The sequence below is a fragment of the Neopsephotus bourkii genome, unplaced genomic scaffold (assembly GCF_033783945.1).
Source record: "Neopsephotus bourkii isolate Nb327-2 ecotype Australia unplaced genomic scaffold, CSIRO-AGI_Nbou_v1 NB_986, whole genome shotgun sequence".
NCBI lineage: Eukaryota > Metazoa > Chordata > Aves > Psittaciformes > Psittacidae > Neopsephotus > Neopsephotus bourkii.
In genome coordinates, this window is record NW_026901478.1 from 1 (window position 1) to 114,382 (window position 114,382).

Here is a 114,382-nt window from a genome sequence, read left to right on the forward strand (position 1 = left end):
TAAGGCCGACTTAGAATTATACCAGGATGAATAAGCATTACTACTAAATACCTAATGCCCTTTCTGTTAGCCTGTAATAAAATTATACCATGTCCATTACTCTTTATTGCAAGGAAGTTATTTTTTTGCCTGCATGTGTAACTCTTCTTTTAGAAGGATTTCTCATAGGGAGAATGAAATTTCATTTTAGCATCTTAGAATATCAGAAGGAAATCTGAAAGGCTGGTTAAAATTTTAAAGTTCTCTGTCCTCCTTAAGAGATGCATTAAAATAAATTCAGCCTATAATCTTCTTTGCATCTGAAATTTGGGTAACATTCTGTGTGTTGTTTTCTCTTTTAAACATTGTATAATAAGTGTGTTACCCAAGAAGGCTAATATGTAAGTTTGAGCAAGGTGTAATGATTTTTAAGAAGCATGTGGTATCCCAGTGAATGGTAATGTCCATTTAAATGATATGTATATTTTGTGAGCTTTGCTATACAATGTTGGATTTAGGTGTTATGTAAAGAATCATTTAATATTTTCCGGTAAAATGCCTTTTGCCTTTTCTCCTTGTAGAGTTATTAAAGTATAGAAAAGGAAAACCACTTAATTTTGAAATTACTTTCTATGACCTATGCAGTTGTAGTCATAGTTCTACTGTCTTCATGTTATCTTGTATTTATTGCTATGTGTAGGATTCTCTCATTTTATTTCTTCTCATTTCCTATGTGACATAGGAGACACTTCACCAGTTAAAGAACATATGCTTCATGCTGAAGAGCGTAATTTGCAACATAGACTTCCTCTCCCGTCCCTTAACATATGTATTAATCTCATCATTTGTAACATATGGTGATCGTATGCTTCAAGGTATAATTCATGTAATCAGAATTGAAAAGTTACCTGGGTGAAACTTACTTTGGTAGATTGGCCAGACAGAACTTTTCCACCTGTAAGCGATAGAGGAAAATTTTGCAAAACCTTGTCTTTCTGTGTCTGTGAAAGAGGAGGTGGTAATGAATCTTTAAATTGTGTGTACAGAATGCCATCTGATAAAATATCTTGAAGGTGGGTTGCAAGAAAGGTTTTGGTAATTGTGCCCACTTTCAGATTGTGCAGTAGCAATTTTTAGATTGTTGCTGGTGGCAGCCTTACCTGTGTGTTGCAGCTGACAGTACCAGCTTCATGATGTCACATTGTATTTCACTTGAGGTATGAGTAGATTTAACTTTGAAAAACCCCAAGTTCAGTTGCATGAAAAAACAATTGCAAATGCTGTGATTTCTTTAGTGGTTTTTATGGTGTAGAATGTACTGTGTGTATATGTACATGTTCAACCGCTACAAGAATTTCCCTACTCATTAAAATTGAATGGTATCTCTGAAACTTGAAGATTTGAACAAGAATTGCATCATTTTCTAGCTCTTTTGCATGTTCTAAGTATTTAATGTTTTTAGGAGAAAATGTTCACATTATTTTAAAAGATTACTTTTTCAGTCATATCTACTAATGCTTAAAATAACTTACGATACTAAGGTATACATGCTATTTTATCTCTTGAGATTTCTGGATGATTTTGTAGGTATGAGTAAATACCGGATATTTGCAGTCTTGTGCATATTAGCTTTTAGAGGCTACAATGCCTGTGTTGCCACTGTCATATGTAATTAATGCTATGTAGGTGTTACAAGTTGCATTGAATACTAGGAATATGCTTATGTGTTGGCAAGATGGAGAGTTTAAGGGTTTTGGTTAGATATATCACTCTTCTTACCGGTGTTTTGTCTCACTTCAGTTTGTTAATAATTCTGTTCCACTGAGGAAACTTCTTTAGGCATAGTGAAGAGTCTGGACTGTATTTATCCCTATAGCAGTCCACAATACATTTAGTAAGTTTTGACAGGAGAGTTCCAGTATGTTCGTACTACCCTGTTGCTTTGTTAATGTACAAAAGTTTTGACGTGAAAAACTGCTAGAAAGAACTATTTATTTCTGAGTTGGTATTGTGTGATAGCAGTGGGAGTGTTGCCTAAGTTGGTATTTAAATTTCTTACCTGGAATAAAAATATTGAAGAAATAATAGATTAGTTTTGCCCATGCAATGATCTGACAAGAGAGCAAGCTTATGCTATGATCATGGTGGTGCTTCTAAAGAAAGGAACAGGGACTTGTCAGATTCTTGACCAAGAAAGCTGATGGGTTTATTTGGGCATTTAGGAGGCCTTCAGAAGATAATCAGAGTAATGAACAAAATGAAACAGTTAATGTTTTTGATGTATGAAAATTAACAGTGTTCTTGGGGTAAAGCAAAAGGAAGTAGAATAACTGTGTTTAATAGTTTACAGGCATAATGACCTAAGTAGTTCAAGGGTTGTGTTTGAACAAGACCTCTTGTATTTCTGAACATTAATAATGCTTTTCTGGATCTGTTTTAGTGAGGGAAGAATGTGAGCACAAAGCAGTTACATGAAAATGTACTGTAAAATAAACTTCCAGCCACTTCAGAAGCCTTAAGTTGTGGTAAATAGATAAATGTGCCAGAGTGCATCATTTTAATGGGAATGTGTAAGATCAAATTTTATAGGTGAAGTGAAAATAAAAGTTAGTTTCTTCATAAAAATATTTAATGAGCATGAGATCTGTTCTATTAGGGTGGACAGGTTCTGTTGAATAAACTGGAGTTTTATATTATTTTTCTACTCATAATACAGAATAGGAAATACACTTTTATAGCTGTGGGGACGTTAAAAAGGGAGATAATGCAGAGTCATCTTCTGTCACATAATGGTTGAACATTTGATTCATGCCCTCCTTACACAGGGGGGAAATATGTGGCTACACCAGTAAACCATGGACCTATTTTGCAGTTGCATTGAAACATTTTTCTTGCTTTCTGTTCAGAGTGATACTAGGTGAAAATGCTTGATCTGTGTCTCCTAGCATATGGACGCAGTGATCCTTTTGATTCAGTATTGTGAATTAAGTTGGATGGTTAGGATATTATTTTTAATTTTTAGAATTTATTATTAATTCTTTTTAAACACTTAGTTTTCCCATGACATTTTGTGAATACACAGTATCTCTGATGTGTGGTTCTCATTTGTAGTACAGGAGCGTTGTGTGTCTGCAAATGAGTATATATTTTTTACAATTTTCTGAAATTTTAATGCTTATCAGGTTATGACTCAATGCAGTTTGAGGAAAGATGTAGAGGGGTTTTTTTGGAAGCAGTTTTTTTGCCAAGCTAAAAAAAAATACATTTTCATAGAATTATAGTATCATAGAATAGTTAGGGTTGGAAAGGACCTTAAGGTCCTTAAGGTCATCTAGTTCCAACCCCCCTGCCATGGACAGGGGAGCCTCAGAGTAGACCATGTTACTCAGGACTCTGTCCAACGTGGCCTTCAACACTGCCAGGGATGGAGCTGGAAGGGCAATACTTTATAAGCTGAAACATTGTTTTTACAATTTTATTTGCGTTTTGCAACAAATTATGGTGTGCTGATAGGCTTGTTCAATGTTAGTACATTCAAACTGTACTTTGTATTAATGGGAATCAGAGATAATTTATATTGAGATTTGAGATTTGTTTTCTAACCCAGACATTTAAACCAGATGGAAAATAGTAGTTGTCTGTAGTTATCTATTATTTCATACTTAATATGTTCCAAATGTGGTTTTTGGTTTAGTATTAATTAATTCAGGGGATAAAATAGATCAGAATTGGAACTAGTCTGTTTTGATGGCTGTGTCATTAGTAGCAAGAAGAGAATAAGACTAAGCAGTGATAACTCTGTGCTGTAGTTGATGTTACCAGAATGTACAACATTAGGCCAGCTGGTAAATACAACATAAAATACTTCTTTCAGAATAGCCCTTTCAACTCTTTACATTAGTCCTTATGCTCTTGTCTATCTTTTCCTCTCATATTGTTGACATACAGTAATGCTATCTCCTAAGTTTGGTTCTGCATTTTGGCAGAGCGTCTGTCTGCCACTCAGCTAACCTGATAAATCGTAGCAAATCGAATAGTGTAATCTATTAATATATTATTAAAATGAGGTTTTAATATCTTGTTTATTAAATAAGGTTAGAAACTAGTGAGTGCCCTGGCATACTTAGTGGAATCTTTAAGATTAAATCTGTGAGTAAATAATTTTGAGAATAGCAGCTTTCTCTAGAAGTGAATTTAAAAATGAAAGTGAATTTGCATTTTAGCTCAAAAGTGGTTAAAGTGGTTAAATTAAAACAATTTGCTTGTAAATTCTTACTCTGTGGACTAGGAAGGTATGTGTAATCTTAAATGTAAGTTTAGTAGCGTAAAATTTACTGGCATTTAGCTTCTAGTGTAATATTGTGATTGTGTTTGACCCTCTGTTAAAAAAGTAATTTTAAAACTGTTAGTCAATAGAGAGGCAATGTCATCTTTCTCTCTGTGGTGAAGAGGGATCATCTAATCGTAACTCTTTGCAATGACTAGCCTTTATTTCCATCTTCACCCTTTGACAAAATACAATAAATTCAACAACTTTTACTTTGCATAATGATTAACTGTTGGTGGTTGTATTTTAGCATTGCAGTGGCAATACAAATTTTAAGCTAAGCTGGAAGAACCTATGTAAATATTTACATATAGCCAGGCAGTTACTCTCAGAACTGTTTCATCACTGTGATCCACTATTTAGTTTTTATTTAACGATATTTAGTCTTTCCTGCTGATAGAAGAGTGGTAGTCTGGATGCTTTTTGTTTATGAAAGATACAGATCTTTCTGTATATGAGCAATCTCACTGATTTATAGGTTTTTTTTCTGGTATGTGTTACATCCTTGTATTGGTCTGTAGGTGTCCCTGTATGTAATTTGGCTCACCTGTAAGCTGGTGGACTGAGTTAGTCCAAGATAAATGCCTTTGCTTCATGTGATACGCATGTATCTTGAGAAATTAATACATTTCAGGAGTTTTGGTGAAAGAGTAAAACAAAAGTTATGTCTGAGATTAGCCTAGTTGCATATCATGGTCACTTACTGCATGCAAGGATTTCAGGGAAAACAGACCAGGGAAAATGCATATTGTTTGAGTATGTGATATAAAACACAGATTTGGAGACCCTAGCTACATCGTCCATGCAGGGCAGATTCCTGAGTGGGCCTTGGCATGTAGTATATACTAATGCACAGGTAAGGTAGTTTTAGGACTGAATTAGCACATGAGCTCTTTGTAAACATATCTCTTTTCAAACATAAAACTGAATTTTACTAAGTCCTCCCTAGCCATTCCTCTCTTCCTGTGCTGCCCAAAAATAAGTGAGGTTAAGCTGGTATCTGATCAAGGTTTATGGAGTAAGGAACTAGGAGAAAAGGGTTTCTTCTACCGTTAGTGGTGAATTGTGCAGTGCATACTTACATGGCAGACTGACTCCCTGCTTACATGAGAGCATGTTTCACTCTGTCAGAGTTATCCTACTAGGTGTCTTCCTTCTGAGGAATATTTTACACACTTTGCATACTTTTATTTATGTATATTACATGGAAAAAATGGCACATTAAATTTACTGAGACTGCAGTCCACCTGTTTAAATAAGAGAACATGATGTTCGTTCTGTGGCAGTCACTATTTTCATTCCTGTCTCTCTCTTGAGTTATTTCAGCTTGAGATTCTCATTTCAGTTATAATTTAAGTGGCTTGTATTGTTGTACCTTAGACTTTCTTTCTGCATTACTGTCTTTGCTTCAGAGCTGTTCCATTTTGCTCCTTTGATTATTGAATAGAATCTGAAATACTTAAAAGACTAACTCAGAATAGTCAAACTACGGTATTTCTGTAAACCAATGAAGAACTGGAATCCGTATATTATAGGCTACAATACATAAAAAGAAAATGATTAAACCGTGTCTCACTTATCATAGATCTTTTTAATAGGAGCAAAATCTGTGCCATTAGTTCCAGACCAGCGTATTTCCCATTCACACTGCTTTAGTGCATAACTTATAAATCTGTCCTCATCATCCTATATTACTTTTTCAAAGGAAGACTAACATCAAGCAAGACAGGATGAATGAAAGTCAATGAAGGTCAACTAGACAATCCAATTATTAAAGATTCTTGGAAGATCAGTACTGTGATCTATGAAAGAATTGGGTGTGATTTCTGTATTTGTTGACAAGAGTCACTTCTGTAGACCTGCAATATATTTTCTGTGGTAATGTGGTTTTAGATTATTCCAGTCAAACTTGTTCCTATAGCACATCTGAATGTCAATTGTTTATATTCTAAAATTCTGTATTCTGTTACTTTGCAGAAGACATATTTATAATACAGGCCTTAAGGAAAATGTGCTATACGGTTACATATTGCATTACAAAGAGCAGTGTTAAGATTGCATAATTGTGTAATACATGCCACTGCTATTTTTCCATGCTTTTTTTTCTTTAGTTACTTACCTTTTATTCTGCAGAACAGGCCATCTCTTGGGAGCATAGAACACTTTGTGTACAAAAGTGTACAATCACTTTTGCACAGTAAAAGAGGTTACTATTTATTGTAACTACTTATAGTAGAAGTCTTGAGCTGACCAGCATGTTTTAGTTTAAATGTGAAAGTTCAAGTATGTGTATAAGCCATCTGTGCTAGACACTTCAGATGATAAAACAGAAGAAAGTTTACTTAAGCAGAAGAATAGTTGTTTTCAGTCTTAGGGACTGACTTGAGCTTTAAATTTCACTTTGTTCCTTTTATTTCAGATATGTCTGAAACTTACCTGCTGGTTTGTTTGTTTTTTTTTTTTTTTGTCCCCTATATGGATATGTCTAATGAAAAATAATGCTTCTACATACAAACCTTGTTTTCTTATGGGATTTTTTTTGAGTCATACATAAATCAGGACAGATTATAGTATTTGGTGACAAATTATATCTGAAGACTAATATGTAAATGCACTAGACTATGCTACACATGTTTATAAATGCATTCAAAACTAGTACATGCTCTTACTGTTCTCCATGCCTACAAAAAACAGAACAAAAATACTCAATATAGATGTTATTTTGTACCCTGCCATCAGATACTTAGCTTACAGGATTTTTTATCAGGTATTTCTATGCAACTTATATTTCTTCTGTGGGAAGCCATTCCTGTGAAATTCTGTGTGTGTGTATATCTATATACTTATATAGAGAAATAATATGTTTTCCTTCCCAACTCATACAATTGCAGGAGAGTGTGGTCCTGTGTTGAGTAGCTAACCAAACAGAATATCAAGTGGCCTTCATTACAGGCCATGTAGGAATCATGTTGCTAAAATATCAATTGCTATGAATGACATAGTAGCTGAAAAAGAAGTAATATATTTCCTAGGTACTGGACAATTGGTGTAGTAAAGAATGTGAAATGACACATAGGAGTTACAAAAGAAGTAATATATTCCCAGGTACTGGACAACTGGTGTAGTAAAGAATGTGAAGTGATAGTACTGATTGAGAAAATTTTTACATTGTTTCCCAATAAAAGTTGAAGTTAGCCTCTGCAGCTGCTGGAGTTTTATTGGCTGACAGAGAAGGACAGGATCTTTTACTGAACTGAGCTTAAAGACAGCAACAATTTCAATGCTCTGCTATTTTGTTTATAAATGAAGATTTAAGAACAGAAATTTCTTAATTTCTTAAGTCTTAAGACTTAAGCTACCACATAATTCAAATTCTGTCTGGTCAGTGATCGGTATAGTGTGAGATTGCAGGATCATAGTATCATATTTTTAGTATTTTAAATGTTTTTATGTAGTTTATGAGGGTGGTGGATAGAGTGATCTCTTGGGTTACTTACAGGATGACAATAATATTTGAATTTGGAGCCATCATTCTTTCACTTCTTCATATTATTTTCCTCCTCTAAGAAGGTGATCTCCTTTTGCCAGAAATTACATTTTCCTTCTTCTTCATGCACATGTATAGATGGGTGTGCATACCTAGTGTTTTCTCTCAAACTCTTGAAATAAATAACAACAGTGATAGTAATAATAAAACTATTAATGAGCAGCTTGCCAGTGTTACAGAGAAATTTCTTAGACTGTGTTAAGTACGTGCTTGTATCAGCTCTTCGACTATTTGTGTATCTTTTCCACAGGTGACAGATCAGTCAGTGAAAGCTTTTGCTGAGCATTGTCCAGAGCTACAGTATGTTGGTTTCATGGGCTGCTCTGTAACATCGAAAGGAGTCATTCACCTCACCAACGTAAGTATCATTTTCCTTTTTGCTGGTCATTGGTGTGTTTGACTATTGCCAAACCATAGGTATCAACTAGGCTAAGTTTATACTATGATGGATAACACTGTTATAGGCAGAAACATTACAAAATAAATGAACTTTGCACAGTTAACCTGAGTAAAAAGCCTGTCACAAAAACATATTTAAGTGATGAAACTTTTTCGCAGAAATAACAACACTGTTCAGGTTAAAAGTCTTTAAAATGACTCCAGATTGCATTGCAAACAAAACAAATATCTACAATTGGAAGCAGAAAATTCATAGTGCAAAAGATTTAGGCACTTTGTATATATCCAGCTTTGTATTTTAACATAGTGTTACTGATACATTTTATTTTCTTTCCTTTTTCTTTTCTGTAAGAGGACTGATGTGTGAGAGAACTAACTTGAGTAAACGTGCAGGAAATACTGGAAGCATTCAATAAAATTAATGACTTGGGTGAGGTAGACAAACAGCATATTAATTAAAATTCATAACTGAAAGTAAATCCAGGGATCATGCAAACATCACAGAGAAGAGAGGAAAATGCATCAGGAATAGATAAATTAATATTTGTAGCTAAGATTGATTTTTTTAAAAGTTCAAATAGGAAAAGGAAACTTACTACAACTGGTAAAGATGACTGTAGAAATTGGTATTGGTAGAATATGAAAAGTTCTGGTAAACAGAAAAATAAACATAAAAATACAGGTCCTGAGGGAACTGATGGATGAAGTTGCCAGGTGATAATCCATCATATTTGAGAAGTTGTGGCAGTCTGGTGAACTTCCTTCTGTCTGAGGAAGGAGAAATCTAACCCTATTTTTAAAAAGGAAAACAAGGAAGGCCCAGGGAAGTACAGGCTAGTCAGTCTCACCTCTCTGTCCCTGGCAAGATCAGGGAGCAGGTCCTCCTGGATACTATGCTAGGGTGCATGGACAATAAGGGAGTGATTGGTGACAGCCAGCATGGGTTCGCTAAGAGCGAGTCATGCCTGAAAAATTTGATGGCCTTCTATGATGGGGTTATAGTATTGGTGCATTAGGGAAGAGCAACTGGTGTAATTGATCAGAACTTAATGCAAAATATTTGGCACTGTTCCATACAACATGCTTGTCTCTAAATGGGAGAGGCATGGATCTGACATACGGGCCACTTGATGGATAAGGCATCAGCTGGATGGTCACACTTAAAAGAGTTGTGATCAACAGCTTGAGTCCAAGTGGAAATCAGTGTCAAATGGTGTTTCTTAAGGGTCAGTATTGGAGCTGATGCTGTTCATCATATTTGTTGGTGACATGGATAGGGGGATTGATGCACCCTCAGCAAATTTGCTGGTAACACCAAGCTGTGTGGTGTGTTTGATATGCTGGAGGGAAGGGATGCCATCCACAAGGACCTTGACATGCTTGAGAGGTGAGCCAGTGCCAAACTCCTGAAGTTCAACAAGGCCAAGTTGCAAGGTCCTGCATCTGGGTCAGGGCAATCCCAGCACAAATACAGGCTTGGTGGACAATGAATTCAGAGCAACCATGAGGAGGACTTGGGTGTCTTGGTTGATGAGAAGCTAAACATGAGTGTGCATATGCAGCCTAGAAAGGCAATTGTACCCTGGGCTGCATCAAAAGATGAACAACCAGCAGATTGAGGGAGGTGATCCTGCCCCTCTGCTCTGCCCTTGTGGGATCCAGCTGGACAGTGTGTGCAGTTCTGGGGCCTTCAACACAAGAAAGGAGGTGGACCTGTTGGAGTGAGTCCAGAGGAGACCATGAAGATGATCAGAGAGCTGGAGCACCTCTCCTGTGAAGGAAGACAGGTTGAGGTAAGGCTTGTTCAGCCTGGAGAAGAGAAGGCTCTGGGGAGACCTTATAGAGCAGCTTCCAGTGTCTACAAGGGGCCTACAAGAAATCTGGAAAGGGACTTTTTACAAGTCCTTGTAGTGACAGGACAAGGGGGATGGCTTTAAACTGACAGAGGGGAGAGTTAGATTAGACATGATGAAGAAATTCTTTAGTATAAGGGTGGTGAGGCCCTGGCACAGGTTGCCCAGAGAAGCTGTTGCTGCCCCATCCCTGTCAGTGTTCACAGCTCGGTTGGACTGGGCTTGGAGCAACCTGGTCTAGTGGAAGGTTGTCTGTGGCAGGGGCCTGTAAGTAAATAATCTGTAAGGTCCCTTCCAACCAGAATCATTCTGTGGTACAATGAAGAATTTTTTATGATGAGGGTGGTTGGAACAGGTCACCAGGAGGTTGGTAGATGTCCCATCCCTTCAAACATTCAAGCTCAGGCTGGACGGGACTCTCAACAACCTGATGTTGAAAATCTCCATGCTTATTGTAGGGGGCTTGCACTATGTGACCTTTAAAAGTCCCTTCCAACCCAAACCATTCCATGATTCTATGATAGAATGTCTTCTGTTAAAGTTTGCTACAGACTCTTTTACATATGAGCGACTTTCTGTGCACTACAAGATGGTATATTTTTATTTATTTGTTGTCACTTTAGGCTGAGGTATATATAGAAACAAGTGGGATGATACGATTTATTGAGGGGAAAAAGAGTAGGAGATTTTTCCCGGTCAGACAGTGACTGGGAAGTTGTATTGGAATTTAGGCTTCTTTACTCTGAAGCTGTTGACGAATGATACCTGGTTAATCTTGCCAGAGTGACTTCGGTAAGTATTGTTTCCTCCACCTTTCTTCTCTGCCAGGTGTTACTTACTTGAAGTACAGCAGGCACTGGTAACAAAAGCTCTGAATTGCACTGAAGCAGCTGACATAGACACACGTTCCATTTCTACAGTTCTTAGGAGGAAATAAGATCCAGCAGGAAGTTAAATATCTAGGGAGTAGTTAACACAATCTTAAACTGCTGCATCTGCCTTTTCCAGAATTCGTCCTTTTTTTTTTTTTTTTTTAGTTCTAACCACTGTATATTTGTATGGCCAGTTTTGTATTGAGTTCTCAACTAGTACTTCATAAGTGCTTAGTAATAATTCCAGTCCCATGTTCTTAGAGAACATGGAATCTGTTCTTTGCTATACATGGCCTGTGAGAGGGTCTTACAAGCAGAGCTACCTCCTTCCTGTCTGCTTCCTGGGCGCAAACTGGAGGCAACAGCACACGAGAAGTTGTGAAGTTGCTTTGAGGCTGATGGATGTATAAAAGTTAAGTATTATTACTATCTTTTTCCCCTAGTAATGTAAGCTCTCTTTAAAGCACTGGCACTTGAAAATTCTGATTTGCGGCACTGCTGAAACACAGAGATTTTTAATAGCTAAATGTGGGTTATGTAGCGAAAATGTTGTGAATTATAGAAAAAGGAGAAACGTTCAGGACATACTTTCATTATTTTTCTACTGGTAATAGTGACATTCAAAAAAATTTGCTTCTTGAGCAAAACCATGTTATCACACTAGTACCTTTTTACCTTAAAGTTGTTGTAAACTACGAAAAATGCACCTGATGCAAATAATCATTACTGGGTAAGATGAGAGGCACTGCTGATATATACACTGGGAGAGAGAAAGGCAAAGATGGAGTGTGTGTGTGCAATTCACAGTTAAACTCCCAGTTGAAACCAATGGTTTGTTCTCCTGACCTAGAATGTTTTATTTTGCTTTGCAGCTGTAATGTGTCAAACAGTGTTGCAAAAGATCTGAATGGTCTGTTCTGTGACGTTAGAAAAATTACACCAACATTTATCAACTTTGTTTCCGTGGAAGAGGGAAGAACAGGTCGTGGATATAGTGTTGTAGTTTTTACCTTCTGTTTTCATTACATCCGCAGTTACTGTTTCGTTTCATCTTTTTTTCTGACTTGCTTTATTATTTACTTGCCTTTAATTTTTTTAGTTTTCTCCCTTCGTTCCCTTTTTACATCCTTGTCTCTCAAGAACTTAGCTGTTCATTTTTTCTTTTCACTTTCTTCTTTTCCTGTAAGTGTGAAAATAGATGTAAATGTGCAAACTAATTACGTTGAAGACAGAATAACCAGATGAGTAATTTTTCTTCATTAACTAAGTGTGAGAAAGAAACTTTATATGATAACCAATGAAGTAGTCATTTTTTCATTTTATACCTTTGGCCACAAAACCGGTGGTATTCTCTTCCCCTCTTGTGGTAGTTGTCTCTCAACAGTTTAATTGTTGCACTTGTAACAGAATTTTATCAGCTGGTATTAGCAAATTTCAACTTACAGACAAGTTTTATTTCCAAACCACTTCTTTAACTTCTTCCTCTGGGTTGTCAGATAAAAGCAAGACTAATTGCTTTGTAGCAGTATATGTAAGCAGTAGCTTCTACACCGTGTCTTATGGTGTAGGACTGTCTGGTAAAGTTTATGACAGGCATCTTTATCTAAATATCTGTGAATCCTTGGCCATCATCTTGATAGAAGAAGTTCTAATTTATTCTTCTAATCAGTTGTGCATGAAGACAATTTATCTAAGAATTATTCTTTTTGGAACAATGTGATCTTTACTCTTTGTTTATCTCATAATTGTTACCGTACAGACATGTCCAACCTAACTCAGTCATGCCTGTGTCTCGGTAGCTAGTATGAAGTTGATAAAAATTCTGATGTAGAGAGCAAGTATTTACGACTCGTTCAGTGCAGGCATTATCAGCTTGACAGATATATTATGATAATCTACATATGACAAGGTTGATTTCATAAGAGCCTTTCCTAAAGGTACTGTATGGTCCTTTTCTTTAGTAACTGCTTTGTTTTGACACATAGTGCTCTGCTTTATGCTTTTTTTTAGTGGTAATATTTTAGCATACCTTCTGATCTTAAAGTTATCATGCTTCCTAACTAGGAAAATGATTGCTCTCCTTTGACAAGATCTAGAAAAAACAGTTTTTTAATCAATTTATGTAATGAACTATATTTCATAAGCTGGCATGTGATTTATTTGAGTCTGTCTGAATTTAATAAGATGTCCTTTTAAGTGATAGTCTTCCAATCAACGGAAAAAGCCGTTAAGGATTTCTGAACATAGGGATTCTGGAAGAGTCTTCATGAGGATTGGGTTGGCACTTTAAATGATGTGGTGCTGTAGATTGTGTACTAGAAACTTTTCAACATCTTGTCAAACTAAAGCTGATCATTTTGCTGAATGAAGTTAATGGTGTCCCTCCTAAGAGGTACTATTTCATCCTTTTTAAGGATTTGATAGTCTACCTCTGCAGTTTCTAACTGTAACTGCAGTTTCTTTCAAGTTGCAATGAAGTAAAAACAGCAGTACAGAGAAGACTGAATGCATAGCTGTAAGGGTTTCAGTGTTCTGTGAGTGTGCGAAACTTTCAAAAAATTTCTGAATTTGCTTGAATAAATAACACAAAGAGAGAATCAGTGATACTGTAATCCAGCAGCAACTTCTGGAGTTTCTAAACTGGAAATAAATCTTGTGAAGCGGGTACTGTATGTGCTCATTATATGTGTATGCAAGTAGCTCTTCCACAATGGAGCTCAGTGGTAGAAAGGAGGACAGTATGTTTATTTTTATGGCATAACTTGTAAAAAGTATTCATGCAATATGTAAAAAAAAATTTATTAGCAGTCATGGAAGAAGTAGCAGCTTTAATACAAAAGTAATTCACTTTGCTGTTGTATTTTGCTATGGTACAATACAAAGCAAAGGAATCTATTAAATACATTTTTTCTTTAATTATGTTTTCAGCGCTCTTCTCAGGCATCATTTCTTACAAATACCTGCACTCTTCAAAATGGACTCTTCCAGTTTGTTTTTTATAAGTGATGCAAATTAAATCTGTGATTATAAGACAGGTTTTTAACATTTATTTCCTGTTCAAGCAATGGGAGCTCGATGTTTTGCAGTATTGTAAAAAAATCGGAATTTGTGAATGTGCAGAATATTAGATCAGGCTATGGGAAAGTAGTGTCTTCTGAAACCATTCAATCATTTTCCAGTTCTTTAAACCATGTATGATTATTGTTTCAGGAACACAGTATATCTCAGTAATATAGTTCCGTTCCTTCATCTCTTAAGTAAAAATTAATGGATGTGACTTTTTAAAAAGTAGTTTATAAATTATATTGACATAATAATAATAATAGAAAGAATGTGATTTATAATTTTTTCAGGTTGCTGTTTTTTATTTCCTGTGATCACACACGTGCTTTGGGGGCCTTACATCAGAGAGCTGTTTATTCCCTGAAGGCACATATACACATAGAATGTCAAGAAAATGAAGCTTAATTAGCAAAAGATGTGAATTTAAAGCTCATTAAGTTCTTATAAGCACATTATTTCAGAAATAATTTGGACATAGTTCTGAAGAGGATTGATCTTCTGTGAATTGTTTAAAGGTGGAATTGGAAGTGTTAGGTTTGGACTCAGTCTGAAAGGTCTGTTCCAACATAAATGAGTCCATGATTCTGTTCTGTGATTGTTAAGGAAGCATATCTCTACAGGAATTGTGGAAGCATGTGGGGAACAGAAGAAAAGAAGAAAAAAAATTAGTGGTAGACCCTTACAATGATAGCTAAATATTCATAGGAATTAATACATCAACACTGAAAAATTACCTGTCATCGCAATGATAATAGTATTTTTTTATCATCTAAAGTATATGAAATTTATCCTAAACATGAACAGTCTCAAATCAGGCGTATTTTCCCCTTCTGCCATTTGTGGTAGTTTTCAAATGCTCTAGCTTCTTAATTATCCTTGCACGTACTTTAATATTACAAGTTCCAGTAATCATAACAGAAGTCTTATGAATTCCATAACATTCAGGCACACAAATAGTATGATAATCTCTGAATCTTTAAATATATCAACCTCCATAAAATTTCATTTAAACCAACCAACAAAAGTATCTGAAGCTCTGTTTTTCAAAATTTCTTTGTCCAAAACCATTCTGTGATGTAAGCGGTTCTTTTGCATCTGTCATTCACACTGATAAAAATCCCTTTCAGTACATCTTAATAGGTGATCTCCTCACAAAACCTTTGCATCCTGCACTGTCAATTTTCTGTCTGTTAAGTGGGACTGAGGGGAAGGGACCAGTACTGTGTTCCGTTCTAATCCCTATCATCTAACTACACTCACTCTAAAATGTGAATGCTTTTATTACACAGTCTCATACAGTTTTAACACTGAATCAATATTTAGTCCTTTCAACAAGTTGTGTATATGAGTAGCATACAATTTGCTTAACTGTTCTTCCTTTCTCTTTTTTTTAATTTCATATTTTTAAGCCCCTTGCCTATTATTTGCATCATCTGTTTTACTGTTGCATTAAGTATTCCTTTTTCAGTTAAAACATTTTGCCTGCTGGACCTGAGTTCCAAGTTTAAATTCTTCTCAAGCTGAGCATTCTTTGTTGAGCTATAAAATTAAGAATTAAAGAAAAGTGTCAATATCCGTAGAAGAATGGCCCTCAAATTGCTCAATAAAATGGTATTGCTGCATGAAGAAAATTGATTTTAATTAACAAAAAAACCCCAACAATCCAAACACAAGAGATTGTTCATCCTTGTGCCCTCAGATTAAGTATTTATGTCACAGAATATCCTTTTCCCTTGGAAAAATGCTGATTAAAGATAGGTTTCTTTATCTCCAGATTTCTTGTCTAATTGGAGGTAGAATATAGAACTCAGTATTTTTTTCTTGCCACTTTTTTATAATAGTAGTGATTAATAAAGGAATAAGCACTGTAGCATTATCCCCTTACAATTACTTTTTCGGGTAAAATTTAAAATAGGACATTAATGTCAATTTAATTGAAAAATGGTTGCACACACATTTGTAGCAGTTCTTTGAGCTGTAGTAAGATGCTGATACCACTGATTTAAATAGGTAGAGGGGTATTCTTTTCCCCTATCATGTTCAGATTGATACAATGTTGTTTCAGAAGGTCCAGTACTTAGGGAAATGTGTATCCAGTTCTGCAGATCTTGACAGTCAGTCAGTTATGTGAAGTGGCAATAGTGAGGTTGTATAGATCAAATTATACTTCAGGACTTTGTATCAGTTTAAGCCATCTCTTCAAACTTCTAAGACAGTAAGATTTTCTGGATCGTGTACATTGTGCCTAATAAAAAGAAGAATTTACCTACCAAGTAGGTCAGGTGTCAGGTAGGGTGTTTAAAAGGAATAAATGTGACGGTAAAAAAGGCAACTGATGGTTGAGTTACTGTATACTGAATATAACTGTAGACTATTATTAGAATGAGGGAAAGAAACAAGGAGGGAATGATAATTCTCTGGTAAGGGTAAAGAATAAAATCTACCTTGGAAACTATTAGTTCGGTCAAGTGGAGTACTAGGAATTCAGTTTCAATTTTAAGTCTATTCATACAATGCAAAAGTGTTGTGATTTGGTTTTTAGTTTTTTTGTTTGTTGTTGTTGTTGTTTTGGTTTTTTTTTTTTTTGGTGATGTTTTTTCATTAGGTTTGTTGGGGTGGTTTTTTGGTGGTTTTGGGGGCTTTTTTTGGTTTTTGTTTTTTTTTTTTCCCTGGGAAATCACAAATTCTTTCTTCTGTATCTGTTATTGTCTCAGTGAGGTAGATACTGTACTGTTATCTCTTACCTAATTCGAAGCCACGTTAGTTAAACTGTTATTAAAAAAAGCAATGACCTAATGTAAGTCCAGCTTTTTTAACCTGGAAGTAATAATACTGAAAGAAGAATCTCACTTGCTCATAAGAAGAGTGTGGTCCTTAAAGAAAGCGTATTTTAGTTAAAAGTTCTGTGTGCTTTTTATAGTTTTTTTGTGGGGTTTTGTTTGTTTGTTTTTAAATGGGAAGAGTTTTTACTTGTCTTTGAGGTCTCCTGATAAATATTTGTTTACTGTCATAGAACATATGCATTATTGCATTGTCCAGTAGGTATATTCCCAATGTCATAGGCACTGGCCATGTTATTGCCAACATGGTATAAAGGATGAAGTATCTAATGTGAATAGCTGTATGAAGATGAAGAAAATTCAAGTTGCTCTAAGTTTCCACTTCTCTTTGTAATTTATGCAGAAAAAATGAGGGGTAGGCTGTGAGCTTTTTTTGGGTGCTTAGCAGGTAAGTCCTTTAAACTTCCTGGTGGAACAGTATCTGTAAAATGCAGAGAGACAGAGCTTGTAAAAATCTGTTCATTTTACCAATGCAGTATCAATCATTATGAGCTTTTCTTCCTAATAGGCAAATAAGATAATCAGAAGTTCAATGGGATTACACAAACACCTCCACAGTACACCTGTGGTAATATCCTAATAATAGGAACGTTATTGTCCTGTAGACATACCCTGCAGTTGTTTCTCGGTGGTCAGATTCCTTAATTTTATGCTTGTTCTGCAGGATTTTTGGGAGCAGTAATGGTTTATCTTCAGCTTCAGTTTCAAGAATGTTAAACCTTCTGGAACAAAATACCACACCACCAATTTCTGTAGAAGTAATTTCTGTTAAATACAGACTTATTAATTAGCTACTGAAGTGGACCGATTATATGATCTCAGTTGTATGCCTTTACTTAATCAAATCCTTTGTGACTTAAATCACTGAATAGGATTATTTTTTTCTCTCTTACATGGAAAGTAAATTTAATTAAGGTGTCAGTATTACCTAATGCAATTATTTTTTAGAGTATAACAAAGATTATTTCAGACAGCTTAAAACGCAAACAGCACTTGGAAGTTACTATAACTAAACTGTTCCGTTATTTAAGGATACTGCAAAAATCTGTAAAAATTTTCTCCTTTGAGTCCATAGCTCATAAAAATAGTAAGACGTTTTTGTTTGCTTTTTAAGGACATTTTAGTGATTAATAGTAGTAATAAATCAGATTAATCAGTGCATAAATCTTAATCATATTATTCTGTGACTACAGCTTTTGTTGTTCAGAATATCCAAGTTAGTATTGATGGCTGAGCAGGTAAGACTACAGTATCAATATTGTATTTTCCAAGGAGTTTGTAATATTCACTTAGTTTGAAAGCCTCAGACTCTGGAGTCTTTAATCACATGCATTTGAATCTAAGCACAGATGTGTTCCTTTGATGCCATGTTTTTCTTACAATTAAATAAGTTGATATGTTACCTTGGTATTTATATTCCATATGGCTAAAAGGAGGAAGGCCTAGGTCCCTTTTGTAGGTGGTTTAGTCCATGAGTGGGAATGTCTTGATTTCATAGAATAATTGAGTGCCTGAATTCCAAATTTGCTAAAGTTGGGTTCTATTAGTGTTTATTTTCTTCTTGTGGAAAATATAGTAATCTTATCTTTCTTGACTATTTTGCACATATTGTATGTGATTCCAAAAAGTTTACAGGTTTTATAACAGTCATGCAGTGAACAATTTCAGATTATTTCTTTCTATCATTTTTGTCTCAATAGCTAAGAAATCTTTCCAGCTTGGATCTGCGTCATATCACAGAACTGGACAATGAAACCGTGATGGAAATAGTAAAGAGATGCAAAAACCTTAATTCTCTCAATCTGTGTCTGAACTGGATCATTAATGACAGGTAACTTGGTTATAGGATCTAAAGCGTTGAAAATCCTTATGGCTCAGAGGGTGGAGGAAATAACTGAAAAGAAGCGTTTTCTTTTCTGCATGCTTATTCTTGCTTGTTTTGGGTAAATCATCTAAACACATATTTTATCGAGTGAATATTTCTGTTAGTGGAGAAAAGTTTAATTATAAGTGAATGGCAGCACTAATCTGTTTCCTGTAAATTCCATGAGAATGTTCTCTTTACTGTGTCTGATTGAAATGTAAAATTGCAGTTATGACTCCTTTAGTAGTCAGCCAGGATTTTAAAAAAATTATATGAATACAAACAGTAAATAATATTTTTGGTTACATAAGGAAAAAATGAACTGCTTTTGGGTTAAGTAGTGGAATTAATATCTTTTTTTGGAAAGAACAAATCCTTCATGTTTTTGGCAAAGAGACTGTCTAGAATGAGGTTGAAAGAGTAAGTAGGTGTTACCTTAGCTTTTCCTAAATGCCTCCTATTCTTTATTCCCTCTTTTTTATCAAGTAGAGATTAAGTAAATGCACACAGAGGCTTTATAGTTACATAGATGAAAAATGAAAAATATTGAGAATTGAAGAAGCAGAAGTTTCCTTTTAAAATGAGAAAATTGAGCAAAGCCACTACCTCAGGGTATTAACTTGTTCCTTAAACAAAAAGAAATAGACTGTTTTAGCAGTTTTACTTCTTCCTTATGGTTACAAATTTCTTTCTAACACACTCTCTTTCAAAGTTTTCTGAAGTCTTTAAGGGTGTTCTAAAGTGCAAATGAGCTTAAACTTTGGTGAAAGTGTAATACTCTAAAAATACTAAAATTGAAATTTGTTAAATAGGGAGTACCATTGAACTTTGACTATAGCTCTGTTTAGCCTTAAGACTGTTTTTTGATTTTGTAGGTTTAGGTCAGACCCTTATCTGAATTTCACTGTGGTTATAAAAGCATTTAGTTGCCTCATATCTCTCTGTCTTTAGAGACATATACATATTTTCATATTTAGAATCAGGCTACTGTAATGGAAAACTTTAAGAAGTCAGAAGAAATAGTAAGAAGAATAATAATATGCATTTAAAAGACAATCACTTTTCAGGTTTTAATTAAAGTGCTTAGAAATGTTATACCTTTCTGCCTGAACATTCTGAGTAGGATAGTCTGTTAAATGTCATCCAAACTGATGTCAAACAGTTCTTGAAATTACTAGAATTACTAGAATAAAAAGTATACATTTTCATTATATTCATAAAGCTGTAAAACTTCATGTTGAATATAGTTAGAATTATGAAGCTTAACAAGAAAATGAAACCTTTTCAAGCAATTACAGATGACCTGATGTTAGATCTGACTTTTAGGTTGTTGACTTTTGTCTCCGTAGTTCTTCGATTTTGTGTTTATTTCTGGTCATATCTGTCAGTACTTTCCCAACATGTAAAACTTGACTACAAATTTAAGTTTAATTATTCAAATTAGCTCTAGATAAAAGCAAACAAAGAGAGATTTTAGAAAATAACTGATGCATTTGTCAAATCTTATTCAGGGGCAGGTATTTGGTAATTCAAGTATTCTTCCTCTTTTAAAAGTGAGATGAAGCTGTAAAAACTAGTCTTAACTGAATAAAGTTGTTTCTTCTACTCCTCTTAAATGCTGAATTAGGAATTGCTGAAAAATATAAAAAACCATGATACATCCACTGGGCTTTAATCAGTGTGGACACTAGTTCAACAGAGTATTACTGTATGGTCTTTGAGGGTATTAGTGATCCTTTGGAAGCTTGCATGATTGTTCAGGTGCTTACCTTGGGTAAAAACCAAAGTTACTTTAAACTAAATATTAATTTATTGATGACTTAAGGCAACATGAGTTTTATTTGGGGGTATTTTTTATTTTTTATTTTGGAGATTTGCAGAACATCTGGAGGTTGTTCAGAGTAAGCTATGGTTGCGACTTCGAGGCAAATATGCGGTATCTGCATGGCACAGTAAAACAGCGAGTAATACTGGTTGGTGAACTTGTAGTAGTTATCATTAACTGCCATCAGAGTTTTGATCAGTGATGTGGGGAAGATAAGCATTATGTACACCTCCCTGAGCTTTCAGCAGAGATGGGAAGTCTGGTTTTGTTCTAATTATACTGCTTTTGAGAATACTGGCCTTCTGTACAGTGCTTTCATGAAATATCATGGTGGGTAATCCATAGTAAATGCTGTAATAAGACAGTCTCCCCATACTCTAGTGATAAAGACTTGTGAGAAGCCTAAGGTGGAGGAACTTTGACATACAGATTTCAACGAGGGTCAGGAAGTCAAAGTATGTAAGAAATTCAAAGGAAACGTGGTAGATGGTTGAAGGCCAGACCATAAGCCTGGATGCCAAAATGTTTGTGCAGCAGCACAGTCAGGAGAAAGGAACATTTTCTGCTTTGAAGAGGCTCATATACTTTGTTCTGCTGGGTCACTAATGCAGCAACATTTTCTCAGGATTGGGCATCATACTTGTAGTCATAGAGCATATAGGGAGTTCTGCGTTGTTAGTTAGCAGAATAAATTGTTAATGTGGCCTTCCATAAGTTAGAAAAGTATTTAAATGATGTGTGTTGACTGCCTATCATGAGTTCACATGAACCCATGTAATCAGCCTTGGGAGTGTCTGCTAAGGTCTGGATGTGTTTTGCATGGAGGACACAGTGCTGAAGATGATCTCAGTGGGTGATTAGCTGATTGTGTTTAGTCTCAGAGCTGCTGGTGTATATGAATGCCCCAACATTTCATCAGCAAACATAAGCATCAGAATAGTAGCTCAGCTCTTACAGTATGTTTTTTATAACATGCAGGATTAGTGAATGCTAAAATCATTTTCAAGAAAGATAATCAAATTAGTCTTCTCTTCCTGGCACTATAAGTCTCTGCATTTTAAGTGTGAAAATTATTTTAATAAAATTACTGCTAAAAATATGTATAGAGCTGTCACTATGCTCTATAATTTTGCAGGGGCAGATGTTTGTTTCATGTATGGTGACCACAAATGCTAATGCAGCATCTTTGTATTTATCATCTTTGATCTGACTGAGGTGGAAATGTGCTTCAGGATCAGTGGTTCTTATTCCTGTCATTTTGTATAATCTAGAATTCAGGATATAGTAGAGCCTTCCAGAAAAGTAACTGTACTTTTATATAGTATTTTTTATGAATCATTCTAGGTGAATACTAGCATTTCTTAATTCTAATTTAATTTCATCTTTTCAGTGTTATCTGAAAGATGATCTCCTTTGAGTTCTCTGCATATTTATCAGCTATTTAGTCAGCTACATTAGAAACCTGAACTGCATTAAAAAGTTATATAATGTAACACAAATTAATTTTACTTTTAAAATTACTTAATGCTTTTGAATATCATAGTTTTTAATTAAATTTATAAAAAAAATTGCTTCACCCTGCAGATCTGTTTTGTAAAATTATTTAATGCTGGCTTTTACATTTCAAAATAAAGCATAGAACTTGGACAGAGATAATCAGCATGCTTTGGTAAATGATCTCCTTAAAATTCTGGGTCTTTTTTCTTTTAAGTGATTGCAAAAAAATAATTATTTGTGATTAGTCCAGAGCAGTGGGTTAATGTTGGCTAGCTGCCTGATGCCCATCCAGCTGCTCTGTCAGTCCCCTCACCCCGCAGGACAGGAGGAGAAAATAAGGTGGAGAGCACCATAGGTTGATACAAAGGCAGGGAGGTCACTCGCCAGTTATTGTCATGGGCAAACCAGAGTTGGCTTAGGGAAGATTAATTTATTGCCAATTAAAAATATAGTAGAATATTTTTGCTCTTTGTATTCCCTTCCCCTGTTCGTGTTGGTGCGGTTTGGTTTAGAATGATTTTGCCATTTTTAATTTCCCTGAGGAGCTCAGCTGTGTCCAACCAGGGCAGCCCCAACCACCCTGCAGACCCCCCGCCAGCACATTGGCATCTACACTCAGTGCAGTGGTTTTCATTTCATAGGTAAGAGCAGGTTTCTGTGGGTCAGGTTTTATCCTTAAAATGTGAAGTTGCATGATTCTTACTGTGATTATCAAAACAGATGTTCATAATTCCTCTTATTGCACAATACTGTGTGAGAATGGCATCATAGATGCCCAGGAATGTGAGGTGTATTTCTTGCAGAATCTAGCTGTGGCCACACATTTTTGCCGTTCTGTGTAACTTTGTTTTAAATGTTATGTTACTTCACAGTCCAGTCTGCAAGCGATTTGAAAAAAAAAAAAAAGGGGTATGGTTCCATACATCCCCCAAATCATTATCCTTGGCAGAGTTAGCCCTTTCAGCTCCCATTTATAAGCCCTGAACCCACTTTATAAAGTCTTATGAGAACCGTTTCTTTGGCATTGTTATAGAATAAATTATTTTTTGCTAACAGTTGATTGGAACAGATCACTCTCATAATGTCTGCAAAGTTTAACCAATGGTAAAAATTAGAATGTATCAGTGTAACTGTCCATTTAACTGTCCATGTTTTAGCCTGTTACATCTATTTCTATGATAGTATTAAATAGTTTTTAGGAATGATTTTCTGTTTGAAATCAATGTTACTGGAAAGAGTAAAGCTTTCAGCCTGTTGTGATTTGCCACTCTTTTATCTTTCTTTGCATACTTGAGAACTGGGAAAAATAGTCCACTGTTGTCACACTGCTGAAAGGTATGATAAATGAAGCTCTCTAAATAGTGAAAATATGAGGAGGGTGATTAAGTCTGACAATTCTCATATAAAAAAAAATTGAGATGATAAATATCTCCTGTGATTAGTTATTAATTTAGTGCAAGGGACTAGCATCAGCCTAAACAATTTTATGAGTTGTGGCATAAAAAAAATAAATTGGAAGATAGGTATGCACTTGTCAAGCTAAAGGAGAAATTTCTTAGAGTTGATTGCTATAAGTAAAAATGGCAGACTTGACACAAATGTGGCTTGACTATTTTCTGTCTGACATTCCTTACAGAAATTAAGAAAGTGTAATATTCCCTGAAGGCACGGAAATAACATTGTGGTATAAATCTGAGTCCTTAGTGCATCAAGAAAACAGAAAGGTTTTGTATATATATAATTTCTGTACAGGTAAAATATTTGCAGTGTTATAATTTGAAGTAGTACAGAAAAGTAAAAATTCCAACCTATTAGAGCTTAGAGTAGAAGGTGTAATCCTTAACTGCAGTTACGGTGCATTCTAAGGTTGCAACCTATAATTCACCATGCAGTCAGAATAGACACAGTACTTGGGGGGAAAAAAAGAGAAGAAAGGGTGGGTGTCTTAGTGGTTTACTGCACTGACTGTGTTGCTTAGAGTCTATCAGTATACCCATTATAAATAGTATTTGAAAGGCATATAACCATGTTCTAAATTTGCTTTAGGGTATTCGTTGCTGCATGGGTTATAAACTGAAATTGAAAATAATGCAGCAATTCTGGTGTTTTGTTGTTTGTTTTTTTGTTTTGTTTTTTTTTTATCTGGAGGTGGGCTTAAGACCCATGTTATTGGTGGGATCATGCCATCATAAAACAGGAAATGTGTCAGAGGGTATATGCTAATTGCCTTCAATCCTGATCAGGTTAACTCAATGATTCCCCCCTTTTCTCTTATTAAAATCAAAGGCAGCTGGTATATGCTAAATTTTCTGTGATGTTAATGTGGTTCATTTTGTGCTTTTGAAATTCAAGATAAACCAGTAAGTACTGGCTTGTAAAGGAGATGAAAAATTAATGTACTTTTGAGAAGCTGTAGTAAGCTTGAAGAGGAAGATAGTAATGAAATCAAAGCCGAGTTGACAGGATGAATGGCTAGGTAGCTCTGGGATTAGCAGTAATAACGTAATGAGGAAAGTAAGCAGTAACTTAAACAGAAAGTGGTGATCATGGTGATGCCTGTAGGATATAGGCAATACACAAGTGAGTTACATAAAGGGAAAAAAAAAAAAAAGGTGAACAGTGACTTATGTTTGGATTGGAGTTTCATTAACTTCTCTGCATACCCTGTGATTATGATCAACTGATTCTCAGAACTGTGGACTGAGATGTCTCCCAGTCCATGCATCTAGCCTTTTCTCTCCTGAAGTGAGGAAGAAACTGATAAATACTCACCTCTGTGTGCCAGAAGGGAGCTGCAACTCAGCCAGGTTGTACAGCTGACTTTCAGAGGGGCAGAGTGTTTCCAGGCCTTGGAGTTCCAATCTCACCACTCATTAAAAATAACCTGCCTTTTTCACTGGAAACCATTTTCATAATCTGTAGAGCTTTCGCTGGCATTGTGCCACACCTAGAGTGCTGTGTCCGGTTTTGGGATCCAGAGCACAAAAGAATACAGACATACTGGAGAGTCCAGCAAAGAGCCACAAATATGATGAGGAGACTGGAGCAGCTCTCCAGTGAAGACATGCTGAGAGGGATAGGACTGTTCAGCCTGGAGAAGAGAAGGCTCAGGGGGTTATCATCAATGTAGATAAATACCTGCAGGGAGGGTATTTATTCACTAAGGTTTTAGGTGATGCCCAGTGGATTTATCAGAAAAAGGGCATACTGGTTTGGAAGAATACGGAAATTAATCTGATTTTCACAATACAAACGGGAGAAGAAAGGCCTTTTATAGTTTTTTAGTTAATCTTACTCTTGTTATATAAGAGAAAATGCATTGATTCAGATCAGTGTTATTTGATTGAATATAAATTATCGACATGCATTTTTCAGCATGTTGATAAATAACCTAGGATCTAACAAACTTGATTTTGTATTTTCTGTGACTGAGAAGATACATGCTTTTATAATACACAATAAAAACAGTTTAAATACACGCTTCCTTACTGGAATTCTTTCAGGTAAAGTTTATTTGCAAAGTCTAGGTATCATCCTATGATAGAAGTTGCCTTTCCATCCTGATTTTGGCAGCTATCCATCAGAAAGGCATAGCAATAAGCTTGTTAGGCTCAGCAGTGTAACAAATGTTACTAAGCAAGGTCCATCAGATGGCATTGAAATACACATGCAGCCTTTCCAGGTGCTGAAAGTAGTTTCCTACTGTGAATAAGGTACATAGAACAGAAGGTCTCACCTTCAGATTTTATAGCTCTGTTGTTTACAATATATATATTTCTTTTTACTGACAGTTTTCAGTGCTTTCCTTTTCTATAAAACTGTATGCAGTGATTGTGATTTTTTTTAAAGTGATCCTTTAAATTTTGCCATATGTAGGCTAGATGGAGAGAATGCCTTTTGTAAGGTACCTGATAGAGATAGATTTGATAGATATTTTGTTATTCTTGTATTTCAAAAACTGCAGAAAAACTAAAATCGTTAAATAATTTGGTTAAAAAATCAGATTAATAGTGTATTACTTGTGTTTACTGATATATGACCCCAGTCCCTAAAAATAGTTTATAATAGTGTGAAGCTAGTCATTGATGACTCTTATAGAAATATATGTAAATTCAATTTCTGGATTCTAAGAATGTTTAAAACTTTGAGTTAATAGAACAAAAATGTGATCGATCATTTAGACTTTAAAGAAAGCATTTGTCTGTAATGCAAAATGTAGTCCCATTTTTACTTTCAGACATCAATTAAACACTGGCCAGCTGAATTTGGTTTAAAAAGTTTGTACCATCCTTTAGTATTTCAGCAGGGGAAAATTAAAACATGCTTTCACAGGTTTTCTTCCATTAGTAGTCTTCTGGCCTGGGAAACTGTGGCAGGAATTTAAAATATTAGATGCCTCTGTGACAACTGAACACAAACATTCTGCACAACATAGTTGTGCTTAGTGATCTTCATTTGAATTGTTTTCCTGCATATTTCTGGTCTCATTGTTGATGGGAGCAGACAGAATTGAGAGTATTTTTTATAGCTTGAAGTTGACTGTAATGGACATTCCTGGTTTTGTGGAATAGCAATAGTACCTTAGAAATTTCAGGTTACCTTCAACCTTCAATTCATCATTGAAACACAAAAATCCATTTCATTTTAGCACTCTATGAACTTCCAGGGTAAAATGCTTTTCTTAAAAATTAGCATTTGGAATTCAAAAGAAGAGAATTGAAATGCAACTAAAACCTAGCTTTACTAGTAATATTTTACTTTTCCAAACATTACTTGGAAACCAAGGCGAGATAGATGCCATTTGCTGTATCTGCTAATTTTTACAAATCATTTAATGATGGTTTCTGTGGCTTAATGAATTGCAGTCTACGTGAATTACACTTCAGAGAGTGAGTGTAATACAGAAGTATTCTGTAGGCAACTCATCAGAATAACCTCTTTTGTGTTCCCTAATCTCTTTACCTGTAGTGCTAAACAATTGTTTTAAACATGTGCTATTAGCAAAAAGATAAAAGTTCAAACTAAGAGGAGATTCTTGTGTCATTCTTACCTAAAAAAATGTGGTTATTTTGGTTATAGTTGCTACACCAATATATGTTTTGTCACTATGCTTGACAGATCTCATTTTCTAAGTAAAATACTGTCTTGTTTTGAGAAAAAAAATCTATCGCTCTACTGCAGGCTGTTAAAAATTTGCTAAAGTATTTGAAATATGAGGTTGAGTTTGTAAAATAAGCATTTCGGAAGTTTTCAGTAGCACATACCATTTTATTTTTGCCTGTAACATTGTTTTCATTCATATATTTCCTACATAGTATGTGTAGCTCTGCAGACAATACAAATATTTGCTGAATAAAGTTTGCAGAAATGTGTCCTGATAAGTTCTGATCTAAATGGTGACATATTAATGTATCTATGAATCTGAATACCTCTGAGTGTTAGGAAATAAGTAAGGCAAAACAGTATGAAAACTAGATTATTTTTAAAAAGCAGTCCAAAAGTTGAATTTTCACTGTTGCAGACACTTTTTTGCTAGCATACCAATCACAAAACATATAATAGCAATTTATTGTCTGTGTGTTAAAAGAATTATTGGTAGGTTGTTCTCCCTCAGGACTGTTCCAAACACGATACAATGAATGCACAAAACTGCATGGTAACATACAGTAAATATGAAGCATTCACCTTCTAGAAATGAAAGGAATTTGCTGTTTTCACATTGATTTTTTCCTTTTTTTTGAAAATATTTATGCATAATTTTGCACTGCAAGTGGCTGTAAGTGAAGGATGGACTTCAAAAAATCTCCCTGAAGTGATTTTTGTATTGGCTGCCAAAATGGAAACTGACAGGATAGAAATAATAACATCTGTTAATATTTTTTTTTCTCTAGATCTTACCCTAGTCTTTATCCTCTCATTTACAGGCTTATTAAAACATTAATGTTTATTCAGTTTTTACTGGCTTCAATTCAGATTTGATTGTTAAGACATCTAGGCATCTAATGAACACAGAATTTAAGTTTCCTGAGCTCATCCTAAATTTCTGTAATTTTTTTCCTCTTGTGTAAATAACATACTGTATAACCTTTTTAGTTTGTTCCTGGTTTTGGTTTGTTTTTCTTTTTTAGTGCATAGATGTCTTTTGGAACAGAGATGAATAGTATGATTACAAAGCATTATTCAAAATGTAGCTGAACAATGGACTTTTCCCCAGTAAATTAGGCCTTTTCAAACAAGTAACCATGCTTGAAACAAGAATTATATTGGAAATTAAACCATGTTATTTGGAGATAGTTTCATGTTGTTAAAATGTACCCTTTGATCTTGAAATCACAGAGTAGCTGTGGCTTACTGGATGGACCATAAGACAGTGACAGTTTGAGGGCTACAGTTGACAGGATCTCTGATCTGTAGGAAAGGACTGGGATGGATTTAAGGCCATTTGAATGTTATAGTTTACAGTGGCATTATCTGATACAATTCTATTAATTTTGTCTGTTGGCAATTTTTGCTCTCTGGTACTTTGTCTTCATGAACTGTCCTGGTACTGTCAGTAGCTTCACTTAATTGTCCTTGAGTTCACTTACCACTCGTCATCCTTTCCAGTTTATTTGGGCATTACCCTTTATTTGTCTTTGTTATATTCTTTATTGTTAATATTTTGGGTCAAGCCCATATCTCCTGTTTGTACAGCATTTAACACAATCTCCAGCCCATCTTCATGCTGGAAAGATGATGCGTCAGCCCTCTGCCCTACCTAGCTTGTGAATGATTAGAAGGCCTCTGTATCTTAGTAAATTTGTCCTTGCAATCATAAGCTGTAATTCCAGACTCTGCATGCTACAGTTTGACAGTGGATGAACAAAACTAATGTTGTATTATAGTCCACTGGTGGTTTAGGTGATTTTGAAGTAATTGTTTTAGTAGACATTCCAATGCATATATGGCAAGGACTCAAAAAATGTCCTTGCAGGTAAAATATATCACTGGATCTTCAATTTGATTTCAGAAAATTATTTTGTCACACTTCTTTTTCCAGCTTCTTTTTGCATACTTTGAGTGTTCAAAGGGTAAAATAAAAGTGTTGCAAAGTAAAGCTTCTCCTTCTGAGTCTGCAGATTATGTTAGCCATTTTATCAGGAGAGAGAGCCTTATAAGCATGCACACTTTTTATACTGCCTATTGCTTATCACAATTAATCTTTCTCAGCAAATGCCTTGAAAATAGTGATATTAAGCAGATAGTTGCATCAAAGTGACTTCTGTTACGATGTCATACTGTTGTATGAAGATTCATATATATTGTTCATTTGCATCCTAAAAGAGCTACAGGAAAAGCAAATAGTTAAATTTTGTATGTACTTTGGATAAGCAGCAGCTCTGAGTTTAACAGTATCTTACAAAACAACGGTGGTATAGTTTAGATAAGTAATCCAGCTATATTCAAGTTAAAAAGCATCATTTGAATAGCAATGCACTTCTAAATGTTTAGAGACAAGAGTTGCACAAAATTCCATCTGCTTTTGGAAGCAGTTCAGCAAATACATACAATGTATACTCTTACAAAATATTGTCAGAATGTGAGACCTGCATATGATTTAAACTGTTATTTTTACTCGCACTATGTAAGTGATGTCCTACAATTTTTACCATAAAGATTCCATAATCTAGTGTAATATATTAATGTTTCCTGAAATTTCAAGATGCTTTTTTGCACTGAAATATTAAATGCTGTATAACATCCACATACTTAAGTCTGTATATACATGCATGCTACGCAGAATTTGTTCAGGGACTTCAAAGTGATTTTTTTTCTACAGAACTTTTCATAAAGAGTGTGTGATTGAACATAGGAGGAGAAGTTTTACTGGTGCTGTACTTGTATTATAGTGATGTACTGGTGTCAAGACTTTTGAAGTCATACGTCAAGATCAAATAGTATTCTAAAATATTAGATGAAAGCTAATAATAATATTTTATCATTAAATCTGTTTCATGTACTTGTTCTCAGTCTTAAAAAAGTTATACCCTTTTCCAAGCTCATTATAACATCATTTTTAAAAACAGGATTAAAATCCTAATAACACACATTCTATACAAAATTAATATCACTGGTTTTCCACATTTACATTGCTAGTAGCTGTCCATATCTATCTTAAAAAGTAATCCCTTCCTAAAATAGGATATTCTTTAATTTGCCATTAGCAATCATGGGTATTTTGATCAATGCGTAGGAGAAAGATCGGAATATATTAATTTTTTGCCATCTCACCTTTGGTATCACACAGGACCTGTAGAGGAGAGGAGCAAGTACTGAAAAATGAGGACACAGTTCTAATACTGAATTGTTCGATGTAAAATTTGACTGTGAGGAATTTTTAGGCCTTTTTGACATATATAGGTGGTTTAGATTGTGTCTATATAAAACTAGATACTCATTTTACTGTTACTAAACAGGGGCTTAGTGTGAGTCAAAGGATAAGTGAAAGTGTGAATTGTCAAGAAAAGAATCTTTTATTATGGTAATAGTGAAGGATACAAGTGTTCATTGAGGACACAGTATCTGGCATATTAGATGTAGAGTATTTCTTACATATTTGTCAATTTTCATTATTGTATATGATTTAAGACAATTTTTTTTTCATTCCAGCCTTCATGAATGTAAGTATAAAATGCTGTTCTGCTGTAATATCAGCATGAAAAGGTGATTGAGAATCTCATACTTTTGCTTTTTAGCTAATGTGTGGAAAACGATCGTGGTGATGATTTGTCTAATTGCTCTACTGTAGTTACAATTATAGAGAAAAGGTCAATCTAGTCGTTGTCAATTAAACCACGAAAGAAAACATGTTTATAGCCCTGAAGAGCCATTATGTCAATTTTATGCTGCTCATCAGTGCATAACACATTTACTTGGATATATAAATCTTACCTTTCTTGGAATTACAGCAGACTTGCTCTATTACAGGCACTTGGTGCTGCTGAGTAAAGATAAACTTAAGTAATGTCTGTTAATTGCACATTCTTTCATTGTCCCATGTTTCCAAGATTTGTGTACAGTAAAACCTGGGTAATTTAATGAGTAGAAATGGATGTGCCAGATTGCAGTTTGCACCTTCTGTTTTTATACAGTTAAAACACTGTGGGTGACAGGACAAAATCTGGAGCTTTTAGCAGCTAGTTGTTGGCATCAGCATCAACAAATGAGACGGGGATACTTGTTAAAATGGCAAATGCTCTGGTCTAGGTACATTCTGTGCCTGTTAGGAAGGTTTAGTATCTCCTGTGGGTACTATTGTATGGAACACGTAAGGATTTTGCGTACTGTGGTTACTCTTAAGTGATGGGAAACAAGGTAATGAGCAAGCATGAAAAAGTACAGCAACTGTGTGACTGTGTGGATACAAATATTAAGTGAAACTCCTTGTGATTGGCTAGTAGTCATATTACCTTTCTGGCGTGTATTCCACTATGATAAACAACATGACCCTTTTTTGATATGTTCCTTCTCTTTTTCACTTTGTAAATTGTCTGTGGGAAGAGTTGTATCACCTAGGAGCATATTCAGGCATAATGAACAATGCCACTTCAAGCAATGCTGTTCCTGCACTTCTGCCTGTTACCTGCAGTGGCAATACCATCTCCATAGTGGTTGTGCTTGCTGCTGTAGCCACCTCTGTCTGACTTAGTCAAGATCAGGTGTATATGGGTGGACAATATAAAATGAGTTTGCTGTGTTCTGCAGCTTAGGGAGCAATTAGACTTTTTTTCTTTTATCTCTTGTTGTTCTGCCAGATCTTGCTTAGATCAACTCTCACAATCACCCTTCTGATCTTAGTGATGCAAACTAATATTTTTGGATGTGGAAGAGCTTGGCACAATCATATAGTCTTATGAGTTACAGTTGAATACAGACACTATCATTGTCTCTGTTTTAGCTTCTTATAGTTAAAGACAGTCTTCCTTACCTGCTGTCAGATTGTGTATGTAAAAATGATTCAATAATAAAACTTACAAAGACTTTCTGTGTTACTACATGATTAGATTAGATGTATGCAGTATTTTGAATTTTAAAGACATATATAATTAATTAGTCTATTTCTTTCTGCCCTTTGTGGTGGTAGGGAATTTTTTGGGGGTGTGTGTGTTTGTTTTTGTGTAGGCACAATGTTTTGCACACAATTAAGGCAACATTGTGCAGGTAACTCTACGACCACAGACATCCAGTAATGCAGTACTCTCTAAATGAGACCATACTAGAGAAAAACAACAGCTCTTAATTAAGAATAAATATGAAATATATACATATTAAATTTCATTTAAAAATTAACAGTAAAAGTTACTGTTTCATCAAATCCATCTGAATGAGAGACTAGCATTCAGTAATGCAAAGTAAATTCTATTTCAGTTCTTACTTTATTTAATAAGGTGGTGCTTGTAATGCAAATATAACCTTATATTGCATTGTTAGAAGGCCTGTTTTTTTTTTTTCCTGCTTAGACATTGGGTCTTCCTTAAACTTTATATTAAATTTACATACTCTGAAAAGGTTACAGAGTTACAGTATGTATCTAGATTATAATTTATTCAAACTGGTAATAAGGCTAGGCAAAGAGTATGCTGCATAGCATTGTTAAATACTGAAATAATTAAGGTAATTTTGATCAAGTACATATCAAAAAAGACAGCAGTATCTTAACCATGGCACCTTTTTACTGTACTTTCTTTTCTTTCCCTACTCTTTTTATTTCACACTTGATCCTCTCCAGAATACACACACAAAACAGAGGTCAGTTATTAGCATAATTAAATATGAGTACATTCCTGACAACTGTATTAAATATGGTTATATGTCCCAAAGATATGTTTTGCACTAAGAAATTGATGCCATTTTCTACCAAAAAAAAAGAAAAATGTTTCCAGGACTCTCGGTGTGTGGTAACATCTTATCTGCAAATTTTGTTATCATTGAAATAACCAGCAAGGAATAAATTAAAGGAAAATGTTCAGAAATAGAAGAACACTAAAAGTTTTATAGAATTGGAAATAATCTTAAAGAGTTGCAGCAAAATGGAGAGATTGTTAAGGGCAAGCTGACTGAAACAAGAACCAATTCAGTGAAAACAAAATATGCTTATTAAAGACTGACAGTTACAATCAAGTTTAAGGTTGGTACTGAAGTCGGTATTGGTTTTCTTTGTGAAGAGTTCTGTAGTGGACCATAAAATGATACAGCAGTCTATGGTTAGATATTTGTATGTTTGAAGTAATTTCTTGTCTTCCATGAAAACAAGATACATAAATGTGAGAACCAGATTACTGCACTGTTGGAACATGATGAAAAATAGAGGTTTGTCTCCAAATAATCCAGGACTAGATGATCTCTTGAGGTCCCTTCCAACCCTTGGGATTCTGGGATTCTGTGATTCTGTTAATCTGCATTAATGCAAATGCCCCAAGAGAAAAGCTGAGTCATCATACCTTGAAAAGAAAGATTTTTCACTGTGTCATACCACAGGTTGTTTTCTTATGCTGCCAGCACCTTAGAGCTGTATTGATCAAATTGGAATATTGAATCAAAATTAATAAAAAAGCAATCTAGAAAGTGACTTAGCCTCTCAATTATGCCTTTAATGTAAAGACTTATTTTGTTGATGTATGATATCAACATTAGGAAATACACTGTTGAAAGATGGATTGCCTTTGGGATACATTCTCTAGCAGTGTGATGGGGATATTCACGGAGGTATCAGAGCAGCAAAGGTGTCCAAAGTACCTAGAAGGCAAAACAGCAAATACTAGGACACCATGTTTAGAAAGAAGGCTTAGAAAGGTAACAGGAGGCAGAGGCAAAGACAGCTGCTTATAGCTGGGCCAAGAAGAGCAGGAACTGGTTTTTCTTCTATTTGGGAGTAGGTCAAATGAGCACACATGACAGAGTGGCTGTGCATCTGCTGTTTCTTGTGAAACATTTGCCCATATGTCACCTGACTGACTGCAGGGCCTAAGAGGCCCTCCGTGGGTTCCTGGACAGGCCTACCTTGGTATTTTTGGTTAGAGTAGGCTTTGGAGTTACTTCAGCAGCCTATCATTTGTTGTGTTTTGAACCAACATTTTTGCCATGCAGTGCATTTTTGATCAGTTTGTTTTCAGGGCTTGTGGGGAAATCCTCTTGAAAGGCCAAATCAGTGTTAGATGAAGCATGATCTTTTTCCATACTCTGCGTACCTCTGTGTGTAGCACTTTTTTTTTTTTTTTTTTTTTGGGGGGGGGGTTGTGTGTTTATTGCTTTTTTTTTTATTAAAAAAGAAACCCCACAACATTTGATGAAATTGTGAAATCTGATAGAGCTGGTATTAATGACTCAGGGTTGCAGTTATTGTGGGTTGACATGGGAGTGGAGAGAAGGTCTCATACAACTAGAGTCTCCTGCTTATTTTTCAAAAAAAAAAAAAAAGCTTATAGTATATGGGACTTATGTCTAGATATTTATATTAATAGTAATATATGTTGTAAGTAAAGTTGCAGCGTTTGTTTATCCCAGTCATTCTATGCCTGTGTTATCATTTGGCTATGGAGTCAAACATTCTGGCGGATAAATCTTTGTACTTTCAGTAGAAAGTTGTAGAACAACAGGTTGCAAGGAGAGTCATTGTGCAGGGTTTGGAGGCACTGTGACCCTTGCACTTCTGCCTTGTATAGAAAATGGCATAATGTGGATGCTGTTGTGAATTGATTATTATTTCATAACCTTTGAAGTGTTATGGTATATAGGATATTTGTTGTTTGGGGATTTTAATCAACCTTGTAAAATAAGTTTCAATTACTTATGAGTGTTTTTGAGAATTTCTGGATACCTTCAATATCTGTCTTGAGCTCTTGGTACAGAGAGCAGGAAACTGTTTTTTGGGGAGGGATTGGTGGATTGAGACACCGAAATTGGCAAGCTGAAAATGTCTTATATATGATATTCAGTACTTCAGGTTCTACTCACACTTTGTGCTGTTATTTGTTAAATAATGTATGCTCAAAAGTTATGAAAGAGTAGTTAATTTTTTAAGTTTTAAATTAATTTTGCACTAAATAGCAACTACCTGAGGAATAGACATTTGACTTTTACATCATCCTGTATTGGAAGAAGAAGCAGCTTTATACTTCAGAAAAAGAAGAAAACCTCATGTAACACAAGTATTCATTTTCCATCTACAAAGCACAGCTGAAGTGGAGGCAGATCATTCATTGTGTGAATTTGGAATTGAATTCAAGAAAAGCAGAAATGGCTATATTTCAATAGCCAATAATTTGAGTATCTGTCTTAAGATATAAGAGTCTGATACCATACATCAGATTTGTATTGTCTGTAGTTCTGCAGTATTTTTTTCGTGTACTGAAAAAAGACTAAATGAAGTAGAGTGAACAGTTATTTATAAAGACAGCATTTTATTGTTTAGAGATTTACTGTATTAATTTTTCATTTGTGCTGTGCTTTCCCCAAAAAGGAATAAGAATCTATTAAATACTGGCAGAAAGAGATCAGAATGTGTCACTTGCTGCTGTAGTACTGAGAATTCTCTGATATTCAACAGAAGTTGAGATTTGTAGTTGTAGTATTCCCTTGCAAGGGAGCATAAAGCTTGATTGCTTGGCAAGTTCTTTCTTCTTCCTGGCTAGTCTTGTCCTATTTATTTCTTTCTCAAGCAACAGAATAGGGGCTATGAAATATTTATTTATTCATAAATTTGAAAACTAGTCTAGCTCATATTTATAAATCCAAGTTTTATATCCTTCAGAATGAAGTTAATATAATCTTCCTTTTATTTTAGAGTCTTTTTTTTCTATGCATTTTGCTTTCCTAATTTGAACAGAGGTTGGTATCACATACTGAAAGAGATTGGTAAGAAATCAACAGTCATTCATTATTTGTATTTATATATTCTAGGTATATCTTTTATTAGTAAATCAAGATTACTTTCGACCCATTTTCTGGCTTTTTTAAAAATGTAACGTTAAAAAGTTAATTTTAATGTAACATTAAGTTAACATTTAATTTTAATGTAACATTAAAAAAAAGATAGGAAAGTTGCATAGATCTCTTCTAGGAGGGCCTAGAATAGATTCCTGCAACTTCCCTAGTACTGTTGTATGCCAAATTGGTTTATTTCTGTTCGTATGCTTTCTGCCTTTCGTGTAACTGAAAGCATGGCTACAGTGGGTATGACATAACCTACAGTAACCTTTACAGAAAGTCTCATATGTTTTAGGCAATGATTAGCCTCATAAATTCTGGCTCACAGTACATCTGTGTAATTATTGTTAAAACCTTAGGATATGAGCAGGACGTTAAGTAGGCCATGTTTTCTTCTTTACCTATTTTCTGATGCTTCAGAAAAGAATTGGAATTTAGATATAATTAACGTAAAAAGCTTTTAAGAGATTACAGATTGAGCCAAGCATAACAGCATAAGCACTTCATGTTTTGTTAAAGAGCCTTCCTGAATGGTTTGTACTGGCCCATGGCTGCAACAACTTAAATGTGAGCTTCTTCTTGTTTTTACTGGGTATAATCATGATGGTGTTCCATGTCCTATGGAAGCTACATCTTATGTAATCTTTTCATCAGAGGCTTGTGTTTAACTTGTTCAGATTTAAGTTTTCTTGCATAAGAAAAGAAAGAAGTTCAGGAAAGAAGTCAAAGAACAATGAATTTGGAGAGCATAATTGAAGACAAGATACACAACATTAAACTACAAGGTCTAGGGTCTATGGATTTACATCTTTTCCTAAACAAACAAAAAAAGTACATTCTCCTTATTGAAATACTTGGAAGGTGTTGGCAAAACACTGAGGCTGATGAGAAAGTAAATTAAATTAAAAATATTTCTTGAAGAAATAGTAAGAAACTTGTTCAGTTTGTGGCTCAAGGTGACTCTTAGAACCAGGGTCGTGTATTCAAGCCCCGCAATGGGCACACCAGGTTGATTTAAGGAGAAAAATGACTGTTAAAGCTGAACCCAGGACATATGGTTATTTAGATAAGATGGGTATAGTACCAGTAATTTTTATTTTTTACAGAAAGCAGCTGATAATATTAGAATAGTAAACTTTATTGATGTTGTGTGAAAACCTGGAACTTAGGCACTTAATTTTAGATAAACTCACCTATTTTTAAAATGAGGGACTGTGAATATTGATGAAATGCTTGCAGGTGTAATTTATATAGATTTTATTAAAACCTTTAATGTTCTTTATTCTCTGTGTTAATAGAGATTAATATTACTAATGTAGATGAAGAAATAGTTTTGCACTAGTCCTCTTAATACCAGTTTACTGGAAAAAGTTATGTGGATCATTTACATATGCATCACCCATATTAAATATAATACTATCTTCAGAACTTTAAAACAGCATTTGACATTGGTACTGCAAGTTAATTACTTCCTCTTCACCCAGCTTTTTATTGTATTTAATTTCTGTTCTCCTTTATATTTGGAAATTAATATATGTATAAATTATTTAGGGCTACAGTTGCCTGAGTCTGGTTTTGGTTTTCCAGCAAACTGGATTTAGTCTTTAAATGTAATTGCAGTTGCATAATAGCTAAAAGAAACCAACAACAACCAAGCCCCAAGACAAAACAAAATACACAGAAGTGGAGAACTGTACAACATTTATGCTGTTACCTTTCTGTTAATAGTTATATCCTCTTATGCCGATGTACATATTGCAGTGCCCAAATGTAGTATCAGAGTATTAAAAAGGGACTGGTAAAATATCTAGGAAGGAACTAAATATTTAATAAATTACTACATAGCTGTTATTTATCATTCTGTAGCAGGCAGTGCTTAAATCATTGGAATCTGCAAGCTGGCTAAGTACATAATGATATTCCCTTGAAACACAAAGGAGAAAAGGCTTATTCTTGCAATGCTCAGTGGATTGTTAGGCAAACTTGTCTTGTTTTAGGTGCCAAGAACTGGCAACATAGTTGTGTGCTCCGTGATTGAGCAGGAATGGTAGCTTAAAATTAACATGCTAGCAGCAGTCATCTGTTCATGCCCTCTGCATACATTAAATGAAACCCAATCTTTGGAACACAAAAGCTGAGGAGAGAGCTTAATCCTGATTCCTGACAGTGGTGGCGATTAACTAAATCTGAGCAGAAAGAGAATATTCACCTGATAGTTCTTTGGAAAGCAAGGCAGGAATCTGCCTTCTGCTGTGGGGCTACTGAAATACAGGTTCCATGTATTTCTAAGGAAAATGTTTAGTCCATCACATTAAAAAATTAATACCGAAGTTATATTTTGTCTAGGGATTTCCAGCAACGCCAGGAGAAGAGATTGCTGGTTATTGTTACTGTCAGAACACTCTGCATATGTAACTTTTATGCTCCCATTAGGTAACACCATGGATAATCATTATATGGGGCATGTATAAATAACAGCAGTGTTTTAACATTATATGGGTTGTGTATAAATAAGAGTAGAGTCATGGTTTAACCCCAGCCAACAACAGAGCACCACAGAGCCGATCATTCACTGTCCCAAAGAGGAGGAGAATCAGAAGAGTAAAAGTGAGAAAACTCGTGAGTTGAGGTAAAGACAGGTAGAACTAAGTAAAGCAAAAGCCACAAGCACAAGAAAAGTAGAAGAAGGAATTAATTCACCACTTCCCATAGTCAGGCAGGTGTTCAGCCATCTCCAGGAGAACAGGGCTTCATTGTACGTAATGGTGACTTGGGAAGACAAACACCATCACTCTGAACATCCCCACCTTCCTTCTTCTTTCCCCAGCTTTACATGTTGAGCATGAGATCATATAGTATGGGATATCCGTTGGGTCAGTTGGGGTCAGCTGTCCTGGCTGTGTCCCCCCAAACTCCTTGTGCACCACCAGCACACTCATGGTGGGGTGAGGAGCAGAAAAAAGGCCCTTGGCTCTGTGTAATCACTGCTCAGCAGTAACAAACATATCTGTTACAAATCTGTTTTCAACGCAAGTCCATAATACAGCCCCAGACCAGCTACAATGAAGAAAATTAACTCTATCCCAGGCAAAAGCTGCACAGGTGGAGGTCACTTGTTTCATGAAAAGGTGGTGAGCCAAGAGCTTTATGGATGTCGGAAGACTGTCACTACAAGGATGTATATTTTATTAGGAGACTCCAACAAAATAATACAAAATACGCCTGATAGAAGTTTAGAGCTCCCTCATCTGAAGTAACTGATAATCTGTTTTTTCTGCTGCTTTGTATATGACTCTTAAGTCACAGAACTACTTAAAAATAAGGACATAAAGAATCCTGTGCTTCTTTTGATTGCTGAAATCTTGCTAATCTCATTTGGATATATTCTAGTCATTAACTTGAACATATGCTGAAATACTTTTCTGGATTGACTTAAATTTGGAGAGTGGAAAAAAGGGTAATAATCTCTGTTCTACAGTATTTCATTTTTCAAAAACTGGATTTGAATGACGCTTCTATTGTAAGGAATATGTAAAAATCAACTTTTATTTCATTGTTGACATGATTTCGTTAAGAGAATTGCAGGAGTTAGTTCAAGCACTTCAAAAACTTTGTTCCAGAATAGAAGTGCTTGACAGTAACAAGCAACTGGTTGTGGAATGCCTGTACTAGCATTTATGGTAGTTAAGTTTATAATGCTTCTGAGCCCGTCAGAACCCAGTCAAGTGTATTAAATTATTATCTGTGGAGACAAAGCAAGTCAGATGCATGTTGGCTGTACAAGGAGCATACATATGGTTGGAGCTGGGACCTTCGAAGAGAAGAAAATTATACTTTACCCTCATCTGAATCTTCATGTTTCATTCTACAGAAAGGATCCTTTTTGGTTTTGTTTTTGTTACTACATTTTCCCTGAATGGTACTGTGTTTATATAGTAAGTCTACATACCTTTCACTGTCATAATGTTAGAGTTTTAATTCATTAAACCACAACAAACTAAGAAGAAACTACTGATACAAAACTTTTCTTCATTCTTATTTTCAAGTTTTTCAGACATGAGAAGGCGGGTGTGCAGAAGGAGGGAGGTCTCTCTAGAGGCATTCTAGACTTCAGTCTGTGCTGAATCTTTTGACTTAGGCTAACATATATAATTAAGGATGCAGAGGATTCTCACGCACGCATACTTTTATCTGTGAGAAAGCATTTGCAGGGAAAAGTTTGTAAACAAAAAAATGAACACCTGCTAGATGGATCGCTAGATATACATGGGCTGAAACCTCTGCACATCAGTTGTGTATTTCAACATTTCAGCCCCTCACAGTTATCTCCAAAACCTGTAAAGAACAAGAGGAACTGTCTGTGGTTATTTTGTTTGTGCTCAAGAAACCTGTGCTTTTTATTCAGTGTTTTAAAATATAAAGCAATGATAGGGCAGTGCTGCTGAGTATATGTGGTCTGATGTGATCTGTTTTCTGGGTCTGCCAGCTGCAGGCTAGCTGTGCTGACCTGAGTGATGCCAGGACTGCAGTCAGCCCTGCAGAGAGGCTCTTTGTGGACAGGCAGCAGCATAGGGAGCTCAGAGTAATGAAATCTTTTTCTCTGACCTCTTTTGAAGGAGTAAGGTAGGAAAGGTGGGTCTTGATGGCAGCTTGTTTTTGAGATCCATGTGAGAAACCAGAAATCAGACATGATTTCAGTGAGAACTGAATGAATCTGTTCTGGAGTTTCTCGGGAAAGCTGGACAAAATTACTATATACATTGCTAGTGTTCTGGTGTTCTAGTTGGGTGGTGCTAGTAGCACTTCTATGCCTAATATCCTTTTATTTTGTATCTGTATCTCTTTTGTTCTCTTCATGATTCCCATGGAGGAAGTTATGGTTGAAATAGCTTAACTTTTCTTGCTTCATGATGTTGTAGGGTTTGATAAATACCTGGTTTCACAATTCCATGTATGAAATAATTTTCTGCCTATCAGCTGAAAGCTGAATTTTGCCCTCTCTTCCCTGTCACATTAGCAACTTAACATGATAGAAAGGAAAAGAGGTAATGAGAGACAGAGGAGGATGGTAAACCCTGCTGCATAATTAGATTGTAAATCTTCTGAGGCAGAATGATAAGGAGATGAAGCACAGAAACAAAACAGGTTAATTCCTGATGTTACTAGAATCCCCATATTAACCTGCTGTCTCCAGAAAGCACTATAAAGGTCTAATAAGTACTCTGCATCCGTCTCTCTCCCAAAATGTTTTATTCTACTATTGATGTAATTCTTGGAACTTGCTAATGTTGGTGTTTCATTTAAAAAGTAAGCTGTGCTGTGAATTATGTAAATAAACACCAAGCATGCTGCAAAGAGCAGGAATACAGCACAACTCCCCAAAAAGCAGAGAGATGATTGAAACTAAACACCTCTATCAGATACCCTAGTTGAAAGGCTCTGCCAAGGAACAATCCACTTACTCTACAATACATGAAATATGTAGTTTGTTTTGTATTTTTGTTGCATGTGTTATACCTGGAATTCACCAGTCTCAATAAATTAATCTTCTTCTACTAGTCATATATTGCTCCCACAGTGGAGATCAAGACTGATAGAAGTAAAAATCAGACCCATTAGTGCAACATATAAATGGCTGAACCATGCTTCTAAATGTTTTGTAGAGCTGTCATACGCTTCATTAATTGTGTGTAATGCTTGCCATGAATAATTCTGTGTACATGTACAACCACCACCACCATAAATAAATAAACAATAATTTTACACCCTGAGGTGCCTCTCCATATTCAGTTTCCTTGAAAGCAAGAGAATGAGATATTTCTATGTCAGTAGGTAGTGCAGTTGTACCAGGTATTTTTACACTCAAGAAATCGGTGCCTGTACCTTCCCAAAGCAATAACTGTGACTCATGTTGCCATTGGATTAGCTGCAGGCTATGAGCTTTCCTGTCTTCCTTGTTACAGTTTTTATTGACCTTACGTATCTGATGTCGTGATTGCTTTTTTTGTGCTTGTCCTGTTGTTTCTCAGACCTCTTTTTTCTCTGCTTCAGAATGCAATAGTGGTTTCTTCTTGCTTTCAGTTCTCTGAGTTTGGTGCATGATGATGGGCCTTAAGGTTCGGTTTTGTTGCATCATTTTCTGATCTTTATATATTCCCTGACTAGATACTGTTTTGACCTGAAGACATTTGCTTGAGTAGTAGTTTAAATAAACTCCTCTAGATGGGTTAATATTCACATACTAAAATCAGGTTTTCATTTTGAAACTTCTCTAGCTTCTTCGTATTCCTTTTCAGACATGCAATTTTACGCTAAGAATTCTTCCTTTGTCTGATGTTCTCCTTATTATTCCCAGCAGTCCTATTCTTCAAAGTACGTCCTCTAACTTTTTACAATGAAAAACTAATACCATTCTCTATTCTCTGCTGAATTTTGGGGTTTTTCTTTTTGTTCCACTTCATCTCATCTCTATCCTTATTGATTTTGTATTGCTCGCTGTTTTGAAAATAAACTCATCAGACTATCTTGATGTTGCGGATCTTCTAACCAGTGGTAGCTTATCTCAGTGGTGCTAACTTGATCAGTGCATAGTGAGCCTGTGACAAGGTCGGGCTGTTTGCTTAGCATTTAATTTTAGTTGAAAGTACAACTGAAACTCACACTAGTCTCACTATGTAGTTACAGTCAGTATTTTAGGATATATTTATGTGTCCATGTTGATCCATTTGTTTGTGACTGCAGCCAAGTTGAATGAAAAAGGGAATCATCCATGTGCATTGGTGCTTGATTTCTTTCACCCTCTTGCACAAATCAAACTATTTAAACAAGCATAACAGGCATTTCACTGCTTTTGAGAGTTGGGGATTATTTCATAGATCTGATGCTCGCTATCTTAAAATCTTTGAATAAATTTGATTAAGGCTACCTGGTAACTTTGATTTTTTGGAAAAGCTTTGTGTGGAAGAAACAGTTTTGGCATCTTTGCTTTCCTTAAAAAAAATCCTTAAAAGAGTTGCAATACTGAATTTAAGAGAGTTGAATGTCTTGCCATAACATTCATGACATAAGCTTTTTGTAATGCTTGTTTACATTGTCAAGTATCACAGTTTAGACCCATACTTGCTTGCTTCCAAATGAAGGCTGTATATTACTTGGAAAACCCATTTAAGTTGTGCTTTTTCAGGTCAGAATACCAGTTTCTTGCTGTCAAGTGGCATTATTGCTGGTTTTAAGAAAATACAGAATTCTTACTTTTCAAATAAGCAGGCTTATGTAATCTTGACAAACAAAAGACAAATGATTGTGATTGAAAATAAAAAATAAGAGTCATTGAAAAACAGTGCAGCTGCAGGCTTATTAAATTGCTACAAAAATTCTATTCTTTTGCGTATGTGCTAAATCGTAGTGCAGGGCAGAAGGTACTGTCTTCCCTAGTAGTAAGAAATGGACTACTGAAAGAAACCTTGGTCAAAATTGGGGAGGATCATTAAATGAAACAGATCATAGCATCTCAATGAATGCAGTGTTTCTTTTGGCACAAGTGACTAAAAATACTAACTATAATATCTAAGGAAAATCAGATACTCTCAATTTTTCTTTTTACAGTCTGACAATGCTAAAATAACTCCAATGTGTATGTATATATATATATGTATGTGTGTGTGTATATATATGTTTCTATGATGCTGGGTTGTAGATAGTTGCTGGGTTATGCATATACGGAAAGCAGAAGGCTTGAATGTCTGTGATTGACAGGCAGTCTTAAAGTACATGGCAGGTTTTAACTACCACCTCTCAAAGTTCTTCCAGCTCATGGTTTTTCCAGCACCAGATGGCAACATCTCTGTGGGACTCCACTGAAAACTGAGGAACTTGGCATGACTGTAGAGAATCCTTGTCTAAGTGAATCCTAACTGTTTGCAAATCTAGTTCACAGTTCAGATATTTGTTGTGCAGCAAACATTACATGTGGTAAATGTCATGTAATGGAAAAGGAAGTCCTTCATTTGTATTTCATTGAATCAGTAAGTGAACCTTTCCAAAATAGCTTTGAGTTTTATAACAAAGATGTAATTCATCCAGGAAAACTCTCCAGATGAACTGACTCTATCTTGTTAAATAGGCGATAGGGTTTTTAGACTCATTAATTAAATCAATTAATTTTAGTTAATAAGCAATAATCTAATAATATTTTAAATTATATTAATTAAACATGGATGCAACAGTTATTATTGTGATAGTTGCTCTGACATTATCTGGCCAGGTTGAATGGGGCTTTGAGCAACTTTGTCTAGTGGGTGTCCCTGCCCATGGCAGGGCGTTAGAATCAGATGCTCTTTAGGGACCCTTTCAAAACCAAGGGACAATTTTATGATGCTATGATTATTTGATTTTGCACTTTGTGAAATAATGTTGGTATGTTTTCCCCCTTAAATATATAATTTTAAAAAGGAGGTTCTGAATGTATGACTTCATATTCTGAAGCTCATGGTTGGAGTCACGACCAGCTGCGTACTGAAATGTCTCCTTGTTGATTCTTTCAATAAGTGATGTAAGAAATCGACATCTTAATAAATTTTAAACATGTGTTGGAATAAAATGGTTCTGTAGAATGTCTCGTGATTTTTCACCTGTGCTTTGTACTTTTACTGCATTTGAAATTTTATGAGAAAACCACCAGAAGCTTTTTGATTCTTATTTTTTTTTTTTAATATTAGAGTACTAGGTACTTCAAGGCAAGTTATGATAAGGTGGCTGACTAAAGTCAGTGTGATGTTAACCTTTTAAATTCTCCTTATTCTGCAATCCTCTTGATTCGATAACAAAGCAGTGACTAAACTGGTTTGGCTACAAGTGCTCAGCTCTTTACATATGCAATTAGGAGATAGGTGTCTCCAGTACTAACCAGGTGAAACTATTCTGTCATCACGTACATCAGAGCTCTTGCAGTGCTAACTAAATCTGTGGCTGACAGGTATGCATTTGGGCAGCATCTAAAGGCATTTGTGGATTCTTAGCTTGATTATATCATGGTCTTTCTTACTTTTGGAAGTGAGGACTTTTTGGAGATAGTATTTGCATGGTAAAAAAATATTTTTACTACCTTGATTCTCCATAGTTATTTCATGGGACAAAAAGAAATTTTTTCTATAAAAAGCCAGAAATTTCACATAATGACAGTACAGTTCTGAATGCATGAGGCTTTGCTATCACTAACTAAACGAATATATGTGTTCTCTGAAGACATGACAACAAGGTTTTATAGATATGCTCTTAACTACCTCTGATTTGAGATTGAGCTTGCTTTTTCTGTTCCAAACAATATTCTTGTCTAGTGACTGACCTATTTTGGTGGTTTTCGTTCTGAAATAGATTTCTATTTCAGAAGAACACTGGGCTTTCTGGGCCTGTATGTCTATGAAATCTGTATTCTTGGTTCATGGTATCTGAAGACTACTGTCTCTCTGTGATACATTTCTTTTTGGAGACTCAAGAATGCCAGGAGCTGTTGATGAGGTCACTATGTTGGCAGCAAGCCTCAGATGAAAACCAGAAGGTTTTCTCACCTGGAAGTTGAGGTTTACCTCTGCCACTCTGTGACGGAGACTCTTCCAAATACTTTGAGATTGGGTTCTTGGTGAAGCCTCGAAGATCAGCCCTAAACTTGCTCAAATTGGAAGCAGATCTAGACTCTCTATCCGGAGACTTATCTTTTCTTAAAGATAAGATTTCAGTAGCTGCATTGTGAGGGCTCAGGCCAGTGGGATCCCACACCAAGGATTTTTATGTGAATGAATTTATGTAGTGACATATATCTGGTTACATCTCAGAAACAGGTAGGTGTAATTATTAGATATGAAACATGGAGATTTCTTCCTGGTCACTGCAATAGATCTTTAGAGGGAATGTTTAAGTAGTGTTTTGAGCTAACACAGCAAACCTTCCTGGAAATTTTCTGTGTTACAAGTTTCTATAAATAAAAGATTGAGAGAAGCAGCAGTTTCTGACAAGCATTTTCTATTTCTACTGTGTCAATGTGCTGCAAAGCACAAAGTCCTGCTGGATTTCACTGGAGCCTACATGAATTGCAGGGACTCTTTGGCTTACCTCTAATCTGGACATTGCAGAATGATCAACTAGAACTCCGTGCATGCTTTTATGCATGCTTTTAACTACCTTTTGTGCACAGAAGGGTTTTAAACAGATGCCATGTTTGGCAAAACAATCACCTCATTACTTTTCACTCTGTAATATGGGTCCCACTTTGGCATTATTTGAAGTCAACCTCAGTGAAATAGGCTTACAAAGCAGAAAGGGGCTATGTTTGGCTCTAACTGCAGTTTCCCACATATAATTTTTCATTGTGTCTTCCTTCTGTGTCTGATATTCAGGAAAGCAGCAAATAGGAAATGTGAACTGCGTTGGATAAATGCGAAGTAGTGGCTGAAGAAGAGAGGCATGTGCATCTCTGCCTCTCAGTTTTCTACAGACAGGAAAAGAGGTGATTATCCCACTGTAATTGGTGTAGTCCCACATTGAGTACTGTGTATGGTGCTAGTAGGGGATGGAAGGCATGTCCTGTGAGAGGCAGCTGAGGACTCTGGATTTGTCTGGTTCGGAGACAAGGAGGCAGAGGGATGATGTCGCTCTCTGCAGCTTCCTGAGGGGGGGAAGTGGAGAGGGAGGTGCTGAGTTCTGACCCCTGGGATCCAGTGATAGGATGCCTGGGAATGGCTCAAAGCAGCATCAGACGTTCTTTACAGAAGCTGTTATCAAACACTGGAACAGGCTTCCTAGAGAGGTGGTTGATGCCCCGAGCCTGCCAGTGTTTAAGAGGCATTTGCACAGTGCCCTTCATAACATGCTTTAGCTTCTGGTCCGCGCTAAATTGGTCAGGCAGTTGGACCAGATGACTGCTGTAGGTCCCTTCCAACTGAGCTATTCTATTCTGTTCTGTTCTTCTGTAAAGCTTGTTTACAGACAATACAGCTTATATAAACCAAACCAGTGATGGTTAAATTCTTTCATTTGATTGGAAGATTCCTAGACTGAGCAACAGGTTATGCTCCCCAAAGTCTGCAAGACTCAATTGTGGCTTTTGTAGCTGTATCTTAGACAATATACAGGTGATCAGGTGGTGTGGACCTGCTCTGAGGGCCTTATGTCCTCCCATCTACAGAGTCACAGAACGGTTGAGGTCTGCAGGGACCTCCTGCTCAAGCACCTAGAGCAGACTGTCTGGACCACATCCAAATGGCTGTTTGAATATCTTTAGGGATGGAAACTCCACAGCCTCTTACTGTGCCAGGGCTTATTCACTCTCCAAGTCTTTCTTGACATTCAGGAGGACCTCCTGTGTTTCAGTCTGTGCCTGTTTCTTCTGGTCCTAACATAGAGCACCACTGAAAAGAACCTGTCTCCATCCTCTTTGCACCCTCTCTGCAGGTATTTATATGCAATGATGAGATTGTCCTGAGCCTTCTCTTCTCCATGCTGAACAGTCCTAGCTCTCTCAGCCTTTTCTTCTTCAGGGGTGATACTGCAGTCCTTTTATCATCTTCATGCCCCTTTACAGGACTGTGTAAATTGTGTCAATGACTCACTTGTGCTGTGGAGCCCAGAACTAGGCCCAGCAATTCAGGTACGGCTACACCAGTGCAAGTAGAGAGGAAGGATCACCTCCCTCTAGTCACTGGCAACACTCCTGATGCAGCTCAGGATGCCATTAGCATTCTTTCCTGCAAGAGCTGACTCATGTTCAATGTTTGGTGTCCACAGTGTCATCCAGTACCACCCCGCTGTAGGACTTTGCACTTCTCCTTTTTGAACTACTTGACGTTCCTGTCAGCCCATTTCTCTAGCCTGTCCAGGTTGGCAGCATGACCCTCAGGGGGATCAGCTGCTCCTCCCAATTTGGTGTCATCTGCAGACCTGCTGAGGATGCACTCTGCCTATCATCCAGATCATTAATGAAGATATTCAACAGGACCCTGTATTGACTGCTGGGGTACACCACTAGTTAGCAGCCTCAAACTAGACTTTGTGCCACTTGCCATCACTCCCTGGATTTGGGTCATTCAGCCAGCTTTACCTTCAATTCACTGTCTGCTTATCCAGCCTGTACTTCAGCAGCTTTTCTGTGAGAAAATTACAGGAGGCAGTGTTGAAACTTACTGGTGTCACGGTAGACTACCAAGCCATTCCTTTCATCATGCTCATCAGTCCCCATGTACTTATTTATGTCCAGTTTGTTTAAGTATTCTTAAGTTCCTCCACCAAGTTACATCTTAATTGCTCCAGCCTTTCCACTTGGTCTCTGGTACATGGGATTTATGATGTTCATTATGTACCTTAGCCTTTTCGAGGTCCTGTGCCCCCCAGTTCATTAAGCAGAGGGCCTAGATTTTTCCTAGCCTTCCTGTTATCATTCTGTACTTACAGAAGCCCTTTCTTTTGTCTTTGACATCCCTGGCCAGAATCAACCCATTTCAGTTTTGGCTTTCCAATCTCGTGGATGCTCAGACTTGCTTCCGAATTCCTCCCACATTACCTCTTCCTGCTTCCACCTTCTGCATGTTTTCTTTTTGTGTTTGAATTTTGCCAGGAGCTCCTATTTCTATTGTAAAAAAGACCTACACAGAGTTGCTGACACTTCTCCTGCTCGCACAGATCATTAAACAATTATCAAGAGGAAAGAACATTCCAGTTGCTGCAGAAGGAATATTGGGAGCCAGCACCTTTGCTACATAAAGTGTTGAATTTCTTGAGGCAGTTTTATCGAACTTATATAAAAATGTCTTTGTGTATGAGATTTCTTTGTTTAGTCTAGGACTCCATTTTATATTCTTGAGTATTTTAGCTTATTTATATGTACACTAGGAAGTTGTGTGAAAGCTCATTTGAAATGTAGAAAGTGTCTAAAACCTGTATTTCTTCTCATAGCTGGACAAAATCTAGCTCTTAAGGCCAGTCAACTTGCAGGAGTATGTAACTGTTTTGTGCAAAGTGGGCATGAGCGGTAATAGTGTCTCATTTCTGAGAGCCTGACTTTTATTCATGATAGTGGGAACTCTTTTTTTTAAGTTTACTTAAACCCTCAAGGGTTAATTTTCTTCAGCATCACACATGTGGGCATTTAGTTTGGATGGTTTTGACCAAATAATTTTTTACTCTTTACGTGTTTCTCCATTCCATACAAACAGTTCTGTTCATATGGGTAGCGCTGAAAGCATCTTTATCAGACTGTAAAGATAAAATGTTGGTGAGTTTAATGACTTATAAATAAGAATTATCTAACAGTATTATGTACATGGTTTGTTTGTTTGTTTTTCCCAAAAAATATCAACCAATATAATAGACCACTGTAACTGGGACAGTTTCTGGAATGAGCTACATCTGTGGGAAAAGAGTATTTACAGTTTTTATAAATTGTGAGCTTTCTAATGCTGTATTGGCTAGATTTATGTTGTCAGCAACTGGAATATTGTTTTCACTTCTTTTAAATACTGCTCAGGGACTTGCATACAGTATAATTGATATGCACAGAAAGATTTAGAAGTATATATTCCTTAGTTTGCCACACTTAAGTGAAATAGAAGAATGAGACTGGGAAAGATATTTTCCTCTGAGAGTGATACAGATTATTGCCTGAATATTTACACCTCCTAAACCTTTTTATTTTTTTTTTTTTTCAGTTTCTTTTCATACAGAGCTGGTTTTGTAGTCATGATGTTGTTATAGAATAGTATTTTATGACAGAAAAGACCCTTACAGGTGTTTCGTTAATATAGTTTTAACACAAATCAGATTTATGCATGCTATTTTGCTTGTAAAATTATAAACAGTATTCTGGGAGAAGAGACACTATGCAATCATTCCTTGCCCACCGAGGGCACTGATGTTTCTATAGTTCTGGTAACAAACTATCAACTCCTACATTGCCACATGGTTGTTCTCAGTAGATGGTTTGCTTAAGGGACTAGACATACAGCATATGTGTGTAGAGAGCAAATGATGCCTCCTTTTCTTAAGGCATTTAAGCCTCATAACAAAAAACATTTTGTTAGGAAGCATCTGAAGGTTTGTCAGGATGTGAAAAGATTAAAAAGAATGTTTTACTGATTAACAGAATCCTTTGCCTGTGCTAAGAAAAATTTCTTGGATATTTGCATACATATATGCATTACATATATGTGTGTAAGTGTGTGAGTGGATTTGTGTGTGTCCCTTTATAATGTTATAGTATCCCAATTGCACAGGAATTTCCATACAAATAAGTTAAGTGCCTTTTCTATACATCAGAGTAGTATACTTTTTCAAAATGCTCCCATCAAGGGCAACACAAACACCAGGGTTTCAAAGGCAAGTTTTAACTGAGTTCTGTGCTATTGAGTTTGGAGAATGGAGTCTCTGGTGTTATGGTTGGTGTGTTTTTCCTTTAGCTACCTGTTGTTACATGTATGTCCTACTGCAAAGAGAATCAATATGACACCCTGATATGATTAAAGTACTGAGAATAGAATGTAGATGCACTGAAAGGGTATTTGTATAGTTTAGGAGGACTGATAGAAAAGAATACAAGGTAGAAAGGGCTTAGTAGGTAAACAAAACCCACAATAGTCAATGCAAACCTAAGTACTATTGCACAAAGACTAGCATCAGTACACTTCCCAATTCATTGAAACAATTTTCTCGTGTTGAGCTGAAATAATATAGATAAGGTGTTTTGGTGTTAATGAGGAAGAAAATAATAAACTTTGTATGTCATGTATGAAAACAGGCTTGTTTTCCACAGGGGGAGAGAATAAGTGAACATCTTTTGCAGTTCAGACCGCAGTGTGACACATCACTCAATAATTCATCATGGCTTTTGCTTTTCCAGTTTGTATGCTTCAAGAAAGTGGAGTAGCAGAGAGTATTATACTTGAGACTGTTTGAAGTGTTTGTTTTGTAGGCTTCATATGTATTTATTTTAGTTTTAGCCAGGGCAGTACACCATATGCTAGCTAAGGAAGTACTCTACCGAAGTAGAGCTAAGTACTAAGTACTAGAGTTACAGGATGGAATGATAGAATGCACTGAATTAAGATATTATGTATTTAATGCTTTATAGAAATACTTTTTCAGAGATAAAGAAGCATAATGGACTAATAGGTATCCATTAGGTTCACGATGACAGCTTTAGTATTCTAGTAGTTAAGTGAAGGAAAAACACTGTAATCATTCTGCAGCAGAAACCATTTGGCTTATAGAGGCATCACACTTAGCTTTCCAGCTCTTCTACCTTTTCTATTAAGCTTATTGATGAAGATCAGTATGGATTTTTAATGTATGCAAGTTAAAATTACCTCTGTTTTTCTGCATTAGACATAGGTTTTCCTGCCACTGGAAATGAGTTATACAAGAAAATAACTTTATTTGTGTGTTTATGACCAATTGCTAAAGTACCAGCAGAGAGGTTCTCTAGTCTCCTGTAATGCACTGCCATGTCATATTCAAGAATACCAGTTTGGATAGTTCTTAGTTTAGGAAAATATTCCTCTTCAGAAAACCAGGCAAGCTTCAATGTAAATGTAACTTAGTCATATACCTAATTGAGTGCTTTTCTAAACAAGGATGAGCTTAAACATTGTGCTTTCCTGATTTCTTCCTCAAATGAATCAGTAGGTCAATGTATGACTATGTTTTTGTAATTCCACAATGTCCAGTACTCGTAGCTCTACTTTTTGAAGTGTTTGGCCCATGTTTCTTCAATTAATGACCATATTTCTTAATTGCATCTTTACATTCCTAGATTGTCTCTTCTGATTGTTTTTAAGTCTACTTTGTCTCTTCTGATCACATACAGTAAATGAAGGGGGGTTTTCCCAATTTTAGTTTAAGTATCCCTTAGCTGATTATAGGCAGTCATATCAAACAAATCTGTCAAGAGAAATTTTCTTTTCTTGTGAATGCCTTCCAAATGCTAAAGTTGCAGAAATGCCACATTATGAGTTTCCACAAATTTTTTAAATTTTCCCACATCCTGTCAGAATGGGAAGAATCTCTTATGATGGAGGAGTTTGTGTGTTACAGAGGTAATTTTGGTCTTAGATTCTTTATCCTGCATGCTAAAGCATGACATAGAATGATTAGAGGTTGATTTTCATATTAAATGATTCATTTCTGATCTTGCAGTAATTTTTAATTATTTGTGGAGTGACCAAAGATGATCTTTTGAGGTCCCTTCCAGCCCTTGGGATTCTGTGATTCTGTGAAACTGTGAAATTTCTAAAAACCAATAATGATTTTAAGTCATTATGCCATTGTTTATAATCAGATTAGGGTATTCTTTAACAGAAAATTTCATAAAATGGCATTTTCTGCTTTAATATTACGTACTCTGTGTAGTCTCTTGACCTTATCACCAAACCAAAGGGAAAAATAAAAACAAAATGGAAAAAACCCCAAATGCATGAACAAACTACTATTTTTCTCTGCTAGGTATAAACTCAGTATCACAAATTTTCAAGTGCTAACTGTGGACTATTGACTTTAAACTCAAGTTCAGTAAGACATCATGAGACCTGTTAACCACTGGAAATTTAAGAAGGAAGGACAGAATTGAGAGTATTCTATTACTATGCTTGAAAGTGTAATGTTCCTGGAAACCACATTAGATTGTGTGTAAAGTATGTAAAAAAGTATTTCATACTTCTGCACTCCTGATAGCAGGCATTGGGGCAAACAATTTTTATGTTCCAAGCACAAATAGAACTGTCACAGTTCCTTCTACATATCCCACAGCATACGTGCTTCTCTTGAATAGCTGTGCCTGTATGAGCAGTGTGCAGCAACTTTTCACTCAAAATCAAAGCTCAGGCTCCCAGGCTCCCAGTTTGAACAGACACAAAAATTCTGTTGCAGTTGTTTACTGGCAGCTTATTAGTATTGCAGATTGGATCCTTTTCTGATTTTCTCTCTTCTATAAAGCAAGTGTATATATAAGAATAGCTTTAAAGTGTGTCTGTCTTGAGTATATGGTAAGAATTGTGGTGTTTTGAATATAACAATGCTATGGTCTATTATAAGCTATAAAATTATTCTTTTGCCTCAGTTGTATCAATCAAATTTTTAGTGATATGTATATAGCTGTCCTTCGATAACAATAAAAACCAGTTGTGACAAATCATGATTTATATTTAATGTTCATTAATTTTCATACTGAATACTTAATAATTTTAAAGTCTTATTTTGAACTTAATGTAATGGAGTGACACTGAATGCTAACAAGTCAAAAGCACCTTAAATGTAAGCAAATTTTAAAAGTTGTAATGCAACAAGGTATTTAAAGCACACAATAAATCAGTAAGAAATAGTACAGCTTCTTAGAGGTGGGGTAAGAAAAATGAGTAAATTTGTATTTGTATCATGAAATTCCAATTCTTCTATTAGATTTATCATTGAATATTTGCTACATTAGGAACAATCAAAAAATCAGTTAACTGGCCTTTTCATTTGGCATTAGTTTATGGAAAATGTATTTGCCATTTAATACAGATTCTTCAGGAAAAAGCAAAATTTAATGAAGAGAGAGACTTTGAAACAACATTATCCAATAGGCATGGGTAACTAAAGTAACATGTTCTGTGATAAGAGTAAAATCATATATTTGTGTAACATATTGGCTTTAGGATCATCTGGTTTTCTATCCTTGGAGTAAAGTTCTTTCTTTCTTTTTTTTTGAGAGTTATGTTTAGTTTTCATATAATCAGGATGCATAGTTTTTCATACTTAGTATATCTTGGCTAAAGCTGTTTGTTGAGAAATATATATGGGAAAGTACACTATGGTATACAAAAATATTTTATTAGAAACATTTTAGGATTAAAATGCCATCCAAAGTTTTGAGGTTTTCCTTTTTGATTTTCAAAGAGAAATACATGCTTCAGTTTCTGTGTTTTCTCCTAATTTTGGCCCTCTAGTTTGCAGCACCTTTTGAAGAACTGAGCCCATGTTGTCTGAATAATTCAGCCTCTTCCTAGAGTCCTGTTTCTGCCTTTCTTAATGTTAGAAGTCATTGTGCCTCATTTTGAAATACATGACAATTAAGTCTGTGCTATTTATTTTATCAGTATAAGCTTCTTTGTGTTTCTTCTAACTGTATTACTTGTGCATATGAATTCGGGAGTGGGTGAAGGTAGTAGACTACATGAGTCTTGGTCTCTTCATTTCAGTCATCGGGTACTCAGGAAACATTAGTAGCCACATGCATTCAAATACTAAATAAAGTGTACAGTGTTCTGTTCTCTTTCCTATTTTCAGTTAGATGTAAAGAGATTCAGTTATACTAATTTGATGGTTCATTTGGGCTCTATGTTTATTCACTTAGAAGTTCTGAATAATGAAAACTAACGTGTTGCTTGCTTATAAATAATCGATTTGGAGACTTTATTTTTTTTTTTTTAACATCTGCAGCTATTAGACAGAAGAAAAATCTGACTGCTTTTTTCCTAAGGAGTATCTTGAAAGCCTACTAAAATTAAGTAAAATAGTAATGAAAAGCAAGTAAATACAGACTTTCAGTCTATTTTTTTCACTGTAATTACTGATTTATTTTTCCATAATTAGGTCAAGTGTATTTGTTAAATAGAAAAACAGAAGCATTACTTAAGGTCTGTAAAACCCAAATACTTCACAGAATCACAGATTATTAAGGTTGGTAGGGATCTCTGGAGATCATCTGGTCCAACCCCTGCCAAGGCAGGACACCTAGAGCAGGTTAGACAGGAAGGCATCCAGGCTGGTTTTGAATGTCTCCAGAGAGGGAGGCTTCACAACCTCCTTAGGCAGCCCTTAATTTCATATATGAATTTTGGCCTCAATCAATTTGCTTGTGCTTATCTTCTAATGAACCAGTTTTGTTTGTGAAATGAATTATTTTCCAAGTTCTCTGCATTTTAGTCATATGCCTGCTTCTTCTAAATAATGTGTGAGTAAAGATATATTTTGTCTTTCACAGTATAACATCTAAAGCTGCATATAATATAAATTTAAGTAATATAAATTAAAATGTAAGTGGTGCTAACTTAATGAAACTTTTACCCTCTGAAATTTGAAATGGGCAATCTTTGTTATGTTAGACATGACATTGGATTAACTGTAGAATTCTTTCATCTTTATATTGTTGTAATGTATTTTTTTTAAGGGAATTAAGGTCATGAAGAATTCAGTTGAGATACTGTCATCAGCGTATCTTCTACATAAAATACTCTGATCTGAAAATTTAAGCGTGAGGTCATTTTTCCCAATAATTTCTGACTTAAAGGACTTCCAGAATCCAATCTGCAAGATATATTCTGTGTAGTTACATTTCAAGTCTGTACATATCTGAAGTATTTTCCAGAAATAGGATACTAAAGAGCTGTGGCTTTGAATTGAGCTAAAGTACGAGGGTTTCAAGTTGACAGATTTAGATACTGTAAATTTCAGCCTCACACTCGCAGGCTTTTGTTCTCATGGGGGACTTCAACCACCCTGATGTCTGTTGGAGGGACGGTACAGCCCAGCACAAGCAATCCAGGAGGTTCCTCAATTCTGTGGAAGACAACATCCTTCTGCAAGTAATAGAGGAGACGACAAGGAGAGGTGCCATGCTTGATCTCGTGCTCACTAACAGGGAAGGGCTGGTTGGAAATGTGACGCTCCAGGGCAGCCTTGGATGCAGCGATCATAAGATGGCTGGGTTCTAGATCCTCAGGACAGTGAGAAGAGCGTGCAGCAAGCTCACTGCCAGGGACTTCAAGAGAGCAGACTTTGGCCTCTTCAGGAACCTGATTAGTAAGGCTCCATGGGATATAGCCCTAGAGGGCAGGGGGGCCCAAGACTGTTGGTTGATATTCAAGGATCACCTGCTACAAGCTCAGAAGTGCTGCATCCCAACTAGAAGGAAGTGCAGCAGGGGGGCCCAATACTGTTGGTTGATATTCAAGGACCACCTGCTACAAGCTCAGAAGTGCTGCATCCCAACTAGAAGGAAGTGCAGCAGGAGGGCCAGGAGACCTCCTTGGATAGATAAGGAGATGCTGAGGAAACTGAGGGAAAAAAAAGAGGATTATAAAAGGTGGAAGCAAGGACAGGCGGCCTGGGAAGTGTACAGGGATGTTGTCCAGCAAGCTGGGGACCAGGTTAGGAAAGATAAGGTCCAGTTAGAATTAAACTTGGGTAGGGGTGTTAAGGATAACAGGAAGGGATTCTGTAGTTACACTGAAAATAAAAGATAGACTAGGGACAATGTGGGCCCTGTCCAGAAGCTATCAGGAGAACTGGCTACTCTGGATTTGGAGAAGGCTGAGGTTCTCAATGACTTCTTTTGCCTCAGTCTTCCCTGGCAAATGCTCTTGAGCACACCACCCAAGTCTTGGAAGGCAGACACAGGAGCTGTGAGAACAAAGACCTTAGGCCCGCTGTAGGAGAGGATCTGGTTCAAGACCATCTTAAGAACCTGAATGTACACAGGTGCATGGGACCTGATGAAATCCATCCGCGAGTCCTGAAGGAGCTGGGGAATGAAGTTCCTAAGCTACTGGCCATCATATTTGAAAAATCATGGTAGTCAGGTGTAGTTCCCAATGACCGGATAAAGGGAAATATAACCTCCATTTTCAAGAAAGGTGAAATGGATGACCCAGGGAGCTACAGACCAGTCAGTTTCACCTCAAGCCTGGAGAATCTTGAGCAGATTCTCCTGGAAGGCATGATAAGGGACATGGAAAACAACAAGGTGCTTGGTTACAGCCAGCATGGTCGTGAAGGGGAACTGCCTGACCAATTTGGTGGCCTTCTATGATGGGCTATGGAACTGATGGACAGGGGTAGAGCAGTTGATGTCATCTACCTGGACTTGTGCAAAGCGTTAGACACTGTCCCACACGACATCCGTGCTCAAATTGGCAAGACATCAATTTGATAGGTGAACCACTGAGTGTATAAAGAACTAGCTGGGTGGCTGCACGCAAAGAGCTACAGGCTGGGCAGAGAAGAGATTTAGAGGAGCCCCGCAGAGAAGGACTTGGCATTGTTGTTTGATGGGAAACTTAACATGATCTGGCTTCAGTGTGCCGTTGCAGCCCAGAGAGCCAAGTGTATCCTGGGCTGCATCAAAAGAAGCGTGACCAGTAGGTTGAAGGAGGTGATCCTGCCCCTCACTCTGCTCGCGAGAAATCACTTGGAGTACTGTGTGCAGTTCTGGTGTCCTCAACATAAAAAAGACATGGAACTGTTGGAACAAGTCCAGAGGAGGGCCACGGGGATGATCAGGGGACTGAAGCACCTCCTGTATGAAGACAGGCTGAGAAGTCTGGGCTGCTCAGCCTGGAGAAGAGAAGGCTGTGTGGAGACCTCATAGCAGCCTTCCAGTATCTGAAGGGGGGCCTATAAATAGTGCTGCAGGGGTCTTCATTAGGGACTGTTGTGATATAGGACAGAGGGTACCAGGTTAAATCTTGAACAGGGGAAGTTTAGATTGGATTTAAGGAAGAAGTTCTTTACTGTAAGGGTGGTGAAGCACTGGAATGGGCTGCCCAGGGAAGTTGTGAATGCTCCATCCCTGGCGGTGTTCAAGGTTAGGTTGGACAGAGCCTCGGGTTACATGGTTTAGTGTGAGGTGACCCTGTCCATGGCAGGGGAGTTGGAACCGGGTGATCTTATGGTCCTTTCCAACCCTAACTATTTTATGATTCTGAACTTAAATTACTCATATTCCTCAAATTGTCTTAGGTTTGTTCTCATTTTCCATGTGTTACTGACACACCAACACAAACACTGAATATTCTAATCATCTGATGTACTGATTTTGACATGTACAACTTCACGCTTCACTTGAATTATATTTGGTTTACATTCTAAAAATAATTTCTAGGTTTTGGGTAAAATGGAGAATTTTCAGCGGAAATTGGACGTTTGGACATTTCAGATAATTGGTTGGGATAGACTGTAATTTGAAGCTCAGCTGTAAGCAGACACAACTCATTTCTAGCTCACTGGTGTCACTTTTTGGCTCCATTTCTCCTTCCTGTCTAATAAGTGTAGTTTCAGAACTTAACAGATTGCTATGCAGGGTACTGTGAGGGATTTTTATTATACCATTTCTCCAGCCAATAATACAGAAATGACCTGGTGCAAACTTTGGGGATGGGCTGAGAAGTTACAGTGTGGGCATTAAGTATATGCCTTTTAAATACCAGGAATGTTTTTTTGAAAGAAAGAGGAAGGAAACCATCAATGTTGTCCAGATCACAGAAAACTATGTACTGTACTTTCTATATACTATAGTATATGGTATATGTAACTAGTATTTCTTTTATATTTTACCTGATAGTATGTGGGCTTTCAATTTCCATGGCCTGTCCTGTACTGCAGAGGAGCCTAAAAGTTTTTTTTTTTTTTTTTTTAGGATAAAACTTGTATTTTCGAATGCAGTAATTAAGTATTTCCGCATTTATGTTGGGTGATACTGAAATTCAAGAGAAGAGTAACTTGAAGTCATTAAAAGCCACTTGGTAAATCAGAAGAATTAACTAGGACCAGTGCCACATTAGCACAATGCCAGTGGTTGAGTTCTGCATATAAAACACTAGCTCGTGCCTTCCTTTAGCTCATTTGATTGACCTTGCATTCAGCTTGCATTGAATGAACTCTTGCTGAAGCTTTGCAGAAGCTAGAGAATGTGGATATGTGTTGTAATGGTTAGTGGAACATGGAAAGGCTCAAGTGTGTTGGCACAACCAATGTCTCAATAAGATGAGCTAACTGTATTGTTCATTGAGAAGTCACTGTGTCTTTTGGAAATTAAGTCTTGGCCAATGAGCAGTAGGTCTGTGTACACATACTTAATTTATATGTCTTTAGACTGAGGTATTTCATTTATAATTAAGTGTTTCAAGCAAAGTTCTAAACAGGTTCTTGAATGCATCATCCTTCAGCTGTGTCCTGAAAGAAGTTGGTGATGGGAGGATGGCATAGTCTTCTTCCTTTATCTGCTAGCATGAGTCCGTTCAATTCAGTTCAGTTGAGCTCAATTCAATTCAACGCAGTTCAGTTCAGCTCAATTTACATCAAAAGCTTTAAGAACAAATTTACTATACTACCTACATTTGCTGCTACAAACTAGCATAGAAATAAATGGCTATTACTGTTGTAGTGCTCACAAATTCTATAGTAAAAATAAAATTTACAATTAAGAATGTAAGATACAGCACATTTATATCCTAAATAGCCCTGAATTTGCAGTCACACTTCCAAACCCACCTCAGAATAAATCTGAAAAAACTTATCTTCTAACAAGTCTGTTGTGTGAGTGCAGAAGCATAGGAAAGAGAAGTTACTGTCTAAAGCCACAAAAAGTGATCTAGCTATAATTCTCCTTGTACATTTGCAGAACTTACTCTTGTCCCTTCAATTTAGTAACGTAGCAATATAAAAGATAATTGCAGTTTAATAAATACAAGCTTTTTACTGTGCATTTCAGATATGACTCACCATTGTGTTGACTGCAGCCATGTAATTAATTGTGGAAAGTGTCAGTCATGCAAAACACCCTAGATCATAGAAAAGCTATTAAAATTATTTACAGAAACACAAATCATTGCTATGCATAACTTTTGAACTCTGAGCTAACTTCATGTTGGGGAGGAATTTGGATGTTTAGCAACAGTCCTTACAAAAAGCAGTAGTGCTTCTTCATGAAATAAATACAGTTGTTCAAAATGTGCCACATCTGTATGCTTCAGAGCTTTACTGAGTAAGTGACTGAGGCATGAAAGTCATACAGATACATGTATGCTGTTCCATGCTTCAGTGCTTTACTGAGTAAGTGACTGAGACATGGGAATCGTACAGATACATATATGCTGTTCCATGCCTCAGGAGTTTTTTCAGTTGTGTGGGAAATGCTGCTGGACTTTGTTGCTTTCGGCAAAATTAACCAGCCTGTTTTTAATGTTCAGCCAGTACATCTTTGTGTCATGGAAGCCCAGAATCATAGATTGGTTTGGGTTTAAAGGGGCCTTAAAGATCATCTAGTTCCAGCCCCCTGCCATGGGGAAGGACACCTTCCACTGGATCAGGTTGCTCAAAGCCCTGTCCAACTTGGCCTTGAGCACTGCCAGGGACGGGACTTCCACAGCTTCTCTGGGCAGCCTGTGCCAGTGTCTCACCACCCTCACAGGGAAGAATTTCTTCCTAATATCTAATCTAAATCTCCCCTCTTGTCAGGTTAAAACCATTCCCCCTTGTCCTGTCCCTACAGGCCCTTGTAAAAAGCCCCTTTCTGTGTTTCTTGTAGGCCCCCTTTAGGCACTGGAAGCTGCTCTAAGGTCTCCCCAGAGCCTTCTCTTCTCCAGCCTGAATAAGCCCAGCTCCCTCAGCTTGTCTTGAGAGCAGAGGTGCTCTAGCCCTCTCACCATCTTTGTAGTCTCTTCTGGATTCACTCCTAACAGCTCCAAATCCCTCCTGTGTGGTTGCCCACAGAGCTGGACACAGGACTTTAGGCAGATGTCTCACCAGAAGTGGAGTAGTGTTCTTCAAAGCAACATGAGTTTATTATGGCCAAATTTTGTTTTAAAAGTAATTCAGGATGTTTTAGTACTGAGAATCTGTGGTCTAACCTCCTCTGGATTTTGAGGAGTTAAGGTGCCCCTGTGTAACATCCCCCTTTTCACAACCTACATACTGGAGAAGGAAGACAAGTATTTTGTGTGTCTAACTCACTGATCTTCCTTTACACTATAGTACTTGTTCAGAAGATTTGTTGCCTGTGTTTTGTAACAGGTGAAATACTATGAGAGTACTGTGACTATTTGAAAGTGTATACCTACCAAAGGTTGTTCTGACATATTCAATTGCGGTCAAACAAAATTAACAACGTTGGATCAGTGCAGTGCATATTATGGGGGAATTATAATTGGCAGCATTTTTGGTCACACAAAGTGGCTTTCTTTGTGAGCTTTGAATGTTACTATATTTCCTTATTTGTGGACAGAAAAGCAGATTGAAGTTCTTCTGTTTCAAAGCAAAGTTTGTTTTTCTGAAAGTGAATGGAAAAATATGATTTTTTTTACAGCCTTTTTTAGTCAGGAATTTATAAATGGCATTTGCAGAGATTAAACTGATAATTAAAAATATTGTGGAGTTCAAATAAGATAGTTTCCCTATGGTAAAAAAAAAAGTCAACTCTGTGTTGACAGTCCTTCACATGTATGGTGGAAAAATGTGTATCTGACATGTTCACGTAGGAATGAGGACATGAACTTCATTTTTATGAACAATTCATATTATGAAATGATTTATCAATCATTTTAATGAACAATTTTCATCTTATAAAACCATTTCATAATAGTTTTATTAGAAGTACAGAGATTACCAAGGTTTACTCATATTTCCCCAAACTATTTACTAAGTTCATAATTTTTCAGGCTTTGTAGAAGATTCAAACAATCACCAGTGAGTACATAACTCATTTTGTGCTCAAAAAAATCTAGAGGTACTTTTAGCTTGTTTATGAAGGAGTATGTTTCCCTTGTGGTTTGAGCCTCTTCTTTAACTCAGTAGTCTCATGGCACTCGATTTGTATAGAACAATGGGTGAGGGAAAAGCATATTTGAGTATTAGTTTATTGGACCCGTGCTTTAAATGCCTGTTATTGAATAGTTCCAGATTGACAGTACAATACTGTAAATTGTTTACAAAACCATGATACATTTCTTATAATTTATTCACAATTTCAGGTAAAATGGGCTGCCTGTATGGTTATAACACCAAAGTTAGGGGTTAATAGGTAATAATAGTATACTGAGTCATTTGTGCATTCCACGTTATCAAATAATCTATGTTTTGTTATTGAGCACAAATGGAAATTTAAATGCTCATTTTAGGAGCAATGCATGTCTTCTCATATGTTGCCTAGTGATTCTCATTTCATGTTTATTTAGATCACAACAAACACTTCAATTGGATTAGCTCATAGAGCATTTCAAATGCATCTAAAATAAAAAAACTTTAAGAGGGTACATTTGCTTTTCATGCTACTTGTGTTTCTACAGTGTGACTTCTATGTGCTGGAATAATTTTTACTTTGTTATAGAAGAGGAAAGTGATTCTAAGGGACAACACAATCCTTTTGCAGTTACATTATCTGCATCATATTTGTTTAAAAGTGTAAGAGTAACAAATCACTATACAGTACCAGAATAAATGAAAGAATAGGTTGAAAATATTTTAGTCTTGTTTTAGCTGTTCATAGTTCTAGTTGTAGTTTAAAGTAGTTGTTAGTTGCCTGTTTTGTTTTTTTTTTTCTCTCCTAACATATATTTTTAATATATTCCAGTCCGTCAGTAATAGAATCACAGAATCGTTTAGATTGGAAAAGACCTTTAATGTCATCAAGTCCAACCATAAAGCTAACACTGCCAAATCCACCACTAAGCAATATCCTTAAGTACCACATCTACACATCTTTTAAATACCTTCAGGGATGGTGACTCCATCACTTCCCTCGGTAGCCAGTTCCAGTCCTTGACAGCCCTCTCAGCTGAGAATTTTTTCCTAATACCCAATCTAAACAACCCCTGGTGCAACTGGGGAGGTTTATCTGTTGTTACATGGGAGAAGAGACCAACCCACACCTCACTGCAACCTCCTTTCAGGCAGTTGTAGAGAGCAATAATGTCACCTCTGAGATTTCTATTCTCCAGACTAAACACCCCCACTGCCCTTAGCTGTTCCTCATCAGACTTGTACTCCAGGCCCTTCATCAGCTCCACTGCCCTTCTCTGGACCCACTCCAGCACCTCAATGTCTCTCTTGTAGTGAAAGGCCCAGAACTGAACACAGGATTTGAGGTGCAGCCTCACCAGTGCCCAGTGCGGGGGATGATCACTGCCCTGGCGCTGCTGGCTGCACTATTGTTGATACAGCCCAGGATGCTGTTGGCCTTCATGGCTGCCTGGGCACAAGCTGGTTCATGTTCAGATGGCTGTTGACCAACACACCCAGGTCGTTTTCTGCAGGGCAGCTTTCCAGCCACTCTACCCAAGCCTGTGTGTCACACGGGGTTGTTGTGACCATGTGTTATCATTCTTATTCCAGTAAAATGCCTCAAGAAAACAAGTACCCTGCTGAAATTTGGAAAAAGAAAAAAAAAAAACCAAAACCAAACAACAACAACAACAAAAAGGCAAATTTAAAAGACTCGGTTTGTCAATATACTTCAAAACTGGAAAATAGCTTTTAACGTAATTCATATTTTTCAGGCTTTCTTTATAGAAAACATTTTCAAATGTCAATGCAATTTATGTTAGAGCATTAAATGTGCTCTTACCTTCTGGTTTATTATACTTCCTGCAAAAAGATTAAATCACCCATCTATATGGGCACGGAAAACACAGTTAAGGACTCCTGAAAGCGTATTTCAAGTTCAGTATGGAGCAAGTGAATTTCCCTTTTCTTTCCATAAAAAGGGCAGTGTATCTTAACTGAGCCTCAGTATGTGATTCACAAGAGATGTCTCTCTCTCCCTTGCAAGAATAATTTGAGATTTTGAAAGAAAGTGAGTAGAAAGGGCAATATTCTATCACTAGATTCCAGTGTAGAAACTACAGATTATACAGACAATACATGTGCTGCATGGATATTTTTTTTTTTTTTAATTTTTCTTTTTACTAAGTCTTATTTTGTGTGTTTCAAGTATGGATCAATACAGATGAACAACAAAAGATCTCACAATTTGGGCAGAAGAGATGCTATCGCATGCAGAGTCTTAAGGAGTAATGGTAATGCGTGACCGCAAGTCCAAAAGGTTTTAATAACAGCACTTATTTAGTTGATTGAAAATATATAAGGTGACATGTAAGAACATAATCCATTGTAATCTGGTATAAAGATACTTAAAAATATGTTTTTGTCTTTTAAAAAATGCATAGCAAGTGGATGAGATTGCAAGTTTAGTCACACGTATTAATTATACTGAATTTTTAGTTTTAATTAGAGTAGCTCTTTTGAGACTAAAACTTTTACCACTAGGCCGTTTGAAACCTATGAGATAAAAAGGAAGAGTTCTTTCAGAATATTATTTACATGATTTTAATTAATGATTATAATCTCCATAGCCGTTTTTTGAAAAAGAGCACTTAATCCCTTAACCAGTTTTGATAATTTGCATTTTGCGAAAAACATGTAAGCCCTGCAGGCATATCATCTCAAATTCTTTTCAAACCAAACTTATTTTTAGAGAATTTTGTTTTGTTCCTGCTCCAAGTCCTGTTTCCTATCATAACACCTGTTTCTCATGCAGAGTGAACTGATTGGTAGAAAAGTAAAGTTTGCTTCCTTTTGCCAAGACAGAACATAGCCCTTGGCAAGGTAGCCTTTGAAAACAGTTTTTCATGCAGAGACCGTATAAAAGCAGTACTGCTGTTGCCAAGATCCTCTGACTAATGAAGGGTCGGAGCAATAGTGTGCTCTTTCTCATTGCTGGTGGCACGTTTATGTAGCATTTCTGAGAAAAGGCACTAGCGTTTCAAACAGAAGCTACAAGTTTAACCTTCTAGGAGGAAGGTCAGTGTTAGTTTTTATTGATAACATAGAAGAAAGCAACTATATAGGAATCTGAAAGATAAATTCTGTGGCAAGTTGAAACTTTTAAAAACAGTGAGTTCTCAAATGTTTTTTAACAAAAATCAATTTAAAAAAGTTTGTGTTTACAGTTACTTCTTTGAATCTCAGAGCAGGCTTATGCTTAGTGTTCCATATTGATGATTCAGAGAACCAATTCCTAACTAGGGGGGATTAGCATATAGACTGAATTTAAAGGTCAGAATTTCAGGAGCTCACTTACAGAATAATTTTTTTCTTTTTTCCCCTTGTTGGAAAAATGTGTAGTAAAAAAGATGGAATATTCCTTGTGTTTAGAAATCCTGGCTATTATTAACATTCCATTTTTTCCAGTGTGTGTAGCAAATAATCTTTTCTGTGACAGAGAACGAAAAATCAGGTATCAGGTATACTCATATTTTTAAATAAAGGCTTTCGGTAAAACTTTTTTATAATGGATAGGCTGTAATCTATGAAGCCAGGAATTTCTGAGTAAAATTTTAATTAAAGTATTAAGTGTCTCACAGCTATAGAAATATCAAGTAAGTATATATTCTGTCAACAAACAAGCAAATGAAAACAAGATGAGGTAAGTTACTTCAGGTAACAAAATTAATAGCTACTCTGGATGTCCTCGCATAATGAAAGCTCTTAACTCTCAAAAAGTTCCTTGTGGGCTTCTTGTGTATTATGATTCTTGAGAAACCACAGTAGTCCATTCATATGGAGCACTCTTTAGAAGGAGTCTTAGCTGAATTAGCAGTAGCACTCACAGTGATTAGGATTGGCTGTGTATTAACAGCAATTGAACTCTCCTTTTATAACCACCATTTCTAGAAAAAAACTTCTGAAACACATCCAAAACATAGTCCCATACAAGCTACAGTGAAGAGAATTAACTCTATCCCAGCCAAAACCAGCACAGACACTTCAGAGTGTCTGAAATAATTTTTAAGCTTCCGTGATGCGCTTGCTTCCTACAAGGTGTATATATTGTTACGTGTAGAAAAAAGATACGTACTGTTGGATCTTGAGCTCAATATCAGTATCCTGAGTTCAGATTTTAATTGGATGGCTACTCTCAGGGCATGGGGCTGAAATGAACAACACCATCAGAACGACACTGTTTCTTGAGCAAAGTTAATTTATCTTTCTCCAGTTTTCCTAAGTCACTTTTGAGTAATTGTGTAAATTGGACCCACTGCTATAGCTGTGTGATAAACAAAGTCCCACCCATTATTGGTATAACGAATAATGGACCATGCACTTGATAATTCTCAATGTTAATGTGACAACTGATAAAATTTCTGCATTTATACAAGCTAGTAGCAGGATGAGTTGATTATGTAGTTCCAGTCACTGAATTAGAGCTTCAATTCTGTCACTAAATGTTTACAGTAGTAGTAGTTCTAAAGATTTTATCAGCCTAGATAGCTAATAACTACCTAAAAGATATTTCCCCATAGCCCTACAGTACAGAAATAAATATGTGCAATCCTAGCAAAGAAATAACATGCTGAAGAAGTCTTTTGGAACTGGATATTTTGATAGTTTGGTACTGTGCAGAACCCACTTACCTGTATGACTGTGTCATTTTCCCACTAGGAAGTTGTCTTATGAACACTTCATGTCCAAACAGCAGCTCATCTGTCAACTATTTAACAGAACCTGAGAGACATTTGGACAACAACCACTGAAATTACCCAATTACTCATCTGACAAAGAATTCCTTATGTAAGATTCATTGTCTGTCCTTGGATAATCAGTGGTGCATGTTTTTACAAATCCTGCCCTGATGCTCCTCTGACACATTCAGAACTCTCAGTTTCATTACTTTATAGTAGATGTATGCATCAGTTTATATGTGGAGCAAGTCTGGAGGAGGTCCACGATGATGATAAAGGAGCTGGAGCACCTCCTGTGTGAAGATAGGCTGGGAAAGTTGGGGCTGTTCAGCATGGAAGAGAAGGTTGTGTGGAGACCTTGTAGCAGCCTTCCATTACGTAATGGTGTCCTGTAAGGATGCTGGAGAGGGACTTTTCATCAGGGACTGTAGTGATAGGACAAGGGGTAATGGGTTCAAACTTAAATAGGGGAAGTTCAGGTTAGATAGAAGGAAGAATTTTTTTAATGTGAGGGTGATGGCACTGGCACAGGTTGCCCAGACAAGTGGTAAATGCTCCATCCCTGGGAGTGTTGAAGGTCAGGTTGCACAGAGCCTTGAGCAACATAGTCTAGGATGAGGCATCCGTCCCCAAAGCTTGGGGGGTTGGAAGTTGGAACTAGGTGATCTTAAGGTTCTTTCCAACCCTAACCATTCTATGATTCTTTGATACTGTTTCAGCTATTCACGTTTGCTCTAACATAGCAAATATGACTTGGGATAAAATTGCAGAAGTCTAACTGGAAAAATGCAAGCAACAGTAGAAAGAAACCCCAAAACCTGATTATTTTGTTCCTTATTTCACACTTTAAAATACAGAAGCAATATCTATAACACATTCTTCTTTTACATATTTTAACATTTTCTGCAAGCTTGTTCAACATGATATATTTGATAACCAATTCAGGCGGTTAAACTGAAGATTGCAATTGTAAGGTCTGTTCTGAATTTAATATAGAATCATGGAATAGTCTACGTGGCAGGGGTTGGTGGGATCATCTGGTCCTACCTGCTTCTGAAAGCAGATCTTTAGTTAGTTTATCAAGCCAAATCTTGAGAATTTCCACTGGGGGAGATTCTAGCACTTTAGGAAATCTACTCCAATGTTTAAGTTTTCTGAGAATTGTCTTAGTCTTTTCCCAGTGGAGGACTCAAAAAAATACAAAGAAGAGAAGTTTGCATCATCTTATTCCCCACCCTTCCCCAACCCACCCTCCCACTAAAAGAAAAGTCTGACATTATAAAACTCTATGTTTCATTTGACTCTGACTAAAATTGCAGCCAGGAACTGGAGCTTTGTGTGTTGGTTTAAGTCCTTTATGTCGGCACTGACAAGGTCAGTAATACTTTCTGTCATCTTTTAATTGTTAGTAATTTATCAAAGAAAAATCACTACTCTGAACTTTGAACATGAGTTCTTCAGGGAATTTGCTGAGATGTTCCCAGTTACAAACAGTATTGAATACCTCTTCTTGAAAAAGTAATTATTAGATCCTTTTCCATTGTGTTTACAGGGTAGCAAAGAATACTGATCAATTTTGAAAACAAGTAGGACATAAAAACTATTTTTTTTACATTTCACATTATTCAAATACAGTTTCTTATTTCTAAATATGTAATACAAATACAGCTTTTTTTTGGAAAATCAAAATAGTTTTTTCAAATTTGAAAACAGCAACAAAGTCTAACTTAAAATCTGTTTTTTTACTGATGAAAGTCTAATCATAGAATGGTTAGGGTTGGAAAGGACCTTAAGATCATCAAGTTCCAACCCCCCTGCCACGGGCAGGGACACCTCACTCTAAACCATATCACCCAAGGCCTCGTCCAACCTGGCCTTGAACACTGCCAGGGATGGAGCATTCACAGCTTCCCTGTGCAACCTATTCCAGTGCCTCACCACACTAACAGGAAAGAATTTCCTCCTCATATCCAATCTAAACTTCCCCTGTTTAAGCTTGAACCCATTACCCCTTGTCCTGTCACTACAGTCCCTAATGAAGAGTCCCTCTGCAGCATCATATATGCCCCATTCAGATACTGGAAGGCTGCTATGAGGTCTCCATGCTCTTTTTTTTCTTCCCATAATTAGCATATTAAGATTTAGTCTTTTAAACTTTTGTCATTCAGCGTGAGTAGGACAACAATAAACTGACTAATAATATTAAAGCTGACATAACCAGAGCTTTGCACTCTTGATTATTATTGTATATAAAATTTTCAATTTGTAAGTCACCTTTTTTTTGAGTGAAATTCCTATTCAATTATTTATTTACTCCACTAACCTGAAACAAAATCTAATAAAATAACTGTGTGATATGGCTGTAATATGAGCAATCTGAGGCATAGCTACAGGCTGGGCAGAGAAGAGATTCAGAGCAGACCTGCCTAGAAGGACTTGGGGATGTTGGTCAATGAGAAAATGAACATGAGCCGGCTTCAGTGTGCACTTGCAGCCCAGAGAGTCAACCATATCCTGGGCTGCGTCAAAAGGAGTGTGACCAGCAGGTTGAAGGAGGTGATCCTGCCCTTCTACTCTGCTGTCGTGAGACCTCGCAATACTGTGTGGTACAATACTGTGCAGAACAGTATTGTGTACAGTTCTGGTGTCCTCAACATAAAAACGACATGGAACTGTTGGAACAAGTCCAAGGGCCACGAGGATTATCAGGGGACTGGAGCACCTCCCTTATGAAGACAGGCTGAGAAAGTTGGGGCTGTTCAGCCTGGAGCAGAGAAGGCTGCGTGAAGACCTCATAGCAGCCTTCCAGTATCTGAAGGGGGCCTATAGGGATGCTAGAGAGAGACTCTTCATTGGGAACTGTAGTGATAGAACAAGGGGTAATGGGTTCGAACTTAAACAGGGGAAGTTTAGATTGGATATAAGGAAGAAGTTCTTTACTGTGAGGGTGGTGAGGCACTGGAATGGCTTGTCCAAGGAAGCTGTGAATGCTCTGTCCCTGGTGGTGTTTAAGGACAGGTTGAACAGAGCCTTGGGTGACATGATTTAGTGTGATGTGTCCCTGCCCATGGCAGGGGAGTTGGAACTAGATAATCTTAAGGCCCTTTCTAACATCAATAATTCTATGCTATGCTACGCTGTGCTATTCTAAATACAGCTTGGAAGCCCCTTTTGATTATGGCGTTAGTGTAGTGTGATGGATTTACATTTCCATAAGATAGTCATAATTAATCTTTAACAGTTTGTGTATTAATGCATTTTCGTTTTCATGTAGGCGTAAATATAATACTTACCTCCTAAATAATAGAAGTCATCTTTTTTCAATTAAGAGATTGTAGATAAATTATTTTTTTTCTCCACAAATGGTGTCATAGTAAAATTTCTACTGGCTTTTCTTGGCCTAACATAGTGTACTCAGGGATTATTTTACTGGGGTTGTATTATAATAGAGAAACTTAAATTCTTATAACACATGATCTAAATTTAATTGCTTTGAGAAGAAACTTCAGCTCCTTATGAAGGGATGTCCTGGAGTAAAGTGTTGTTTGGGTTACAAGTCTAAAATACCCATATAGAAGAATATTCCGCCTGAATATTATAATAAAACTTCTTTTTTAAATGTCCTTTGTACAATGATTTTTTTCCCATATATATCCAAATAGAAGACAGTTGTTCTTAAATGAAAATTGTTAATTATTGAAGGGTTTCTGCTATTACATAATACAGGATTGAAACAAGTGGGTATCATTGTACTTGAATTTAGAGGCTCTTTATGTTATGAGAAGGGTATCCTCAGGATGTTTTATGTATTATAAAGCAAGGAATTAAATTATAAATTAAATAAAACCATTATGTGTGCCTTAGTCACACAGTAAAACTGATCTGTCCGACAAGCCAGTCAATATGGCTGAACACTGGTACAGTAAGTGTTTTTTAAGTAAGTTATACATGTTTCAAACAGTTAACTCAGTTACAGCATGTTTTTCTGTGATGTTATTTAAGCTAATGCAAGTTCCATTTTTGTTAAACTTTGTGAAATTAGGAATTAAAGATTACAGAGACCTGATTTAAAAATTCATTTAATGTAAACTTTGAACCATTTTACAGTTTCAGAACACTGCAAAGGACTAAAAATATGTCTGTGTATATGGACACTGTATGTTCTTCTATGTCTAAAAGCTAAATGGTGGCTAATGAACTGTCATAGGTTCAACATACTTTCACCTAACCTCTGAATGAAAATTTTATCTGTTGCTGACACCTTCCATCTCAGAGAAATTGCTTCCCAGAGCAGGCAGTTTGAGAGGATTACTGGTAAAGGCAGGAGGGGGTGCTGTAGAACTGTACAGCAGTGTTGCATGACCAAGGCTCCTGCTACAGCGTGTACCACAGGGCTCCATTCTGCATCACCACCTGCAGCAGTGATGGTGCAGCAACCCAGAACCTCCACAAGGCAGAGGTGGTTCTGGCACAGCAGGGACACTGTGCCACAGGTGGCTGTCCCCAGCTGCTTGGATCTGCAGTTGCAGCTAAGGCACTGCAGTAATAATGACGCTGTGCTGCCTTGCTCATCGTCAGGTTGCAAGGCAGAGCTAATGGGAATGAACTGTTTAACACTTGTGCCAGTTCAGATTTCCATGCTGCAGTGAAAAAGGATAGAGAGTTTTATCTGGAGGTGTAAATATATCATTACTGTCTTTTCAGAAACATTTTTGCTTACTTTCAAAGCAAATACAGTATTTTAATACTTTAATTTTGTACCACTTCTAAGTTTATTATTAGCCTTAAAGACCCTGCAGGGGTCAGGTATTTGGTCTACGGAGCAGAAAATTTGAATGATGGCTCTGATAGATTAGGAAAAAATGTACAGAAGGACAGGAGAGCACAGGAGAAATTTTTGTTTATTCTTATGTCATGATGATTCAAATAGCTGCAATGTACTAAATAACGTATTCTAGTTTTGTGAGGAGGTGAAGCAACCCTAGGAACTAAGCAAAACGTATCTCAATTAGGCTGTAAGTATTTGAATTGAGCCTGTAATAGAAAACATCAAGTTCAGTGATGCTGTTCAGTGAAGGAATTGAGGTATCCCAGACTGCTGTCTGCACAGGCTGGGAGGCTGGCGCAACTTGGTCCTGACAGTCAAAGGGTAGCAACCTCCTCCTCCCCAGGGCTTCAGAGCTGTGCTTAGTCTCCTTGCCCTCCTTTCCTCCACTTTGTAATGAGTTTCCCCTAATAGCTCTTGCCTGTGTGAGAGAAATGCCCCAGGTCAGTGACATGCCTATCTTGTGTTAAGGCAGTCTTTAGAGTTTCTATGGAACAGTGGTATAGGGAGCAGTTTTCCTTTTATCCCTCTTTAAATCTTCAAGGGCTGAAGCCTTGCCTTGAAGGGAATCCACACTGAGGCTCTTACTGGGTTGTGGTGATCATGCAACAGAACTAGCAAGAAACAGGGAGAAAAATGTTTTAAAAATGATTTAAATTACAGTAAATGGGTTGATAGAGGGCAGAATCAGTGTTTATTAGTATTGAGTGCTATAGATGCACAGTAATAAACAGAATACAGTTCTGGAAATCTTAATGCAACATTGTGTGGTTTCATTTATTTTGGACTGTAGAATAATTTTGTATTCAGGAACCTCTTTAGAGTCATTGCCTCCAAGTTTTTAGTTTTTTATACCCATTGAAATTAAAAATAAAACCAGTTTAATTTCATAGTTATTAAATTGAAAACGCTTCGGGTATCCCTGGAATTTCCCATCCTACTGCCTCATAAGTATGTATCACTGGTACGTAGCAATTGATTCATCGAAAAACTGTAAGAACTCATCAACAAAGTTTAAGTTGGCAAGCAGGTATTCAGTATTGCGGCCCTGGCAGACATGGGGGATAGCTTCTCCAAGTGTGTCTCACTCAAGCACCAAGCAAGCTGTGATTATATAATCATTAAACGTACATATTCGTTACATTGCATGCATATTCATGAAGTTACTTATGCATTACATCATACCTCTAGAAAATTATTCCTGTATGTGCACAGTAATGTAGTAGTGGTCTTTTGGACTACTGGTGGTTGTTTCTTCATCATCTTCCTCTTCATCACTTCGTCCTTTGGCTGAACTTTGGAGTTGGCCAGACTTCTTGTCTATTTGCCAGCTGCTTAGTTGGTTCTAACTGGTTTCCCTAAATATTAACTGAAGAATTCTCTTCCTTATCATTGTTATAGAGGCCACGTGGGGTCCCGGTCACTTGGTTACGAGCAAAAGGCTTGTTCTATATACAATGAGCTATCCTTCATTCTGTCTTTATTGTTCTTTCCCCATCTCACAATAAAAAGGGCAAAATAGGGTAATACCATTTTCTCCAATTGGAGGCAGTGTTACCATTAAGAGAATCTGCCCCAAAGGTTGCACATGTTTCTCAGGTATGCTACATAAGTTACAGATATATTTTGTGTTGAACATGTTTCTGTAGAACAGTAACATACTGATTTTGCCTCTAGCTTCCTTGGGATTGACTTTTCATCCACAGAGTTAGTGTTAAAAATAATATTGGTTAAAGGCCACCTCATGGTCTCTTCTTTTAATTGTGCATCTGGGTACACCAACTTACACTTCTAATGTCAAAGTTGCAGTACAGTTACCTCTGTCTAAAATATTAACCAGATAAGTCACTTCTAACCCTAGGCCGGCAAGACACTGGTCTGTCTCCTTTGATGAAATACAAAATTAAAACCATTACTCAAGACAGAGCTGTAATAACAGCATTGACATAAAGTGCTCAAACTTTGTAAAGTGCAGAAGTAATATCCCTCTTTGATCTTCATTTAATAATTGTGTGCTTTCACAAGCTTTTCAAGAGAACATTTTAGACACTGGAAGTGCCTGGAAATCAAATCTTTATTAAATATTTATGGGGGAGGACACCTAATGACTTTTCTAGGGGACCCTGCAAAGAGGTTCAGTATCCATAGAGTGCACTTATCATTATTTTTTGTTGTTATTGTTGTTGTCATTAATTATTTAAGTGCCAGCAATTTGCTCAAAGCTGTACAAGACACAAAAAAATATTATTCCAGCCTCTAGAAACTTAGTCTCAATCAAACCACTGGGTAAAGTACATTAACTCACTATGGAATACACTCTTTCAAAAAGCAAGCCTGATTACTGAGGAGAGCACCTTTTCACATTGCTTCTTATTTTTTCTTATGCCATCCTTGCTGATCTGCCTTGCAAGCGCAGAAGTTGCTGCAGGAGGCAGGACCATGTTGTAGGAGAAGGAGTAAATGAAGGCCACTGTTTGCTTCCTCACATTTACAGGAACTGCAGGGACAGCTCTTTTTTAATTTGCACTGTGACGTCTTGATGGAGAAGATGGGAAGGGGCACTGTTACCGTCTCCTGAAAGACAAGGTCTATGTACTTAAAGTCTTTGCAGACCTAAGATGTGTCAGGACAAAAGAAAATGGGGCCAGAGTTCTTTGTGGACTGGCTAAAAATAAGAAATTGCTGCTTGGCGTACCAGCATGGGGTTGTCATACAGGAAGGTATATGAGAGTCTGATGAGAGCTGAAGGAAAGAGATACCAAAAAAGCACAGTAACCAGTGCTGCTGGTAAAAAAAAGGGGATTTTTTTTTTTCCTAAGAGCTGTTTAACATTTAGGCTAAATAGATCCTCATAAGGTTTTTAAAAGGCAAAGCATGCTAGAATTTTGAAGGACAGGCTGTTTTGAAGGATAATACAGTTTGACAGAAAGTGGCATGATGTAGCGCATGTATTTCAAAATAGGTAGGTAGGAATGATACCAAACAAGCAACTAGGCATTTGAACAGCTTGGGTGGGTAGACAGCAAGGAGGCAACACTGAACTGAAACCTCTGGCCTTAGATAATCTGGAAATAGTGCAGAATAAAGGATGATCATCTACCTTGAATATCTCTGTAATGAATTTACAGACTTATGTTTTGTAAAAAAAAAACTTAGCAGAGGAGAAGAAAGAAAAAGACTGCAGAAGGAAGTTTGAGTATCATCAGCATGTGAATGAATTTACACAAGAACAGAGGATAAAATGACAAAGAATTAGAAATGGGAACCACCAGTAAAATAAAATAAGAAGAAACAGTATAAGCATTAAAAAAAAAAAAAAAAAAAGATCGCTTAAATCCCAGTGCCAAGAGGTGTTCAGGACCATTGGAGAAAAAAATGACAGAAAAAAGAGGCCTTAAGGATTTTCTAGGACAGGGAAACAGGGGCCTGTGAGAGCACTTAATTTGAATGAAGCTGGAAACAAGGTATGCTAAACTGGATTGCAAGCAATTCCGATGAGAAGCAGTAGGAGATAAAGAGGTGGATGTGTGTGTACTAGTTCTTTCACAAAGCTCCTCCAAGCTGTGTTTGTTACAAGTTATGATGAACTCAAACCAGTGTGTATATTATGTCTCTTGTGTTGATTAGGAATTGATTATGTGTATAATCAAGAATATGATATGATTACATCAGCCTGGTCCTGATTTGTGACTCAGCTACAATGGATCTATGTATGCTGTTTAATGTATATCTGTCAGCTGGCAAAAGAAGGGCTTTAACTAAATAACTAAAACATTTGCAGTTTGATGCACAGTTACTTATGGTTTTGACAAGATCTGGGTTTTGTTAATATTATTTTAAAATAGACTGCTTGAACATCTCAGCACCAATGGGTTCCTGTTTCAGTTTATTACACTTTTCCGGGTACTGTAATGTTGGAGAATGTTTACTTCTTTAAAAATAATTATACTGATTTTTAAGTTGCATTGGTTTTTATTTATAAAGGAGAACAGCATTCACGATTTGAAACCTTTTTTGTGAATTTTAACAGTATAAGATTTTTTAGATGTTAAATGCATTTTAACAACAGATTCTGAAACCACACACATAATGAATGATCACTTTTAAAATTAAATATTGAAAATTGTGTTTTATTGAAGTTTTCCACTGCAAATGAAACAAGACCATCGAATCTTAAGCACAATCTTTTGCTTTAAAGTTACAATGATGTAATATGTCATGCTAGTTACATGATATAAATTTGTACTATTACATGCATGGAGTAGACTTTGAAGTACACTGGGGAAAACTGAGAAAAAACACAGATAATAATATAATTATTATAATCATAATTTTAGTTTGATGATCACCATGGTAACTAATGGAAGATGAGGAGCTGTTCATCATGCTATTTGTAGTTTATCTGGACACGAGTGTGTTACATTTTGGTAAAGCTCACAAAATTGCTTTTGCTCCAAAGTGTCATTTTGCATAATAAGGAAAGGAGGGCAAAAAGCAGTTACAGAGTTTAGAGAGACAATATTAGAAGTCTCTACAAGATTTATAGTATCATAAAAATATAAATCTGGAAGACTAATAATTTACTTTCAATTCTGTCTCTGTTCTGAGTACATATTCCTAGGAATATGCATCACAAAACTGTCTAACATCTTACATCGCTCAGCTTCCTTGGAAACCTGGTTTAGTCCTTATCTATTCTGACAGTAAAGTGGGTGAATATAATCAAGAGTCTTTGCTACAAGTGATTTGTTTTTCTTCCAAAGATCATGGAATGTCTTTTTTGATAGATGCATTTGATGTTGTCATGGTTTAACCCCATCTGGTAACTAAGTGCCACCCATCCTCCTCCCACCCTGGGTGCAATGTGGAGGACAATTGGAAGAGCTCTTATCAGAAATCTGTTCTTGCATGTCTTCATCATAGCCTTTGTAACAGACCAACTAAACCCAGTACCCCTAACCTGTCATTTAGTTGCTAGATGCCTATCTAGCACTAATTTTGTCCATTTTGGAAATAGCTGTCCTGAGCTGGAAACAAGGCTGTGTGAAACAACCCAACAGCAGAAATCACCTCTCGTGCATCACACATCTTAATTTTATTAATACAGTGCTGAAGAAAATCAGTTTGCATCATGCTGTTGTTGGCTCTTGAATAGTCTGTAATAAGTTGAAATATTCTACCAATCTTTGTTTCGTTTGCTTTATTCTTTACCAAAATGGGAGCAACAAATCTTTCTGTTATTTTTTTTCTGGTTTGTGGAGGGATCTAAATTTGTGTGTATTTATTAGAAAACAGGTTTTGAAATCACAGTTAGGTTTTATGTTATAATAGTATCATGAGTAGTAAATTATTTTTAGTTCTTCAAGGCTTGCCAATGAATTCCCAAGTACTTCCGGGCATGATCTGAGTTCTAAGAAAAGTGGGAAAGTAGTATTTATAGTTTTTTGGCATATGTAAAATACAAAATTTAACGCCATACCCAAAAAGAGGGATTTAATTAATAGAATTTTTGATGTCAGTTGCTTGTGAGGGAGTGTGTAAGAGTGTTTTTCTGACAATTCATGTAGTGAAGCATCACAGTTGTCTAAGTAGCTTATAACCTGAAATCTTGAGTCACATTGTTACCAGATGTATCTATTAGGTACATATTGCAACTACAGCTGTCAAGCTTTTCATTTTTGTACTACACAATCTCCCTTCCTGGCTCCCTGCATTCCTTCCACCCTCCATTCCTTCCTCTCTCCTCTTTCTCTCAGTCTTGCTTCCCCACATTTCCCCTTTTTTTTTGTTTTTCACCTTTTCTCTGTCTCTGTCCCATCTTGCTGCACATTCAGCAGTACAGCAGGAACTTTCAAACCCTTGGCTGTGAGCAAGTGCTGAAGGAAACTGTCAGGAATTCTGGTGGTCTTTTCGTATTTGTAATATGAAATGAATGTAACTCTCCTTTATAAATAAATTCCCAGGAAAAACAAAACCAAGTGAAAATCTCTCTTGCTTTTAAATTACTGAACTCAAAATTAAAAGCTTTGCAGTCAGAGCTGGGTTAGATGGGAGAACTGAAAAAACCATTTGATTACTCAACTCTGGGAAGAGCTGAGAGTTCTACTGAGACAAAGTCGTCATGACCGAGATCATCTGCAGAACAGCAGGCAACGTAAGTACACTTTCTTATCAGATAGCATCATTTTAGGTTTATCAAATTAGCAAGCAGGAAGCTGCTATTGAAACACTCTGGACTGCATTTGTACTTTTAGTTCTTCACCTGATGTTCCTCTTTCGGTACTAGACATCAAGATGTACAATTTGAAACTAAATGGTTATGAAGTCTATATTTATATGGCACAGTACAGCGATCCAAGTAAGCTAGGTCACATCCTACATTAGTGCAGCTCTCTGCTGTGGTTGATTTGTCCTATTGAGGAGTGTTATCTGCATCTGCACAGCACTGCATTGTGCTATGTAGATGGTGCTAAATTTCATTTTTTTCTTTGTGAGTTAGGAAGATACACTGTATACATGCTGAAGTATTCACAGAATCTGATATACGTTTAATTAGATTCTTATTGTTTACATTTTATTGGAACATGATTAGGTTAACGCGTGAGGATTTTTCTTTACTGGCAGTGTGTGGGAAGCTGCATTTGGATGAGCATTGTATATGGTTGATGTGCACAAAACAGCATTTTCTGATCCTTTTAATGTAGTGAAGAGCTTATAGTAATTTTTGCTCTTTGTTTATATCAGGTATTCACAGTTAATGTTTAGGAACTTTATTTCTGATTCAAATATAAAAATAATTACATTTTAAGTCAATCAGACAATAATTTGAGATGTGAGTTGAATATGTGATTATATATCTATACAGCTCTTTAAATATATTTTAACATTTAAAAAAAATCTCTTTTTCTTCCTTGGGCTAAAAAATACAATTTGTAGAAATCTTCAGCCCAAAGTAAGGAAAACCATGTAATATGAAGTTGCATGACACACTAAGACTGGGTTCCCTGAAAAGAATCAAGAAGTATGAACCTAGAGTTACTTAGATTTCTTAAGAAAGGTATTTTCTGCAAAAAGGGAGGGAACAAACCTGCTTTTTAAACAAAATTTGAACTAATTGGTTTTTGCATCATTTTTTTACCATTATAAGTACTATATTCTTTGTGGTGATTTCCTGTGTTCAGCAGTAGCAGTCATTTTTCTCCTTCTTGGTATCTGGTGCAGTGCTGTGGTTTTCACTTTCAGCCTGGGAACAGTGCTGATAACACCGATGGTTTTAGTTGTTGCTAAGTAATGATTACTCCGACTGAGGACTTTCTGAGTCTCATGCTTTGCCAGGGAGGAGGGGAAGCTGGGAGGAAGCAGAGACAGGACAGCTGACGCAAACTAGCCAAAGAGGTCTTCCATACCACAGCATGTCATGCCCAGTATATAAACTGGGGGCAGTCACCTAGAAGGCCCAGATCACTCCTCAAGTTTGGCTGGGTATTGGTCAGTGGGTGGTGAGCTGTTGTATTCTCTTCCCTTATTTCCCTTATCATTATTATTATTATTATTGGTTGTAGCAGTAGTATTTTATGTTATACCTCAGTTACTGGACTGTTCTTATCTCAACCTGTGAAATTTGCATTCTTTTGATTCTCCTCCTCATTCCTCATTGCAGAAACTTAACTCTAAGAATTACCAAGTTCCTTCAGGTATGTTCTTGAGGCTTGTCAGGTTTATGTATCATCCTAAATATTTTTCTGTTCTATTGTGCTTCATGTGTTATCACTTGCTATTGACAGCCTGGCACGTTCCTGTCTTGTGTCCTGTTCCTGTTTTTTGGATTTGCAGTGTTGGAAGGGCTGTTGTGAGATCATTCTTGCTGTGTATTACTTCTTATAAATGCTTTTGCTGATCATCAGTTTAGACACTGGAACAGGTATGGAAAGGGTACTGTAATGTTACTGGTTGAGGTGATCTCTTCTAGGATTGCTAGAGGCCAGGTAAGTCACAGAAATTAGCAGGTATATCTGTGTTCTTTCTGCACTGTTGACTGGAGATAGTTGATTCATCTGCAGATCACATCTGTGGAAGGACACGGAACAACTTGGGTGTCTTTTTGTCACTTTAAATGTTGTTTTGGAGATTAATGGGAAAGGGGTTATGATCCCTAGAAAAGTTCTTGTTCATGGTTCTGGCTTATAATGCATGTTTTCAATATTAAATATTTTGTGAATCACTAAACAGCTGGATATAGAACCAAGCACAAGGCAAATCAGGGCTTAATATTCATGTGAGTGATATGATCTTCTGCCATCATTGATCAAGTTAAACTCATTTACTTAGGAAATCAGTAAGTGCCAAGCTGATAACTGAAAGGACTATTCATTCAATTCTTCACTAGTCTATAACACTATGTAAAAGAAGTGTAGTTTCATTTTAATTTACACAGTATTTATAAAGCTTTGGGCATTGAAAATAGAACAGCTTCTTAATTCTCCTGTATTGATTTATTCATTTGTTTGACGTGCAAGAGGCAGTATCTTTGTGATGCTGAGTACAGCTGTCCTTCCTGTGCTTTTTACCATCTTTGGGATTTTTTAAAGAAAAATAAAATGTTACATGAATACTGATTTTTAATAAAATAATTGCAAACCTTTCTTTGCATGTTTATTTCTGATATTTTCTTCATGTTTGGTGTTTTGGTAGCGAGTATTTTTATTGGGTTGTCATCTTTTTTCACAATTCTTTTATTGTTTAATTGGTTTTCCTTTCAAATGTTTTAAATATTATTAACACAGGAATTAAATTATGTGAAAAAAATGTATGAATGAAGAGGTTTTCAGATAATAATGGTAATAGATCAGTTCAATTAACATTAAAGAATCAAACAGCTGTAGGATTCAAGCCTTATCTAGTAGCTTTATTATTAAAAAATAAACTATCCTGCAGTATAGATTGCTTATAATGTCTGTCATTAAACAAGTCAAAGTATTACTTCCAGCCCCTATTCAATGAGTTGACTTTAGAAGGAACATGTTAGAACACAGCTTTATAATTTAATGCCTCAGAAAAAAATGTTATGATGTTTTTATGTGTCAGCACATCATGTATATCATAAAGATATCAAACCTACATCAAAAACATAAGTATAGTTACTTTTTTTTTTCCTGTTACCTGAAGGTGCTAGTCTCATACATTTCTCTAGGTTCATTCTCATTTACTTTTTTCCATAATATAATCATATTTTTCTATAATTTGGATATTGAACTTCTTTCAAAGTACATTTACAATCATGACACTATGAGAGAAGATGCAGCAACTAGGGTTTTTCTTCATCCTTAATGTATTCTTTTATGATCCCACTTTAATGTTTCAATTACCCCAATAAAAAAAATTATTGGCCTTTGAAAATGTGAGTGTAAATAATACTTTGAGTCTATGATTTAGGTGTGGAGTTTTTTAATTTCAGGGATTTTAAAAATGCTTTTTATATTAATTAATTACTTAATAATGAAATTATTATAAATTTACTCAAAATACTGAATAGAGAAAATTGGGATGGTTATATTTAATTATGTTTTCTGTTTTTCTGGCTATCCGGGAAGTTCAGCAAATGACCTAATTTAGTCTTACGTCACAAAGTAAAAATGGTTGTTTTAAGAGCAGCAGCTATTTTATTCACCAAAAAGAGAGACTGCAGGCTTTTGTGTTATAGTGTTCATTTTGTTGTGGGTTGTTTTTTTTTTTTTCACTTTTAATGCTTTAGTACTGATAAGCAGAGTATCTCTCTGAGGTGATTCAGGTGATCACATGGACCACAAGAGTCATGTACCCTGTTTTTATTGAATTTTATACCTGTTTCTTCTTTTATTGACATTGCATTATCTGTAAATTATGAAGAACATTTTAAGATTTGAGTACAGGTTTGTCATCTTATGATATGAGATAAACCTTTATTCATAGTGACAGACACTAATCTCTGGAAACTGCTTTGGTTTAGTGTATCTAATTTTCTTCCCCACATGATCTCTAAGTATTTTCACAGCCTTTCCCACTGTAGTTCACACCAGTATTCAAAGGGACAGTTTCTGAGTGTTGTTGCTAGCCTATAATTGTATGAAAGTTATATCTGAAGTGTAGGACTGCAGTATTTCTACTATTGTGCCAGAAGTCTGTAATGCTGTGTTGCATGTTGCAAGGCAGGGTTCTGAATAGCTTTCTGTTTTTTTTTTCTGACAATGGAGAACTGACCTATATAAAAAAATTTCATTTTGGCATCTGTTGTGATAACATAGAATTTCAGTATAGATTACCATATATTCTCCTACTTTCAGTGGTGATTTTAGCTTATATAAACTCTTACTACTTTAGAAGAGTCCATATACTGGTATTATTTTTAAGATTTCCCTAGTGTGATCACACCTCATTATTATTTTCTGTTAATGTGTTCTGTAATGACTTACTAATCATAGCTGTTTTGTAATTAACTAGCAACTAAAAAAATCGGGTTTAATATAAATTACTTTGCTTTTGATGAATGTATAAACCAGTATTAGCCTGTATAATCTGTATTAACCAGCACAATCTGTATGCCAAATTGGCCCTTTGTAATCTGTCCTCTGTTTGGGGCAGCAAATGAGTATATGTCACATTTAAATGGGGTTGCACTTCCTCTTCATGCATTTTATGGTTAAGTTTTAACAGCCAAAAAAGCTGAACAGAACTGCAATTTTATTTCAGAATATTGTTTCCAAGTTTCATATGCAGCTATTTGATGATGCTGATGATAAACTTATTGAGGTATAAATGAGAAAGGGCCATAAATTAATGAAAGCACATGCATGTTTGAGGTTTATTTTAAATGTGACCATGCATAGTATGTCCTTGTGGAAATGATTTTTGCTTTGGTGTGTGAAGCAGATAGTATATTGCAAAATTTGAGGGGTTAAATTTACACACTATTAAATGAGCTATAGAAGCTTTCACAGATGCATTCATTTAACAAATGCATTTGTGGTTAACTGCTCCCTTGACAATAAAGGGAATTGAATCACCAAGACCCAGAGCTAAAAACCTTTCCAGATTTAGCCAAATAGCCAGTGCTTTGTAACTATGAGTTTCAGCATGACATAGCCTCTGTGTATTGGGACAAAGAGGGACTTGTGTTGCATGCTTGCTTTTGGAATATCTATCCTCTTATACTGGAGCTAAGGTGCAAATAGTCATCTCCCACAGATGCTGGCATGTCTAAATGAGGGAACAAATTCGATATCGTGGTGGCCATCATAGACTGTATGTAGTAATACACTGGAGGTCTTCTGGTAACAGTGTTTGTCAGTGGAAAAATTTACTCATGGGTGAAGCTGTCATCCTCACCAGGTGACAGCTAAATACACTGTTCAGGATACCCATTAGAGAGTTCCTCAAATCATCCAGAATGTCATGTTCAGGCATCTTAAAGTATTGTTTAGTATGTCAGCTTCACCTGGTATGGGCTTCTGTGCATAGTATTTGCAACAATTGTTAAAATAATAGAAAAGCATTACTGGTTTTGGTTAACTCAGTAAATGAATGATTACTGACAGGCTGGGATATTTCTCTCCAAGTATTTCTGTGCTAAGTTCGCCATGCTATGCTGAATTACTTCTCCGTAGAGAAAAATGCTGTTTTATCAGCTTTACTGGGCTTTAAGTGCTTTGGGATTCATTTTAAGTAGTTATAGTGTACAAAAAAGTGTCCAATTTATTATGTAAAAGTAGAAGGTGTGTAGTAGGATGGGACTTAATCATTCTGTAATTCCTCTTAGTCCTCAATATTCTAATATTATGCATGCTGTCTTTTTTCAAAACTGATCAACAGTTGACGTCTGTGGTCTTCAGGGAGCTCAAGGAACTTTGGTGCAAATAGTAGAGGTAGCTTCATATCCAAAGACTTGCTTGTATAGCTAGCATTTAGAAGACTTATTAAAGGGTAAGAACCAGTAGACTGTTTCTCTGCTCCTTTGAAGGTGGCACATTACAGGCTGTGTTTTGCAGAAACAATGTTATATCTGGACTGTGAGCTTTTTGTTCTGAAACATTTTTATTCTTGCAGTTGTCTGTAAAGAGGATAATAGGTTTTGAAGGCTGATATTTAGGGCCATTGGCTTGGATAATTGCAGCAATAATTTGGAGTTGTTCAGAATTTCATTCTAAATAGCTGTACTAGTCTCCTGACAAGCTTTATTCTTCAAACTGACTGAGCTGAGCATTTTGTCTTAATTATTGACAGTATTCTGTAGGTTGTCCAAGACTCATCAAAGAGGAAAACAGTCTTTCTCCTCGTATAGGATCTTGGCATTTGACTGGTTTTGTCTGAGGTATTAATGGGTAGTTTATCAGCCTAGGGAGATATTGTGGGATCCATATTCCTCTATGGAAAGAGCCACTTAATTGTTCTTTAGTTTCCAGCTTATTAAAGAACATATAAGTAGTTTGTTCACCCCAGTATTAAGCTGGATGAGCTGTGTATTTGTTTTTACTGGGACAGAAGAAACTTCTTTATCATTCATCATGAGTGTGAACCAACAACAAAGTCAATCCATGAGGACCTTGAGATCAAATTGTGTCATTCTTTTTATATGTCTGGCAGGAAAACTTGTCAGCAGTTATCTTCCCAATCTTTCTACTCTAACCCACTATATAACGTAGAATCATAGAATAGAATAGCTTCTTTCAGAGCTTGTTTAGGCAAAGGCAAACTGCCAGGTGGTAAGGTAAGAAGAAAACAATATAACATACTCAGTAGTATGTTGATAAAGATAGAGCCACAGGGGTTTTGGATATTTTAACATGTTGGCATGGACAAATAGTTTAAAAAGTTAAAAGGGTAGCATTCAATTTGGTTATAGGTTTGGGAATCTCTGGCCCTAGTAGAAGGAGGTGTTAATCCAGCATCCTCTTTCTGGCCTGGTTCTTAAACAGAGTGAGATGTTTAGGAGAAGGTCAAGGGCCCTTTATTTGCAATGTATATGCTGATTGTGCTTGAGTGACTATTGTAATGGTTAATTACAGTGGTGGCCTTCATTGTATTTCATATTTCTGTGTGGGTGTTATTTTGTCTGATGCCGAATTTAATCAGTGCTGATACATACTGTGCCCTGTTTTGCACCCTGTGGATTTCTGTATGCTGTATTTCTAGGTTGATAACTGCTACCCTTATACTTCCTGTGCTGACCATGTTTGTCCGGAGGCACTGTTGCTTTTTCTGGTAATCGAAAATAAGAAATGTTGAAAATCGAACTGAAAGAGCCACTTAAACAGAGGAAGAAAAAAAACAGAGAGTGAAGGTGTGCATATGTCCTGGGTTCAGCAGTAGCACTCATTTTTCTCCTTCTTAGCAGCTGGTGCAGTGGTGTGTTTTTGACTTTCAGCCTGGGAACAGCACTGATAACACCAATGTTTTTAGTAACTGCTCAGTTTTTTTTACTCTAACCAAGGACTTTCTGAGTCTCATGCTTTGCCAGGGAGGAGGGGAAGCTGGGAGGAAGCAGAAACAGGACACCTCACCAAACTGACCAAAGAGGTATTCCATATCACAGCACATCATGCCCACTGTATAAACTGGGGGCAGTTACCCAGAAGGGCTAGATCACTGCTCGGTTGGGCTGGGTATTGGTCTGTGGGTAGTGAGTTGTATTCTCTCCCCTTGTTATTTCCCTTATCATTATTATTATTGGTGGTATCAGTAGTGGTTTGTGTTATACCTTAGTTACTGGGCTGTTCTTATCTCAACCTGTGGGAGTTACATTCTTCTGATTCTCCTCCTCATCCCTCCAAGAGTGAGGGGGGATTAAGGGAGCGAGAGTAAATGAACGGCTGTGTGGTTTCTGAGTGACAGGCTGGGCTTAAACCATGACAGCGTGTGACATGCTCCCTGCTCTGGATAATATACCAAAGGTTCTGTTCATCAGAGTATGCAGCACAATACAAGAACTGGGTGTGGGAGTCAAAGTGAGAGTCATGTCCATTCTTCCTGTGGTGTTGAAAAAAGTTCAGATGGACAGATACAAGATACTTGTGTAATAGAAGACTTAAGAGATAAAATATATTTCTGGCTGAAAATCTGTGAAAAAATACTACTGCAAGTATTTTTTACAAGATGTCAGGAGTAATTTTTAGTTTTCAGGGGGTATTCTGACTTAAGGGGAATGTCTGGTTACCTTATGTGGAACACAAAGCTCAGGCATAATTCTAAATCTGCAACAGTACTCATAAAAAACTATTTGTAGCTGAATACCTCCCTTTCTTCAGGTAATGCTTCCCCCCATACCCTGAACTGCTTGAAACATTTGATATTTATATAGTTTACACTGAAACACTGAAACCAAAGTTTTCAATACCCAACTTCAGGCAAAATGCATCTCTTTAGAAGCATAGATCTCTTCAGTAGACCCTGATTTCTTTTATGTGGCTTCCTCTAATGAAAGCCAGTTGTCAGTACTATTCTCAAACACAGTTTTGAGACAGTTTGTACTTATATGAGTTTTTATTAATTCTTTTCACTACAAAGGTCTTTCCTAGCTTATGACAAAAGTCACTGTACTGATGAATATAAGGCTGGTTTTAAGATTTCAAAAATTAATGAAAAACAAGTCAAGTGTCTTCTATTTTGCATTATATGTAGAATTAGCTTTTTAATTTTGTTGCCATAAATTGATGTTGTCAAGAGGTTTTCTATTTAGTTCAGTTGGCAAATAACCATACTGTTAGAAATATTGCTATTTTTATATGCAAGGCAACATATTTTATCTTGGTTATGAAAACCAGACAGCTGAAACATATGCATTCAATGCACTTAAAAGGAATTGCATTGATATTTTTGTTGCAGAAAGAGCAAACAACATGTATTTTTCATATCTGAAATTAATGAACTGATGTTAAGAGGCTGTGATTTTTAAAAAGGCATATGTAGAAGTAAAATCATATTTGTATTTATTTCTTCAGGAAACTAGTATCGGCTGTGACACATCTGAGTGAATGATGCACAATGTGCAGAGGTTCATTTGGAATTTTGATTTTTACTGACTTTTTCTGATTCTAAAAAGTGCTCATGCTCTCACATGAGGGTTATCTGTATGGAGCAGTCCACCTCTAATTTGCAGCTTGAAGCCCTTTGATCTCCTACAGATAGCAGCCTGTCTCTATCATTTATACTGAACTCCCCACTTATTTTGAAAAACTGTACTGATTTTCCCCTGTCTTGTGCATGCCCACTAGATGTTTTAAGATTCAGAATTTCAGCTGCTTTCAGGACTACTGATTGCTGCCACAGTTTTCTGAAACGTCACTGTCAGCATGAAACACTGAGGAAGGATTGAGACACCTTTCTAGAGGACTGGGAAGAAATCTTAATGTTGAATTGAACAACAAATAAAACCTGCTCAGGATGCTGTTATCCATTAGTTTTCTGCAATTTTCTAGGTTTCAAACATCTTTATATGACTTTTATTTGTGGGGTTGCTTGGGAATCTGTGTATCTATTTTTCAGCTGTAGTCACATGTGTGCAAGCATAGATGTTGAAGTTAATACCCAGCTCAGACTGTTGTTCAAAAACATGGAGTGTTAGTGTATTAAGGCCTCTGTAATACTTATTGATAGTATATCTTATTATAACTATTTGTATTTGCTCTTTGGTGATGGTTATGTTAATTACTTGTATTGGATTTTCCCTGATTAACTGTAATTGCACTATTTTAAACTTCAGCCAACAGAAAGAAAGTCCTTTTTGGTTTTAATTTTCAAGGTATCTAACTTGTAATACCTTTTTTTGTGAGATCTGTGAATCCAGACCAAGAAATCCATTTTTCATTATTCCATAAAGATAGAAGATCATCTTTTCTAATTCATGAAATTGTGCATGGTCTTTTGGAGGGAGCTTTGTATTGCTGCGGAGGGTGGGGGATATTTTTATATTTAATATAAGGAGCTATGAGCATCAATTTTTTGCCCTGTACAAGGTCTTAAAAAGAACTCTGAAACCTTTAATTAAACCTTGCAGTGTGTTTGGGAAGTCTGTAGTTATACTAAGGAATTATAGGGAAAAATCTGCACAGACAGTGCTTTTATGCCATTGCATTTTGCCATTGCATTTTTTTTTTTTTTGACATAAGATACAGCATCACATCAGGGTTGTTCACTGGTAGATTAAACACATAAGTTAAGACATTCTGATTTTATGTATGACTTAATATTACTGTTTCCAAAGGTGTTCTTTTAAACATTTTTTTCTTTAAGTGATTTTTGAACTTAGAGAATTCCTTCTCCTACATAAAACTTTTATCTAGGTGATTTATTTTCATACTAGGAAATGCATTATTTTCTGATGTCTTAATTTGGTCTTTTTATTTATTTTTCTTGTCACTTAATTAATGTATTACACTGTGTTGTTTACCCCATTCTACAGTCCTGGAAGCTTTTCACAGATTATATCTCACCTCCTACTCTTTCTCTTTTTTATGAGAAGGAAACAAATCACTTACTTTCTTTTTTTTTTTTTCTTTTTTTACTTGAAGATGCTAGAATTTGAGTTTGTAGGGGATTACAAAGTATGATAATAAGTTAATTACATCACTGATTGTCTTCAAAGACCAGTACTGAAGTTTTTGAGAATCCTTAAGAACAGCTTTATTGAGAACTTTTCTATGCCTTTGGGCCTAAATTCAGTGCTCTGAAAAGATTAGTGGCCACTTCTGTCTTTCTTGATCTTGTTGGGTTGAGAGGCCTACAAGAATTATATGAATGACTGAGGGCTTGGTGGTTTGCACAAATCACTGGGATCATAGCTGAATCCTTTTGTGTGAATCATGAACAAAATTAGAGCAGTGTTATATATATTCTTTTTCTTGGTTCTTTTTGTCCTGCATGTTGTTATGGCAAAAAGGAAAAAACAGATCTTAAAAGTTCATGGCTGTTTGCAAAGCGTGTTTTTTTGTTGTTTCCCCCCTTACTTCAGTGCTTCAGGGATTTTTGGTGAAAACCTTTACTTCTTTTAATTTGTTGCAGTAATGATAGGTATGGTGGCCTTTACCTGTCTTCCTAGCATTTCCTAATACTGATTGTAGTTATAGATTCTTCTTTAATGACTCTTCTTCTAGTAGACCTACGAGGTTAAGAAAGTTTTCTACAGTGTATAGGAAAATGAATACTCCTGCTGTACAAACATAACCTGAAAATCCTCTTCCAGGGGGTTTAGCAAGCATCACTTTTTTTACCCTTAGTAGCCATAAAAATTGACTTTAGCTGTTAACTTGTCATTTCATATGTGAAGCAAAATTAGTCTGGATAGGTGCAAATAAAAATAATTGAGTGTAAGTTGTCAGAAGTGAACACTGCAGGGAGACTCTGTAGTTAAAAAAGTGAAAAGAGAGGTAGTTTCCCATCCCAACTCGTCAGAGTAGTTGCCAGTCCATCCTAACCATTTCACACTATAGCCACCAGTGTGCAGTGTTACAGTTGCCTTCCACATTTTCAAGGAGTATGCTACAGCATACAGTGATTATCTAAAACACACTGAGTCCTCTATCCCTATTCCTCAGTTGAAGTCCACATCTGTCCCTTTACCATTGCCCCTTTGGTTTTATGTGAAAAAAACAACAACATGCGTTCTGGGTCTGAAAAATCACTTCTGGGACATTTGACAAAGAGTGTCATAGGTGCATATTTAATATGGGCACCTATGTTGGTGGAACTGTGTAACTAGGTAAAATAGAAATGGACCCTGAGGATTTGCCCCATCAGCGAGTTTTTGATATTTTAACTGAGAGGAATGTAAGCCTCTTAGCAACAGACATGTCCTTTTCCTCTGCAGTCACAAATCAGTTGTGAAAATTTAGATTATATAATAGTGTAGGGTAATCGTAATTTCTTGTATTAAAATAATTCTAACTGCTCTTGGGTTTAAATTTGTGCTGCAGTCCAACTACTAGATCTGTAAGGCCATTTGACAGACATTTGATCTTTTTAGAGGAGAAAAGTGCTATGTAAGCAGATACTATGGTTAATAAGTGTGTGCAGGAGGATACATGTGAAGGGATCCTGAAATCCCTGTGCCACAGCTCATAGTGTTATTTTTGAAGTAAGAAGCCCAGAGGGTGGCAGTGAAGGCAAAGTTATCCAGTCCAAGCATTTCTCACAAAGAAAAGCCAGGCCAAAAAGTGGAGACATTTTAGAAATCATCAGGTTACCACTTGTAAAAAGAAACTAGCTTAAGGGAAAAAGGAAATTTCTTACTGTCTCCAGCTGCCTACAAGAGAAACACACAAGAAACCAAGATCTGAGATTGCTGTAATCACTGCAGTATTTTGTGCAGGGACAGATTTTGATTTCGTAATTTCTAATACTGACGGAGAGTGAAAATAGTTCAGAATGTGGTGGTAGTTATGATAGCGGATGCCAGCTGACAGGAAAGAATTATGAATGTTTCTTTATTACTACATGAAGTAACTAAATGTGGAAAAGTCTTCAAATTGGGATTCAGTTGAAGAGGTACTGAGATTTCAGTTAGATGTCCCTTTCACTTGCATATGCTTAACATGATTTAAGTTTCTTACATCAAAATGCTGAAGACTATGGATTATGACTCTAAAGCATATTAGAGTAATAAAGCCTTATGGATTATTTTAAGATTGTTTTTATGTTTATCACTGTCACTGAAACACTGTTCTTCCAAATTACCCATTAGTAACTTTTGTCTATATCCAAAATAAGATAAATTCAAATTTATTTTTAAAGAGGGGCTACTTTTTTTTGAACACTCACTGTTGCTATATATTATTACTATTACTGTTTACTGTTTGCTGTTACTGTTGGTATTAGCTAATTATCTGGTTTTGTAATCAAGGAAGTCTGTGAACACTCATTCACAGTGTCTTTAATAATTGTAAAATCTTACAGAATGTCTGAGTCAGAGTGACTGAAAGGCATATACTTTTCAAATCATTTCTGATGAATGCTAAGAGAGTGCTCCAAAAAGAACACTTGTCAACTTTTATATTCATTTCAGCTCTTCATGCTGTCGTCAAAGTATTCGTGTGAAGGTATCTATCCCTGACACGTAAAAGTTTGTATTCACACTCATGGGATTCTCCTTAGCAGAAAAGGAGCATTGTTTCTGGACAGTTTATATTCACATTTTGTATGTCTAATTTATATATTCAAGGTGGCAGTGCTCTGTTTAGGGTATGATAGTAAGGTGTTGAATTAGATCCTGTAAAACCTTCTGCTCTCTACAGTATATCTGAACACAGTATACTACTGTAATATCATTAGCATTGGATTCATATACTTATACCCCAGTGTCCTGGGTTCAGCAGTAGCAGTCATTTTTTTCTCCTTAGTGGCTGGTGCAGTGCTGTGTTTTTGACTTTCAGTCTGGGAACAGTGCTGATAACACTGATGTTTTTAGTTAGTGCTCAGTATTTTTTTCTCTGACCAAGGACTTTCTGAGTCTCATGCTTTGCCAGGGAGGAGGGGAAGCTGGGAGGAAGCAGAGACAGGACACCTGACCCAAATTGACCAAAGAGGTATTCCATACCACAGCACCTCATGCTCACTATATAAACTGGGGGAGTTACCCAGAAGGGCTAGATCACTGCTCGGTTGGGCTGGGTATTGGTCGGTGGGTGGTGAGCGGTTGTATTCTCTTCCCTTGTTATTTCCCTTAGCATTATTATTATTATTGGTGATAGCAGCAGTGGTTTGTGTTATACCTTAGTTACTGGACTGTTCCTATCTCAGCCCATGAGAGTTACATTCCTTCAATTCTACTCCCCATCCTTCTGGGAGCTGGGGGGGGAAGAACGGGGGGGAGGAGGGGAGTGAGCTAACAGCTGTGTGGTTCTGAGTTACCAGCTGGCCTTAAACCATGACAGTTCTTTTTGTGCCCCAGTGAGGGGCATGAAGGGTTGAGATAATGACAGATCTGACCAGAGTGTGTCTAATCATATTTGTGGTAAGCATTAATTGTTTTGGATTAATAGTCACTCGTCACAATGCTGATTTATTGGCTCTCAAAGTTGTTGCTCTTGATCTCGGAGTTCCAGCATGTTGTACCTTACTTACAGCTGGTATTTGCTGTGTAAGTGTTTATCAGCTGGGGGCTTGGGCTAAGGTTCTTGTTTTGCTGTACTTTATGGCAATGACTTGTAATACAATAGACTCATTGATCATGAAACTGATCTGGCTTGCGTTCCCAGTGTGGTCACCACCTCTATACTTTGGGAGGTATATAATAGAAGTGTTTAGCACTCACACATCTTTTTTTCCCTCCTTGCGTGGTCAACCCTTGAAGGAGTCATTCCATTCCAGCATCATTTGAGAGTTCTGAAGGTTTTGAATGGCCTTTGACTACCCTTGAGACCTGCTGATTGTGATGGGGATCACCATGTTGACACACATGCAGAGTGTGTTTTACCCACGATCATTTTGTCTGATCTCAGAAGTTAAGCAGAGTTGGGTTTGGGCCTTGTCTAGGGTTAGATGACCTAGGAGGACCAAGATATTTTCCCTGAGGCTGGACAGTCATGAGTGGTAGGGTGTGTGGGATAGTGTGGGCAAGTATCTAGGCCAGTGGGCACCTCCAGTGCTTTGGAACTTCACCACTGAGCAAGTGTGAAATCCGGAAAAATCAGTAAAACATTTAAATGAGGTGTGTTGTCATCCTGATCATACCAGAGAGGGACAAATCATGGCAGCATGCTGGGGCTTGGCCTATGCTTACAGAGCCCTGTTCAACACCATCCAGCACCTTCAAAAGGAAAAAAATATCTCTGGATCTGAGGGCAAAGCAACAGACAAAGCAGCTACTCTAGCTCCAAGCACAGCAGCTACACCAACACCAGTGGCAAGTAGAGCAGCTACCCAAACCCTGACAACAGAGACTGCAGCCACTCAAACCACAGTGATAATCACTGCAGCTAAACTGGAGGACCAATTCATGCCAATATCGTTTGCCCCTGTATGCAAGGGGAAAAGCAAAAAAGAGGCAAGAAAGATGAAGCAAGATGAAGAAACAATGTACTCCCCACTGACAGCATATGACCAGGAGTTAGTATGTGAATCAGAGGAAGAAGAGGTGACTTCTCGACCGTGGACCTCAACTGATCTACAGAATATTGAAAAGATTTACAGTCAACCAGGGGAGCATATCATCACCTGGTTGCTCCGATACTGGGAAAATGGGGCCAACGGTCACAAACTAGAAGGTAGGGAAGCCAAGCAGCTGGGATCACTTGCTATGGAAGGGGGAATTGGCAAAGCAATTGCAAAAGAGAAACAGCCCCTCGGCTTTTGGAAGCGGCTCTTGGCAGCTGTGAAAGAAAGTTTTCCATACAAGGACGATGTTATGAGTCATTCAGCCCAGTGGACTACTCTAGGGAAAGGCATCCAGTCTCTGAGGGAATCAGCCATTGTAGAGATGATCTATTGCATCAAGCCTCAACCAAGCTACGGAATATGCAAAAAGATTTTAGCCATCAACCAGAGGAAGCACATCATCACCTGGTTTCCATACAAGGACGATGTTATGAGTCATTCAGCCAATTTTAGACAAAGACATCCAGTCTTTGAGGGAATCAACCATCGTAGAGATGATCTATCACATCAAGCCAAATAACTGGGATATACCCATAGATCCAGATGAAGTCGAACGTACACGACCCATGTCACGAAAACTGACACGGAATGCACCATCATGATATGCCCATTAATTGGCAACAGTAACCTGGAATGACATAGTACCACTAACAGTGGATGAAATGATTTATCAGCTCTGAGAGTTGGAAGAGAGTCTCACCCCTTCCATCATCTCACCTGTGGAAAAACTGTCTCAGGATCTCAAACAATCGAGGGACAATCTGTCTGATTTATCCAGCTCCTCACGTGTACCAACACACCTCTCAGCTATTAACAAAAGGTGTCCTACTGTTCGAGAGAGAAGATACAGAAGGTATATGCCACCCTGTGGTTTTACTTGTGGGATCACGGAGAAGACATGAGGAAGTGGGATGGCAAACCTACCTCAGCTCTGGAGGAACGGGCGGGTGAATTGAAGAGGGGAGCAAGGGTCAAGGCTGATCATCCCATGAGAGCTGCGGCTTCAGTCCCTGTTGAGCAGGTTCCCAGGTGGAGTGGAAAAGCTGATTTTACTCCAGCTCATGTGATAAGGAAGAATAATCCCTTTCAACACGACTTAAGTGTCCAACATTGTGATGACTATTAGAGGGACCCTGCCTCCAGGCAGCTGGAGGTAGGGGACAATTGGATTTACTGGACTGTGTGGATCAGATGGCCTGGCACATCAGTCCCACAGAAGTTTAAGGCTCTAGTAGAGCGGTGCACAGTGTACCCTGATGCCATCAAGCTGTCAAGGGGTGGAACCCATTTCTGTTTCTGGAGTGACAGGAGGATTCCAAGAGCTGACTGTACTGGAGGCTGAAATCAGCTTGACTGGGAGGAAATGGAAAAAAAAGCACCCCATTGTGACTGGTCCAGAGGCTCCATGCATCCTTGGCATAGACTACCTCAGGAGAGGGTAATTCAGAGACCCAAAAGGGTACCGATGGGCTTTTGGTATTGCTGCTTTGGAGACAAAGGAAATTGAGCAGCTGTCCACCTTGCCTGGTCTCTCAGAGGATCCTTCTCTTGTGGGGTTGATGAAGGTTGAAGAACAACAGTTGTCAGTCGCGACCACAACAGTGCACTGGCAGCAATATCACACCAACAGAGACTCCCTGATTCCCATCCATAGGCTGATCTGTAGACTTGAGAGTCAAGGAGTGATCAGTAGGACCTGCTCAATTTTTAACAGCCCCATATGGGGCTAAATGGAAAAATCCTATGTGAACAGAGGTATAGAAAAACGTGCAGATACTCTATATGTGGTATGTTTTCATCAATATTCTTAATTAGAAATATTAATGCATTAAAATATTTTAAATACATCTTTGAAGTCCTAGCATTTCAACCTTGAAATATTTACAGTACATACAAAAATCTTTATCTGAAAAACTCTGCATTAAAGGCCACAAACTATATCATAATGATTATCATTTCTATCTAAATTGATTCCTGCTTATTATTTACATTATTAAATGTGTACTACCCCAATTTTAATGATGCAGTGATAGTAGCTAAGTCTATAATGTTATCAAAACTGTCTTAATCTTTAGTGAAACAAGTTAGCTCTCATCTGGAGGTCATTCAAGTGAAATACAAATACCTGATTTCAAAGATTTTTTTCTTGTACCTTGCTGAGCCAGTGCTCTTAACATGAGCATGTCTTCCTGTGTCAAACAATGGGAGGGAATCTTTGTCAGCTAAGATTCATCAATTATGATTTTTGTCAGTGAAAATACGAACTGTATCAAGGACTCAAGAAAAGTCTATTAGGAAAATCATTAGGAAATAGTAGCATTTTTTACTATTTGCCATTTTCAAAGTTTCTGAAAATCTTACTTTGTAATACTCAAATATGTAAGCAACATATTTGTAGGAAACAAATATTTCAAAACCTTCTTTACAATGTGGAGGTGTAAAATGTATTTTGTGGTGACTGAATTACAAATTAAAGGTATAGATACAAATGCTTAATGTGGTTTTGTACCTATTAGTTTTGGAACCTGGTAAATTGAAAAACGTGAGTGATGACAGCCCAAGTTACAGATTCTGTTAGTCTGTTTTCCTTTATAATCAGTTGAGTAACCTCAGGAAAGGGTATGATGTAGGTTTTCCATTGACATGTATGTAACCTGTGCTCTTACCACGATTTTCTGATCTAGGTTAAGTCTCATTGTTCTCCCAAACCCCACCAGAGTAGGTAAATTTTATTCGGTATATTAGAGGGGATGGAGTTAACTTGAAGGTGTTCAGACGTTATTTCATCATGATGATGAAAAAAGTTACATCTTTGGGTGCCTAGGATATGGTGATCGATTCTGCCAGATCCACATAAGTCAGATAGGAGAGGATGATCACATTAAAATAATTTGAGGAGAAAGATTTCAAGGTGTATGAACTCTGCTTGCTGATACTCCGCTTGTTTTTTTCTTGAGAGAAAAAGCAGAGTTACTGTCATTTTCTCAACAAAACTAGTAGAGATACTGAACAGAAGTACAGCCACATATGTGAAGAATTCATCCTGATGCCAGAAGTGAACTCTTTCCTAAATTTAGGATTAATCCCAGTCACTGAAATAAAAAAAGAAGCATTAGGATTCCAGTTATTAATGGAATCGCCTTACTGAAAACTTAGATGCAGTTGTGTAACAACTGGCTGGAATGTGAATATGAAGTGTCTGGCTCTTCTTTTTGTGGCACAATTTGGTAGTTATTTGCATTAGAAGAAACTGGTATCTTCAAGCAGTTAACATGGCCCCAAGCAACAAATTTAGCCTGCCATATTACTACCTATATGTTTCCTGGTATGTCTGAGACTAGTATTAACTAAAACATATCTCCATAAGAATATTATAATGTTAATTATTAAAGGAAGTATTTAAGATCTTGTCAGCAGTACCATCTCAGTAGCAGAGGTAATTGGACCTGTCATCAAACCAGTCTAAGGTCTAATACTGTTTCTGTACCAAGAGTTAGATTAAAAACTACTTGCCATGGCAAAGAACTGTGCATTTATGATTTATGGAAAAATGTGAATTTTCTTCCATGGGGAGGATTGTTCTGTCTAAACCAGACTCATCCTATGGACTTGGTACTGAAAGTAACAACAGACAAAAGTGAAATTGGAGCAACAGGCAGAAACTCATCTTTCAATCTAATGTGAATACATTGCCTGTGCTTTGTGAATTGGTTTGGCTGGCCATTCAGTTCCTAATGGAATTCCAGTTGTGCACTTAGAAAACAAGTTTTCAGCCCTCCTGTAAATTTGGGATGTAAAGACAAACTCAAATTTACCTGTATCTGTCTTAGACACAAGCAGGTTAGTAACAATATAAAAAAAGGCTTTTATCCAGATGACGATTTGAATTTATGTTACTGGACTGTGTCTAACAATGACTAACAAACTCTGTAATGTGTTCTGCCAATAATCTGGGAATTGCTTGAGGTTGATGTGAACCTTGAAAACTAGTAATTTAATCAGAACTAAGAGAGTGAGAGCATAATCTTTTCCAATTATCTTTGTCAGTAAAGATATTTCACATTGTGAATATTTTAGCACACAGTGGATGCTACTCAAAACAAGGTATCCTCTGGCACAGTATTTATTCTTAAAGTACAGAATGTGCTTATGATTTTTAGAGATTTCTTCTTACAGCTTATCTAATGAGGCAGAGCAAATGTGGTGGCAGCCACAGAAATTCTGAACACAATAGGTGTCAGAACAACTTCCGCAAACATATCTGCTTTGAGTTCATTTCTTAATAACCTGAAAGGCTGTGTTAAATGGCAGACATGTTTGCTCCAGCTGACCATCAGCATGCTGTCTGAGTTGCTTGGCTGTCTGGAAATAAAAGTGCAAAGTGAGCTTATGCCTTCTTAGTACTGCTCCTTCTGTGATTTCTCAAAGTTGCACGTACAGAAAATATGTAACATTTTCTGCCCCCGCTGTTTCTATCAAGGCACACACTAGTTACTTTGCGTTTCCTTTTCTTCCCTGGTGAGTGAAGAAATGTGCCTGTGTTACTTTTACACAGAAATGACTTCTTGCTAGAGACTGGCAATTCCAGCTCTTTTTGACCTGGTTTAAGTGACTGACAAGTTTTAAAGCTAAGACTAATGTGGTAACACTGCCCTTTCCTTGGAAAGCTTCAGCCACCACCACCATTTATTACTTTAATGCAATATATTTACAACGAAAATGTGTATGTTTAAAGTTGTGAATTAAATAAATGTGGCTTCCTCTAACCTTTATTTAAAAGTATTACTAAAGGAAAGTAGGGAAAGGAGATCTGCAGTTAAGTGATTTTATAGTTTTTTTATATATTTTATTAATAATGCTTTATTAAAGATTCTATGGAATGATAGTTACCTATAATGATTTATGAATACATCATTGAATTCTTGCCTGAGTTCTCCAGAGAGGCGAAAGTGTCACCCATGGAAATTTCCTTCACTTTTTGAATATGTAGATTTTAGTTGACTACATAATTTCTAATGGTTTGGATGGTTGCACCCTTGTGGGTCCAGTTGGATCAATTTAAGAAATCATTTGAAGCTGTTCCTGATCGTCTTGCACAGAATATAGCAATCATTGTCATAGCTGAGATGCCAGTAAGGAATTAGGTGACTATTTTCATTCTGTTTCAGTGCAAAGTTAACTGAGGCTTGCCTTAAAGACATCTAAACCTAGACTCTCAAGATTTAGGATAGTTACATCAATGAACAGAGGAACTCAGCTAGAAGATGATATGAAATGTTGGGTGTGATTGTTAAGTGCTTGTGATAGATCAGGAAGAAAAAATTATCAAATTCATGAAATATCAGTCAAAATCCTTCTACTTGTTCTTAGGTTTCTTTCTCTTATTTTTGGTGTCTCTTGCTTTTTAACAACTATATAGTGTTGGGGGTAGCCAATGAGACAACACTGTGTATGCAAGTGCAAGCAGATAACACTAGGTGATGTTTCTTTCATAAAAACAGGAACAGTGCTATGCTACACCAACTATAAATAATCACCAGCATGCTCAATGCCCTAACACAATCAGAACCATCTCAACAAGACATAAGGGTCCCTAAGACACAAAGGACTGAAAAAAATTTCTTCACTACTATCTTACTGTGTAAAGAGTCCCTCATTACATTATATAAAGCTAATTTTTTTTTCTTGTGCTTTTGGACTTCTGAATTCTGTAAAGATGTTCACGGTGCTAAAAATCATTTCTGTTGCTGCATAACTGTCCAGCGAGCAGTGCCTTATCTGGGAGATTCAGAACAGTCACAGGGATCAGCCTTCAAACTCAGTTAATAAAGCTGATTTTTACAAATTACATACATGCTGTGTAAAAATGCAAGTCCTCGATGTATGTATAATATCGTGGAAAGTTTAGTTTTGGTTTACAAATCTTAACTATAAATTAACCTACCCTTGAAACTTTTGTATTTCTACCTACAACAGCAATTTAAACTAATTTTCTGATTGGGTTTTTTTTTTTGGTGATACTTTAAATCAGGAACACAAACAAATGTCTTCTTCATTTCATTGGATTTGTAGTTTCTCAGTTATGAAATTTCCATCTACTGAAAACTGCTGTGTTTTCTCACTGCAGATTAAAAGAGTGCAATATATCCTAGTTTTCTGTCTAGCCAGAATATTTTCTGGTAAGAGAACATCAAAAGTTATTCTGTTAAGTACTTTTAAGAATTGAATAATACTAGGCGAATTTCTTACATTATTAGGTGGTATTAAAATCTGTAGCTACAGAATATAATTCACAATCTACCAAGATTATGACACAAAAATACTGCTCTTTCAGTTTCCAATAAATGTTTTTGCTAGTATCTTGTCAGAGTTAAGAGGAGGCAATTTGAGTTTGTACAAAGTATAGACAGTACCATCAAGCTTTTCTTTCGTTGTTTTCTCCAAGCAGTGTACCAGTAATAGAAGTGCCAGCCAGAAGGCAGTATGGATAGGAATTCATGATCATTTCATGAAGATGTTCTGAAATTTGCTTTTTAGCAATTTTTCTGTAAAAGTCATTGCTATCTCAGTACATCCTTTCTAGGTTAAAGTGAAGTTTCTAAGAACCTGACCAAGATTTACATAGTGCATCACAGCAAATAAAGACTTTTAAAAACTTAGTAGGTACCGAGTTTTTTTTCTCAGCTAAAATACCAATATTTGTATAATTTGTATATTAAAATTTATATACTAAAAAAATTCTGGTAACTGTATGAAATACACATAATTGCACATGCAGGTTTTGCTGTGATGCTGCCCTTTGGGTGAGACCTTAGCATACTGACCTTGACTAAGAATTATGGAATTCAGCTACTGCTCACATTCCCTAATCTCTCTTCTTTATAGCATTTGTCCAAAAATGTATTGAGCTTAACTTTTTGTTTCATCAGCTGTAGTAACATCAGCAGCATTAAATAAATGTAACAGATCTACCAACTCACTCTAATTCCTAAGGTATAAAGAGAATTGGACCCCAAATCAATTCCAAAGGCAAATGAATTATTATGAGTACAGGATTTTATTTTTTTCCTCGTTGATTATCTTGGCTCTTCTTCTGCTCTGTCATCATTTTATATAAGCAAAATTCTTTGCAAAGTTAAATGTCCTTCAGCAGCAGAGGAGAAAGGTGAAATCTGATGATAGGACTGTTTGCAGAAAGATTCCTTATGGCCTTTAAAAGGCTTTACTTTTTTTACTTCTAATGAAAGAGGCTACCCCGTAAACCTTGTTCATCTCTTATAAACTTAGATCATGATAACTCTTAGCAGTACTATTGCTCCCAAGAACAGAATTGAGAATATTTATGAGACTTATATGGAGATTTTATGCTTTCACAGGACCAAGTGTTTACCAACATTTAATAGCCTCTGTTTATCAGACAACAAAAGCCCAGATTTACAGAATGTGTTTCCATTTTGGAAAAGACCTTTGATGAAGTCCATTCTCACTCCACATCACCCACTGACCATGATCTGTGCTGTCATTTCAAGAAAGGAAGGTCTTTAAAGGTATGCATAAAAGAATACCTGGTTAGGGTTTTATCTGAATTAGAGAAAAGTGATGCAAAGGGGATTGAAAGGGTAAACCTCTATAGCTTGGTTTAGCTGCCTATGAGCAAAGCTCAGTGAAGTGCACGTCAACCACTGTGGTATGAAAACCAGGCAGTGAATGTGGTGAAATCTTTTTTTCATGTGTGCAGTCCTTGTTGAGATTAAGAAGTACAGAGCTGTATATGCACTGGATATTTTATTTTTAAAGTATCAGGTGATGTTTTTTCGTTTTTATGGAAGTATTTTGAAGTTTGCCCAAGCATTCTAAAAGGAGAGTCTAAAGAACACTTTTTGGAAGTTAGAGCACAGTAGTACAGTTTCTGTTTCTTGCTTTTACTATTAAACTTGGAAGCTTTTTCCTTTTCTTTTTTTTTTTTTTTTTGAGGAAAAAAAAGGCTATTTTGCATACCGTAAACCTGAGTAGATTATGAATACTCTATATACTATAGCTTAATAAGATGGCATGAGACTACTTAAAAAAAAAAAAAAAAAAAAAAGAAGGGTATCAAAAGTAAGGCCACTGTAACTCCAGGAAAAATCTTGAAGCCTGAACCATGTAAGTATCATCTCTAAAAGGCCAGGAAGAAGTAAAGCTGCCCCTGCTTAAAGGCTTGTCTTTCAATGCAAGAAATGGTGTAACTGTGATACTGCACGTGCTTGTGTGATTGTACTGGGAGGCAATAAGTTTCGCATTCTCGTGAACGTCTCTTCTTCGTGAACTCGTTTGAAATTGTAGCATGCATGGTGATCTGTCTTTGACTTTCCATGCTCGCCATCAATTGCTAATCATTTCAGCCAGATTCATCCTAAACTAAAGATTCAGCCAGAACACACATTCTGAATCTGGACATTTGCAGACCCTCTACACTGCCATACACTTTATGTAAATTAAAATGAGGCAGTGAGACACCAAGTATCTTGTTTGAATTCACAAGGATTTGTTTATGTGTGTAGAAATAGAATCTATAATTTGCCATCTCCTGATCCTGTCTGTCTATAGCTCCTGAGCAGTCATCATTTTCAAAATCTGTACATTTTTGCATTTACAAGTAAGTAACATTATGATAGTTACCTTTACGCTTGTCTTAGGAAAAGCCATCATGACATTAACTGTGTGAAGAAGAAACCTGTATGTAAGCAATATCAGCATCCTGTTATTGCAGAGTAGTCCAACTGTATCATATCTGCAAAATAAATACCCTACCAGTTTTCCAGTGGAAAGGCACAACTGAAACAGTTCAGGCAGGAAGCCATTATATGTTTGTATAATAAAAAGTATAATACTTACTAAGTAATGTGCATTGGCTTGCTGGTAGCTAACAGTTCCTTGGTTTTGCTTACAACAGTAGATAAGTTGCCATAATGAGTTTAAGAAACTGTATTTGAAGTGTTGTATCAGATGAGTCTTTTCATCCCTCATCTGAATTCATAGAATCATAGACTAGTTAGGGTTGGAAAGGACCTTAAGATCATTAAGTTCCAACTCCCCTGCCATGGGTAGGGACACCACACGCTAAATCATGGTCACCCAAGGCTCCAGCCAACCTGGCCTTGAACACTGACAGGAATGGAGCATTCACAGCTTCCATGGGCAATCTGTTCCAGTGCCTCACGCTCACGGTAAGCAACTTCTTCCATATATCTAACCTGATCTTCCCCTGTTTAAGTTTGAACCCATTACCCCTTGCCCTATCCCTACAGTCCCTGATGAAGAGTCCCTCTCCAGCATCCCTGTAGGCCCCCTTCAGATGCTGGAAGGCTGCTATGAGGTCTTCATGGAGCCTTCTTTTCTCCAGGCTGAACAGCCCCAACTTTCTCAGCCTGTCTTCATAAGGGAGGTGCTCCAGCCCCTGATCATCCTCGTTGCCCTCCTCTGGACTTTCTCCAACAGCTCCATGTCCTTCTTATGTTGAGGACACCAGAACTGAACATAGTACTCCAAGTGGGGTCTCACAAGAGCAGAGTAGAGGGGCAGGATCACCTCCTTCGACCTGCTGATCACGTTCGTCTTGATGCAGCCCAGGATACGGTTGGTTCTCTGGGCTACGGGAGCACACTGAAGCCAGATCATGTTCATTTTCTCATCGACCAACACCCCCAAGTCCTTCTCCGCAGGTCTGCTCTGAATCTCTTCCCAACCTGTAGCTGTGTCTGGGATTGCTCTGACTCAGGTGTAGGACCTTACACCTTGAAACATTCAAAAATATTTCAAAGTTCTTAAAACAGTAATAAAATATACAAGTTAACTGTCTTCTTGACTTTAACATTATTAACTATGGAAAATCAGATCTGTGAGGGTTTTAGAGTCAAGTTATTTTTCATAGTTGCTCATTTCTGTTAAATCCATTCATGGTATCTAGTTCCTCCAAGTCAGAAAGGAGCCAAAGGCCACCTGGAACACTACTACATAAAAATGGCAGTGGAATTAAACAGTTTGATAGATCTCTTCTTTCTTGGCTTAATAGCTTTTTTGGATTTACATGCAGTCAGGGTAACAGGAATTTTAAGGGCATTTCGTTTTAGATAAGACTAAGAATAAATATTTGAAAATAGGTATTTATTGCTGAAAGGGCATAATAGCTTAAGCATAGTGCTGATTAATTTGTCTGTGGAGCTTGCTTGCTTCTGACTAGCTCAGAGCACAAGCAGACACTGCAAATTGTTTGCCTTTGCCTTTGTAGTTTGTGACTCCCAAGGTAAAAAAAAGCTTATCTGTTTTCCTGTACTCTAAGTGGCAAAACTGTTTGGTAAACCAAATTTTAAGTTACATTGATTTTCTAAATAATACCTCCCTGCTAATCAGAACTTAATGACTGCTGTAAGATAATTGCTGTTAACTTTGCATATTGGATTGAGACAAAAAGTGCTTTTCAAATTCAGTTTGTGTTTTTGATTGAAAGTCTTACCCTGCTTTGCTGGCTCTGTGATTAATATTTTTTCTTATAGATGCAGTTCTTGGTGTTCAAATTAAAAACATTTTCGAAACATATTTTGAATGAGGTTGGATTGCTAAAATGACTGTAAAAACTGCGTACCAATATAATTGAAAGACAAGTATCGTACCTCTTCCTAGTATAAAGTATCAGAAAACAAATACATTGAAAGAGATAGGTTGTTCATAATGTAAATTAAATGGTCAGTAAAAGAGAATCCTGAACCAAGAATATGTATCCATCTCTGTGTGAAGTTTATAATTTATTGTTACGAGGCTTTAGAAGAGTTTATTGATCTCTCAGTGGAACGTTAGTTCTTCACTATTTTAGCCTTCAAATTATTCCTTCTGAGTGCAGGAGGCCTCAGATTACGTTTATTTCTGAATAGTCTGTGTGTGATTCTGCAATGAGAAGTTTTGTTTTGTTACGGGAGACAGTTGGTTATTCTACTGCATTATTGCCTTCCATGGGAATGTCTAAGTCATCAAAACCAGTGACTGTGCGTGTTATCTTATATGCAGCTGCTGTTTTCTGCATGAATTAACCTTTGAAACCCTAATTCTTGAGGAGCTCCATATATTTCTTTGTGAAAGGTTTCTGGTCTTCCATTGTATATTTTTGTGTTCTTGTTCTTTCCAAGCTAGCTCTCTTTTGTTTCCCAGTAATGGTCTTGGTTATGTTTCGAAGGTTCGTAAGGTGTTCACTTTACTGCCTAAAGAGAAATGTATGCCAGAAGCCATGTAAACAGTTTGATGTTCATTTTGAATCTTATCAAGGGAGTGTGTTAATGTTTGGGATTTTTTTACACCTCTACAGTGAGTGAAATTCACACCTTCAAATTGTGATCTCTTAACCAGTGTGTGGCAACTGCAATTAGCTTCACTCAGGGCTGAAAAGCAGCTCAGACTGTAACGAGGTCTCCCAGGACCACTTATACCACAAATACTGTAGTCATATTTTCTCATTAGCTCCTTTTGGTTGTCACAAATATGATTTTCCCATGTTTTTAGAATTAGACCAAAAACATAGAAGCTGTGTATGTGTCTAGAAAAGACAATTATTTTCTATAATTCAAAGATCTTTTTTATCTTTTCTTACAGGTAGAAACTTGCACAATTTAATTCATTGACCTTAAGTTTCATTTAAGTCAAAGAATGTAGGTAACAGTTGGATAGGAAAAGAAAATACAGGATTTTGAATGACTTTTTTTTTATTTTTAAGCTCTTACATTTTGCATTACATCATGAAAAGTTAGAAACTTTTGTGTGGGAGCCATCAGAATGGCTCTAAATCTGAAGTTATCATTAGACATACCTGTGTCTCAAACATGCAGTTTTGTTACTTTGGAGACTGATTTGCAGAGAAGCCTTATACCAGTCAGCCTTTGTAAGTGCAAGTAATTTTCCTGGTCATGTATATAGACCAGGTGGGAAGAAGAGTAAATTTGTCCTAGTTTTGGCTGGGATAGAGTTGATTTTCTTTCTAGTAGCCGATAGAGTGCTGAGTTTTGGCTTGAATCTGAATAATGGAATAATGTTCTTGGATGACATGTCATCCTTATCCTAAGTCAAGGACTTCTCTTATGCTCTTGCCAGTGAGGAGGAGCACAAGAAGCCAGGAAGGAGCAGAGAGAGGACATGTGACCCAAACCAGCCAAAGGGGTGTTTCATACCACAGTATGTCATGCCCAGTATATAAACTCGGGCAGTTATCTGGAAGGGACCAGTCATTGCTCAGGTCAGGTTGGGTATTGGTCAGCGGGTAGTGAGGAGTTGTATTTTGCATCACTTGTCTTTCTTGGGTTTTATTCCTCTTTCTTTTTGTTATTTTCATTATTACTATTATTATTGTTGTTGTTGTTGCTGTTACTATATTTTACTTCAGTTATTTAACTGTTCTTATCTCAGCCCATCAGTTTTACCTTTTTCTGATTTTTCTGCCCATCCCACCAGAGGGGATGTGTGTGAGCAAGTGGCTGTGTAGTACTTAGTTGCTGGCTGAGGTTAAACCATGACATGTTACAAGACAAATTTCCATAGTTTCTCTAACCCAGATTGAGAGGTTTTTTCCCCTGATCTGAATTGCTGGAATTTTAGCAATATTACAGTTATATCCTTTCCTTCTTGATATTTGCTAAGCTTTTCAAGTAGGAAGATATTTTTTAGAAATTATAGCAGTAAGAGGCAATCTTCAATCTGTTAGTCTCTGAGCATAATGAATTTGGAATTTTGGAATGTTGATCTGTTCACCATGACAGTGCTGAGCAATCTCTAGTTGCCCTACAAATGTCTGTGATCTTACAACTCTGTTTTGTATTAACAATAGATAGATATGGTTTCGGTCATATTATTTGTTTCTGAAACACTGTTCAACTGGCTTGTTTTTCTGAAATGAATTTTAGTTCTTTGTCTTTTTCTTGCTTTTGATTGCATTGTAAATTTCATAATGTCTGATACTAATTTCTTACTTTTCGAATCAAATGCAATAAATCTGAATTCCGTGTCAGTCCGTCAGAGGACAACATGTATAAAATATTGAGTAGGTGTAAGGAAAGCTTGGCATAAGAATTTCCTAGATATTATTTTCAGGCTTAATGAATTATTATTGTAATAATAATTCTATATTATTATAATATAATAATAATAATAATAGTATTTAATAAAATAAGTAGTCCGTATTCTCAGTTTCTGTGTTTTCATGTCTTGCATGGTTTGAAATAATACTCGTTTATAAAGTAGGAAGTGATGTTAGGTTTGGACAGCTCTGGTACAGACTTGTGTATTATCAAAGCTCTAATTATAAGCTCATTTTTTTATTCCTTGGTAAATGAAACCTTGTCTTATTTTTGCAATAAGTTGTTTTGAGTGTGAAATTATTTTTCTTCATGGAAGACTGTATTTTAATACATTTGGAGAAAAAATGTATTAGAAATACATGTGTCCCTCTAACTTTCACAACTTCATCTGGATGCTGCATGTGTTTTTGTTATTAAAATTAGTAGGATGAGCTGATAAGAGCCTGTTCAGTATCACTAGGTTAAGAGATTAAGCTGTGAGCCTTAGCACACAGCTTTTGTTCCCATGTTCAAGAGGCGTTAGCTCCCTGACAGATTGGCATTAGTCCCCAGGTTTTATGGCGCTCAGTTACGTTTGTGCTCCCTTCTGTCATTTGCTGCTGCTTTAAATAATAACTTTGCTTGTCTTATTTACCAGTATTATATTGATGGTTTTAAGGTTAGGCTTTTTTGTAAATATAAAGACTTCAAAAAATACATATGACAATAATCTGGTAGAATTTTGGTAGATTATTACAACAGAATTAACATTACTTCATTCTTGCTTTGTAGAAAAGGTTAATTTTATTTTATTCTTTCAACTTTTTCTTTGCTGTCATGTTTAACAAAGATTAAAAAGTAAAAGTAATAAATACGTAACTACTCTTATTTTTCCTTATAAAGAAATACTAGCAATTATGTGTTGTGTGACCCTCTACAGAGCAGAGGCTAATGAGGCTATATCAAGTGTTTCTTCTGTCTCTGCAAACTGATTTACGTGGGGATAATCTATAGAAAGGATAATAGAAATAAAAACTGAAACTTGACTGACTTATGCAAGTTACAGAAGGCAGATTAAAAAAAAATAAAATCATTATTTCAGCTGTATTTACTTTTTTCTTCTCCAAACTAGTTATTACCTCATTCTTTAAAATATTAAGAGATTTTAATATTTAAAAAAAAACACCCAAGAATAAATAAGGCAGTCAAAACTACATTTTTTCCCCTTTTATTTTTCTTCTGTCTAATGGAAATAGGTAAGACTGTGGTTTTCCTTTCCCATTAGGAGAAAGTGAACAGTGTTTAATTTAGATTTTAAGATGTCACTAAGAACGGGTTTGGAGTCACTCAAGCCACTTGAAAAAGCTTTAACCCTTAGAGCTGGCACTACAGGATTAGGGACAGAAGCTACAACTTCCTCTTCACAGTTGAAATGATTGTGTATGAATCCAGAGAATGACCAGCATCCTGAGATTGAAGTATGCAAGCATGCCAAAGGATGCACATGCAGATACTTCTATGTGCAGATTTGACACCAATTGATTGAAAATTTGTGTGACTTAAGTTGTAGGAAAAATCGGGTAGTCTTTCATGTCATCTTGACTGTTTTGTGGTGGTACTCCTAAACATTGATAGCTGTTTTGTATTTTTTATCAATTAATTATCAGTAACTAAAAATGATCAGAAGCAATTTAAAAACTTGTGGAATCATTAGATAGAATTTTCAAAATATTTTTGTAGGTTCAGAATTTTTATCCAAGATAAAAAGTGTTTTATAATCTCAGCACTCTGTTAAATTATATATGTGATAAGAACTCATGAAAGCTTCTTTAAACTGCAATTTCTATTCACTTTTTAATTACATCATATTTGCTGAAATACCTAGAGAACATACTGTCTAATAAAACACGTTATTTTTTTCTGATTATTTGTCTTAATCATATTAGCAACAAAATCTCATTATTAGGATGTATTTTTCTGGAATAACTAATTATTTAAATTATTTACTACTAAAATTATTTCTCATGGCCTAGTTGAGCTCAGTAAGCCAGATAACAAAATGAGTATCTTGTTCAAAATCATATCTTACAGGAACAAAAGTTTTTCACATGCTCTAAGTCTTACCTGATTTTAGGGAAACAAGTTCATGAAAATGTATAATTCTGAGGTTACCTTATACTTTACATCATAGTCCTGGTGTAACTTCCAAAGAAAAATAATTGTCATGCTTGCTAATTTTCTTAGCAGAGAAGGTGCAGATTTAAATAAGTGTAGAATCTGGGGTTCACCCTGTTTTCCTTCCATGTCAGGGGTTACCATGTTAAATATTTCTCTACTTTTTTTGTGTATTGATAAAGTAAGGCAAATTTTTCCCAATTGCAAAAAAAAAAAAAAAAAATCATCTAATTATTTAGATTATTAGGCTTTCACAATTTTCAAGGGTTGAAAATTTATAATAGTGTTAAAGAAACTATGATTCGGGTACTCTGTCAGAGGTATGCTGTTTTACTGGTAGTAGTGATTTTCATTCTAGATTTTAGAAGAAGGAAGCAGAGAGGAGGCAAATAGATATGAAGGGCTATCATTCAATTATTGTGCTATTGTAAACTATCAGAATTAGGTGGTTGTTTTTAAAATCTAAAATTGGCCACCCGAACATTTAAATCAGCTTGGAAGATAATTGTTGTTAGTGGTAAATGTAACAAAAAGGCCCCTGAGGATGTAAATGCATTTTGCAGAAGTTATGAGAAATTCAGAAATTGCTTTTTCTTGTGTTGGTTTTGACTTTTTTTTTTTTTTTCTCCCCATAATCATCCAGTAATTTAATTTTGTGTAAGGTAGGAGAAATTCTTACGATTTATCCTATAAAATACATTTTTTAATCCCTCTATGTCAGCTGATGTAAATTATGTGAATGAACAGTGGTGCATTTATGTAAATGTGACTGAAAATAAATTTTATGAACTATATTTTTGAGTGACACAGTATAAACAATGCAGTTTAAAAAATAACAATATGGACTTGGTCATAAGTATATAGCAAGGTTCTATTTTTTTTCAGGAATCCATTTGTTACATTAATTAATTCATAATAATTTTCTTGCTTGCAAGAAATTGAAAATGAGATTAACAAAAAAAGTTAGGTGTTTCAGTTGTTGACAAGGCAAACAAATGAGCTTTCTTCTCATCTATACAAGCTTCTCTAGCAACATGTTGGAGCACCAGTGGCATGCAGCGTTTCATGACCTGATGACTTCTGCAATAATCACTGAGGAAATGCAAACATGAGTTTAAAATTACATTTTCTTATCTTTTATCCTCATTACTGTGAATTTATAGTTCTTCCCTGGAAGAAAACTCTCAAAGTTTATATCTTGCAGTATAAATTTTCCAAAGTTGCACAGTAATAAAGAAGTGGAAATTCACGTTTGTATTATTTTCCAAATGACTTGTCTGTATATATTTCAAGCAACTCACATATTTAAGGAATTATGGGAATATTGATATAAAAGCATTCAATATAAAATAATATTTTTCTTCAGTGTATGCATGTATCCATATGCATTTTCAACGAATTCTGTGGAACAATTCACAAAATGAAGAAATTGAGACACAGTACATTACACTTGTGGTTTGTGCTCTTGCTATTTAAAAATGACCTACTGTCTTTTAACTGTGATATTACTATATGTGTCTTCCAGATGTGTGGAGGTGATTGCCAAAGAAGGCCGGAACCTGAAAGAGCTGTATTTAGTATCCTGTAAGATCACTGACTATGGTATGTAAGGTACCTATATCTTTGTGAAGATTGAGCTCTGCAAGTTTTTCACAGGGACTGTTATAAAAGTGTTGGAAATACATAGATGAAAATTTTCAAAACCTTTATCCACAACAATAGCAAAAGTACAAGAAGTTTTTGACATACTTTAAAATATCTGTGGGTAGAAGTATGAAAATCAGTGTATGTATGTGCTGCAGAGTGTTCCTTATAGAATTGACAGCTACTGGGTAGACTGCTCTTTGAATTGTCCTGGAGTCCAGGAGAGCACTAGAGAGAAAATCAAAACATGCATGTGCATTTCTAGGTGCTGTAGAAGCATAACTAAGCAACTGTGCCTCTGGATTGATTGCCTGTTGTAGGCCATAGAATTGAATGAACTGGATGATACCTTAAGAAAACTGTCACAATGTAAATATAAGGGAACATCTTAGAAATTAGGCTTTCAGTCTCATAGGCCAGATAGAGAAACAGAATTCATACTTGAAATTGGAAAACTTCTTAGCACTTGACTGTGTTTGCTGAAGCTGCTTTGCTTTATCTTGTTCTTTTGGTTTTGGGTTTTTTTCCAAATTAGATACTGACCTCAAATTAGACACTTATTTCTGCAATAAGGCCAAATTCTCAAACATCTATCTCCCATTTTCATGCTTACTTCTCAGTAGGATTTACAAACTGTACTTTTGATATGTACCTCTCATATTTTCCAAGTATTTTTTCTCATTTGCTTTTTTTTATTTTTAGTTTTTACTCCATGGCATTTATAAAGAATTACTATGTCAAAGTGACAAATTACCTTTCCAGTGGTCACAAATTTCTTTTATTTTCCCCTTTGTTTTATTTTCCCCTTCAGATTTTGCACTTTGCTAGGGTTTGCATGGGTGCATTCAAGAGTATGTTGGCCTGCAGAGTTCAGCTTATCTCATGTCCACAGTATTTGAACATGAGTTCACAATGCAGCTGTAGCAGTTGTGGGAGCTTTGGGTCATGGCAGAGGAGAAGGGAGCGTGCGCTTATACCGCCATTTTCTCTGGGCTGCAGTTGTTTGTGCTTCCATGTGCAGAACAGATCTTGCCAAGTTGAAAATACAGATTTTCTTGGCTTGATAACACTTGGTTAAGGTGTGTTCCTGAATTTGTGACAGTAACTGCCTGCTGGAAATTCAGGGAAGGGTATTGTCTGTAGAGCACAAAGTGACCATGAAGGTGCTTCTCATCATTGCTGTAGGGTCAGAGCTGCACGACTTCAGTTGGAAGTGTGACTGTCCTTTTGTGTATTATAGATCTACTATCTGTACTCGTCCTTTATGACTTTGACAACCCATGTAGAAAGAATTATCATGGGAATAATAGAATCCACGTCTTGAGGATCAGTAATTTCTCATTGGCTGCAGTTATTGAGAGAAAAACTGCATTACTCCAAACGTACACTGAGGAACTGAAGCAAAGAAACTGAGGATGAGTAAAGTCTTGCTTATGAAAGAATGGAAGGAGCGTAAAGAAAGTGGGGATTTCCAGATAAAAAGTGGGCTAGATTAAAAGTTTGTTTCACAGAATGAATGAGTGAAGAGATTATACAGAGTTATGTAATTATATTACTATGTAATTACATTATTATGTAATTATATTATCATAGAGTTTGGGTGATAATCTTGGCAACCAGAGTCATCCAGCCTGAGCTTCTGTTGATTTCTGTGGACTATGGTTCAGTCAGATACTGAGACTGTGAGAACTTTCTCAGTTGACAGTGTTCATAGTAGGTTTTACTGTGTACTTGAAAATTTGACTACTTAAGCTAATAAGGATTAGTTAGACATTCAGCAAAACAGCTGTGATACTGACACATTATTAAGACTAATTGATTACCATTATAATCTTCAGCATATCTCAGCATGCCAGCCTGACAAATATATTCATCTGCTTGTGATATCTTGAGCTGAAAATGCAAAATAAACTGTAGTAAAGTAGTATTTATGAGCATAATTTATGCTTTGTAAGGAAGTCAAAACTTTGCCTTAGATTAAAAATGTAATAGCAAGTGAATATTAACTAACAAGAATGCTCTAGGGTGGAGCCAGGCTTCACCCTTTCCCTTTCTTCCTTTTTGTTTCCTGGTACTTCAGTGGAAGACTTACCACTTTTGTCTGTGGTGCTGTTAAGTTAAAAAGTGAGCTCGTTACAGTGCTGTGAGCCTAGTTTGTTGTTGAAGTTCCTTTATCAAAGAAGCTGCCTCTTTTTTACGATGGGAAAAGAGCAGTTTAAGTTGTAACTGTGCACATTTTCACTGGATTTTTAGAACATACCTAGATTTTTAGAACATACCAGATTTCTTGCAGCCTGATGGAGTACAGATGTAGGGTTACAAAGCCCTCTTTGAAATTGTTCAAACTCTGGGAGAAGAGGTCAAACTGTTCATCAATGCATCTGGAAAAAAATAAGTAATGTTGCTGTTTTCCAACAAAATTTGTAATCATTTGAGGCATTAATTAAGCAAAAATAATAATAATTGCTGTAAATAAAGAAAATAATTACAGTAAAATACTGTTGTTGTCCTGCAATTAGTACCATAGGTATGTATGTGTGAGGTAATTTCATGTAGTGTAGCGAAGACACCAAAGTGTGAACTTTGTCATTTTATTCATTCCATTTATTTTCCAATTTCTACAGTAAGACAGTATGCCAAATGACCACACATGCAATTATTAATTTTAAAGCACATAAAATACTATGTTTTATTTTGAAGCCTAAGAGGTTAGTTAAAAACCCTACACCCTGTTAATACAGCCATGGACAGCACTACTTTATGTGACATTTCATTAGCCAGAAAGATATTACATTACACAAAAATATGGACAGAAGAAGATTCAAACAGGAATTCAAGTATGTGTACATACTAAAAGTTGTTAACTTGTAAAAAAAAATAAGTTGCTCTATTTCAACTTGCATTACAAAATAGTTAATTTTGTAAATTTTTTTGTATACAAGAAAGTGTATTTTGCTTACTTCTGAAAAAAAATGTAGAATTATATCTCTTTCTAAAAATCCATTTTTAGTTAATGGTGTCTGTGACAATGTGACACAAGTGCTATAGTGTAACAACTAGGATGCTGTAATGGAGTTTTAGAGTTTCTTTACATCCGGAATATTGATAACAAAATTATCACTAGAATTTACCTAGACTGGCAGGAAAGACTGAATTAATATTATCTTGGAGATAAACACTTGTTTGCCCGACAACAGAGGCAGAATGAAGTTAAAGCTGACATTAGTTCCTCATATCATTTTGCCCTTTTGTTAAACAATCATGAATTAAGCATGGATTTTCAGTGTTATCTTTGAATTTCCTGCCTTTTGTTGATTTGTGTCACAGCCATAAGTTTACTTAAACATAGGGGGGGTTGTATTTAAGCTTTTACTAAGAATTAGTAAGAAAGCTAGGCTTTCTCAGCTGTGGGGAGACTATGTGTCCAATGAATTACATTGATGTGAGGATGTATAGTAGTGGGCTAGGGCAGCAAGCACACACAGAATTGTGTAACTGTCTTTTCAATTTTATGCTCTAGTTTTGGGGTTTATTGATATCCTTAATGCTGGGAATTTGTTTTAAGTAAATTATTACTTGCAAACTTTGTAAAGGTGCAGAGTGCTGTGTACTCTGAAATACAGAAATGAGATTTTCCCTTCAAAGATGAAAGTGTTTGATTAAACATGCCTGGGAAAGAGGACTACATGTTTTAGGGGTTTGATTTTGTAGAAATGTTAAGTGTGAATTTACTAACAATTACTCTAAAACTGCATTCTTACCGGTAGTGCAGGATAATAGTCTCTAGTGCTTTACTTCCACTTTAGAAAAGTAGTCAGATCAATGGGTTTTGTTTGTATGTGCAGAAAGTAATTTAAAAAGGAAAAAAATAAAGGCTTTTGCAAAAAGATTGAAAGTGTTAAAAATCAGCACTTTGTACAGCTGTGCCATGAGAAATCACTTCAGAAATTTATGAAAAAACAAAGTACCCAAAGTGTCATTAATAGGAGTGTGGTTAGCACAGTTTGGGAAATATGTTTATCTTGTTAACAATTCCTGTCAAGCAACCTGCAGAAGATGACAATTGTCTCAATAGCTGTCTTGTAGACTTTCCATTACCTAGTAGTTCTGGATTTTACCTAACTTAGAAAGCCTCTGTTTATAGCTGTAAAGTAATTGCACAAAGTTTTTCAGATTAAATGCTTGGCAAAGGGCACGAGATGAACTGTTGTATTTTGCTGATACCTTTAAGATTAAGAATATTGAAAAACAGCTCTCTAGATATGTACCCTTCTGTTTCCTAAAATTGTGAGTATTCCTTTTTCATATTGCATCTTTTCATCATTTCCTGTTTTTTTAGTGTCTCTGAGGACACATGATATTTTTAAAAGGTTTTTCTCCTCTGAAGATACTTGCTGTAGCAAAAACCGAGTTTCAGCAAACTATGATTGAATTACATAGTTTTTATTTTAAAATGTTATAGATGGGGCATAGCTGTTAGAATTAGATGTCTGGAGGAATAAGACAGTGTTTATACAGAGTCAAATCCAGCTGTCACAAAACATAGCTGTAAGTTGCATTTTTTCTTTATAACTGGATTATGGACTCTTTTCTGAGAAGTGAGATACAGCTAACAATGTTAAAATACTTTTCTGAGGTGCTGTTAAATTCTCATGTTTTTATATTTAGGCTACATGCGCTTTCAGTTTTAAAATAGAGTATTTTAATTTATCAGGGGATCAGATCTTCCTACCGAATAACACAGATAAATCCCATGAGAATCACTTGAGTTTTCTCTTCAATATTTAGCATTTGTCATGTAAATCATGAAGAATAAGCACAGGGTGGGTATTTCCTAGCAAAAGAATATTTCATTTCTGCTTCTCACTTGGATTAGCAAATCTCTGTATGCTTGGTCTCACTAAAACTATTTCTTTCCTAATGTTAGTCTCTTAAAATCTGTTTTTAAAACACCATATGTTTTGCACAGTGTTACTCAGAAAGGAAATACATTTTTGTGGGATAAGTGCAGCACTTATGGATGGACAGAATGGATCAGGTAGTAAATACATATTTGAGTTAAAAAGATTTCATCCTCACACATTACTCATTTGCCTTCATGCTCACACATTGTTGGCTTGCAACCTCTTTCTTAATTGATATCATTTAAATAAATATAGCTTTCATTTTCTCTTTCAAAATTGTTTTCAGTTTGCTGCGATACTGAATTCCAAGTTTGCCTTGTTCCCTGAATCAATCTTCTGCCTATTGTGTTTTTTATTTA

At 36.4% G+C, this 114,382-nt stretch overlaps 1 protein-coding gene across 2 annotated transcripts; it reads left to right on the forward strand.

The window, feature by feature from the left end:
- Positions 1–8,072: 8,072 nt before the first annotated feature.
- On the forward strand, positions 8,073–109,255 carry LOC133215436 (F-box/LRR-repeat protein 17-like). Of its 2 annotated transcripts, none has more exons than XM_061359464.1 (3): positions 8,073–8,211; positions 18,581–18,711; positions 20,617–21,674. In XM_061359464.1, the coding sequence occupies exons 1-3, from the start codon at positions 8,167–8,169 to the stop codon at positions 20,723–20,725; spliced, it is 285 nt and encodes a 94-aa protein (XP_061215448.1). In that variant the 5' UTR covers positions 8,073–8,166; the 3' UTR covers positions 20,726–21,674. The 2 variants fall into 2 exon arrangements, with proteins under 2 accessions (XP_061215448.1, XP_061215449.1); XM_061359465.1 differs by lacking the exon at positions 20,617–21,674 and adding an exon at positions 109,001–109,255 and having other exon boundaries at positions 8,078–8,211.
- Positions 109,256–114,382: the final 5,127 nt, after the last annotated feature.

What these genes read in the sequence shown, in the direction of transcription:
- LOC133215436 (XM_061359464.1), top strand. Translation starts at nt 8,167, where the DNA reads ATGGGCTGCTCTGTAACATCGAAAGGAGTCATTCACCTCACCAAC. An exon ending in GAGTCATTCACCTCACCAAC is followed by an intron (nt 8,212 to 18,580) that starts GTAAGTATCATT and finishes TTGTCTCAATAG; the next exon opens with CTAAGAAATCTTTCCAGCTT. An exon ending in AACTGGATCATTAATGACAG is followed by an intron (nt 18,712 to 20,616) that starts GTAACTTGGTTA and finishes TTTATTTTGGAG; the next exon opens with ATTTGCAGAACATCTGGAGG.